The 144,179-nt window shown below is 42.9% G+C and overlaps 1 protein-coding gene across 1 annotated transcript; it reads left to right on the top strand.

Annotated features, from left to right (window-relative positions):
• The first annotated feature begins 30,119 nt into the window (after nucleotides 1-30,119).
• On the top strand, nucleotides 30,120-136,624 carry FAT1 (FAT atypical cadherin 1). The gene is made up of 29 exons (XM_052661434.1): nucleotides 30,120-33,384; nucleotides 75,355-75,669; nucleotides 91,867-91,928; nucleotides 93,698-94,027; nucleotides 94,376-94,586; nucleotides 96,002-96,070; nucleotides 97,076-97,215; nucleotides 101,687-101,962; nucleotides 102,075-102,285; nucleotides 108,072-112,139; nucleotides 112,689-112,885; nucleotides 113,589-113,742; nucleotides 114,562-114,795; nucleotides 116,013-116,402; nucleotides 117,655-117,869; nucleotides 118,436-118,573; nucleotides 120,732-120,875; nucleotides 121,378-121,575; nucleotides 122,407-123,208; nucleotides 123,348-123,479; nucleotides 124,402-124,559; nucleotides 125,438-125,900; nucleotides 126,596-126,749; nucleotides 126,899-127,009; nucleotides 127,770-128,401; nucleotides 129,086-129,223; nucleotides 131,731-131,790; nucleotides 134,159-134,194; nucleotides 135,222-136,624. Exons 1-29 carry the CDS (start codon nucleotides 30,120-30,122, stop codon nucleotides 135,848-135,850), a joined length of 13,932 nt encoding a protein of 4,643 aa, XP_052517394.1. The 3' UTR covers nucleotides 135,851-136,624.
• Nucleotides 136,625-144,179: the final 7,555 nt, after the last annotated feature.

The raw sequence follows: 144,179 nt of genomic DNA, 5'->3' as shown, positions 1-144,179 counted from the left end.
ATAATAAACAAAATGAAAAGACAATCTACAAAATGGGGAAAAATATTTGCAAGTCATCTATCTGATAAGGGGTTAATATCGAAAATACGTAAGGAATTCATACAACTCAATAGCAAGATAACAATCCAATGGAAAAAATGGACAGAAGACTTGATGTTTTTTCCCAAGAAGGCATACAGATGGCCAACAGACACATGAAAAAATGCTTGGCACCACTAATTATCAGGGAAATGCAAATCAAAACTACAATGGGATATGACCTCACACTTGTTAGGAGGGCTACTGTCAAAAAGACAAAAGATAACAAATGTTGGTGAGGATGTGGAGAAAAGGGGATCCTTGTACACTGTTGGTGGCAATGTACAGCCATTATAAAAGCAGCATGGAGGGTCATCAAAAACTTGAAAATAGATCCAGTTATCCTTCTTCTGTGTATACATTCAAAGGAAATGAAATCAATATCTTACCCATGTTCATTGCAGCATTATTCACCATAATCAAGATCTAAAACAACATCAATGGATAAAGAAATTGTGATACATTTAATGGAATACCACTCAGCCTAAAGGAAATCAGTCCTGAATATTCACTGGAAGGACTGATGCTGAAGCTGTAACTCCAATCCTTTGGCCACCTGATGCGAAGAACTGACTCATTTGAAAAGACCCTGATGCTGGGAAAGATTGAAGGCAGGAGGAGAAGGGGACAACAGAGGATGAGATGATTGGATGGCATCACTGACTCAATGGACATGAGTTTGGGTAAACTCCGGGAGTTGGCGATGGACAGGGAAGCCTGGTGTGCTGCAGTCTATGGGGTCGCAAAGAGTCAGACACGACTGAGCTACTGAATTGGACTGAACTCAGCCTTTAAAAGGAGATCCTGGCATTTGTAACAAATAGATGGACCCAGAGGACATTATGCTAAGCAAAATAAATCTGACACAGAAAGGAAAATACTGCATGATCTCACTTATACATGGAAGCTGCTGCTGCTGCTGCTAAGTCGTTTTAGTCGTGTCCGACTCTGTGCAGCCCCATAGATGGCAGCCCACCAGGCTCCCCCGTCCCTGGGATTCTCCAGGCAAGAACACTGGAGTGGGTTGCCATTTCCTTCTTCAATGCATGAAAGTGAAAAGTGAAAGTGAAGTTGCTCAGTCGTGTCCAACTCCTAGTGACCCCATGGACTGCAGCCTACCAGGCTCCTCCATCCATGGGATTTTCCAGGCAAGAGTACTGGCGTGGGGTGCCATTGCCTTTCCCAATACATGGAAGCTAGACAAGTCAAAGTTACGGAACCAGACAGTATGGATAGAATGATGGTTTTCAGGAGTGGGGAGGTGGGAGAAATGGGGAGCTATTCATCAAATGAGATAAAAGTCCAAGTCTCAAGTTACGTAGGATGAAGAAGTTCTCAAGAACTTATATACACCATGGTGTCTGCAGTGAATAGTTCTGTACTATAGACTAAAAGTTTGCTAAGAGCCTAGATCCTAGGATCTGGAGAAGAAAATGGCAACCCACTCCAGTACTCTTGCCTGGAAAATTCCATGGATGGAAGAGCCTGGTAGGCTATAGTCCATGGGGTTGCAAAGAGTCAGACACGACCGAGTGACTTCACTTAGATCCTCAGATGAGCTCTTACCAGACACGTACAAAAGATAATTATTCTGTGAGGACATGGAGATGTTAATTAGCTTGACTGTAGTAATCATTTTACTATGTATATGCATCTCAAAGCATCATGCTGTACATGGTAAGGAGCTACAATTTTTCTTTTGAACATAAAATATTATCTTTGAGAGGCTTCAGTGTCCACTGTGAATTCGTCATGCTAATGGGTCTCATGGTTTAACACATATAGAATCACCTACAAGAAGAATCACCTTCTTTTTTAAAATTTTTGCTGTTTTTTTTTTTTTTTAAACATGCATACACTGCTTTATTTATTCATTTTTGGCTGCTCTGGATATTCATTGCTGAACACGGACTTTCTCTAGTTGCAGAGAGCTGGGGCTACTCTCTAGTTGTTCACGGGCTCCTCATTGCGGTGGCTTCTCTTGCTGGGGGGCACAGGATCTAGGGTGCACAGGCTTCAGCAGCCTCAGGGTACACAGGCTTCAAGGCCTCATTAGTAGTAGCCTGTGAACCCCAAAGCATGCAGGCTCAAGTAGCTGTGGCACACAGGCTTACTTGCTCCAGGTATGAGGAATCTTCCCAGACCAGGGATCAAACCCATGTCCCCTGCATTGACAGGCAGATTCTTATCCGCTGCGCCACCAGGGCAGTCCCTGCAGGGCTGCAGGAAGCAGGTTATTGTGCCCACCTCCAGAGTTTCAGACTGAGTGGGGTCGCACAGAGTCGGACACGACTGAAGCGACTTAAGCAGCAGCAGCAGGCCTTGGACGGGGCAATCTTTGCATTTCTAGCAAGTTCCCAGGTAATGCTGGTCTGAGACAGCACTTTGAGAATCACAGCTCTATACTGACACCTTTGTTTACATGGAATCCAGGCAAATAGTGTAGGGTAATAGCTGCCAGGAAACCACTCCTAGGATTGCCAACAGCTGGTTTGAGAGAGATAATTAATAGGCCTGCTTGTATCAGTTAGGGTCTCAACTGGAAACAGATGGCATGCTTCAGATAGGATAATTCCCGACAGGCAAGAAGTGAAAACCTTGTTAGGCCCTGGGGTTTTGCAATGAAGACCTAAGCATCCATGTACAAGATTGAACTCGGCCCACCTTCACACAGTCATTTAGAACAGCTGACACAATGCAGGATGTGAGGTTACCTCCATATGCACGCTAGCCACAAGGCCCAAGGAGGTATCCTAGCTGTACGCTCTGACAGTTTTATTTCTTTTCTCTCAAAGTATCTGGCAGCATTGCCCTCTTCAGCCCACTGTCGTCCTTACCCAAAGCATGACTCAGGACTTCACCTGAGAAAGTAAAGAATCTGGGAAAGCTTTACTGATGTATACAAATTTCATCTGAGTAGTCTTATCTCCCAGAGAAGGTGATGGCACCCTACTCCAGTACTCTTGCCTGGAAAATCCCATGGATGGAGGAGCCTGGTAGGCTGCAGTCCATGGGGTCGCAAAGAGTTGGACACAACAAAGTGACTTCACTTTCACTTTTCACTTTCATGCATTGGAGAAGGAAATGGCAACCCACTCCAGTGTTCTTGCCTGGAGAATCCTAGAGACAGGAGTCTGATGGGCTGCCGTCTATGGGGTCGCATAGAGTCAGACACAACTGAAGCGACTCAGCAGCAGCAGTCTTATCTCCTTTCCTCTGATCAATGGCCCATTTTTCTTCTACCTGCTGTAACAACTATTCTCACTTCAACATATATGCAGGGGGTTATTTTATCTCTTTTCATTTCTATATGTGAAGTTATGGGCTTCCCTGGTGTCTCAGATGGTAAAGAATCTGCCTGCAATTCGGAAGACATGGGTTTGCTCCCTAGGGAAGATCCCCTAGAGAAGGGAATGGCAACCCACTCCAGTATTCTTGCCTGGAGAATCCCATGGATAGAGGCCTACAGACCATGGGGTTGCAGACACGACTGAGTGACTAACATGGGAGGTTACATCCATTCTTCCATCTCTTCAGGTACCTGTAAAAAGGATACTCAGCAGACACACTGGCAGCTTTAGATTATAGATGATCTCTGTGTAGCCCTTGTTATTATAGCATTCTTCTTTACTTTTTGTTTTGATACTAAATATTTTTAATAATAATCTTTTTTTAAAAACCTTATGTAACCTTTTTAGTTAATATGCACAAAAATGGATACAATTAGGGATCCATGCCACATCTCAGGACCAGAGTATTCCTGGACCAGCATACACCTCCTTTCCCATCATCAGTCTCCTCTTCCCCCAAGTAAACACCATCTTTAAAAAAAAAAGCACATGCTACCTCTTATGTAGATGTCCATAAGCAGCATACTGTTTATTTTTGCTGGACTCTGAGCAAACTTTTGCAGCTTCTATTCCTTATTCCATATTATATTTCTAAAAATTGTTTATATTGTTACATGTAACAATTGTATATTCATTTTCCCTGTGTAAATTTACAATGTGAGGATGCTTCAAATTATTCATTTCCCTGTTGCTAGACATTTGTGTCTTTTCTAGTTTTTGTTTTTATGAACAAAGTGGCAGTGAGTCTTCTTGTAGATGTCTCCTACATGTTTCAGGGTCCCTCTTGAGTGTACTGAACCTAGTTATAGAATTGCTGGATTACAGAATACATATTCATTTTCACAGGGCATTATGCACTTGTTTTCCAAAGTAACGGCACCAATTTACAACCCTACCAGTATGGCATAAGAGTTCTCGTTGAGCCACATCTTTACCACCTCTGATATGATCGGTCACCTTAATTTTTGCCAGTATAGTTTGTGTATAGGGCATTACATGAGGTTTTAAGTTCTGTTTGTCTAATCACTAGTGAAATTATTTCTTCTTATGTATCATATCAGCTTCTTAGGGCTGCTGTAACAAAATTCCATACACTGGGTGACTTGAAACAACAGAAATGTTTTCCCTCCCAGTTCTGGGAGCCAGAAGACCAACATCAAAGCACAGACAGAGCTGCGCTCCGTCTGAAAGCTCTCAGGAAGAATCCTTCTTGCATCTCCCCGTTTCTGGTAGTGTCAGGCCTTCCTTGGCTTGGGGCTGAATGACTCCAATCAAATCTCCTTCTTTGCCTTCATATGGCCTTTTAGCTCCATGTGTCTCTCACCTGAATGACTCTCATAAAGATGCTTGTTGTTGGATTTAGGACCTACCCAGATAATTTGTTATTGAGTCGCTAAGTCACGTCTGACTCTTTGCGAACCCATGGACTATAGCTTGCCAGGCTGTTCTGTCCATGGCATTTTCCAGGCAAGAATACTGGAGTGGGTGTCATTTCCTTCTTCAGAAGATCTTCCTGACAGGTGGATTGTTTACCACTGAGCCACCTGAATAATTTAGGAAGATCTTATCATGAGATTATTAATTATTTCTGCAAAAACCTTTTTTTCCAAAAACGTCAAATTCACAGGTTTTAAGAATTAGGACACGGACATTTAAGGATCAGGACATGTAGTTGAGGCACAATTTAACTCACGACAAAAATAATTACCATTCATACTTTGTAAAACACAGGTTCATGTTTTTTTCTCCCAATTATCTATTGAATCTTTCCTATTTTCCTATTAAGCCTTTTTCTTATTGATTTGTAAAACTTCTTTACATTAAAGATATCCATTTTATGTCTATTTGCTAAACAAGTATTCTCTCAATCTGTGACTTACATTTTTACTTTTTAGTATAGTGTCTTGATAAACAGACATTCTTAGTTTTTATGTAATTGAATTTACCATCTTTTCTTTTATGGTTAGAACATTTTATGTCTTATGTAGCAAACTCTTCCATGGCTGCAAATAAATTTTCTTATATCTTCTTCTAAATGTCTTGACCATTGTTCTCATAGCTTTACAGCTTTCATTCATCAAGAGAAAAATTTTGTTCACAGTATATGAGATGAGGATCCAATTTTACTTTTTTTCATGAATAATGGATAACCAATTCCCCCTCATCCTGTCTTGATCCATGTCTAGAGCCACAGTAGTTATCTTAGGATAAAGTGACTACAAGCTCGAGGATGAAAGACATAATCTGATGTGATACAGGCACTTAACGATAGCACCAATATTTAAGTGACAGTCATATATCATTTAGAAAGAATAATAAAATCCAGTTCAACATTCCTACTCAACTAACAGCATAATCTACATGACATCCTGCAAACCTTAACTGATACAATTTTATACACACTGAAGTCTATCTTTTGCCAGGTTTAACTATCATTGCAAGTAACTTAGAGTAGCTACTTTGAACTTGGGGTTACATATTTACCAAATGACATCACTGAATAAATTGGTGCCAAGAAACACCCAGGTTATTAACTCTCACTCATCCGCCAGGTGGATGAATCAGCAGTGCCCTGTACATTCTGGGTAACTGTGGGCACAGGTGGTTCACTGCATGGCTCTTCCATCAATCATGAAAATTAGTCAACTGTGTGGGACAGTCAATTGAATCCATAATTTCATGTCTAATAAATTTCACATGTACACACAAAAGTAAAGCTACCTGAGATCTCAGAAAACCCAGTCTCACTAAATGCATTCATTTCACCATTGCCCTTTTTCTACACAAGGAAGGAAATAATTGCTTAACTGAAGTCAATTCATAATCTCCAGATCTCATAAAAAAGACAAGTCCTCCTTTAGAAAAGTCATCTTTGGAGAAGAAAACATGACCCGGATTTTCCTGTACTGTGTTCTGACTGTTTTGGAATAGTCATTTGTGGGTTTAGAAACCTGTCCACACCTGTTCTGGCCAAAACAGTACCATTAGCCACCTATGACTGTTTCCATTTACATGAATTAAAATAAAACATTCAGCTCCGCATTTTGCACTAGCCATTTGTTCAGCACTCCATAGCACCATTCAAGACAACAAAGACAGAACATTTCCATCTTCACATACAGTTCCTCTGGAGAGTGCTTTTCTAGACGCTTTCTTCCACTCTATTCACATTTCACATCTAAATTCATGTCGTACTTTAAAGTTTACTAAGTGCTTTCCGGTCCATGCTTTGACTGAGTGCTCACTCTATGATTGGTAGAAAGGCATCATTCAAAGTGTCTTTATCTACTGTTGAGTAACACATTCCCCCCAAACTTAGCAACTGAAAAAAGCAAACATTTATTACCTTGTGGAGTTTCTGAGGTCAGTAATCTGGGAGCAGCTTGGCTGGGTAATCTGGCTCAGGGTCCCTCATGAGGCCGCAATCAGATACGTGCTGAAGCTGGGGCCAGGTGGCTATTGGAAGAAGCCTTCAGTTCCCTTTTCCTGTGGCCGTTCGACTTGCTCCAGAGTAAATACTTTGGAAGACAGAGACGGAGGGGGCAGGGGAGGGAAGGAAGGGAGAGCATTGTCTTTTATAACCTGATCTCCGAGGTGACACACCATCACTTCTGGCTTATCCTACTGTTACACAGACCCTGGTTGGCAAGATATCGGAGGAGATCACACACAGGAGTGAATGTCAGAAGCTGGCGATCATCCAGCCCATCTTAGAATTCAGCCAACCATGTTGCTCTTTAAAGACACTTGGGAACATGTCAAACTCACACAGCTGATAAACCTGAGAGAACATTAGAGAAGAACACGCATCTGAAAGAATTCTCAGGTGGTAAAGAACCTGCCTGCCAATGCAGGAGACGCAGGATTTTCCTGGGTTAGGAAACTCCCCTGGAGTAGGAGATGGCATCCCACTCAGGTATTCTTGCCTGAAGAATCCCATGGACAGAGGAGCCTGGCGGACTGCAGTCCATGGCGTTGCAGAGTTGGACATGACTGAGCACGCACACACACAACCTCTGACTTTTTACTTCTTTCTTCCACAGTACTCTGGCTTCACCCATCAAGGTGTTACTTCAACTTCCTTAAAAGATTTGACTTTTTTTTTAAAAATAAACCAATGACACAGACTAATATCATCAACCTGCAAATACTACAGCTGAGATTCAAGGGGTCTTAATAACAATTGCTCCTCTTCTTTGCTTTCTCAGGAAAAAAAAAAGACAATAACAGGAGAGAAGAAAGAACAGAAGGAGCCTGCTCCTGACAAGCACTCTGTCCTGACCAAACTCTAGATTGGCTCCTCTTAGCCCCTTGACCTTGACCTTGATGTCCATCTTTGTCGGTTCTACATGGCCCAGTTGTAGCAACAGGTCTGTGAAGTTGGTTTAGCCAGCATGCCCCACCCTTGCTATCTGACAAATTTCCTTTTCTCTCACCAAGCTCCATGCTGAGTCACTCCAGTCATGTTCTACTCTTTGCAACCCCGTGGACTGTAGCCTACCAGGCTCCTCTGTCCATGGGGATTCTCCAGGCAAGAACACTGGAGTGGGTTGCCATGCCCTCCTCCAGGGGATCTTCCCGACCCAGGAATTGAACCAGCATCTCTTATGTCTTCTGCATAGGGAGGGGGCTTCTTTACCACTAGCGCCACTTGGGAAACCCTTTCTTTCACCACTCCCCCAAACCCTCATGTAATATCTGGTCACCCTGGCCTGACTTCAGCAAGAAGCCTGTCAGGTCGGTTTATCCAGAATTCCCCTTTGCCCCTGATAGTCTCCTGTTAGTAATTTTCCATCCACTGACCTCCACCTTGCTCCTTGAATAAAAATTCCCAGTTTTCCTTGCTGCATTTGAAGTTATTTCTCTTTCCTGCTGCAAAAATGCCATCTCTGTTGACATCACACCCATCATAATGGTCCTGATTAAAGTCCATCTTAGTGTCAAACAAGTGTCATGAAAACTTTTTTTTCAGTGCCTCTGCAGACAGCAAGTGGAGAGAAAGAAGTAAGAGGAAGATTCCTCTCCCACACCTAACCACACAGAAGAGACTTTCTACAAATTATTGCTCAGGAAAGGGCCAGAGGCAAACTGCCTCCCTTCCTAAATATACAAAACAAACAAAGCTGACTTAGTTTACACAGCACCTTACCTCCAACGATAGCACATCTTGATTTTAAAAATTTTTAATAATTCTATTTCAAATCAAGGGCAAAGTGTAGAAAAAGTGGGCTACGGTGAATCTCAACTGATTTCACTTTTTGGCTTGGCATTCAATATTGGCAGTCAGGGCTACAAATAGATTAAAATTCCAAATGTCATGGATTTACTGGCTGTGGGTATTCCAGCTGACTGCTTTACCCTTTGATAATTATTTGAAATCAAAGTTTGGTTAACATTCACTGTCAATTCTAAGAAATTATTTCTGGATAACAAAGATACTGGAAAATATGTTAGAAATATTTTTGGATACTTGAGAGGAAAGAACAGTAGGAATAAAGAAAAATCTTATAGTTGAACAAATTAACTTTCAATTTTTTTGTCTTTATTATGGTATAAAAATGGGCAGTTTGCAAGACTGAATCATGCTGCTTCTAAAAACTTTTTTCATCATTAAGGACTCCAAGTGTCCTTCCATTTGTCATTAGAGTCAGTCTCAATTCCTACTGGGAGAAGGCAATGGCACCCCACTCCAGTATTCTTGCCTGGAAAATCCCATGGACGGAGGAGCCTGGTGGGCTGCAGTCCATGGGGTCACCAGGAGTCGGACACAACTGAGCGACTTCACTTTCACTTTTCATTTTCATGCATTGGAGAAGGAAATGGCAACCCACTCCAGTGTTCTTGCCTGGAGAATCCTGGGGACGGTGGAGCCTGGTGGGCTGCCATCTCTGGGGTTGCACAGAGTCGGACACGACTGAAGTGACTTAGCAGCAGCAGCAGCGGCAACTCCTACTGACCAATGAGTTAAGGAGGTCCATCCATTTATCTTTTCTTTCAAATAAGGCCTAGTGCATTTAAAGGCTAGCTGCAGGAGATGATGTCAGGTAAAAGTAAGCCAAATCCTGACACGATCCAGCTTAAGTAAGATGAAAATGTATGCTCTCTCACACAAAGAAGTGTTGAGTTGGGATGGCCTTTGGAGATAGTTTACGCTTCATCCTCAGCAAGTAATACGACAGTAGCAGTCCCAGGCATGGCATCCTGATCAGACAACATCCATAGGATACATGATGTGTCTTGAAGCTCTCTCTTAGGAGGCAGGAACTTTTTTTCCCCAGTGGCCTCCAGTAAACATCCTGGATGCTTCTGGACATCTCATTGGCTACAGTTGGTCTATTGCTCATGACAAAGAGTACAGAACCACCACAATGGGCTTAGATAGATCATCTGTTAGAGAAGATGTTGGTGAATCATCACAATTCTTGTTTCCCAAATGGGAACTTCTTAGACTCTATATCAGGTTAGTTTTTATCACCAAAATATATTACCAGAAAAAGGATCTTGGTAGTAAAAAAAAAAAAAGTATAGATATGGAAAAGCATAAATTAAAAATGGAAAGGAGAATTGGAGAAAGAAACCCTAGTGGTTCCAGACCCGGAAAACAAAAGGCAGAATATAAATTGAAATGCTGATCATGAAGATCCTATGAGATAATCCTTGTCAGAATTTAGTGAGAATCATTAGTATATATATTTTTGCTGCTCAGACCAAACAAGTTAAAGTCTGACAATGATTTCAAATTGCAAAGAAATGTGATCCAGAATTGGCATATCTACCTAGGGAAACAGGTAAGCCAAACAAATAATGGATGTATCACATATCTATTACGAGACGAAATCAGGGGTACACTCGTTCTGTGGTTAAAGGACCCACTTTTAAACAATTTTTTTGTCCATATTTGGTACAGTTGGTACAAAGGAACATCTTTCTTCCATCATCATGTGAGTTTTTTGTTCTCCTCTTAGGTTGCTTCTTAAACAACATTGCTGACAAAGTCCTTGGTTCATAAAGCGTACAAACAAGGAGTAGGGTGTAAGGAGCTGGGGGTGTTATGTTGACAAGTGTGTTAGCTATGAAGACAGTCAGCCTTGAGTTTCAGTCCAAAACATGACCCAGCATGAGTTATCCAATCTACCTCAACCTCACTGGAAAGAGGAGGTAGGTTATTAATTGCTAATATCCTACAGAATTTTGTAAGAACTACATGAAATGATACATATATACAAGCTGGAACAGAGTTCAGGCTATAGTTGGCATTAAGTCAATGTTACTTATTACTGTGTGTGTTAGTCGCTCAGTTGTGCCCGACTCTTTGAGACCCCATGGACTGCAGTCCACCAGGTTCCTCTGTCCATGAGATTTTCCAGGCAAGGATACTGGAGTGGGTTGCCATTTCCTTCTCCAGGGGATCTTCCCAACCGAGGGATCGAACCCGGGTCTCCTGCACTGCAGGCAAATTCTTTACTGACTGAGCTACAAGGGAAGCCCTACTTATTACTATCGGTTCTATAAAGCCTCATAGCAGAGAGGGAGTGGTAGCGGGAGAAAGAATGGGTAAATTTGAGAATAATGATATTGTAGTTGTTATCTTCATTCTTTACTGTGTCTCTCACAACAGGTGAGGCGGGTTTTTTTTTTTTTTTAAAGATCGCTTTAGAAATGCATGTTTATGAAGGAAAGTAAGACTCCCAAAATTCAGTAATGAAAAGTACATTAGATTTCATGTGGCAAAGACAAGACTCAAACCAGATTTATTGACCTTGGATCTAATGTTCTTTTTACTGCCTCTATCGAGAAAGTATTTCAACAGTTTCTGCATGATTCATTGCTTACTGTTCAAAAAGGTAGACTTGGAATCTTTCAGTCACTGAGCTGAGAAAGCGTCACAAGCTTTGGATGGTACATATCCAGCAGAATCTGTTCCCAAACCACATGGGGAGGTTGATCTCATATCTGTAGGGACAGATGGTCCAAACAAGCCTTTTCTATTATACTATTTATGCCTGACATGAAGGTAAATGTTTTTGTTTGTTTTTAGTAGTTAGCCATCTAGTGTAACACTCCCAATATCCCCCAGCACCTGGAATATTGGCGCTGGCATCCGGAATTTCACCACTAGAATACAATTTTACGACTAAGGTTTAGCTTTAAGAAAGCCCTTGTTATAATGGACTTCGAAGGGACCAAAAAATGAACATAGACATATCCCTAGTTAACTACTACTGATTCTTATCTGTTGGACTAGTTGTCTGTTCCAACGGCTCCCTTGGAGAGTGCAATGGGTCTGCCTCGTCTCTCTCCTGAGGGAGAGCTGTATTTGAACACAAAGGATAAAATATGCCTCACCTTCAGGAAGTGTAGGGGGGAAGAGGGTGTAGATGAGAAAGCAGTGAAAAGGAGCAGAGAGGGTGGGATGACAGAAATCAGTCAGCCTTCCTACAATTATGTCACCCTAGGACTATTTTTAAAATGTCTTAGAATTCTTTCCTACTTTAAACTGAGTGACTCCCCCTAGTTTTCCTATTCAGCAATAGTTGGAGACAATGAAAAGGCCATTTAAGCCACGTTAATATTTCTTAATCACCAAACACTCCTAAGTCCTTAAAGTTTCAATCCTTTATGATTTCACTTAGCATACTGTTGGTAACGTGATAAAATCTGGGGCATGAGTGAATCTTTCTGTGATAGTCGGGTTTTTTTTTTTTTTAAGGCTTTGGAAGTGACTCAGTGTTGAAAGTATCAAAATTATAATGCTTGATGTAGCCTTCCAAAAACAATAGCAAAGTCTGTAACAACATTGTCCAACAAAACCCTGTCATGATAAAAAAAAAGTTCTTTCATTGGTCCTAAATAATACAGCTGCCATTAGCCACAAGTGGATATTGAGTAACTGAAGTGTGGCTAGTGACACCAAGGAATTGGACTTTAATTTACTCAGCCACTTGTGGCTAGTGGTATTGGACTGTATAAGTCCAGAGGTGGTCTTTATTTTTATTTGTTTTTGGGTTGCACTGCTCCACCTGTGGATCTTAGTTCCCTGACCAGGGATGGAACCCATGCCCACTGCAGCGGAAGCACGGAGTCTTAACCACTGGACCGGTAGGGAAGCCCAGTGTAGTTTTTTAAAAAGTTTCTGCTCTCCTCACTTTGTTTGTTTGTTTTCAAAAGTATCTATTTCAATTAATGCCATCGATTTTAAATATAAATTCCATTTTTTTTCTTTTGGAAAATGTTTCTTTATGATAACTCCAAGGTGAGCAGAGCAAACCAAGTTGCCTTGCACAGCAGCATCTGGGGCAAATGTATATGTATTACTCATAAAATACTTATAATATGCGGTCAATTTCTAATGCCAACTATTGACATAAAAAGAGCGAGCCTGGGTAGATGAAATGGTGAAGCATGAGAGGTCTGTCCTCTGCACTGATGGGCTGGCCTTTCAAGTCAATTGTCCTTTTGATTTCCTCCTCCCTCCCCAGAAATCTGGCACCTTCTGGGTGCCCCTGGGTCTGCAGACTCATGGTGCCCTTCTCTCCCTCCCATATCGAAATCATTTAAAATCATTTAAAACCTCCTTTTAACTCATCCTAATTGTATAGAGGAGAAACCCGAGTCATTGCAAAGAACCACGGAGGGAAAGAAAACGACTATTGATGAACTCCTAAGTGCTTGTGCTTAGTCGCTCAGTCAAGTCTGAGTCTTTGCGACCCCACGGACTGAAACCCTTCAGGCTCCTCTGTCCATGGAATTCTCCAGGCAAGAATACTGGAGTGGGCCGCCATCCCTCCTTCTGGGGATCTTCCCAACCCAGGGATAGAACCCAGGTCTCCTGCATTTTGAGAGGATTCTTTACTGGCTGGGCTACCAGGGAAACTCCTACTATGTGCTTACTAGACACTTTATATGATGCCGAGGAAAAGGGTTGCCTGCTTGAATGCTGCTTCCCTGGCAAATAAATGAGGTTCAATAAACATTTTTAAATGGAAAAACACAAGAATGCAGTTTTAAAATGTGAAACAGATATGCCCTTATCAAGACGAGGGAACTGAATGTAGAGAAGTTATATGACTTCCTTAAGGCTAAGTTCACCCAACGCGCCAACATTTAATCGTCTTTCCTCTTAACTGTTTAATAAGTCTTTCCCTTGCTTCCTGTGTCCTAGAGGTTTTGCTCTTTGCCTTTCAAAGATAACACAAGCTAAATTGACCACTAGATATACACCAATGGCTGCAAAGGTATTAACAGAACCCGTTCCCAGCCGCCAGCCCTTTTCCAGGGGTCTTTGAATTTTAATGCCAACCTTCTGGGGACAGTGTAAACTCACAGAAATGGCTCCCTAGAAATTTCATGCTGTTGAGGAAAGATCTTTATTTTGGTACTTCAGCGGCATTAAAATATATATATATTCCATAGCAGATATTTTCCTGGAGTGGCTGTTTCCATAAAAAGGAGTCTGAATGTTTCCACAGAAAGACGTATTTCACTTACAAATTCAACTTCAACAGCGTGTGCCTTTATCTGATTCTATATTATGAGTAGACGATTGATTCATTCGTGTATTAGCCCCTATCATGATGGACGACTTGTAAGAAACAGAAATTGGCTCCTCCCCCATCTCCCCGCCCCCTCCCACCCCCCCGCACCCCTCGGATCCTCGGATGCTTCAGAGTACGGTTTAAAAACGGAGGAGCCTTTGGAAAGGATCTACACGTTAAAATATGGCTCCGTGATTTTCAACGCACAGACCACAAACAGCGCTAGAGCCCGAGAAGTATTTAAAACAGATCACATCGTGAAGTTGGAGGGCTTCAAGAAAAGTACAAGTCGTCCAGGCCAGTCTGCAGAGGCTGTTCGGGCTTCCGCCCTGCAAAAAAAAAAAAAAAGAAAGAAAAAACCGGGTAGGCGACACGTCGCGACGAAATCTCAGCGGCAGAAGGGGAAGAGCATCACCTGCAGTTCGAGGCGTGGGAAACGCGGGCGGAGGAGGCCGGCGAGGAAGCCCGCGGGAGAGGTGCGCGCCGCGGGGCCGCTCAGGTGCCGGGGCTCGGCGGCGCCGGGGGAGACCCGGCGCGGTGGAGAAGGGCGGACGCTCCGCCGTCGGGACCGCAAGACACCGCTGCGGCAGGGAGGCCGGCCCAGCCTGTCCCCTCACCGCCGCTACTGTCCGGGAGGCGGACCCCGCAGGAGCACCGGGGTCCGGGGCGCGGGGCGGGGGGCGAGGCGGGGCGCTGACGTCACCTCCCCTCCCCCACGGCCTCCGGGAGGGAGGGAGGAGCGCCGAGAGAGGCAGCAATCCGCCGCAGTTCCCGGCCGCAACTCCCAAACTCCGCGGCTCGGCTGCCCGGACAAGTCCTAACAAACTTGGTTTCTCCCCGGCCCTCGCGCACTCGCCTCCTTTTTCGCTGCTCAAGTTTTTTCCCCCAGGACGGTAAGCCTCCGGAAATGCGGCCACCTGGGCGGCGCGGGCGGATCGTACCCTCGCTGGGGACATGGTGAAGATCGCAGGGAAGAAGCAAAGTTGGTACTTCAGACACGGCTTCTAACAAACATCCAGATAGCGTGGGGATTACGGAGCTGTCGGCCCTTTAAAGCAGGGCCCCGAGGACTCGGCTGGAACGGGTGAGTTCCTTCTTTCGTGCAAGCCTCTCTGTCCTTTTAAGTTTAAACAGAAATGAAATAATGTGAGGGTGCTTGACTAGTACGGGGAAGCGCGTGCATCCTACCGGCTTTCCGCTTCGGGAACAGCACCCTACCACCCCCCACCACCCCCAAAGGCTGTGCTTAGCTCGGGAATCAAAGATCAGTATGCACAGGTTTTGGAATTCGTGAAATACTTGCAGAGCACTGTTCAAAAGAACTTGAAAAGCTACGCCGTTTGTGCATTATTTCGAATGTAACTTATTATAGAAATGGTGCCCGGGGAGGGCGCCTCGGTGTCGCGCGATCCGCAGTGGCGCAGCGCCCTCTAGTTCGCACACCCGGCGAAGCGCGCGCTCCCTGCGGGGTTCCGCGTGGACCGCGAACTTGGACCTGCCGGGTGCTCAGGGAACGTGGGCGTGAGATCCCTGGCCGTCACCCTAGCCTTCACTTACCACCCACTCTGGCCCATTCTGTGTCTTAATTTACAAATACCAGCTTGGGTGAACTGGATACAGAAGCGGTGCTGGCAGAAATGGTTTTTTTCTTTTTTTTTTTAATTTTTGGGAACCCACCCCCCACCCCCTAATGTCCCAGAACCTATGGGTACTGGGTTAGGGAGGATTGACTATTGAGAGGACAAACGTGGAGCTTGAACTCCATCTCTCGTTCATGTGAAGGTAATTAGAGGGTAGCTAAAAGGCACCTCTTTTTCGTTCCTTTGGGGTTAAAGGATCAGTTAAAAACGTGGCAGCACCGGACTCTGAAATCTGCATCTCTGGCTCTTGGCTGTTCCTCTGGCGACGAAGTGCGACTTCTTCCAGGCAATTAGGTTTCTCAGTGGACCTGGCCGGCAAATCGGGATTCCCCAACAGATGTTTTAGTTCAAGTAAGCGTTATGATTTATTAATGAATAGTAATTTTTCTCCAGGAATTCTTTTGCGCCATTTCAAAATCTTGCGATTGTATGTTATGGGATGGTGTCTTTTAAGCCTTTTTACTCACCCCCTCCTATCCCCGAACCCCGCATACTGCCCCTACAAACTGTTGGCGTACGCGTGTGGCTGTGTTTCGTTTAGAGTTAGAATTCGGCCCGGGGCACCAACGAATTGAGCTTGGAGATCAGGTCACCTACTTCCTAGGTGTTTCATGTATGAAACTGACCTGTAACCCCGGGAGCGCTTTGCGCAGTTACGGCCGTAGCCAAATGTTTGGATGATGGTGTTTGCTGGATGTGTGAATTTGTGTGTATTCTAAATAATACGCCGGGAATACACTACATACTCTTAGTGCCGCGAATCAGCACACTCATTCTGCAGGCGTGATTTCTCCTTCCCAGCCACGACCTGGTAGACACTTTTTTTTCTAATCACCGTCTTTGAGATGGCGTAAGAGTACGCTGCATTAACTTTGAACTAAGGCAGTTCCCTGTTTAACCCTAGACTCCCTCGCCCCCATCGGCCTGGTAGTTCCTCCAGCAGCCCCTTCCACCGGTTCTGGGGAAATCATCTCTCTTTGTCCTCACAGTGTTAACGTATTCTAGCTCCACAAACTTTCCGAGGTCACGTCCGCCCTCTTCCCCAGGCTGTTTCTCTACGCCCGGGAGCATTCCGGGCTGCGCTGAGCCGGCGCCTGGAGCTTTGCCCGCGCCGGGAATGGGCTCACAGCCCCGGGATACCCCGACTGCGCGCTTGGGCTCGCGGATGTGGGGGGTGGGGTTCCCCGAGGTTTCCCCTTTTCCCTAAAGAACCTGGAGTTTCACGATATACTGCGTTCACGCTTTGCGGGGTGTACTCTCCCGGTGGGAAAGAGCACGAGGCGGCACAAGCTGCCTTTTGTCCCCGCAGCCCTGGGGATCCGGGGGCGTGCGCCAGGGGAGGCCGGCCTTGGGGTTCGTAACCCGGGCCTGGGAGGTTCCGCGGTCTAACCTCTGCACAAAGAGGTCGCGGAGGAAGCGTTTTCACTTTCCCGGGGTTTCAGTGTAGATTGAAGAAGGAAGTAGATTCCCATCAAACTGCATTCCTTTTCAGACCTTTTTAAAGACTTGATTCCGCCGAGCTAGGGCAGACTGCAACCACAGCATTCAAATGCAGATTTAGGAATTCCCTCAAGGTACTCGGAAATCTAAAGGGGGGCCGGGGGAAGAGAGGAGGCGTGGGAAGCTTTTTCTTTAAACCCATAGCTGACTTTTTTTTTTTTTTTTTGGAGCTAAGCTAATGTTTCCCCTCTCCTAGCAGGGAACATTCCATATTAATTCCTTGCACAAATCTGTGCTGGCCATAACTAACCTCGGCGCTAGAGCGATTTGTTTTCTCCTCGCGGTGTCGCTAGATCTTCCTGGGCATTCACTGATCTCCTGGCAAGAAACCGGTCACTGTAGCGGCCGGGAGCTCCCTGACCCCTTGGCCAGGCTTCGCGGCCCCGGGGGCCCGGGGGGCCTGGGGATGTCCGGCCGCCCGGGGGAAAGTAGGGTCGAGAGTTTCCGCGCGGGAGAAACGAGCGCCGGCGCGAGCGGGCGTGGCCGGGAGCGGAGGGATATCCCCCGCGCCGGGTGCGTGAGCCGCGCGGGGGCCTGCGCCGCGCGGCCTGGGAGAGCGGGGCCCGCGCGCGGGCCGCCGGGCGCTGCCTTGGAACAGGGGCACACGGAGAGCTCGGGCGAGCTGCTCGCGGGGGCACGATGCGGCGCGGCGGCCCCAGCCAGGCGCCCGGCCGACCCGGACCCCGCCCGGGGGCGCGCTGAGGCGGCGAGGCGCGCGCCCTCGGGAACTCTGTGGCGGCCGCTTGGGGCCAACTTTGCTGTAAGTTGGAAGGAGGCCAGAAGGGACCCGGGGACTGTGGGCGAGGGGCGCGGCGGCGCTCGCGGTGCCATCGCCGGCCGATCGGTCGGGCACCTTGCTGCTGCGGGGTTGGAGGGCTTCCACCCGGCTCGGCGGGGGTGGGTCGGGGGGACTCCTGCCCGGGAGTGTCCAGCCCAGGATCGTGCCCCGCCGGCGCCTGGGAACGGAATGGAGAGAAAGAGACCGCCCGGATGGGTGGTAGGTGCCCAGGCGCCTGCTCGTTGGGAAAGTTCAGGGCAGGCCCCGGGGGTTCGAGCGGGTGGCGCGGGGGAGGCGGAGAGGCGAGAGCGGGTAATTCGCGACGTGACCTGCCTGGGTAATCACGATCCAAGCGCTTGGATCGGGCGGGCGGCTGGCCGCTCCGCGCCGCTCCCGCTCTAGCCCCCTGAGCCATTGCTGGAAATCTGAGCGGCGGCTGCAGCGCGGGGCTCCGGGCGCCCGCGGAGCCGAGAACCTGCGCGCCGGAGCTCGGAAACTTCACGCGCGCGCTCCGGGCTCTCTCCTCTCCGGTAGCACGCGTGTCTGCTGAGGACCTAGCAGATCTCGCTCCGCGGCTGCTGCTTCCGATTTGCGAGAGATTTCACCGCGTAGGTGTGATGGGAGGAGAGGCCAGCTGCTGAGGGATGGGGTTTTTGAAATGGAGTCGCCGGTTTCCTTGGATGTTTCGTGCCCTGGCGGGGTGAGGGGGAGTGCTGCCTTGAGGTTTGAGTGGTAGCTGGTTGAAGGTAGTTAGAATAGGTGCGGTTGAGAATCTCCGGACTAAACACTTGCAATTGTGCTGTCAGGGTGTTTCTAGCTTTTTTGGAAGTGAAACTTTAAGGTCTTTTTTTTAAGGAAGAGATTCTGGTTCTTTCGTGCGTTTTCTTCCTCTCACTGCTTTCCTCTAGGAAGCTAACTTTCTCTAGTCTCTGAAGATATTTTTGTTCCCACGGATGTGAACTGCGGAGCTTTGAAGACAAGGACGCAATTGTATGCATTAGGAAAGTAAACTAATAAATATTTTCTATGCAGTTAGAGGGTTTTTTCGCTTTCTTTCCGCATGTGTCTGAACTGTGGTTTCATTAAATAGCTTTTGTTAAGGGCCTAGTAGAGGAGGGTTTTTTTTTTTTTAAAGCTTGGATATTTACAGTGATTATGAAAATTGAAAAAGATCTAAAACGCCAGTGATCTTCAATTATTTATATATTTTTCACAAAAGCCAGTTCTTAAGGCTTCATGTGTTCAGAGTTGGGTTTCAACAGTTTTAAGAAGCTAGCTGCACGTGTTAAAACTGGATGATGGTGCTGTTTTTTCAGTTTACTCTTCGTTGTGCTTCTCCAACATATTCAGCACTGCAGTTACTGAGAAAATCCAAGTACATAGGTGTTTCTCCAGCTGTTTAGGTTAATTCTGATGTTTGGCGTTGCCTTCAGTGTTTTCTGACAGGTCTAGTTCCACAAGTGGCATTACCATCTCCGTTTCTTTTCTATAGTGCTGCCCTGGTGGCTCAGACAGTGAAGAATCTGCCTGCAATGCAGGATACCCGTGTTCCATCCTAGGCTGGGAAGAGCCCCTGGAAAAGGGAATGGCTGCCCACTCCAGTATTATTGCTGGAGAATCCCATGGACAGAGGAGCCTGGCGGGCTACAGTCCATGGGATCACAAAGAGTGGGACACGGCTGAGTGACTGACACTTTTTTTTGCTATTTATTTAAGCTTTAAGATGAATGAAAAGCTCTTAAAACATTCCATAATTTTTAAAAACAGCAAGGAATATAACTTAGAGTTATGTCAAACATGGTGTTTAACGCATTCATTGTAAGGTTTTATCTGAGTAAAGTGTGTGATTGTGTACCCGTTTCTTGAAAAATGAATACCTTAAATGAGCCAAATTCTTTGGCATTCTGAAAGGAAGTAAGATTATTAGAGGACTTAATAAAATATTTCAGGCCTCCTGTATATGTATTCATTTGTGTCTTAATTAGTCACTAAAGGTACTTCTGGTAGCTCAGTGGTAAAGAATCCACCTGCCAAGACAGGAGACTGCCAGTTTGATCCCTGGGTGGGGGTGATACCCCAGAGGAGGACATGGCAACCCACTCCAGTATTCTTTCCTGGGAGATTCCATGGACAGAGGAACTTGGCTGGCTGCAGTCCATGGGGTTGCCAAGAGTCGGACATGACTTAGTGACTGAGCGTGCGCGCGTGCGCGCACACACACACACACACACACACATACAAGTACTCCTAGTGGGTTCCCACCATGTTAATAGCCTATTTAAATCCGTGTGATGGACAAGTGCCAAAAGAGTAATGCTGTTTTCCTTGTCCCAGTCCCATGCCTTGCTAGTTAGTGTATGTGTTTGGACTTAGCTCCGAAGTCATCTCTGAAGTAGTCATTTGTTTGAATGCTAGAAGTGAAAGAGATTCTACAGATTTTTTTTAACTCTCTTATCCCTGTTTTCCTACTGAAGTTTGGCTGATTTTACATGGAATCAGTAAACTGAATCAAATTAGTGCATTATTGTTGCATTAAATGTCTCCGTGACGTAATTTGTGGCCTAAAGGACCTGATTTAATAGCAGGAAGCTGGAAGGCTGGGTGTCTATTTAATCGTTATGAGTAGGAAACTGTAATAGGTAAGCTTTCTTTTGACCAAATTATATAGTTGATGAAGCCAAGGTATGTCTTTTTGTCTCAACTAATTGTTCAATTTGCAAGTGTTAGTTTGTCCTTAGGCGCTGGTACGGAGTGTTTGAAGTGAGCAATGCAGATGATTCATTTAACTAACATCAGTAAGTTGCTGTTTCTTCCTCTTCTCATGTCTGAAAGCAACTTTTTATTTGAAAAATCTATTGAATTAAATGAGGAATCTATTTCACAGCATATAAGTTTTAAAAATCATCTTTAAGTCTGAGATTTAATTATATTGCCCCAATTCTGGCTTACCTCGAAAGGTTTATTATATATGTGGAAATAAGTCTATAATTAAATGTCTTCTACAGACCACTTAGGAAAATCAGTAATTATTTAATTCTTATCTTCATATAATGTTCAAGCATAATACTTCATAATAAGCTCACTGATCTGGCGTTGCCCATAGCCACTTTGGAAGCATTTTGAGGTAGATGGTGACCCCTTTCTGAGCTGCTGGAAATTAGAGCCTTCTTCAGGGCACCTGTCTGTAGTACTGTTACTGGCCTAGTGGTTGTGCCTGGATTTTCTGTTAGGTTTACAGTGATGGAAGAGTTAATTTCCCATGTTATCCCCCCGCCAGCAGCCTCCCTTCGGTCCTGCCTTCTGTTTTCCATCCCCGATCCTCGTCCATCTGTCCACTGATGAACCTGAACAACTGTGGATCTCCTCTGCCAAACACTGAGCCAGATACAGTAAACAGTGGTGAGCAATCAGGTGTCCTGCTCTCAAGAAGCTTACAGTCCAGCAGGGGAGAAGGCCAAATGAACAGTGATCTCCAGCATGATAAGAGAGATCCGGCCGGGTCAGTGTAGTCCGTCATAGCACCTCAGTGAGCTGGGGATCTGGGATTGGGTGGGTATTAGGCTAGGGTGAGGTCTGCAGGAAGAGGGAATCCAGGAGGGAATGGTTCAGAGAGAGGACACAGATGCAAAGCAAGTTGTAGAAGTCTTAGCTGTGAACTTGATTTGTGGTTTGATGAATGGTGAGAAAAAAAGACCAAAGCATACCAGTTCTGGGTTGGTAGTGCCACCCCCTGCCCCATTTTTACTGAAAAAAAGTATAAAGATGGCTTAAAAGGATTTAGTATGCACCCAGAAATAAACAAGACTTGCCCATTCATTTTTCAGTGTTGAGAATGAAAGCTTTTAAAATTACTGTCTGTGGCTATTATAATTTATTAGAAAAATGCAGGGTTTTTTCCTGTTGTGAATGTCATCTGGAAGCTGACAAGTGAATTGGTTATAGCTGAGTAACAAGCAGGCTTTGTAAGACAGACAGTACTCTTTATTGACTCCTGTTAAGTGATTTTAGAGATGATTAAACATTTATTTAATATACAGTATCTTTAAAAAGCTAGAGTCGTTTACATTCCTTATTGTCTTTTGACAACTTCATGACAGTTCTCTTTGAAAACAGTTATCTCCTCACTATTTAGACATCTCTAGAAGATGCTTTTAAAATGTGACCCTATTCAAATCGAACAGAAAGCTCTAAATTTCAGTAATAAGTTGAGTTTTAGTGATGTTCTCACTGAGGTGGATAGAAGATAGGAGTATGATGAGGGAAAACACGAAATTCTTGAATATTTCTGTGTAACTTTATTATCGTATGTGGGATGGAGAGTCTGATCCTGCTTCCCTCTTAGATAGAGGGCTGGAATGGCTAATAGTATGCATAAGAGTTGTGACTTTGAATAATAAATATGCAACATTTAATAGAATGTATGAATTGCATCGTGTCAAGTCCCACCTAGCACTTCTGAATGAAAGAAGATTCAGATCTAAATACTTGATCTGGATACTTGATCTAAAACTTAGGCAGTATGTTCTCAGCATAGGACTGTGTTCTGTTGTGTGAAGCCTGTGTGGTCACAGGAGTTGACGGAAACACTTTACATGGAAGTCTTGCTGATGAAGAAACATGAATGTGTTAATACCTGACTTGTACCAGAAAAGTGATCTTTATTATTTATGGATTTTCAGAAATCTGTGCTAAAGATACTTAAGCTTTTGACCTGAGGCCCTTTTTCCTAAAGGCTGAACTAGATAAACATTCTTTGTTTTCACTTTGGAAAATGCACAGAAGAAATCCTGGATTACTGTGTGTTCAAATAGTGTGATCACCTTCTAAATATAAAAAGTGTAGCCTTTGGCTAAAATGGTTTTTGGAGTTTTAATTTTCATAAGCATGAGTGCTAGGTAATAATGTACTTTTTAGATGAAATGGTATTGGTATCTAAGATTTTTTTTGGGTGTGTGTGTGTGCATGCGCACGTGCTTTCCAGCTCTGCTGTTTGTTTTATGTAGAGTAGTAGCCACAGTTTCTTCGATCATGGCATTTTAAGGTGAAACCTGAGTTGACAGTTCTTGGTTAAATTACTGTAAGGTTAACAGTATCTCCTGGGCTTCCCTGATGTCTCAGTGGTAGAGAATCTGCCTGCCAATGCAGGAGACACAGGAGACACGAGTTCCATTCTTTCTAAGTCGGGAAGATCCCCTGGAGAAGAATGCTTCCAAAGTGGAATAATACTGGATCCTCCACTCCAGTATTCTTGCCTGAAAAATCCCATGGACAGAGGAGCCTGGCAGGCTACAATCCATGGGGTTTCAAAGAGTCAGACACAATTTAGTGACCGAGCAACAACAACATAACACTATCTCTCAGAAAGCGGATTTTTTTTTTTTTCTGATGAAAAGCCTTTCATTTAATAGTTTATTATGATTACAGTGGCATTCTATTAGCCAAGTTTACAGAGTGAATTAAGAGGTCTGTGTTATGAACATGGCCAAAAAAGTTGATTCCAGCTGTGGTGTGTTCCCTGAGAACTGCGGTGGGTGAGTTGTGAAGGGTGAGAGGTGATGGGAATCCAGCTGGGAGGGAAACGTGGGAGGCGGCGGAGGCTGCAGGGGCCGCTGGTCACAGAGATGCTGTGGGGAAGCACAGCTGCAGTGGTTTGACATCTTGAGCCTTCTCCTTGTGCCATGGGGGTGTCCAGGGCGCCCGTGGTGTGGGGATCAGCAGGGCACCAGCCAGGATAGATGGGTCATCTCCAAGTCCTCATGTTAGGATTCAGATTTTCAGGGAGATCTGTTTACTTACCGATGTCTTAGTCATGCCACTGTTTGCTGCTTCTGCCCCAGTGGCTGGTTCCTCTTGTCTTCTGTCTCCTCCGTCTTGGAGGATAGCGGGGCTCTCTGTCCTTGGTTTTCCTTTCTTGTCTGTCGGTGTCCTCTTTGCGGGTGAGCTCATTTAGTTTTCTGCTTTTAAATATATTAATAGCATCTTCCGCATTCTGACCATTGTCAGGCTTCTGTCCCCAGGGGTGGGCCTCTCCTGCATGTCTAACTGCCGACGGGAAATCAATTACTTGGATTACAGTTGGCATTTCTGTCCTAATGTGTCCAAAGCTGAACCCCCGATTGTGCTCCCTAAAATCTGCTCCTCCCTCAGCTGAGGCTTCCCTCTCTCAGAACCTGAAACCCCCTTCCAGCTCAGCACACGGTCTCCAGGATCTTCTTGGATGTCTCCCCCTTTCTCTCCTCCCGCCCCTACTCTCCAGTTCATCAGCAGGTCCTGAAATGGATCCAGAATGTCGCCCTCCTCCCCCCTCCATGACCACATTTGGGGCAGAGCCACCAGGGTCTCTAACCTGCACAGTGTCTCCTAACTGGTCTCCCTCCAGCTTTTACCCCGCCACCCTCCCTTCTTTTGTCCACCCTCGTACCTGAGCAGCCCTTTCACTTTGAGTTCAGTTGAGTTGCTCAGTCATGTCTGACTCTTTGCAACCCCATGGACTGCAGCACACCAGGCCTCCCTGTCCATCAGCAACTCCTGGAGTTTACTCACTCGTGTCCATTGAGTTGGTGATGCCATCCAACCATCTCATCTTCTGTCATCCCCTTCTCTTCCTGCTTTCAATCTTTCCTGGCATCAGAGTATTTTCCAATGAGTCAGTTCTTTGCATCAGGTGGCCAAAATATTGGAGTTTCAGCTTTAGCATCAGTCCTTCTAATAAATATTCAGGACTGATTTCCTTTAGGATGGACTGGTTGGATCTCCTTGCAGTCCAAGGGACTCTCAAGAGTCTTCTCCAACACCACCGTTCAAAAGCATCAATTCTTTGGTGCTCAGCTTTCTTTATAGTCCAACTCTCACATCCATACATAACTACGGGAAAAACCATAGATAGCTTTGACTAGACAGGCCTTTGTTGGCAAGGTCATGTCTCTGCTTTTTAATATGCTGTCTAAGTTAGTTATAACCTTTCACTTTAGATTCCAGCATGTCACTCCCCTGTTTTCATTTTATTTGTAGTGTTAATAGCATTCAAAATCCTACAAATCACCCTTTATCCATGAAGCCACACTGATCAGAAGAAATGATAAAGACATAATTAGGAGAGGATAGCAGATCTCCCTTGCAGAAGAACTCCAAAGATTTATGTAGCAGAACTCTCTACCACTGACTGGTGGACTGCGTAGTGACTTTCTTCCAAAGGGTACAGTAGGGAAAGCGGGGAGCGAGTGACTTCCTTCCAAAGGGTACAGTAGGGAAAGCGAGGAGTGAGTCTCCCACTGCAGAGAAAGCAGACAAACCCTGCTTCAGCCCGGTGACCAGGTCAGCATCAGCACCGAGGCGATGTGATGAACGTGGCACTTCACCCCCCCGCTCAACCTCCCCTCAACGCATAGCCCCAGTCTAATCATGCGAAAAACATCCGGCAAATTTCAGTCCAGGGACAGTCTACAAAATACCTGACCAGTACGTCTCAAAACCGTCAAGGTCATGAAAAACAAGGCAAATCAGAGAAACTGTTACAGTCCAGAGGAGTCTGAGATGATATGGTGACTGAATAGAACGTGGCTGTCTTGGCTGGGATCCTGAGACCAAGGGCATTGGGACTAGACAGTGGCTAACAGTGTGTTACTGTTAGTTCATTAGTTGTGACAAGTGTACCATCATCAGGTGAGATGTTGTCAGTGGGGAGGCTGTCTTTGTAATTTTTTTGACAATCTAAAGGTATTATAAAATGACGGGCATACTTAAAGGATCTCCTTTGCTACTCTCCCCTCTTACCCACTGTGCCAAGCCACCGCGATCTGTTTCTTTGTGCTTTCTCTAACTAGCACGTCTCTCCCGGACATGATTTTGAGCTTCAGGGGCCATTTGGCACTGTCTGCAGACATCTCTTTTGCTGGGGTTGCGGGGAAGAAAGGCTATAGGCTTTTAGTTGGTGGAGAGCAGGCTTAATACCAAAGGATACCTGGGGCAGCTCTCTGCCCCACAGCCCCGCTTCCCCAGTCAAGAATGATCTGCCCCAAATGTCAATACAGCCGAGGTTGAGAAACTCGCATCGTTTTTCTCTTTTCCTTCCTTGTTTCTGACTACCGCCTCTGTTTGTTTCTGCTTTATTTTTCTCCTTAGCACTCATCATCAGCATCTGATAGACTCTTTGTTTCCATGTTTGTTTGTCTCTCACCAGGAACTGTACCTTCCGTGAGGAGTTGATAGTTTGGGTTACTTATGTATCAGCAGCACGTAGAACTGTTCCAGACATGGTGGTCCAGCACGGAGGTGCGTGCATGTTCAGTAGTATCTGACTCTTTGCAGCCCTGTGACCTGAGCCCACTAGGCTCTTCTGTCCATGAGATTTTTCAGGCAAGAATACTGGATTGAGCTGCTATTTCCTACTCCCAGGGGATCAAACCCGAGTCTCCTGTGTCTCCTGCATTGGCAGGCAGATTCTTTACCTGCTGAGCCATCGGGGAAAATGGGTATGGTAGGTGTTCATTAAAGAGGTGATGAATGAATCAAATAACGAAAGACAAGTGAATTCATGATAGTGTGTGTGTGTGTGTATGTGTATATATATATATGTTAAAAACTCACATAGTTAAGTGAAGGTGTAAACATTCCCCCAGCTGCCTGTTTTCTAGAAGTTACTATCACTACTGTTAACAGTTTACTTCTTATCCATTCAGAATTTCTCAGTCATTTTTAAGCACATCCATGAACCATGCACATATTTATCTCCCCTTCCTTTTTGCAAACGTAAATGGGGTTGATTTAGTTCTCCCTGTTACTATATCTAGAGATCTTTACATGTCAGTGTATAGAGTACTCTCTTACTCTTTTTTGACGACTCCATAATATTTTATTTGTAGAACTAAGCAAAAATATTTTGCAGTAGAATCGTGGATTGATATTTTGTTGTAAAGTGGATACTGTTGATAGTAACATTGTGTTCTAAAATAAAGGTGCTTGTGCAAACATCATCTTTTTAATGATTCTTTAAAGCATTTTCTTTACATTTTATCCCTGGTTTGTAAATGCCTCAGGATCTGGATCTTTGCCTTTTAAAATAATTCTGTGAGTTGTTGAATTCCATGTATCTAGCACAGTCTGGGGCTTCCCTGGTAGCTCAGCTGGTAAAGAATCTGCCTGCAGTGTAGGAGATGCCGGTTCCATTCCTGGGTCGGGAATATCCCCTGGAGGAGGGGTCGGCCACCCATTCCAGTATTCTTGGGCTTCCTTGGTGGCTCAGATGGTGAAGAATCCGCCTGCAGTGTGGGAGACCTGGGTTCGATTCCTGGGTTGGGAAGATCCCCTGGAGGAGGGCATGGCAGCCCACTCCAGTACTCTTGCCTGGAGAATCCCCATGGACAGAGGAGCCTGGTGGGCTGCAGTCCATGAGGTCGCAGAGTGGGATGCGACTGAGCAACTGAGCACAGCACAGCGGTCTGTCTGCTGTTGGGTTCTCGACACCTGAGTATTAGATACCTGAGTCTAGATACCTGAGTCTAGATATTAGTATTAGTCTAGATACCTGAGTATTAGATCTGTGGACCAAATTAAGAGAGAGTTTTGGGAAACGATTGCCTTATTTTGTTTAAATACCAGTTGTTCTAGAGGCCAAACATCTGTCTGCTTTCCTGACTTGATCTGGTGAGAAGACGTAGTCACTAAAGAACAAGTTAGGCTGCCCAACTTCAACGTGATTCAGTATCAGTTAAGCGTCTAATTGCTTTCAGCATATCAGCTTTTTCCTTTTTTTCCCCTAATGAAATGACTCATGGGGCAAAGTTTGTGGTCGCTGAGTTAAGCTCCTCTGACTCTAAGTTGCCGTGCTAATTTCCCCTGGCTGTTTGGCCAGCCCTCCAGCCTGCTGTTTCTCTCAGCTTGGGGAGCAATCCCATTTCCCAGGTGTTCATTGGAGAGGTCCTTTTCAGGGCCGCAATCCTGTCCTCTTATGAAGCTGCCTTGATTTACCAAGTGAATGATGTCGGGAAACAGTTGGTCTGAAGGTAGTTATCCTGCTTCCCAGCCAGGCTCCAGCCCAGTGGTCTTGGCTGCCTTCCCACTGGTTCAGGGCACCCCTTTCTCAACTCTCCTCTTTCCTCCCGCTTCACCCTTGGACCCTCTGCAGTGCCTGCTACCTTGCTGATCTGGCCCCTTTGCATGTGATCGCTTAGATGATTTAGTTTTCCATGTGTTTGTGTTTTGTGTTCAGGGGACAGGTTATTCAGAGCCCTGAAGACAGTGGGCCCTCTCAGCGCTGGTTGTGGGTAGCAGTCATGACACCCCAGTGCTGATGCCAAGATCCGCGTCCCTGGTTGAGGGAGGGCAGCTCCTGTTGGACAGCAAGCTCTTGGTCTTCTCTTTCTGAACAGACTTTTTTTTGGCTCAGTTTGTTGGTTCAGAAATGACCTCAGTATTAAACTTGATGATATAATTATTTTAATACCTTTTAATAGTTATATAGTGCCAAATGAGATGCTAAACCCTTGTATTATGTAGGGAGTGAACTTAATCATTCTTATAAGGAAATATAATTTCAGGATAAAGTTTGAAATGAGATTGTAAGCTATCATTATGGGAGGTTATATAAAACCACCATTGAGAGTTTTTTTTGGGTGTTCTGATTTAGTTGTCCGAACTGTAATAGTGTTAAGTTCATGAGGTTTTGAGCACTTAATTTACTGTATATAAGGAAATGTAGGCTTCCCTGGTGGCTCAGATGGTAAAGAGTCTGCCTGCAATGCAGGAGACTTGGGTTCAATCCCTGGGTCAAGAAGATCCCCTGGAAAACGGAATGACAACCCACTCCAGTATTCTTGCCTAGGAAGTACCATGGAGAGAGGAGCCTGGTGGGCTACAGTCCATGGAGTCACAAAGAGTCAGACATAACTGAGCAACTAACACTTTCACTTTTCACTTCATGTAAGTAAATGTAAACAAAGACTAGTGGTAAAGAATTCTGCCTGCTAGCGCAGGAGACACAAGAGACGTATGGGTGGGGAAGATCCCTTGGGGAAGGAGATCGCAACCCATTCCAGTATCCTTGCCTGGGAAATCCCATGGACAGATAAGCTTGGTGGGCCCCAGTCCACAGGGTCACGAGTTGGACACGACTGAGCGTGCACACACCCACACCAAATGGAAACAGTCCTCACTGTGTACCTTTTTCAGTTCAGTTCAGTCGCTCAGTCGTGTCTGACTCTTTGCGACCTCATGGACTACAGCACGCCAGGCCTCCCTGTCTATCACCAACTCTAGGAGTTTACTCAGACTCACATCCACTGAGTCGGTGATGCCATCCAACCTTGTCATCATCTGTCGTCCCCTTCTCCTACCGCTTTCAATCTTTCCCAGCATCAGGGTCTTTTCAAATGAGTCAGTTCTTTGCATCAGGTGACCAAAGTACTGGAGTTTCAGCTTCAGCATCAGTCCTTCCAGTGAATGTTCAGGGCTGATTTCCTTTAGGATGGACTGGTTGGATCTCCTTGCAGTCCAAGAGGCTCTCAAAAGTCGTCTCCAACACCACAGTTCAAAAGCATCAATTCTTCAGCGCTCAGCTTTCTTTATAGTCCAACTCTCACATTCATACATGACTACTGGAAAAATCATAGCCTTGACTAGACGGACCTTTGTGTACCTTTTTAGCAGTCAGTTATAGTTGCCTTCTGGAGAAGGAAACGGCAACCCACTTCAATATTCTTGCCTTCAGAATCCTGTGGACAGAGGAGCCTGGTGGGCTGCCACCTATGGGGTTGTACAGAGTCGGACATGACTGAAGCGACTTAGCATGCCTGCATGCATGCATTGGAGAAGGAAATGGCAACCCACTCCAGTATTCTTGCCTGGAGAATCCCAGGGACGGAGGAGCCTGTTGGGCTGCTGTCTGTGGGATTGTACAGAGTTGGACACGACTGAAGTGACTTAGCAGCAGCAGCAGCATACTTGCCTTCAAGATTGAAGTGCAGGAATAAATTTTGTTGTTACAGCTGGCAGATGGTCATTAAGACCTTTGGAGTCAATAAACTGAAAATTATTCTTGACCTTAGTAATTCTAGAAATATTAGCAGTGTTGATACTTCTATTGGAAAACCATTGCACTTACTCATATTCTTTGTAGATGGCAAATGCTGTATTAAAATGTGAGGTCTGAATCATGTCTCAAGAAAAAATGTACACTTTTTGTTCATTTCCCTGAAGTAATGTTTCTTATTTGCTTGGCTTGTAGGTGCCTGACAGTTAAGCAATGGGGAGGCACTTGGCCTCGCTTCTGCTTCTGCTGCGCCTCCTCCAGCATTTCGGAGATGGTGATGGAAGCGAAACGCTGGAACAGACGCCCTTGCAGTTCACACATTTCCAGTACAACGTCACAGTGCATGAAAACTCTGCAGCGAAAACCTATGTGGGGCATCCCGTAAAGATGGGTATTTACATGACAAATCCACTGTGGGAGTTAAGGTACAAAATCATCTCAGGAGACAACGAAAACCTATTCAAAGCCGAAGAGTACGTTCTTGGAGACTTTTGCTTTCTGAGAATAAGGACCAAAGGAGGAAATACAGCTATTCTCAACAGAGAAGTGAAAGACCACTACACATTGATTGTCAAAGCAGTGGAAAAAAATACTAATGCTGAAGCACGAACAAAGGTCAGGGTGCAAGTGCTGGATACAAATGACCTGAGACCCCTCTTCTCCCCCACCTCGTACAGCGTGTCTCTACCTGAAAACACAGCCATAAGGACCAGTATCGCGAGAGTCAGTGCCACAGATGCAGACATAGGCACCAATGGAGAATTTTACTACAGTTTCAAAGACCGAACAGACATGTTTGCCATCCACCCCACCAGTGGCACCATCGTTTTAACAGGCAGACTTGACTACACAGAGACCAGTGTCTACGAGATGGAGATTCTTGCCGTGGACCGCGGCATGAAGTTGTACGGTAGCAGCGGCATCAGCAGCATGGCCAAGCTCACGGTTCACGTAGAGCAGGCCAACGCATGTGCCCCCGTGATAACAGCCGTGACCTCGTCACCATCCGAACTGGACAGGGACCCCACGTACGCCATCGTGACCGTGGACGACTGCGATCAGGGCGCCAATGGGGAGGTCGCTTCTTTGAGCATCGTGGCGGGAGACCTCCTTCAGCAGTTCAGAACAGTGAGGTCCTCTCCAGGGAGCAGAGAATACAAGCTCAAAGCCGTTGGCGCCATCGACTGGGACAGTCATCCTTTCGGCTACAACCTGACGCTCCAGGCGAAAGACAAAGGAACTCCTCCCCAGTTCTCTTCTGTGAAAGTGATCCATGTGATTTCACCGCGGTTCAAAGCGGGGCCAGTCAGGTTTGAGAAGGAGGTTTACAGAGCAGAAATCAGTGAATTCGCTCCTCCCCACACACCCGTGGTCATGGTAAAAGCCACTCCTAGCTATCCTCATTTGAAGTATGTTTTTAAAAGCACACCTGGAAAAGCTAAATTCAGTCTGAATCACAACACTGGTCTCATTTCCATCTTAGAGCCCCTGAAAAGACAGCAGGCATCCCATTTTGAACTCGAAGTCACAACCAGTGACAGAAAAGCCTCTACCAGAGTCTTGGTTAAAGTCTTGAGTGCCAACAGTCACCCTCCGGAATTTACCCAGACAGCCTACAAAGCATCTTTTGACGAGAACGTGCCCATTGGTACCACGGTCATGAGTGTGAGCGCTGTAGACCCTGATGAGGGTGAGAACGGGTACGTGACTTACAGCATTGCAAACTTAAATCACGTGCCGTTTGTCATTAACCATTTCACAGGCGCCGTGAGTACTTCAGAAAACTTGGACTATGAGCTGATGCCACGGGTTTACACTCTGAGAATTCGGGCATCAGACTGGGGCTCGCCCTACCGCCGGGAGGTTGAGATCCTTGCCACCCTTACTCTCAATAACTTGAATGACAACACACCCCTGTTCGAGAAGATAAATTGTGAAGGAACGATTCCCAGGGATCTGGGCGTCGGGGAGCAGATAACTACCGTCTCTGCTATCGATGCCGATGAACTTCAGTTGGTGCGATATCAGATCGAGGCCGGAAATGACCTGGACTTGTTCAGCTTGAACCCCAACTCCGGGGTACTGTCATTAAAGCAGTCTCTGATGGATGGCTTAGGGGCCAAGGTGTCATTTCATAGCCTGAGAATCACGGCTACAGATGGAGAGAATTTTGCCACACCGTTATACATCAACATGACCGTGGCTGCCCTTCGCAAGCCAGTCAGCCTGCAGTGTGAGGAGACGGGCGTGGCCAAAATGCTGGCGGAGAAACTCCTGCAGGCGAACAAGCTGCACACCCAGGGGGAGGTCGAGGACGTCTTCTTTGATTCCCACTCTGTCAATGCTCACGCGCCCCAGTTCAGAAGTACGCTTCCAGCTGGGATCCAGGTCAAGGAAAACCAGCCTGTGGGTTCTAGCCTGCTTGTCATGAATGCTACTGATCTCGATACTGGTTTCAATGGGAAGCTGGTCTACGCCATTTCCGGAGGAAATGAAGATAGCTGCTTCATTATGGACATGGAAACAGGGATGCTCAAAATCCTGTCTCCCCTTGACCGTGAGACGACAGACAAGTACACCCTGAACATCACAGTGTCTGACCTGGGCCTGCCACAGAGGGTGGCGTGGCATCTGCTGGAGATCCGAGTCCTGGACGCCAACGATAATCCACCTGAATTTTTACAGGAGAGCTACTTTGTTGAAGTGAGTGAAGACAAAGAGATAAATAGTGAAATCATCCAGGTGGAAGCCACAGATAAAGACCTGGGGCCAAACGGACACGTGAGGTACTCTATTCTCACAGACACAGACAAGTTCTCAATCGACAGCATGACTGGCGTGGTTAAAATCCTGAACCCCTTGGACCGGGAGGAGCAGCACGTGCATTACTTAAAGGTGGAAGCCAGGGATCAAGCCAGGGAAGAACCCCAGCTGCTCTCCACCGTGATTCTCAAAGTGTCACTAGAGGATGTGAACGACAACCCGCCCAAGTTTATCCCCCCTAATTACCGCGTGAAAGTTCGAGAGGACCTTCCAGAGGGGACCATAATCATGTGGTTAGAGGCCCACGACCCTGATTTGGGTCAGTCTAGTCAAGTGAGGTACAGTCTCCTGGACCATGGAGAAGGAAACTTTGATGTGGATAAGCTCAGTGGAGCCGTGAGAATCATACAGCAGTTGGACTTTGAGAAGAAGCAGGTATATAACCTCACGGTGAGGGCCAAAGACAAAGGGAAGCCCGTTTCTCTGTCTTCCACTTGCTACGTTGAAGTTGAGGTCATCGACGTGAATGAGAACCTCCATCCACCGGTGTTTCCCAGCTTTGTGGAAAAGGGTGCGGTGAAAGAAAACGCCCCTGTTGGTTCTTCAGTCATGAAGGTGTCCGCTCGTGACGAGGACACAGGACGAGATGGGGAGATCCACTACTCCATTCGAGATGGTTCTGGTGTTGGTGTTTTCAGAATAGATGAAGAAACAGGTGAGTGTGTTCTCTTCACGCTGGCTTGCTCTTCCCTCTCATTTCTTTCTAAAGTAAATGTCCCCCGTGTTGACTCCTTCACGGTTCCCGTTCGGCCCCTAGAGCGCAATGCACATCCATGCTTTTTGTCCCGTTGCCTGTGTCTTTGTGTAGTATGGAACCAGAGGAACCTGAATTGAAATCATGACCCCTGATCCTGATCTCCAGGTTTGTTCTGTATTTTATCAAAAGCATCATTGTGATTTTTCTGTAGCTCTTGAGAGGTCCTTCCAAAGTTTTTCCAGCTGGTGCAGGTGCAGACATAGGCGACCACTCTGCCACCTAGCATGCTATTCAGACGTTAGTGCACACCTGCAAATAAGGGAGCCTACAGAGAGAAGACCGCGTACGTTCTCTAGGTTTCATTTGAAGGGCAGATGTAGGCTCTAGAAGGTTGAGTTGGAGGGACCTGGCTTTGAATCGTGGCTGTCTCAGCTGTTAATTTGATGGTCTTGGACAAATTGATCATCCTCTTAAAATTGACTTCCTCCACCTATAAGATGGGGGCCCTCCAGTTTACTGAAAGATTTTTGTGGGGATAAAGTGAAATAACGTCTTAGCATCTGTTGTTTAATGCCTTTTGGAAGTAGTAGCAATGCTCTGTTATACATCCTTCCTCCTGGAATGAGGCCCTAAAAACAGAACATCCAGGACAGTCGTTTATGCTAGAGTATATATTTATTATTTTGCATTTTGTACATACCTCTAATTTAACTGCTTTTCATGGATTTTATAGTTATATGTCAGTCTCCCCTGCTGGCGCGTGAACCGTGTTATTAGTTTGCTGGGGCAGCCATAACAAAGGTCTGCCACAGACATGGTGCTTAAACAACAGAAATTTATTTTTTTCATGATTGCGGAGGCTGCCAAGTCAAAGATCAAGGTGTTGGCAGAGTAGGTTTCTCCCGAGCCCTCTCTCCTTGGCTTGTAGTTGACCCATCTTCCGCTGTGACATCGCATGATCCTCTCTGTTTATGTCTGTGTCCTCATCTCTTTGTATGAGGGACCGCCCCCTCAATTTAACTTCGTTTTAACTCGTTTATCTCATTTGGGGCCCTATCTCTAAGGACAGTCATGTTTTGAGGGACGGGGGTTTTAGGACTTGGACACATGAATCTTGGGAGACACAGTTCATAACAAAACTAACTTTAAGGACAGGCTTTTCGCGCAGATATTTTGTATCCTCAGCACCCACCAGATATTGCCTGATAGAAGCTGCTTATTACATGGTAAAAGATTGAATGAGTAAATTAAAGGTTATTTTTGTTTTGAATGTCCTGCCTTCTGAAACTGCTAGGGGAAATAAAGGGAAACGGGGTAACCCCAGCAGTCATCAGCCACAGACGGAGTTCGGTTTGTTTATTAATCTCACTGCTATTTCCTTTACGAATATGTCCATTCTAAAACGCATATTTTTTTCTTATTGTTTTAAATCGTCAAGTTTTTATTCAGTAATACCACAAATAAGTTCTTCAGTCAGTCCCCACCCCAGTATGCAGTTCCATGTCTAATAGGTGTACAGCACATGAAAAATGTAATTATTGTCCTAGAAATAAGGGATTTCAGAGGATACACAATGTTTAACGTGTTTTTGTTTATTCAGAGGATTCTTTCTCTAGTGAATTACATGCCTCTAGTATGTGGTATTGGAGAAGGCAATGGCACCCCACTGCAGTCCTCTTGCCTGGAAAATCCCATGGACGGAGGAGCCTGGTGGGCTGCAGTCCATGGGGTCGCTAAGAGTCGGACACGACTGAGCGACTTCACTTTCACTTTTCACTTTCATGCATTGGAGAAAGAAATGGCAGCCCACTCCAGTGTTCTTGCCTGGAGTATCCCAGGGACGGGGGAGTCTGGTGGACTGCCATCTCTGGGGTTGCACAGAGTTGGACACGACTGAAATGACTTAGCAGTAGCAGCAGTATGTGGTATTGGAGAAGGCAATGGCAACCCACTGCAGTACTCTTGCCTGGAAAATCCCATGGACGGAGGAGCCTGGTGGGCTGCAGTCCATGGTGTCGCTAGGAGTCGGACACAACTGAGCGACTTCACTTTCCCTTTTCACTTTCATGCGTTGGAGAAGGAAATGGCAACCCACTCCAGTGTTCTTGCCTGGAGAATCCCAGGGACGGGGGAGCCTGGTGGACTGCCATCTCTGGGGTCACACAGAGTCGGACACAACTGAAGCGACTTAGCAGCAGCAGCATGTGGTATAGATCTGCAGACTGCATGCCACTCATCTAAAAGATCTTAATGGTTTAATTCAAGAGAAAATAGCATTGCCAACAGCAGTTAGAAATCACCCACCTGGAGTGGAATGGAACTTTTCCCTTATCATACTCTCTGATATGAATTAGTTACCAGGTACAATGGCAACTTAGAAAAATACCCAGAATTTGTAACTGAAGCTGAAAGTATGAAGTGTTTTTATGAATTTCATAAGGACAATTTTTCCTACTTATTTTTCTCTTTTCCAAGGTGGGCTTTGAACGCCTTGAAAGAAAACTGTCATAGTTGAAAGACGGAAAATAGAAACAAAATCTTAATTTACATTTCCTTTATGTCTTAAATTATGTGAGCACTGCCTTTTGGGTTTTTTTCTTTCAAGTTGAGAAGAGTATTTCTATTGTTGCTTTTTAAAGACCTATTTAGAAACTAGCATTTTTGGTCTGTAAATTGAAGAGACTGGAATATTCTTACTCTCGGGGATGAGTGGATAGGGGAGAGGGTGTGCAGCCAACCAGCTGAACAAGGCAGTGTTCTGAAATAATTTTAGTCATTTTCAAGCTGAATGGCAGTGCCAGACTTCCCAGGTGGTAATTTAGTGAGAGGCCGGGCATGGGTTGGGCTTATGGGCATTGGGTTAGCAAAGTGTATCAACTGTTATGCATTGGTACAAAGACTGAGATTTAAAGGTGAGAGAAAAATTGGGAATTTCTAGGTCATCTCTTCTATAGTCCTTCCGTTACAGAGGAAAATACAGCAGATTTATGTTTATATGCTTTCTGAAGTTGCATAAAGGTGATGTAATCGTTTTTACACATTGCCCTGATATACGTCGCAAGATATTTTCTTTTTGGCAGTAGGTTTATCAGCCCAAGTTTTTTTTACAGAGATCCCCAGCAAGACATGTGGTATCACGGTGTCAAATTCCTTCATGAAAAGTCAATATGTTTGTGTGATAGAAATCCTAAATTAGATATGCCACTTTTTTGTTTGGGTTTTGTCTCAGTGATTTTGAGGGCAGGTTGGGAGTGTGGGGAGGTGCCTGGCAGATGAGGAAAAGTAGGGGCGGTTCTGAAACACCAGCAGGTACCCCCTGGGACAAGGCAGGCAAACTCCAGCAAGAGTTGGGGTTGGCCTGGCCCAGGTCAAGTCATTAGCATCTTTCTAGAAGGTCAGTATGGGCTTCCCTGGTGACTAAAGAATCTGCCTGCAATGCAGGACATCCAGGTTCAGTCCCTGACTTGGGAACATCCCCTGGACAAGGAAATGGCAACCCACTCCAGTATTCTTGCCTGGAGAATCCCATGGACCGAGGAGCCTGGCAGGCTTCGGTCCATGGGGTCCTGAAGAATCAGACAAAGGGAACTTAAGTCTCTGCTGCTTGCCCACTTCTGCTGAGCTCTCACCTTCTCCTCTAGTGATGCCTTTCATACAGGGCTGATGGCCGAGGGCCTGTTAGAGATACTGTGACTATGAAGACCATGAACCTGCCTGCCTCACTGTCTCTTTGCTTCTTGCCTTTGACTTAACTTTAAACTAGGTCGTTGGCTGAATATGATAAAACCGAGTTTTTGTGGTGTTTTACCTATTTCAGCATTGTTACATATCATTTGCATGCTTCTCATAGAACAGAGGACATAGTCAGCTGTCTGAATTTAGTTCTTACTATTTTTAAGATCCTCCCTTTTCCTTTAAAAAAACAAAAAACAAAAAAACCCTGCTTAAACTTGAAATATCCCCTGACAAGTGTTTTTTTTTAATGGAAATTCTATGGACTGCTGAAAATATGTAGTTGAGTGAACAGCCCTGTCAACTCTGGGTGTTGTGCATATTTTGCTAATTGGCTTTGCAGGGAGGTAACACATCCTTGCAGTGTAGGGGGTGACAGTCATTTGACTCATCAGTTAATCTCTCACCGTGTCATATCCTTTTTCCTGGAGAGGCTTCTGGGTGTTAGTGAACCATTCTGACAAATCCAAGCCCACGTGATTATGGTTTGGAAGGGTTGAGTGTTGGGCAAAACATTATTTGGAATGTCTGCTGTTAGAGATCAATCTCCAGTACTCTGTAAAGATTCTCTCCCTTTTGCTTCCTTAAAATCTGCAGTGAGGGTTGTAAAGCAGGTTTAACAGAAATGTTAGAGGAGTAGGTATCTTGGAAATGTGTAATTTCACATTTCGGTTTTTATTTGCCGGACTTTATGCTGCTGCAGTTGCTGCTGTGGTCGCTTCAGTCGTGTCCGACTCTGTGTGACCCCATAGACGGCAGCCCACCAGGCTCCCCCATCCCTGGGATTCTCCTGGCAAGAACACTGGAGTGGGTTGCTATTTCCTTCTCCAATGCAGAAAAGTGAAAGTGAAGTCGTTCAGTCGTGTCCGACTCTTAGCGACTCCATGGACTGCAGCCCACCGGGCTCCTCCATCCATGGGATTTTCCAGTAAGAGTACTGGAGTGGGGTGCCATCACCTTCTCCGGCCCAACTTTATACTTCTTAGCATTCACCCCCTGCTCATTTTCAGTACATTCCTGGTTGCTTTGTCAGAAGCTTCTGAGTTGAGCAGAGTAGAATCTTAGTGCTTCCTCCTGGAGATTTGTGGAATTAATTCAGCTTAGTATTCTTGGCTGGTGAGGACCAAACCGAGTTAATTATTACTTGAGCACCAATAAAAGGTTGCAGGTCTTTGCTCATTTTTAAAATGGGTATAATTTTTAAAACTAGTGAAAGGCTTGGCCAAAAGGTTTACTTTTTTTTTTTTTTTTTTTTGCCTTCTGGCTTTTATTTTATTTTTTTTAATTTTAAAATCTTTAATTCTTACATGTGTTGTTAATAGGACCCCTCATATTGAAGCAGGGTTTAGTTGAGCCCTGCTCCACCCTTGTCTGTATTGTAATGAACGCCTTCTATGTGTGTTTTCCCTTCTGTCTGGAGTGCCTCAGTTGGGCTGTTACTGTAATACAATCCCGTAAGAGTTTTCCCCTTCTGACTTGACGTATTTGGGGAGACCGTGTTTTTCACTAAGATAAAAGCAAATTTCTGAACTTCTTAAGGCTGTATTACTCTTAGAATACCAATTGTGGTTTCAGGATTGAAATTTACATTCCAATGAAAAGACTTGGAATGAATTAACATGGAAGTAACAGCTGTTGCAACGGGATAAATCATCGTTCATGAATGACGGGAGGGAGAGTAAGGACTATGTCTTTCTTGAGAGAACCCAGCTAGAGTGTCATTCTGGGGGAGCATTACTGCTCCATTCCTAGGTCTGGAGACTGGCTTAGGGGACGAAGGAGCAATGAGTTAGCGTGGTGGAAACAGAAGGGAATTCCAGTCCAGTCTCACCTTATTGCTGACTTCAGTGAGGAGGGAGAATGCCTCTGGGGTTTCGGTCTGGTTTGGCAGAGCTCTTGAGTGTTTTCATTATGATTTTAATTATTCCCTCAAGTTTAAAAAAGACCTTTTCCCAACTTAAAAGTAGGATATTCTGCATACAGCCAGGGGCCCATGATTTTTCCTACAGCCACTTCTCGGGACAGATGGTAGCCTGTAGAGGAGGAAGGAGGGCTATTAATGGGCTCAAGCCTGAGGACTGAAAAGCCTGTAAGAGTGGCTGAGGGCCGGGCGGTTCCTAGAAGTGTGATCTCCTGGGGTGGGACCAGTTACCCGGCTTGGAGCTGGGTCTAGAATTCCTGGCAGCAGGAACTAAAATAGGGACTGGTGGGAGGCCGCAAGGGAGTGAAGAAATGTGCTGGTGAAAGGGCTTTTGTGTCGCCATCTCCTCCCTTGAGTGGCCGCAGCTGCTTTCTGCCCTGTTGTTTATTCTCCTCCTCAGAAAGTTGAAGAGAAAGGAAACTGGTTTCATGGCCCCAGTGAGACTGAAAAAGGGGCTTTGGCAGAAAGAAACCACGTTATGATCATGTATGTGCCGTTGCTCTGGTTGGGAGTAAAGAATCTGTGACTCTTGAGTCAGAGGATGGAGGGCATCGTAGTCCTTTCTGCTGGGGCGGGGATCCTCCGATGAGCCAGGAGGGTTTTAAGGTGAAAATAGGATCTCATTAGAAATCCAGAGGGAGCTCTGTTTTGGTTTGTGGGTTTTTTTTTTTTACTTTAAAAAAATTAAATTACTTATTTTTAATTGAAGGATAATTGCTTCACAGTACTGTGTTGGTTTCTGCCCTACATCAGCCTGAATCAGCCATGGGCACACATATGTCCCCTCCGTCTTGAACATCCCTCCCACCTCCCTCCCCATCCCACCCCTCTAGGTTGTTACAGAGGCCCGGGTTGAGTTCCCTGAGTCATACAGTAAATTCCCGTTGGCTTTGTATTTTACATACAGTAATGTATCTTTCCATGCTAGGAAACAAGGGCTCAGCTTTGTTTTGCTGCTGCTGCTGCTAAATCGGCTTCAGTCGTGTCCAACTCTGTGCGACCCCAGAGACCACAGCCCACCAGGCTCCCCCTCCCTGGGATTCTCCAGGCAAGAACACTGGAGTGGGTTGCCATTGCCTTCTCCAATGCGTGAAAGTGAAAACTTTCCTTTAGTTATTTGTATATTTAACAAGTTGATGCTTTGGGTGCCGAGGGACGGTGGTTGGAGGAGGGAGTGGGATATAACACCCCATTGCCCTGTGGTTCCGGGTGGTCTCGGGTTGTTGAGCAGCACGTAGTGAAGGTGTGCGGTGCACTGATTCAGTCCTGCGTGGCGTGTGAGGGCCAGAACCTGGAGGGGACGGGCTGGAACCACGTGCAGAGTGCTCTCCGGCCTCAAGCCTTTGGTGATGATGATGGTGGGCGCTATGGTAATAATGAACCACAGATGCTGAGTGTCACGGCCAGCGCTGTTCTAAGCCCTCTGTGTGTGTTAACGTGTTTAATCCTCACGACTGTGACTCACAGCTGCGACTTCCCTGGTGGCTCGGCCGGTAAAAGTGACTGCCTACAATGTGGGAGACCCAGGTTCGATCCCTGGGTCAGGAAGATCCTCTGGAGAAGGAAATGGCACCCCACTCCAGTATTCTTGCCTGGAGAATCCCATGGACGGAGGAGCCTGGTAGGCTGCAGTCCACGGGGTCACAAAGAGTCAGACACGACTTCACTTTCACTTTCACAACTACCAGGTAGTTACTCTTATCCCTATGTTACCTATGAGGAAACATTCAGAAGTTAAACAACTTGCCTAAAACCACTTGGGACTTCCCGGGTGACTCATTAGTAAAGCCTCTGCTTGTGATACAGGAGACACAGGTTCAGTCCCTGGGTTAGGAAGATCCCCTGCAGAGGGAAATGGCACCCCACTCCAGTATTCTTGCCTGGAGAATCCCATGGACGGAGGAGCCTGGCGGGCTACGGTCCGTGGGGTCGCAGAGTTGGACATGACTGAACATGCAGAACCACTTGAGTGCTCAGTGGCGGAACTGGGGAGTGTGTGCTTGGGAACCCTGCACTGAACTGCCATCACTCAAGCGTGGTCTTGCCACGCTTTTTGTGGTCAGTCGTGTCCAACTCTTTGCAACCCCCATGGACTGGAGTCCACTAGCCTCCTCTGTCCATGGCATTCTCCAGAGGGAGCCCATATAAAAACCACCAGTTGAGTAGGATTCTGGGCTGAATGGGGTTGGGCTGGGCTGTTCGCTTCAGTCCTAAATTTGAGGCTTGGTCTTGAAAGGAGTATTGACTCAGAGACTCTCCTTCCTTCATTTTTATTCTCAGAATGATGTGCGCCTCTTTGGCACTTTTAGTAGAACAGAGTTTCAGCGTTACAAAGTGGTGGCATTTAAACACTCTAAGATTATTGCACTGAAGTGCTTAGTATCAGGTGACTCGTGCTGAATATAGACGGTAGTGAGCTTTGTTGTCTAGTGGCGGTGGACAGGGAGCTCACCTGTGTTTGCAGTTGTGACACTGTGACCTTCTCATTAATAAAAGTGCCACCTGCCCACCTTCCTGAACTGTATTGAACTTCAATCAAAGCCTCTTCTCGGGGAAACATTGTTTTAGCTGGCTCCTGGCTAACCTTTAAAACCAGTTTAACCCACACAGCGGCCGGAGCTGGCTTAACCCACGCTTCCTCTCTGAATGGACTTCCTTGTGTCCTTGTCGTGTTGCCTGGTCCTCCTCGGTGCCCTGGCCTCAGCTGGTGTGTGAGGTGTGTGGCTCGATGCCCTAATGAGCCTGTTCTCCAGCCCCCAGCCCTCCTGGCAGGGAACCACCTTTATGTTCTGAACATGTTGAAGACCTGAGTGTTCATACTTCGAGTGGCCTGTGTATGTGGAGATTTAATACCCCATTCACATCCAGGCTGTGCTTTCCATGTTGCCTGCCTGGCCCAGTTCTGAGTTGTTTGCTCATGTCGGATTTTTTTTTCTTAACCATTTAGTTGCTGCTGTTTTGACTTTGTGGATTATTTTCATTCACAAGCCTCATTTGTCAAGTTGTTGATTATCTATTAGCTTGCGTTTTGTATGCTGCCTTGCTTCGCAGCTGCCTTCATAGCATTTAGTTTTTTAAAAAACCAAACGTATGGGTGTACATAGTGCATGCTCACCACACAGGACACAATGCCATGAAGCGCAGCCTTTCATGTCTTTGTTACTGAGAGTAAATGGGCTTGGAAAGATTGTTATTCAAGGGCACATGCGGAACTTGTTGAGTTGGCAGGTATCCAGTTTAACAGCAGTGATAAAAGTGGAGGAAACTATTCACATATATACTTCAAGGGCCAGTCTTATCAATTAGCTTGCCTTGGGAATTGAAGTATGTATGCCCCCTCGGAATGTCTGCTATCGTATTTAACCTGTTTCATTGCTAGGCCTCCTTGTAGCTGAGTAAACTGATCTGTTGAAAGAGATTCTTTAGAGGTGTCTACTTATTTTATACTGGAGAAAGTCTAAATGTGGTCTTTTTAATTTTAGACTAGTTGATTTTTGCTTTTCTTTCTTTCTTTCTTATTTGATAAAGTTACCCAGCTATTTCTGTGATTCAAGACTTCTTTCTAATTTGAGCCAGTTTAGCCATATTGTACTCTTATTTCCTTCATCTTTATCACCATTGACATGTAATTGTAGTTAATATTCATTGAGTGCTTTACCTGGTGGCCCAGATGGTAAAGAATCTGCCTGCAATGCAGGAGACCTGGGTTCGATCCCTGGGTCGGGAAGATTCCCTGGAGAGGGGCATGGCAACCCACTCCGGTATTCTCGCCTGGAGAATCCCGTGGACAGAGGAGCCTGGCAGGCTCCAGGCCGTGCAGTCGCCAAGAGTCCAGCATGACTGAGCTTAGAACTAACTTAACCCCACTGTGTACTAGCCCTATTTAAAGCTCTTTATTTTATTGTCTCATTCAGTTCAGTCGCTCAGTCGTGTCTGACTCTTTGCGACTCCATGGACTGCAGCACGCCAAGCCTCCCTGTCCATCACCAACTCCCAGAGTCTTCCCAAACTCATGTTCATCGAGTTGGTGATGCCATCCACCCATCTCATCCTCTGTCGTCCTCTTCTCCTCCTGCCCTCAGTCTTTCCCAGCATCAGGGTCTTTTCAAATGAGTCACCCCTTTTCATCAGGTGGCCAAAGTATCAGAGTTTCAGCTTCAACATCAGTCCTTCCAATGAATACTCAGGACTGATCTCCTTTCGGATGGACTGGTCGGATCTCCTTGCAGTCCAAGGGACTCTCAAGAGTCTTCTCCAACACCACAGTTCAAAAGCATCAATTCTTCAGCACTCAGCTTTCTTTATACTCCAGCTCTCACATCCACACATGACTACTTGAAAAACCATAGCCTTGACTAGATGGACCTTTGTTGGCAAAGTGATAATGTCTCTGCTTTTTAATATGCTGTCTAGGTTGGTCATAACGTTCCTTTCAAGGAGTAAGCATCTTTTAATTTCATGGCTGCAATCACCATCTTCAGTGATTTTGGAGCCCCCCAAAATAAAGTCAGCCACTGTTTCTACTGTTTCCCCATCTATTTGCCATGAAGTGCTGGGGCCGGATGCCATGATCTTAGTTTTCTGAATGTTGAGCTTTAAGCCAACTTCTTCACTCTCCTCTTTCACTTTCATTAAGGGGCCCCTAACTTTCTGCCATAAGGGTGGTGTCGTCTGCATATCTGAGGTTATTGATGTTTCTCCCAGCAATCTTGATTCCAGCTTGTGCTTCATCCAGCCCAGTGTTCTCACGATATACTCTGCATAGAAGTTAAATAAGCAGGGTGACAATATACAGCCTTGATGTGCTCCTTATTATCTCATTAGATCATCATCATAATTCATGAGTAGAAATAGATGGGAATGTACTCTGTTCATTGAATTCTGAAGTATTCATACGCACGTATTTTTTAAAGTAAACAGTGTCATAGAAACTGGTGTGGTTTAAGGTATGACACAGGGCTTCCCAAGTGACGCCATGGTAAAGAATCCACCTGCCAGTGCAGGATTGGGGCTGATCCCTGGGTCAGGAAGATCCCCTGGAGAAGGAAGTGGCAACCCGCTCCAGTACTCTTGCCTGGGAAATCCCGTGAACAGAGAGAAGGCTGGCGGGCTATATAGTCCGTGGGTTTAAAGAGTCGAGTGTGACTTACTGATTAAACAATCACAAAGATGTGATACATTGAGGGTATTCTGGGTGATTCAGAGATGGTTCTTGACCAGGGCTTCCATCTCTTGAGGAATTCTTCCTGAAAACCTTTTGAGTCTTATTACATGAAGTCCAGGCTCTCCAGCGTGGCCAGTGATGCCCTAGTGACTCGCCTCTCTCCTCCTGTGCCCTTTGCCGGTGCTCCTGCATCACTACGGCTCATCCTGTGCTGCGGCCACGTGGGGCTCCTCCCTTCCCCGCGCCCGCTCACCTCTCTGCGCCCGGCCGCTTCCTGTCTCCCTGCCTTCGGGTAACACACTGACTGATCTCCTGATCGGCTCCTATTTTCCAACTCTGCTTAGTAAATCTTTCTTGACAAGCTTTCTCCTTCATATAGAGCTGATTCTTTCCTTGCATGTGGCTTTTTTTTTTTGTTTTTTTCACATTATTGTGAGTTTCACTCTAGTGTAATTCTTTTTTTACAGTCCTTTTCTTCCTAGTTGTCAGCTCCTTGTGAGGGTGGATGCTAAACCTTTCATACTGGGTTCATGTCATAGGCACTCAGGAAATATTTCTTAGGTTAGCCTAATAAGCCACTGTTGACTCTCCTGAGAAGCGTTTCCTGAGACCAGGTCGTTAGTCTGATTGTCTTTATTCCCCCTTCTGAACATATCTGACTCAGGGCTTTTTGTTTTTTGCTCTTTTTCGTGTGTATGTCCCAGAACTCAAGGACAGAGCACGGTCTTACTCATTTTTCTGCTGCTTTTAATCACAGAGGCTGACTCAGCGCGCATAGCCTTTGTTCTGCAAACAGACTGATTGTACCAGATAATAATGGTGTTCGTGAAAATGGTGTAAGACATTTCTTCCCCTACCCTCCTGGATACGTGAGCCCAGATCTTCAAAACAGGCTTGTTTTCAGAACCACAAAAACTTTTCAGAACCTGTTGAAAGCTGTCTATTCTCTATTCAGAGATTCAGCAGTTTTCTTACCGAACCAGGGGCTCATGAATGGCTAACTGTATTCAAGACCCTCAGTGTCCTTGGACCCTGGGTCTAAGTCCCTCTGTCCTAGAGGTTCCAGGGCGGCCAGTCCTCAAAAGTTCTCATGAGGGAGGACCAGAGATGGGAGGAGCAGTGATAACAATGGAGACAGCGGAGAAGACAGCATTTGAATAATGCTCCACAGCCCGCAGGTGTCTCTGCATGCAGTATATGGCACTTAGCCTAATACGTGCTTCTGCAGTGGGTTTTATTTCTACTTTATAAATGAAGGAGGTAAACTTTTACAATGGACAAATAGAAATCACTTTTTTGTATGTTTGTGCATGTGTGTAAAAGGATTCAAGAGAATCTGTTATCCACGTCTGTTTCCAAGTGAAGTAATAACCTGTAGTTTGTTGCAGCCCTGTTATCTTCAGATATTCCTGTCTCCCCATTAAGGTTGATTAGACAAACGATTGTAGTAAAATGATAAGCAATATGTCCATCTTTAAATAAGCAACCCTCTGGACCAGGATTTGATATTTAGTATTGCCAGCTTATTCTTGCCTGGAAAATTCCATGGACAGTGGAGCCTGGCGGGCCGCAGCCGATGGGGTCTCAAAGAGTTGGACGAGACTGAGCACACACACACATGCAGACGTGTGCACACACACACACTTGTATACACAGCAGCCAGCTTACCATGGAAATCCTCCATAGCTCAAATTATTAGTATGCCTTTATCAAAGTAAAACAGGGTAAGAAAGTGTGGACTTCTAATAATTGAACTTAACTTTCTTGACAGACTGGATTTTTATTTAAATGACCTTAAAAATCAGAGCATTGGGGATTTAATAAACTATTTTAGTTTTGTAAGTAGTCTTTTATTTAAAAAAAAATTGGTGAATAATGCCTATTTTTAAGGCTACTGTTTGTTGTAAAAGGAGCATTGAATAATTTTACAGTGAAAGATGAAATAAATGTTTGTGTGGGAACATCTTCTGATCCATGTATGGGGATTCTCCAGACGAGAATACTGGAGTGGGTTGCCATGCCCTCCTCCAGAGAATCTTCCCAACCCAGGGATCAAACCCAGGTCTCCCACATAACAGGCAGATTCTTTACTGTCTGAGCCACCAGGGAAGCCCTGTGGTTTATAGGTAATGATAATCCTATCACTTGCAATAAATATGTTTTGTCAGTTTTTGTTAACAGTGATTTTGGAATCGTACATGAAGTAATATGTTTTCTTTATCACAAATTGAAAGCATTTTGTTGGTTGAAGTTTGAATTAACTTTTAAAGTATTTTAAAGCAGTTCAACCATAAATTCTTGGTTAAAAGATTCTCTGAGATCCATTTGCTTTTAGCTTTTTTTTTTTTTTTTTTTTTTAAATCTTGGTCACACTTGGCAAGACTAGTTCCTTGACCAGGGCATTGAAAGCACCAAATCCTAACCACTAGACCACCAGGGAACTCCCTGCTTTTGGCTTGTTAGTAACAGTTTGACTTGCCTGTTTAGACTTAAAACTACGTGACATCAGGCTATCTCAAACATCTTCATTTATCTTGTCACAGTGCTTGGCAAACAGTTAGTCATCAGTAAATACTTGTTCGGTGATGGTCATCTTTTGATAAAGCTGGGAAATGTTTGTTCCATGATGTCGTTCTTCTTTGATTTGTTCCTCAGCTGAAGGTGTTTACATTTTTAAATGAAAAAAAAAAAAAAAAAAAGATGAGTTTGCCATGTAAAAAACAAGTTAGTTCACTGTTTGAGACATCTGAATGGAAATCTATTACTTTTAAAGGATAGAACTAAAACAGTTTAAGGATTCTTTCCTAAGAGAGCAATGACTTCATGTAGAAGATGAAAACTGATTAAAAAAGAGTGAACATGAATAGTATCCTTGTTTGGTTTTAATTAGCTCAATGTTGTTGGTTTTAGAAAAGCAAACGCATCTACAGAGTATAAGGTTTAAAGCCCCTGAGTTTTCAAATAGTGTGTTTTACATGAAGTGTGTATTAGAACTATTCTAGCATATTTTAAGGAGAATCTGCTTTTGTCATTTCACTTGCCACCATAGTAGCTAATGAGGGCAGGAACTTTGTGTTGGTCTTGCTGTTATTACCGGTGCCTAGAAGCGTGCCTGGCGTGTAGTAGGCACGCAGCGACACTTGGTATATGAGAACAATTTGAACTTGAAATAGATTATTACCAAATAATAAAAGGAGACACATATGCTAAGTAACTATGATTGGGAAGGACCTTTTAAATTTGTTCTACCTGGAATATTGAGAGAAGATTCTAATTGGGATAGAAAGGTGTCATATGTGCTATAGTTAAAACTGATCTTCCACTTAGAATACTGCTTTTTCCATATCTCTGAAATAATTTAAAGCAGAAGAATTAGGTTTACAGCCACAGCAAAATTTCAGTAGTGGTGCCGATTCCTTTTGTTATAGTTTGCCTTCTCCAGAAGCAACTTCATTTGTCAGATTGAGTTACCAACACCTAGAATTAGAAATCCTTGCTTTTGTGGCTTCCTAGGTGAGGACACCTGCCTTAGGGACTGTTGTTTTCTTGGGCTGTGTGTAGCATAGCCTGTGTAATTCTCTGGGTTGAAAAATATTTCTTGTTTTAAGTACTAAGTGATGAATATCCATTTCTATTGTCTGTTATTGGGCAAAAATTTGAATACTTGAAAGACCTTTAGATTGATAGAGCCCTTTTTTTAATTTGTGAGTATCATTGTTGATGAATTTCCTAAAGCTTGAAAGAAGTAATTACTTCTAGAGTGTTTTTGAAACTGTCAGCTTTCTGCAGTAGATTGAGCACATATACACTGGCCTCTTAAAAAGCTGTTTGTTGTCGGTTGTAAATCTCTTGGCTATTTCTGTTAAAGGGATGCTGTTTACTTATAGCAAAACCTTTTTTAAAAGCATAGTAAAATTAAGGAGAAATTCAATGCCCTGACTCTAAAGAGAGTAATATATGCAAAAACCAAAAAATATTCTCATTTAAGTGACTGCATCTAGGTGAAAAAAGTTTGTTAACGAACATTTGCTCTTTGTCTGCTTTTCTTGCTTATTTAGGCATCTGATTCCACACCTTTCATCTCTATGAATAGATGGTTAGCAGTATCCAATTCAGTTAACATTCCCCCCGCCCCCGCCTAACATATAAGTAACTCCTTAGGACGATTCAAGGAAGAGCAGAAAACCTTTATGGAAGTTCTTCTCTGTTTTGGGGTATAGATCTGTTCAGAGGAGGCACATTTGGTGCTTGAGAACAGTGGAGAGTTATGAGAAAAGGAGAGATGATGTCTGGGTTAAGTTTAATAAGGGAGATTAGAAGATTTAGTGGAGTAAATGCAGACAAATTCAAAGCTGAATTGAAACTTTCATCATCATTGGGCTGATTTGAAATACTGTGAGGGCAGTCACGGAGAACTGTGTACCCTTTATTGGGAAGTAAACCACCTTAAACCTCCTGGCTTCAGACCACCACAGTTTATTTAGGTTACATTTCGGTAGGTTGGCAGTTGCAGCTGGATTCAGCTGGGTGTTTCCTTTGCTAATTTCAGCTGAGCTCTCATGAGTTGTGTCATTTGCTGTCAGCATGATGGCTCAGCTTCTTGGAGTTGGCTAAATGGTGGTTGGGGGCCAGGGCTATAGGCCGTACGTCTGTCTTCACCCAGCAGACTAGCTCGAATTTGTTCTCATAATAGTCCCAGGCTTCTAAGAGCTTGAGACCGGAAGCAGCAAGACTTCTTGAGGCCTGTGCTCAGAACTCATCTGTTGCTTCTCCTCCTACATTCTATTAACTGAGCAAGGTGACTCAATGGATAGGAAAATAGACTCCACCTCTCGATGGGGGCAGTTGCAAAGTATTGTTCATTTTTCAGTCCATTACAGTCACTGTACCTGACTTTTTTCCCTTAAAGGAAACTCCTTTTGCGTATTAAATGTAATAAGAATTTAAAGGCATTTGAAAATTGTGAAGGTATCTATCTATAGTGCCTTGAAAATGTTCTCCCTTACATATTCATGTATACATAAGGTTTTTAATGCTGTTAAAATATTTCATAGTTTTAAAATGCTTCAAGCTGTTTAAAAGAACATTTTCATGAAAGCTATAATTTGAGCAAAGATAGCAAGAGTCTAAAAACATCAAACCCATAGTCGTTATTTCCAGTTGTTATCACAAAAGATTTCTGAAGTTGCTTGCCCCCAGGGGAATTTGAGGATCCCAGTTTTTGAACAGCATTTTTATGCCAAAGGCAGAGAGACTGAGTTTCTGGTAAAGGCAGCCAAGAGTCTTCACAGTAGCTTTTGGCTTCTGGATGTTGTTTTGTATGCCATTTGTCTTGTTGATTAATTTGTCACAAATTATTTCGTCTATTTATTACTTTTTCTTAGAGGAAGACTTGAGGAAATGGGAAATAGAGGGATGATCTGGGGAATATCGAAAGAGGGAGGGAATATAGGAGGGTTGCTTGGCTTCTCTTGGCTTCACGCATCTTTCTTATACCTCTGCATAGCTTAAGTGGAAATGTATTAAAAATAATTTAAAGATGTATTTTAATGCCACTTAGTATTATATTAAAGGTAACTTTTATTAGAGTTATGGAACAAGTGCAACAGAATAAATTGGAAAATCCCCCCGTGACATTTTAAATCTCAGGACTTGAAACCAACTTTTAAATGTACCAACTGGCAACAAACTCAGAAATATACGGACTGACTAAGCATTGTGATGTTTCTGTCTGGAAATTTGGGAGCTTAATGGCTTTGATCACATTGACTTATCCATGGAAAAGGAAATTTGTGGCTATCTTTTTATTTTTTAAGAAGATATAATTCAACCCTGGTTAGTTTTATTTTCTGCAAAGAGATTAGAAAAACAAGGAAAAATAATCCTTCTTAGAGAAGAAAAGAGTAAGTGACCTCAGTAAAGCACAAATATTTGTTCATTGTTTATCTCTGTATAGTCATAATTAAATATCAAAATGAATGGTCTTGTTTCTAATAAAATTCTTTCATAGGAGGAAATTAAGGTTCTATAACAAGTTTAATTTAGAATTCATTAGAAACCTGGTCTAGAGATGCTAACCTAAATTTTGATATTTTAATAATGAAGCTGAAAATATAGTATGTGAAAGATCGTTTTATATAAGAGAATTTGCTGCTGTTGTTTTGTCGCTGAGTCATGTCCAACTCGTTTGCGACCCCATCAGCTGTAGCCCGCAGGTTCCTCTGTCCGTGGGATTTTCCAAGCAAGAATACTGGAATGGGTTGCTATTACCTTCTCCAGGGGATCTTCCTAACCCAGGGATCGAACCCACCTCTTCTGCGTTGCAGGCGAATTCTTTACCACTAAGCCACCTGGGAAGCCTCACCTAAGAGACTAGCACTCTTAAATTCTCTATTTTGGGATTAGAGATGAACCTTTATTATAGTATTAATGACACCTAATCATTACAGTCTGTGTAACAACAAACAAATTCATGTACCAGAGTAGACAGTACAACCATTTATTGGAAATACCCTATTGTTTAAGCATTTTATTCCAATGCAAGTGCCTGTATGAAAAAAAGAGCCTGTTTTCACAGCTTATGTTTGTGCAATTATATAAATTCTGCAAATGTTTGCTTTTATTTTTCAAATATTTAATGAAAAATTAGTTTACCAGTTGAGGCAATATTACTCAGTAGGGCTGTCCATGTATATAAGTTGGCGCTAGTGGTAAAGGAACTGCCTGCCAGTGCAGAGGACATTAGTGACCAAGGGTTAGATCCCCAGGTCAAGAGATGCCCTGGAGAAGGGAATGGCTACCCACTACAGTATTCTTGCCTGGGAAGTCCCATGGGGAGAGGAGCCTGGCGGGCTACAGTCCGTGGGGTCCCAAAAGAATTGGACATGACCGAGTGCCTGACCACATGGGTACCACACACACACACATGAGATTAATTTTACTAATATATTTTGGGCTTCCCTGGTGGCTCAGACTGTAAAGCGTCTGCCCGAAATGCGGGAGACCTGGCTTCGATCCCTGGGTCGGGAAGATCCCTTGGAGAAGGAAATGGCAACCCACTCCAGTACTCTTGCCTGGAAGATTCCATGGACAGAGGAGCCTGGTAAACTACAGTCCACAGGGTCGCAAAGAGTCGGGCACGAATCTAACATATTTCAGCATGTAACCAACATAAGTGTTGAGACCTTGCATTTTATTCACCTGAAGCCTTGAATTGATGTGTATTTGCTCTTACATCACATCCCCATGCGCACTAGCCCCACTTCCAGTGTCTATTACCACAGTGCAGACAAGAGATTTGTGTTCAGTTACTTTAAAGAATATTTGCCGCTGCAGAGCAAGGCCCAGTCACCCAGTGAGGTGATGACCGTGTGTCTGTTCCTCCGTGATTGGTTGGTGCACCTTGTGGGGAAGGGTGGGTGGGAAGAGTTGAGTATTTTTGTGTGATGAGTTGAATGTCAGGGATGGTATTAAGTGAGGATGTTAAAAACCCATTTTGCTGGTGTTGCAGAAAATTTCTTTGTCAAAGATGCTGATGGCCTAGATCCTGGCATATAAAAATATTACAGTGAAGCTATTCTTGTGATGTTCAGCTAGTGTCAGAGTAGATGGAAACTCATTTTGCAGTCATTTGACTTGGCCTCTCTCTTGCTTTGTGTTAATGGACATTGGAAAACGACCTAGCGCTTCATTTCAAATTAGAACTTTGCTTTCAATTAAAAACTGCCTAGTGATAGCTTTTGTAAAATTTTCAGTCAATTAGGTGTCCTTTTTTTTTTTTTCCCCCAAGATAAACATCTCTTATTAAGCCAGTTCCATTGTATTGCCTTTTTGGTGCATATTTGGAATTGGTAACATAATTCTAGTCCGATTTGACGTATGGGGCCTAAATCTTCTTCATGTGAACATATATGATGTCTTAAGACAGTATTTTATAGAAGGATTTTCCAAAGGATGTAATTAAGCCAGGTCTGCCATTTCCAAGTGAAGCAAAACCTGTGGTACTTAACAAAAAAGTTCCTATGGACTTGTGAATTTGCTAACCTTTGTAACTGTTCAGTCATTCAGTTGTGTCCAACTCTTTGCAACCCCATGGACTGCAGCACGTCAGACTTCCATGTCCTTCACCATCTCCCAGGGCTTGCTCAAACTCATGTCCATCGAGTTGGTGACGCCATCCAACCATCTCATCCTCTGTTGCCCCCTTCTCCTCCTGTCTTCCATCTTTCCCAGCATCAGGGTCTTTTCCAGTGAGGCAGTTTTTCACATCAGGTGGCCAAAGTATTGGAGCTTCAGCACCAATCCTTCCAATGAATATTCAGGGTTGATTTCCTTCAGGATTGACTGGTTTGATCTTCTTGAAGTCCAAGGGACTCTCAAGAGTCTTCTCCAGTTACCACAGTTCAAAGGCATCAGTTCTTTGGTGCTCAGCCTTCTTTATGGTCCAGATCTCACATCCATACATGACTACTGAAAAAACCATTGCTTTGACTATATGGACCTTTATCATATAGTCTCTGCTTTTAATACTGTCCAGCTTTGTCAATAGCTTTTCTTCCAAGGATAAACATCTCTAGTCCTCTTCATATTGTCTTCTGGGTGCATATTTGGGGTGGTAACATAATTCTAGTCTGATTTGACCTGTGATGCCTAAATCTTCCTCATGTAAATGTGTGTGATGACTTAAGACAGTATTTTACAGAGTGATTTTCGAAAAGATGTGATTAGACCAGGTCTGCCATTTCCAAGCGAAGTGAAACCTATGGTACTTAAGAAAAAAGTTCCTATGGGCTTGTGAAATTGCTAGCTTTTGTAGCTTAAAACCTGTACTTTTCATAATTCTCTCTGAGATGAAGGGCCGTGATGATAAGCAGCCCTTCTGTAAACTTGTTCTTGTGTTACTTCAGTTTTAAATTCATCTCAGAGTTTAAAAGTTCACAGTTTCAGCTTTGGGGATTTTCTGTGTAAATTTTGGGATGTGCACCCTGGGATTTTTTTTTTTTCCCTCCTAGTAATGACCCTCTTCAGGGCATCTGAATGGACAGACCATTAAAACTTGCTGTGCTCTATATACCTCAGCTGCGGTCCTGGAATCTCACAGATCTACCTGTTTCCTTTGGGGCTTCAGCAGTTTCACATCAAAAGTTATGAATGAAGCTTAAGTAAATATGTTTATTTTGTGTTGGCTGCTGGCTGGGAATCTGCTGAAGCAGCTGGAGTTTCGGGTTTGTTTTTTTTTTTAACCCCTGCGGGGTGAGCCATCACTGTGACAGGTAAATAGCATTCCTTAATAAAGCTTGGGCTCTCCTCCCGCCCCTCTTCAGGACTATAGATTGGAGGGATTGTCCTGCTAGGCCCTATTGATTAGGTCACAGGAAAAACAGAGTTGCCCTGGGGCCACCTCACTGCAGGAAATTTGCTAAAGCCCGTGTGAAAGGGCCACATGCAGGTCTCCAGATTACCTTATGAACAGGAATCAGTTCAGGGAGCCGAGTCCTTATTAAGGACCTATTAACTTCTTCAGGCATTGAAAAGCATTTGGGAGCAAAGGAATAATAAAAGGAAATTGTTCCCCAAGCCACTGAGGGTGCATCTCGTCCCATCTCTGGGGGTGCATCCGTTCAGTTGCAAATTTATTTCCTGCTTGCGGTTTCTGTTAGCTTTAGAAGTCCCCTTGAAAGGTCTTGAAAGGGGAGTTTGAAAATGATTACATGATATTGATTCTTTTCTTTGAAGAGTTGACTCTCCATAGCATTTGGGCAAAGTTGGTAGGGAACCACTTGCATTTTTAAAATGAGCTTTATTTTCCAATTAAAAGAAAGAAATATATAACCGTTGTAGAGTTCTGGGAAAATGTTGGCTATTATAAAGAAGAAAAAACTCTTAAAAGTTCTGCTCTTTAGAGCATCACTGAAATGTTTTCCTAACTTGTATACACACATCCCTATACACCAAGTGCTGGATTTTTTGAAAAGTTAACTTACACCGTACATATCGCTTTGTTGACTTTCTTTCAATATTCATATCCTTTTATGATTTTAAAATATTCTTAGAGAACTTGACTCGGTAAAATAGTATGCCATCACAGAGGTTAATGGTGATATGTATAACAATACCCAATTTTTAAATACTTTTAAATTACTTCCTTGTGTGTGTGTTGTTTCTCTGTTGCCCTAGCATGAATTGCAGGAAGTGGAATTACTAGGTCAGAGGAAATAAAAATTTTAAAAACTTTTTGATACAAAACAAATTGCCACATATTTATCTAGAAATGAAAGCTTCATCAGCAGTTTAAGAGAGTTCCTCACTTTGCATTCTGGCTGCCACTGACAATTTGGGTTTAAAAGCAAAAACCCAAAAGATGCCAATATTGTTAGTCAAAAAAACTTACTTCATTCAAGGAACTATCATAATTGAAATAGTGATTGTTATTTTGTGGCTGTATTTCTGGTGATGCGTTTGAAGATTCTGATTTTTACAAGCAAACTTTTGAAGACTGTACTCTGATTTAATTCAGCTTTTTTTTTTTAAAAGCTCTTTCTCCCCAGTGACATCTTAATGCTTCTTCTCTTTTTTTTTTTCCTTAATTATGTCTGCTGTGTGCTAAAGTTCCTTTGGGGGCAGATGGGGTGGGAAATAAGTCTAAAATGAGACTTTACTTTTTATTTCACTTGATCTGTTTACTCTATAAAAGCATATGTTTAGTATGAATTTCTAATGTTAGCTGTTGTGAGGCTTTTCAAATAAAAACTGTGATTTTGCTGTTAAAACCAAGAATACAAGTTCTTCTCTCTTCCTTCCCTAAGTGGTCCTTGTAAATTAATTCACTAACACACATCCATAGTTGATATATACTCAGCAGCATAGGGATCGAATTAAAACAAATTAACTTATTCATGGGATGATATGAGGACAGATTATCCAAGCTCTGTTATCAGGCAACAAGCAATTCCTTGACAGCTATTAATTCAAATTAAGTACCTGGGAACAGCTCTTGACGCTGATAAAAGACACAGGGTTCTGTTCAAAGGGAATTGTATGAAGAATAGGTTTTTAGAAAACCAAAGTTTTGAGATAATGACTTAGGCAGTCGATCTGAGAATAAAATATTAACGTTAGATTTGTAATTGAGGCAGAGTACTGCATTTAAACAGATTAGACCTGGATGTTATGAGGTTACTACATTGATTTAAATATGCCAAGGTGATTTTATTGAGCCCTTGGAAAAAAGAACACTCATTTGGAAATCCACAAATGTCTATTTTTTGTTAGCTTCTTGTTGCATACCTACAGGTAAATCATAACAGTGCCTTTTAGAGGCTAATTTACCAATGAAATGATAAAGATAGGAGGAAGTATGCAGAGAAAAAAGTCTCTATGTGCTTTCTTCAGGATTTAGGTGGGGAAAATTCACAAATAGTTATGTGCACAATGCCTTATGCATTGTGGGGGACTTGTTCTAAAGGCGACATTACCGAATGGATGCATCTTTAATCATCTGGAAGTAAAAATTCCATTATTTTTCTAAACCAGACAGTAGTTGTCTGTTTCAATGGAACAGTTGGTTGATTACAGCTCTTTGGGGCTCTATTTCCCAATGCTTCCTTCCTGTATGTATTTGAATTCTAGCTTCAGGGGTTGTCGTAAGTGAGTCAGAGAGTCAACGGAGGTAGAATAGGGATCTGAGGTTGATTCATTTATTTTAGTAGGTTTTTTTTTGGCAGGGGGTGGGGTACGTATGTTGCACTCTGTTTCATCAAGGGAAGCAGACTTCCTTACAGCAGATTCCCACAGCCTAGGTGTTTTGAAATGGACGTGTGTGCATGCTAAGTTGCCTCAGTGTGTCCAACTATTTGCAACCCTATGGACCATAGTCCGCCAGGCTCCTCTGTCCATGTGATTCTCTAGGCAAGGGTACTGGAGCGGGTTGCCATGCCCTTCTCCCGGGGATCTTTCCAACCCAGGGATTGAACTCACATCCCTTATGCCTCCTGCGTTGGCAGGCAGTTTCTTTACCACTCTTGCCACCTGGGAAGCCCGCTTCAAAATGGATTTGGATAAGTTACGAAGCAACCTGCCAAATGGATCAGAGAATCCAGAGTCTGCCAGTGTTTTTTAATTCAAGAGAATAATGTTTCTTACCTAATTTGAAGCAAATAGTCTAAGGTAAAAGTTAGCCCAAAGTCTTCACGGCGTAAGTAACCAAGTGTGTGTTGCCTTTCTGGAAAACAGATTTCTGTTATTGTCACAGAATCCTATGTGTAGAAAGCCTTATACTGGCTAAATGTTACTGGCTGGAAAGTTACTAGTTAAATGCTTCAAAAAGCTAAAGAAGTTGTGTTCAAAAGAAAAATTAACCGGATTTTTTTTTTTATGTTGACTGTGTAATCCTCACCTAAGGAATATCTGGAGGCACTGAAGCCAGGCCGATATTTGCTGGTTGCAAAATCTGCGATTTTAAGGAAATCTTTTTGCAGATTTTTCCTTTGAAATAGGAAATTGCAGGTCTTTGTGTATTTGACGTTCTTACTAAAAAACGTGGGTGTTTAACTTTGCGGTTAACTGCCTCTCTTGCAGTGGTTAACGCTTTCTGTTGCAGTCCCATATTCTAGCAGCTCTTTGAAATTTTATGTAAGGACACAGACCAAAATGCTTCATTACAGCTTATCCATTCATGAAATGTCAGGCTTGTTCTTCCTTTCCCCCTGAGAAGAGTTCACTTGTCTGCCTCTGCTGGTTCCGAATGCTTTGTTTGATCTGAGGGGAATGCCCTTGGACTGCCCTTCCTGTGATGAAAGCAAGGTGAGGTGAATCAAAGTCGAGCCAGATAAGACGGGAATGTGATTCTCGGTGACTCCTCCGTCATTTCTGGCTTTGAGACCCGGGCTCTATACTTACCTTTCTTGCCCAGGGGATTAGGGCACTGGTGGACTTTCATCCTCCTAGATACGGTATTTCATGCACAAGTGGAGCTTGCCTGCTGCATTCCTAAAATTCATGACTTGACTCTGGACATAAAAGAGGTTGCCAAAAATAATAAGAGATCAACATTTTCAGTTAGTCAAAACTCAGAATAGTAAATGGAAACCACGCCTCTTTTATTTAATACTGTACCCTATCCAAAAGGTTTGTTTTTTTTAATTTGTCCAGTTTTTATTTTATTTTATTGCCATATACAGATGATTTCCCTGCAAGTGTTTCACCGTGCTGCCTCTAATATTAGTGGGGTAATGGGACCTGTAATTTTTTTTCCAATTACCCCTCCTCCCCTCCCCCACCCCCAGTTACCCCTTCTCCCCTCAAAAGGTAATGATTAACCTGTGATCATTCACTTGTGAAAGGATGTTGATTGCTTGGGAAAATGTTTGGTAATTATTTGAAGTTTCCTGAAGAAGTTTCTTCATGATTTCATTCTGCTGAAAGTGGGCCAAATATCAGTTCCACTTTCTGTGCCTAGAAATGTGCAGGTGTGGAATGCAGGTGCCTTCTAGGTGAGAAGCACAGTAGCGGGTGAGTCTTGTCTGGGGGCCAACAGGAAATTTACACAGGCACTCTTCCTCCCTCGCACAGCCACAGGCCTGGCCTTCCTCAGGCACTCATCACTCATTTCATGGTGTCAAGCAGAGAAGCCCTAATCACACCGTACAGCGGAACCTTAGGCTGGGACTGGATCTAGCTCATCTGCATGAAGGTTGAGTCTGTGCGTGTGTGTGCGCGCGCATGTGTGTGTGTGTGTGTGTGTGTGTGTGTTAGTTGATCAATGTGTCTGACTTCTTTGACCGCAAGTACAATAGCACACCAGGCTCCTCTGTCCATGGGATTCTCCAGGCAAGGATACCGGAGTTCCTGGCCATTTCCTTCTCCAAGGGATCTTCTCAGCTCAGGAATCGAATTCAGGTCTCCTTCACTGATGGCAGATACTTTACCATCTGAGAGGGTCATTCGAGACCTTATTAAAAAAAATTATGTAATTTAAAAAGTCTTTCAAAAGTTTGTCTTTTCACAAAGAAGATAACATGGCTGGAGGTGACTGCTGGGATGCACCTTCGGGCCAGAGCAGGGCGTGGCCCTGCCTCACCCAGCAGAGGGTCAGCTTGCCTGCCCTCCCAGTTTGCTGCTGAGGTTTCTTTTTTCCATACCACCTGCTGCTGTACCTTTCGGAAGTCCCACTGTGAATTCTTATGCCAGTCCAGGCTTTACGCCTGGCTCCTCGAGGACCTCTGTGATAGCTGGTAATCACCAGTGTCAAGGAAGAAAAGAAAAAAAAAGGCTCCTTTTGGTTTTGATGGTGTGCCAAACCAATTTTCCTCTTTGGTAATAGACTTTCTCTTGGGTATAAACCCTTGAAATAAGATTGCTGTTTTAACGACTTAAAAAATATCATTAAAAGTCAGCTGATTTCTTTCAGAAGCAAGTTTTTAATTTCAAAGAAGTTTTTCTTTGTGCTTATGCATCGTAAAAAGTCTGAATTAGAGACACTTGAGGGCTTTTCCTGGTGGCTGAGCGGTAAAGAATCCACCTGCCGATACAGGAGACACAGGTTCAGTCCCTGGGAGGGGAAGATCCCCTGGAGAAGGAAATGGCTATCCACTCTAGTATTTTTACCCGGGAAGTCTCATCAACAAAGGAACCTGGTGGGCTATAGTCTGTGGGGTCCCAAAAGAGTCAGATACAACTTAGCAACTAAATAACAACAGCAACAATTTTTTGCAGTTTAGAAGTAAAATTAATGAACCTTTGAAAAGAATCTCGGGAGGGTTCTGCTTCATTTTCCTCTACCCGGGTCTTAACTTAGACAAAGAGATCCTCTAATGTCCCTTATCTCTATATGATACTAACAGTTTCATACCTTTGATGACAAAGGGATTAACTATAATATATAGTTTAGTCTTCAAATTTTTTTTAGTAATCATGTGTTCTAATTTGATTTTTTTCTAGTTTTGATAATCACATCATATTTGAAATGAGATGTATAGCATTTTCTAAAAGTAACTCTGTCCTTTATTGGCGTCCTGGGCGAGGGTTTATAACAGCCCTCAGTGACCGCTTCTGCAGTCTGGATGCAAACATTTAACATATTTTTTTGTACCGACAGTGAAACAACTGATTTATATGCCTCTGTGTGAAGTGTGGACACAGCAACCTACTGTAGCCCCCCTGCTCTTCAGTATCCCAGTCACCTGGTCTTCAAGTGATTCTAATATTTTGCTTCAAACACTACTTCAGTGTAATGTGGCTTCTGTTCTCTAGTTTGTCTCTGAAGTAATGGCAGCATCCTTGTAAAGTACAAAGTCAGGGATTAAGGAGAAGGGAACAGCTACTCACTCCAGTATTCTGGCCTGGAGAATTCCATGGACTGTACAGTCCACGGGGCCTCAAAGAGTTGGACACGACTAAGCAAGTTTGGGCTTCCCTGATAGCTCAGTTGGTAAAGAATCTGCCTGCAAAGCAGGAGACCCCGGTTCAGCTCCTGGGTTGGGAAGATCCCCTGGAGAAGGGATAGGCTACTTACTCCAGTATTCTTAGGCTTGCTTTGTGGCTCAGCTGGTAAAGAATCTGCCTGCAATGCGGGAAACCTGGGTTCGATCCCTGGGTTCGATCCCTGGGTTGGGAAAATCCCCTGGAGAGGGGAAGGGCTACCCACTCTACTATTCTGGACTAGAGAATTCAATGGACTGTATAGTCCGTGGGGTCAGAAAAACATGAGTGAGCGACTTTCACGTTCACTTTTCAGCTCTATAAGAATCTTCCTAAAGCTTGGCTTTGCTTTAGCTTCTCAAGCATCAATGTGGAGTTAGTAGTAGTTATTGCCTGTAGTTTTTAATACTAATCAAGTATTAAATCAAATACTAATACTTGAAATCAAATACTAATCAAATGCTAATCCTTGAAACACATCTATCCTCCCCATTTTATATGTGAGCAAACGGAGGCACTGAGTAATAAATAACCATCAGTCACACATTTATTGAAGTGCAGAGTTGGGACCGTTAACAAGGACACTGTAAGAATGATTGATTATATTGCTTGAAGACTAGTATACTTCAGAGTGATGGATTTGAAGAACAGAGCCTAGATTGTCTGAAAATCCCGTTGCCCTCTCCAGTTCTGAAATGAATAATGCTGCTGCTGCTGCTGAGTCACTTCAGTCGTGTCCGACTCTGTGCAACCCCAGAGACGGCAGCCCACTAGGCTCCCCTGTCCCTGGGATTCTCCAGGCAAGAACCCTGGAGTGGGTTGCCATGTACCCTTCGTCAGTGATTGGGAAGTGTGCTTAGGTCAGAGTCGTGGAGAGCGAGGTAAGGTCAGGATAGGAGTATTTTGAGCTCTCTAGTGGTTAACCTTGAGATTGTGCCACTGATTCTTGCTATTCCTGATACCACTCATCTCTCCCACAAACCCGAAGCCTCATTTCACTCCCACTGGAATTTGGGTTAAGACAGCCCTTCATTTCTCTACTAGGCACTGCTCTTGAAGGTAGGTTGGGGTGTTTCAGGAGATGGGGTTCCACTTTAGGGCTTTGATTCAAGCTTTGCCGCCTAATGACACGTCTTTTATCTCTCGATCATGGCTCCCTCATCTGTAAACTTAGGGAGTTGAATTAGATGATTTTTATCACTTGTTTTTAATTCTTTACTTTATCTGCTTTAGTTTGATGGTTTAAAGTAACTAAGTACCACGAAACTTCATGAAATGCTGTTTACTTAGGAGGTCAGCTGCCTCTCTGTGCCTTTGTAGAGGTATTTGGGAGTATGGATCCCATTATGTTTTCTTCCAGAGGAGTGGGGGTTGAGGGCCTGGGGAAAAGTGGTAGATGAGGAGAGAAACACTGCAGAAATGACTGCATTATTGAAGCATGTTAAGTGATTTATGATGGTATCATCAATAGTCACAAATATAATTCAGATTTCATGGTCATATTATTATGAGTTATCTTCTTTGAATCTTTGAATTAGCTGTTTTTCCCTACTAGAAAACATCAGTTCTGCTAAAGGAATCAGTCTTTTATTCTGACCCCTTGCAATTTCTTTTGAACAGATTAGGTTAGTCTGTTGGGTTATATTTCTCTTTTAAAGACAATAATTAAAGCCATGGCTATGCCAGCATTATTTCAGAATATGCTAGTAAAGTGAACATCTTTAAAATTCCTTTAATATTTAGTTGAGACTAAATTTACAAACACAGTTATTTTGTTTTTCTGATTTGGTACTTAGATCATTTGGGAAATACATATGTATTATTTCCATTAATTGATATAGTTAGAAGTAAATGGATTAGCTTACTGGATCTGTGAGTTATGCTTGAGAAGTTACCAAATTATAACATGATCATTTATAAATTTTTTCAGATTTTAACAAATAGCTTGTTACAGCAAACCAACCAAAACGTAGAATAACTGGAAAAGATATGATTGCTTCTTCACCTCTTTCATAAATGATTGGACAAAGAGACAAATCTATCCAGGAGTTTAGGATTGAATCTCTTTTTAAAAAATCATTTTAAAAATGACAGAGCTGATAAGAGTACATCTGGCCTTCTTCCTTTGAACTTATCTGATATCCTGTCATGTGCTAGAAATCGTTGAGGTTTTTTAGAAATGCCAGTATTGTTTATGTCTTATGCTTTTTTTTTTTCCCCCTTTGCATTTTGAATTTGTATTTAGTTTTGTTGGGGGGAGAATTTTGGAAACTAACAATTTTCAAAACAAAATGTGAAAAACTTCCATTTTATTAGATTACCATTTACTTAACTATTAAGGAAGATGTGTTTTTAGTGTTTTGTACTTTTGGTCAGTTGTACCTTTAATCAAGAGGGTTTTATTTGTATTTATTTATATTTTTATATCGTTTCTGAGACGTTTCAGTAACTGTTTTACTAATTACAAGTAGTATGTGATGGTTGAATGACATCACTGACTCAATGGACATGACTTTGAGCAAATTCCAGGAGACTGTGAAAAGCAGGGAAGCCTGGTGTGCTGCAGTCCATGGGGTCGCAAGGACATGGTCACGACTGAGAGACTGAACAACAGAATGCTGTAGTTACTGCTGTGCAATTTTGGCTGTCTTTCTTCTAATTAGATAGTATATACTTTTCTAATACCCATGGCTACGTGATGTCCTCGTACTTATTTTCATAGCCTGTATCTTCTATTGTCGCCCCCTTTTTAGCAATGGTTAGGAGAACCAGAGAAGAAAATATTTCTCTTGTTAATGAAATGTTCATTACTACTTTTTAAAGAACAGCTTTGGTTTCAGATGAAGTTAAAAAAAAAAATATGAGAACTACCATGGTTATTTATTCTATACAGTTAATTGTTTTCCCAAATTCAGTTCTCTGCTTGAGTTTTTTTTTTAGTGTAGACACATGACAGCTATTTGAGACCCCATCCATCTACTCTTGTATAGCCTATTATTGTCTCCAGTAAGAATTATGTCTCCATCAGCTCTAAGGTAATGGATTACTGTTCCCAGTGTTTCAGAGTACTTCATGAAGTTTGTTTCCTATTTGCTTAGCATAGTGCAGACTATATACTTCCTCTCCTGTCTTTCGTGATTTAAAAAAAAAAAAATCAAATTAGGAATCTTCTGGTGCATTGAAGTCTCTTCCTAATACCTTATCTTCATTTAAAGAAATGTGAATTCAGAAAATAGGTGACGTTATAGAGAGGAGATTGTGTATAATACAAAGTGATGTTTTGCCTTAGTATTCTTAGTAAGGTTTAATCAAATCTTGTAATGAGTTTAGGTCATTATTTATAGGTGTTTGATTTAATTTGTTAGCATAAAACACAATTTACCCACAATTTATCCTAAGTTATTAGTGGCAGTGAGTGAGTTTGCAACTAGGTTAGCTTCACCTGCATTGTGAGTTCTTTTAGAGACTGGGGTTTGGCAGCAAATTGGATATTAAAAGTAGCTGAATATTGCCTCTAAATTATAGCTTTTCAATTTGTACATAAATTTGAATTTAATTTGAAAACTGCTTTATTATTAAAATGGAATTTAATAGAGAAACAGGTTAGTTTCATTCAGTGATCAAAAGTAAAGGGAAAAAGAAAAAGAAAAAAAAAAGTAAAGGAAAATGCTGCCTGGGAGTAGCTAGGAAAGGGGGGGGATTTATACAGTATAGGGATTTTTATTTTCTTCAGCTAGGATTCCTATCATGTAAAACACATGTACCCTTTGCATAGCTGAATGGCATGTGGGTCGCTGAACTGCATGTGGGTCTCAAGTTTTATTTTAAGAAAAGTAGTTGCACTTTTCTGTGTTTAGAATCTGTTTTCTAGAAACCTAAACAGACCTGAGGAAAAGGAACGCTTGCTCTTCTCCCAGCCCGATGCCTTCCAGGACTCCGGAGACAACTGTCTCTTTTGGAAAGAGCTGTGTTTATACAGTGGCCACTGTAATACTTGTCTGTAGCCGAGGAATCTCATTCCATTCCTTCTTTAGCAAGGGAGTGCGTTAAGGAGTTTGGCATGAGGCATAGTCCTCTCAACTGACATTTGAATCATTGAATAGTCCCTTGTCTTCTCCAAGTTGGAGCACACTTTGCAGTACAAGTGTTTCAGGCAGTTGTTACCCGGCTTAAGAAAACCTCGAAGTCACTCTCAACTTGTAAAGGTTGCTTTTACATTTCTGAAATTTCTCAAGTTCTGGTTGATACACTTTGGATTAATCCTTTATACACGTGGGCTACAAGAGGTATTTTTATGCAACACATATATAGTTCTTGTAGAAAAATTAGAAAATGTGAGCACAAAGAAGAAAAATTTCACTTACCCTGTGATCTACCAGATTTAGTGTATATATACATCTTTTCCCTATCTTTTCTCAGAAAATGGAATTAATGTTATAATTTATTTTTAAAAATCATATATTACATGTTGCATCTAAAATTCAGTCAGGCACTGATAACCTGAAAACGGATTTGCATGACTTCTGTGCAAGAGAGAGAAATAATAGAAAATAAATGTTCTGATAACTAGTCATTAAAATACTATGTTGCCCTTCTGAAAAAGGCAGTTTGAAGGAATACATTAGTATTTTGTTTAACTACCTTCCCCCATAATAATTTGTTTTACTTTTCTTGGTTTCTTTAGTACTTCTTTCTAAGCCTGGCCATTTTAGGAACCGTGTGTTTGTTGAATGACTGAAAGAAGGTATAAATCAGTAATACCAGGTTCCAGAGTAATTTCTAGCAAGATCCAGGCCACCTTAAACGATAGTAAATCCTTTTTGATGAAACCAGTATTGTACAGCGTTTTTTTAAAATCTGTTATTGGAGTATTGGATATTGGTATAGGTTTTCTTAAGTATTGGAGTCTGGATTAAGATGTCTCAAAGATTTCTTTTCGAAAGGAGGGTTTTCTTAATCAGTTTTTATCTGACACAAAATGTTTACAACCTGCTGTTAAGATTTAGAACTCCATCTCTACCTCTCAATATTTTAAAATTAATAACAGCACATTTACAACTAACTCAGTTATGATATTCTTACAGTGATATTCAGTAATTACAATGCCTATAACTTTATGCTTCATTTCATGTAAATAAGGCTTCCCCTGTGGCTCAGTTGGTAAAGAATCTTCCTGTAGCAGGAGATGTAAGAGACCCAGGTTCGATCCCTGGGTCAGGAAGATCACCTGGACAAGGTAATGGCAACCTACTCCAGTATTCTTGCCTGGAAAATTCCATGGTCAGAGGAGCCTGGTGGACTACAGTCCACAGGGTCACAAAGAGCCGGACATGACTGAGTATATTCAGTAATTACAATGCCTATAACTTTATGCTTCATTTAATGTAAATAAAGTCTGCACTTCTATGTAACAAGATGACATGATAAATATACTAACTTGATGGATATAGGACCGTGTGAATTCTTTTTTCTATCCTTTTCCCTTTTTTATCCTAACCTTAGTCACATGGGATCCTTGAACTTTGTGTGGGGATCCATTTGGCCCACATTTAGTTGGGTTTATGGGCTTCCCTGGCGGCTCAGCTGATAAAGAACCCGTCTGCCAATGAGGAAGACACAAGAGACTCGGGTTCGATCCTTTATACTCTAATTCTTTTCATTCCTCCCACTATGGGCAGGTGAGGTAAACTTTTGATGAGTTGAGTTTTTATTTCCATCAATAGTGATAGGTTTATGAAGATCACCTTGTTGCTGTTTAGCTGCTAAGTCATGTCCAACTCTTGGTGACCCCATGGACTGTAGCGTGCTAGGGCTCTCCTCTGTTCATAGGATTCTCCAGGCAAGAATACTGGAGTGGGTTGCTATTTCCTTCTCCAGGGGCTCTTCCTGACCCAGGGATCAAACCTGCATCTCCTGCATTGACAGGCAGATTCTTTTTACTACTGAGCCACCAGGAAAACCCATGAAGATCACCTTCCCAGGCTTATGAGGAAAGAACCGGGACTTGAAGAGTTGGCGGTGCCTGTTAAATCACATCTCTTCACCCCGTAAGAACAGGAAAAGCAGAAGGGAGCCCCCTGGTGGCTGTGAGTTTCAGCTATGGACTTAGTCAGCTAGGTTTTGGATTCTCTCTTCCCTGCAACTGGTTGGGTAGCTTAAGGCAACTTACTCAACTTTTGAGGCCTAAGAGAGGTTAGTGACTGTAAGTGCTTAGATGACTAAGACTAAGGGAATTCTTTAATTAATTCATTGTTGAATCTGTACCATGATGATGACCTTAGTCCAGTGATTTTTCGGCTCTAACCCTCTGTGTCTACATATGGAAGATGAGGAGAGGCCGTCGAGCTTACAGAATACTTGTGAGGATTCAACAAAATGGTATATATAAACCATATGCTGAGTGTGCATCCAGTAACTATAAGGTGGAAAAAGCAATCTATGTTGAAATTGAAAGCCTTTTAAAATGAGGAACAAACTGCTAGAAGCGGTGCCGTTGGTATGTGATGTGCCTCCTCGGGACCTTAATTCCTCCTAAGACTGGCTGGTGTACATAGGTTTATCGCAGTAGTATGTGTTCAGATGATATGTTTGATACCCAAGGATGATCCTTTTTAAATGAGCTTATCCATGGAAGCCCTCATTAACAATATTAATGATTCTGACATGGAAATCAGAACTTGGAACCATTTTCCACAAAGCATAAAAACATGATTTAGCAGGGCTTGCCATGGGAATGACTCTTTGCAAAGCTAAAGCAATCCCTGGACTTGAAACATGATGCTTAAAATCTGATTATGAACTTTAATTAATATGTTTTAGTAAGTTGGCAAGTCGAAAAGCTTCCTCAGCTGATTTTAAAGTTATTGCAGCAGTTTTAATTGAAAGAGTTGATAGATATACAGTTTAATTAAAATGATTTAAATAGGCAATCTAAATAATGAAAAAACAGATTGACAGTTACTGCATAAGAAGCTTTCCCTTTAATCATTAACTTACGATCTAATTCAATGCAATATAATTATATAATTCGTCTATATAATAAGACTTTTAAGTAGTTTTTTTTGTTTGTTTAGTTCTCATTGTAATGTAACTTGTTTCATGAAGTTGTACTTCGATCTGGCACTGGAAGTAGTTTCATATATATTAATAAATACTTTTGAATATTAAATCATTGAAGCTGTCAGTTGTTATCCATTGACTCAGATTAAATGAAAGAGATGAAAGTATATCTAAGCTATAAAGAGAAAATGAAAGAAGGTTATACTGGCAAAACTCTTAAAGGACTGTTGGTACTTAAGGTTGACTTGGCTTTTTATTGTATGCATTTTAAATATGACTTAAATTCGTGGTTAGGGAAATTTACAGTTAAAATTTTTTTTTTAATTCACTGATTTCCTTTATTGTCCCTCTGTCACTTTGTTTATTTTGGACCTTCCCCCCTGCCGCCCCGCCCCCCTTCCCTGCCGCCCACCGGGCATATACTTCTGTGTTTGTACTTCTGGTGTTTGAAATAGAACTAAACCAAATCAAGGTTGTACTCTATATATACAGTTTTATAAAGATTTATAGTTTTGCTCAATCTGTATATTGTTGACATTGTTCCTTGTAATTAATAGACATACCATTTTTTAAAGCTGTGTCATATGTACCGTAATAAATTAGCCACGTCCCCTTTCTGTCCTGATGCTATGAAACATGCTTAATGTTTTAATGACACAGAACAGCAAGGTTTTTGCAGCATCAGATCTTTTACCCAGATCCCCAGATGTTGGGAAAACAGCAAAACCAGTTTTTTCCATCTAGTCTCTCCATTTGTGCATTCTGTTGAAGACAGGACTTTCCCAGGAAATAGCAGGCTGTGTTGAGTTTCCCTCGTGCGTTGTCTCCAATCAGAGGACACAGCCAGAGACTCAGAGGTGTCACAGAATGGCTGGAGCGAGACTCTTTGGGATTGAGCTCCAGTTCCACCAGGAATAAACTTAATTGTGTGACTTTGGGCAGGTGGCTGACATTGTTTCCTCATCTGAAATAGATATGGTTTCCTCATCTCTATTTAACTCTGTTAAACTAACTAACAACCCACTTCTTAGAGTTTCTGTAAAGATGAAAAGATTTGAGAAATACTTGAAATCGTAGCTGGTATATCGTGAACTCTGTGTAATAGATGGGTTTGCTGCTTTATAATGTCACCATCATCATTACCATTTCACTTGACTTTGCTGTGTTCTTAGTCACAAACGGCTTCTCACAAGATAACACAGCAAACTCTTGCTTTTGGAAGACTGGATGATGGTCTCAGTAGGTACCATGCTGTTCACCTTTGCGACGGGACTCACTCTTTTTAGCCATGAGAAGACAGAGCGGTACACGTCAGACCCTGCTGTATGCTAATGTGCTGCATAGGGGCTGGCTTGGCCTATGGGGGTTGCTTCTTAGCGGACTCATTTTGACCTTTTTAAAATTTATCAAAAGCATGGGATATTTATCCTATTTGTGTGGTCTTGAGCATTTAAAATTTTAATTATGTATTACTCTCTTTTTAGAAGTACTAAGATTTTTTTTTTTTGGCAGAAAATTTTTGTCTGCAAGACTATTAAACATGACTCTCTATTTTCCTTATGTTTTATACTTACCAACACCAGTAAAAATACATGATAACATCTTATATACTTGAGGTGAAAGGAAGAATGAAACTTTTATTTGACTACCAAAAGCATTTTTTCTGTGTCATTCTCTAGGTGGACTGTATAGCCATTTTAGCATCTGAAATGTTTTTAACAGACTCTTATCTCATTTGTTCCTGTATTTTAGACAGCAATAACTGTGCGATTTTGCCAACTAATGCAAAAACAGGCAGAAACATTAAATATATACAGATGACATATTTATATTATGATCTGCTGTACTTAATGTTTCTAAAAGAACTAAAGCGTTTTCATTTGTTAGATACTATTGCATGTCAGATTGGTGCAGTCATTTTCAAGAGTGGTTAAATTTCAGAAATAGAGCTTTTTATATCGAGAAACTCATTTTATCACCTTGGCACATTAATGTTATCAAGGCAAAACTTGAGTGATAGCAGATCTTTCTTACATTTACAGTAAATCTAGAAGTTACAATGTAAACAGGTAAATAATTGGATTGATGTTTAAATCTTTAGCCCAACACAACAAGGATTTTCCTGTGGACACTCTAGAATCTCTCAAGGTGTTGTATTAATAACATTATCAGTCTGAATCTTTTGTTTAATGAAAATGAGATTAAAAAGAAAATTCAGAAAACTTTTTATCACTTAAAGAAGAAACATTACATATTTATTATCTCTGATGTCTTTTGAAAAAATTTGGTAGATTTATAGAAAAGTTGAGCAGCTAGTACAGAGTTCCCATATGGTCCCCTGCCCTACACAGCTTCCCCTATTATTGTCTATTTGTTATAATTAATAAACTAATATCGATATGTTCTTGTTGACTAAGGCCCATAGTTTACTCAGTTTCTTGGTTTTTATCCAGTGTGCTTATTCTGGTCCAGGATCCTCCCCAGGACCCCACATGACCTTTAGCCGTCATATTTCCTTAAGCTACTCTTGTTTGGGATTTGTTTTTCATACTTACCTTGTTTTTTGATGAACATCTGTTTTTCAGCACATCCTTAATAAGCACCCATTTACCAGGCCCTGAACAAAACAGGCAACAAATCCATGCCCTCAAAAGATTTAGTTTTTAGGAGAGAGCTTATCGTTTACTCTTTAAAGACGAATGCCTTGTAGCACATTACTAAGCACATTGCTATTTAATATGACAGTTGAGTGACTTCTGATTTTTCCATAATGAGCAGAAACAAATGGAGTAACCATTTGCAGATTAATTGCAGAAGCATAGCTGTTGTATCTCTAGTCTGTAGAAGATAGCTGTTCTTTTTAAGTGAGTGTTGTTTTTCCATTTGAGAAAACATTTAGTTCCAAAAGAGTTACTCTGTCTGTGATGAGACTATAGAAATGGAGAAAAGAGAGGTCAACCCCTTGTTGCCTTCAGGAAAATATCATCAAAAATTACAGTTGAAGTTTTCTGATGGTTGACTAAGAAGCTTTTCATACAGTTGCTGCCATAAGCTTGGTTGCAGAGAAGTTTAAAAAAAAGGTGTGATGATATGGTATATCAGAGATGAGGGTAGGGTTTGCAAGTTTATGTTGCCAAAGTGTTGCTGATTATAAGTATTTTTTAGCTGGAGTAGCTAAAGAAGCTGAAATAGCATGGTTTTGTTGAAAGCTTTGGTACTAGAACTTGATATGGGGCCAACACCTGTTAAACCAAGAAAATAGGAAAATTCCAGGCAGAAAAGGTACTCTCTGGCCATGGAAATTTGAATCAGTTAAATTATTTGGGGCACTATAGTGACTACATATCATTGTATGTTTGCCTTAAAGATTGCTGTGTTGAAAGCATCTTGCTGACCCGTAGCAGCCAGGGAGACTACTGGCCGTTCCTGTCCAAGGCCAGTGTTCAAGTTAACAGGCCATTAGCCATCAGGGATGGGCAGCAGAAATTAGTTATTTTTGGAAACTTTTATTTACTTTTGGGCTACTTACTTGAGCAACTGATACTGTACTCTACAGCCTTTGAATAATTGGACTGTGTAAGGAAGATGCCATCAATACCTGTTTAATCATGGGCCTGTTTAAATATATGGACATGAATGAAACCTTTTTGAAAGAAATTTTGCTGTGCACTGTATTTTCAGCCACATTGGTCAAGCTCTTTGAACAGTTACGTTGTATTTTTTCTTTCAGCTCTATTTTTCCACTATAGGCACATTTAAAATCAGTTTCCATAGTGACATCTGGTGGTAGTTTTGAAATCCTAGAGAGTATGTTTGGAATGATAAATATTTTTATTTAACAGCTCCAGATTTCCGGCTTCTTTCAAATTTTTCAGCTTTTAACAAACTCCCCCTGAAAATGCCTTCCTTGTATTCTTGAGATTGGAGAAGCTAGGCATCTCTTGTTTCCGTCGTGTTTCATTAAAGCCGAGAAATGATTCTTATAACATTGCTGGATGGTGCATATATACCAGGCTTGTTTGAACTTGTCTTCTGGGCTCAGAATGCACAGTGTCGAATCACACAGTGGCATCCTTACCTTGCCTGCTGCTTGCACGCTGTAATTTTTTGACAAGAAAGGTGTCATTTCCACCAGAGCCATCTCACTGGCTTTGTCTGGTACATCACCGATTATCTCATCTGGCTGCAGGGAGCTCTGCGGCAGCCCTGGGCTATCACTTCTTTGTCTCTCACAGCCCAGGCTTACAGATCATCTCGTTGGTTGCATGCCATTGTTGCTCTCCCAGAAAGTGACAGACGAACAAAAAATAGGCACAGAGAAGGAGGTATTTGAAGACGAGAGGGAAATCATTGGAAGTCAGCGTATGGATGTATATATGTATGTGCCAAATAAAATGGAGTATTATTGTTGGTGTGTGTTAAAAAAAAAATCTCTTTAAAACCAAGTTTAACTATTTTGTTGGTTGTTTCAGGAAAAGTGAATTTATAACCCAGTGTGCAGAAAAGTAGGAGTTATTGAAAGCTGGTTTGGTAGAAGATCGTGGACGGAGGAAAATGGGACTGGGTTTAGTTTTGAGAATGAGCACAGTAGGTCGATTCAATTCCAGCAATACCTGAGAGTCTTCGGTGGTTGTTTTCCTGTGTTAAAGATACTAATGAAGAAGTCTTCATGATGGAATTTTGAAAATCTGTTTCTTTTGAATGAGTTAAGGTAACTGGAGTTACAGAAGAGAGCCATCTATGCATGGTGGCCGTAGCTCTAGGAAGGATGGGGGAAAGAGTGGTGACACGTGTTCAAGAACTGAAATAATGACTGAAGGAATAAGGAATAAGTGAGTAAGGGCTGAAAGAATAAAAGGTGCTCTGGCCAGATTTCTAAGTAGTTGCTTTGTTGGTTGTCTCAGAAACCAGGATGCCTGTAAAGAATAACTGAGATTCTGATGAGCCCCTGGCTAAGGAGGTACCTTATTCTGGACTCGTATAAACTCTCTGCAAAAATCTCTCTGCCAAAGTATGGTCTAGTCCCACCTACGCTGTGCTTTCAGAATAGTGGTTCGAATTAGAATCTGCAATTAAAATATGTGCTTAGGCACTGGACCCTGGACCTCTGTGACCAAGCGGAGCCCTGGAATCCTCTCTGCTTTACTGTCCTTGGAGTTTGGGAAGGACTCTTACCTCCACAGTGGGAAACTGCTTGTGGGGTCTCATCATGGCAGCCCCCACTCACATCCGTGGTGCCCAGCACCCTTGCTGTGGCGGTGTGTGTGGCAGTGGATCCGTAGCTAATGATATAGCCTGATGGTGAAGAGCCAAAGTTCTGGAATCACACTGGCTCATTCACGTCTCAGTCCCACCTCTTTAACTGTTGACTGACTCCTTAATCACTGTGCTTCTCAATCACTCTTAAGGCCATTTGCTTACTGTATCTAAACTTCTGCCTCCTTGTTTGTGACGCTTGGAAGAAAATCAAATGATTCCTGTCTTCTTTAAATGATTTAATGCATGTAAGCACCTAATGAAGTCCTTGACATGCAGTAAATCCTTCTACTATTAAATTATTATAAATATAGCAAATTTACTCATTTTATTATCTAAGCATTTTTTTTAAAGAAGAGATTATTCAATACACCCTCCTTTCCCTTTGGAAATTAAAAATTCACCTTATTTTTTAGTTACCTATCAGCTGTATTAAGTAATTTTGCTCTTTTATAAGGATATAATAAAAGACATTAAAACATGAACATCTCAGAAGTCACTATATGAAATATACATAAAGATATACAGTCCAAGAATTCATGAAATAGGAACACCTGAGTATCTCGCTTAGGCATGTTTAATTGCTAATTCACGCAATTCTAGTTTCTCCCATATTTGAGTAGAGCAGCTTTGGTGTATCACTTTGAACTGATGGTAATATCTGGCGGTTCCCTGGACCTTGACACCTTCCCTCCAGACTGTGGCTCAGCAGTCAGGCACAGACAGGTGGGGCTCCCCCTCAGTTGCTAGGTTGATTGGGAGAGAGGGCAGTTCCCAGCAGAAGCATCTGTCTCATACATGTGCACTGCAGTCTGGATGCTTTCAGACCAGACTCCACATGGAACTGGATGGAAAATCAATAGCTGTTTTTGTCTGTGATTTAAATCTTGTAATGTATTTGCATTTTCTGTCTCTTTTCCTAATACCCTGACACTAAAAAAAAAAATACCTGTTATATGTGAATGAACACTTAATTCACTCCTTCTGAATTCTCATCTGCAAAAAAATGGACAGAGCAGCATTGACCTGTCTTTTCAGGGTTTTCACAGTAAATTTGGTTGACTGCATGTTTGTCATACTAACGGTAAGACTGATGGGATTTCGTTGGTACCTGAAGTCAGAGATTCCTGGTGTTTGAACTCCAGCTCTGCCATTTCCTATGACCCTGGGAAAGCCTCATCCCTTTTAATCTGAGATTTTCATTCACAAAATGAGGATAATAACACCGCATATATGGGAAGATTAGATATAAGGAGTAAATAAAATAATGCAGGTAAGATAGTTATAGTGCCTGATACATAGTGAAGACTGACAAAACTTTTCCTAATTATTATTATTAAATGCCTACAAATGACATTGAGAGGGAGACACAGTTTTTAAAATGAACTAGTTGAGGATTAGAATTCAAAAGGGATGAGTACAAGTACCGTGTACCTGTCTTGAAATTTTCTAATCATGCTTTACCTGCCAAGTGATTTATGTTACATTTTCATGACATGGCAGAAATGAGAAGCATCTGTGCATTCATCTGTTTATGTAATCCTCTTAGAACATTCAGTTATTCCCTGATGTCCTTTGTTATCAATTGATGGGAGTGATAAAAAAGAAAAACTGGAAAAGATTACTTTCCCATGGTTACTAAGGGCACTCTTCTTTCAGGCTAAAAACAGATATAATTTTGCTAATTTAGTGAACAGATTCAGTATGCAAAGACTCATGTTTGGACAAGAGAAGAAGGAAAATATGTTTGACTTATCTGCTGCGCAGACACCAGCTAGCTCCTTTTTTATTTAAGAGTTCTGAGTCTTTGTTCTGTAGTTTTAGGAGGAGATCCATTTTGAGGGTTTGCTAAGAATTAATGAAGCAGTAGCCGTAATGCTTCTGAATAGCAATACATATTCACTTTATGATAATCCACTTTACATTTTAATATTTAGGTTTGCTCTTTATAAGTTGGAAACTTTTGGGGGAGGGTTAGATATAGTTATTTAACATTTAAAATAAAGGAGGTCTTTTTTTATATTAATAACCTCAGATAAGCACATATTTAAATTTACATTGTGATCAAAAAGTAAGAAATACAGATGTGTATTTGGTCAAAATAAAGACTGCTTCATTTCTGAGCACAGATTGAATTGATATTTGTTACTTTTTCCATAGTATTCTGCATTCATTGGAAAACTTTAGGGATTCTAGAGTTGTAGGATTTCCAAAGTTCAACCTGGATCATATTGAACAGTAAAAGTAGCATTAACCCACAGTGATGCTCTTTGCTGTGGCTCAGATGGTAAAGAATCCACCTGCAATGCAGGGAACCCACGTTCAGTCCCTGAGATGGGAAGATCCCCTGGAGGAGGAAATGGCAACCTACTCCAGTGTTCTTGCCCAGAGAGTCCTATGGACAGAAGAGCCTGGTGGGCTACAGTCCATGGGTCATAAAGAGTCAGACATGACTGAGCGACTAGTGTACACACACACACACACACACACACACACACACACACACACACACTGCACAACAAGAGAAAAAATGCAGCGATGTATTTTGGGAAAACCAGATGACAAGATTACACCATTGAATAAAAAGGTGGGGTTTGCTCAAGACAAACGGATATTTCCGCTGTTAATCACCCTGAGATTAAGTAAGCCTATGAGTGATTTCAGGGTCTGGGCCAAAATGTTACAGACATTCTAACCATCTTCTTTGTAATTTTATAGCTCTACTTCTCACTAGTTGACTTAATAAGTCCGAGTTTGGGTCCATTTGAGGACGATTCTGTACCAAGTTCAGTTAAGATATACATTCATTCTTGTTCAGTCATTTAATAAATAGTGATATAAATAATGAAATAGTAATGTGCTGGGTAAACTGGTATTTGACAAGAAGGCTGTCTCTGCCCCTATGGAACTTGTAACGTGGTGAGAGCACTGGTGTTTGTAGCATCTTGATTGTGTTGCCGTTTGTTTAAGGCTATTAAAAGAAACGGAAAGATTTCAGGACATAAGAGACCATATTTGCCTATTCATTTCTTTGGGCTGTTTGAGACTTAAATCAGAAAAATTTTGTAAAGCAAAGCACTCCACATAGTGCCTGGCACCGAATACTAACGATGACAGAAACTTCTATAAGAGTGATAGTATGTGCCAAGTGCTGTATTCTAATCATTGTAAGGGTATTAGTTCATTTAATCAGCATATTGTTGTTATCCCATTGTACAGAAGAGGAAACCAAGGCACAGAGAGGTTGGAGAGTTTGCTTAAGATGGCTTAGCTGTGAGCCTTGCGAAAGTCAGAGTTGTCGTGTAGGCTGACACTTCCCCATAGTGACAGGTGGTGGTTGTTGACACAGCGCTTCATGCTTTTCTTCCTCCTTCGCCAGGTGTCATAGAGACTTCAGACCGGCTGGACCGCGAGTCGACCTCTCATTACTGGCTGACAGTCTACGCATCTGATCAGGGCGTGGTGCCCCTGTCCTCCTTTGTAGAGGTCTACATAGAGGTGGAGGATGTGAATGACAACGCACCGCAGACGTCGGAGCCTGTTTATTATCCGGAAATAATGGAAAACTCTCCCAAGGATGTATCTGTGGTCCAGATCGAGGCATTTGATCCAGACTCTAGCTCTGATGACAAGCTGACATACAAAATCACAAGTGGAAATCCGCAGGGATTTTTTTCAATTAATTCTAAAACAGGTATGTGTTAATACTATTATGTATCAAATAGCCATGCTTGAACGCTCTTGATTTGGGGAAATTTAAGAATTAAATTTCTTTATTTGCCACTTTATGTTCGTTTCTGATAAATAATTTTCCTTCAGAATTATTCAAGACAAGGTTTTATTCTCTGATGAAAATGTAGCCCCATTTTTTTTTTCTTTCAATTTGCTTTTATAAAACTACTTTGCTTCTTAGTAGAGTTTCATTTGCAGGTGAAAAAGCAAATATTGTAGTTTCGTTAATAGCTCCTAAATTTAGTAATGTATTTTAAACTTAACTGCAGATTCTACTGCTGCTGCATTTTCCAAACTCTCCGTTTTATGAAAACTATCAAAAGAGTTTATTTCACACTTCACAGTACTTTTTTTTTTTTTTAATGTTGTTTTGGAATTTTCCCATAGAGCAGTGCTGTGTGTCTGCAGGCAGTAAAGGATCCGAATTCCGTAATTTTCAAATTGGGAGCAAATTCTTGAACTCACACGTCAAATTTTCCTTCTAACCATTTTTTTCTCTGAATGCCCAACATTCTAAGAAGGTAATTCCTTGACTCCAAAGTCCTTATAAACTGTGAATGTTTGAGCTTTTACATTTGACAGTGCATCAACTTTTCCCTTAAGTCTTGGTTCTCTTTATCCTGTTTCACATACACGTGCACAGAGGCTCAGCAGAGCTATCCTTTGTGTAGTAACAAGTTAGCTGCCATTTATGCATGAAAAGTTTGCAAGTGCAATTTACAAGCTGTCTTGATCATAGTTAAAATAGGAGCCACCGCGTGACACCAAGAGGACAGTTCCTTCATAGGAAGATAAAACTTCTCTTGAGGGAGGTCATTGCCCTTTGAACCTCGACTATTCAGTGAGTCAGTACTTTCCATAGAATCTAGTTTCCATAACCTAGATTATGAAGAGGTAGGTTTATAATTTACATACCTCTGTCCAGCCTTTGCATATTATGTGATATATTATTTAGGGGAACTGTCCTGTTCAGTTATTGAGTTGTCTATTTGATATATCAAGGAAATAATATATAAAATCCAGAATTAAGAAGGCATTCTCAGCTTCCTTGCCAGTCTTTGTTATTCTTTTTTTTTGGTACCGTTCTTATTTTATAATTTACTTTGTTGAACTTAAAAGGAAGCAGCTTTTAAGGTAGAGAGAAGCTTGAGTTCAATATCCATGTACTGAAATGCTTATTGAAAGATGCTTGATAAGGGAGCATGTGTGTATTGAATATTTGTGTCTTAAAAAGTATGTTAAAAAATTAGTTTTTAAACCTCTTGTCACCATATTCCAACCTGTCCTAAAGACTTTCTTGATTAGTACAAGTAAACAAGATTGATTTTTGACTATACTTTTGCCTTGAGATTAATATGCTCTTGCTCTTTGGCCAAATTCCGATGTGTTCCTCTGATGGAGATTAAAGAGTGAGGTTTGGATTGTTAGAAAACCAGTAGCTGATTAAGAGTGATTGAGCCCTATAAGAATTTAATTATGTGAGAGAAACAGGACTTTCGGGTCTTTGCTTTTGGAAGTGTTAGTAATAGGATGCCAAGAGGGTTTCTTGAGCCCAGGAATAAGCGCTGGAACTAAGAGATTGTGCAAGAACACCCTGGTGGTTCAGACAGTAAAGAATCTGCCTGTAGTGCGGGAGACCTGGGTTCGATCCCTGGGTCTGGAAGATCCCCTGGAGAAGGGCATGGCAACCCACTCCAGTATTCTTGCTTAGAGAATCCCCATGGACAGAGGAACCTGGCAGGCTGTAGTCCATGGGGTCACAAAGAGTTGGACTCAACTGAGTAAGGAACAATTTCACTTTACTTTTTCATAAAGATCGGAATCAGCAATACCTCTGGTTACTAAAGGCTTGTTTAAGCAGTGTCTTTTATACTGTTTCACTGCATTACTCATAAGTCAGTTCAGCCTCATTTTTGGTGAAATAAAAGGAAAGAACTAAGAGCTAAAAAATTTAGAATGCACCGTCAAATATTAAAGAAGAAAGATAAGATATTTATAAAAATTTCAGAGGAGGATTTCACAGTCAAGAAACTATTTGCTTGAAACAGGGGTTGGTCACAGACCTTGAGAAATGTAGAAGCCACAGCCTTGGGGTGGTAATTCAGGAACATAACCACCCCTTTTAAACAGTTGCTTGATTAGTTAGACTTTAAAATGTTTTCACTTTTATACATCATCTCTCTTGTAGATTAGATTAAGTCCTCTGTGAAGAGACAGGCAAGCAGGCTACACATATGCCCTTTGGAATATCTGAGCAGATACCGTATGTTTGGACATAATGTGTATTTGAGGAGAAGGAGAAAGCAACTGAGAGAAATTATATAAGTTAGAGCTACTGTGGGGAGCCTTGAAACCTTGGTTATCTGTCTGCGGCCTCTGAAATGAGGACGATGCTGCTGTTGTGTTAGGTCTTGAAGAAACGGGATTAATGTGGCATCGCCACTCCCTTTAAGTCTGTTTGTCCTGACAACTCTTTAGAAGGGATGTCTCCTGAAACCTCAAAACCCTTCCTTATCTTTGGGGAGAAGAAATCCCATTTCGGAGTCCGCAGCTAGCTCCCAGACCCTTGGGCGGCATATAGATCCTGTTTATAAAACAGCGGGGGAAAATACATTGAGATTCCCAAGAGGTTTTATTTATTGATGAGTTGAAGGCAGATAACAGTGGAGAATAACTGTAGTTAGCACTCAGGAATATTTGTTGTGAAGCACGTAGTAAACTGTGTTTTGTGAAAATGTCTGATCACAAGTCACCTAAGTCTCTGAAAGTCTAGAAATAACCATATGTTAGCATGGGCACTGTAAAAGAGGATAGTAAATATACAGCCCCACAAGGTCTGCCTCTGGATGCTTCTGTTTCTGCAACTCAGCAGATAATTTGGGCATGATCTTCAGGGTCCAAATGTAGCGCCTCAAAGGGTACATGTGCCTCAGAACTTTTAAAGCAGACTGACTTTCAGTAGGCTGGTCAGGATCACTGGGGGCCAGATTGTGAAAGCTGGTGAAGACAGTCAGGTAGAAGAAAGTTCCTGTGATGTGCTGACTCATCACCCCACCTGGGGTCCCAGAATCATGTTGCTTAATTATTAATGGCAGAGTGAGAAAATCACCGGGCTGGAAGGCATGAGATGTGGGCGGTAGTGAGGTTTACCTCTGAGATCTTGGAGAAAACTGGCTTCCAGGTCCTTAAGTTTTGTGATTAGTGATGAGCATCTTTGCAGCTGGGAGAGATGCCTCGGCCTCGCCCATGTGCACTTGTTAGTTATCTGCTCTGTTAACACTGCATGAGATAACCAGGGTCTCAGTAGATTGATAAATGCATGCCTGTCCTTTGGATGAGCAGATCTGAAGGAGTGAAATGGGTCGCTTGCTTCTGAGTGGTGAAGAGAAAACTTAGAAACCTGGTGATTATCACAACATCCCGCAGACTGAAGGAAATCTGAATTCATTGCCATTCAAATCATTTTTTACACATCAGATGTTTACTGAGCCGCTGCTGTCTGTTCAGCATGTGAAGAGGTGCTCTGAGAGTTGGTAGTCTGCGTGCATGAAATAGCAGAGAGAGACAGGTGGATGTGAGATGTGTGCCCAGGTGCTAATAAATGCCTCTGGAGGAAGTGGGAGAGTGATGATGACGGATGTGGTGGTACAGTAAGGAGGATGAGGCCCCTTGGAAAAGTTAGTGTGCCGATACAGCAAGTAGTCAAGTGGATGGCGGGAGAAGGGGTTCGGGGGTGTTCTTCATGTTGGGACAGTTGGAAGGAGTGGTGAGGCCAAGAAATCCAGTTTGACGAGTGTATGAGAGAATGGCTGTGCTTGGTGGAAAGGCGTAAATACCAGAAGAAGGGTTCAGGATAATATTTATGTTATTTTTATAAATAATGACCTATTTTGGAGAGTCTCCGTGCAATCCCTTGGAATGTTCTGTATAAACTTAAATCAGATGACCTCACTAAGTCCTCCTGGAGAGGAGGAAACATCCCCCCAGAACCTTTCTCTCTCCTATTGTCATAGTGGGATGCCTCTTTTTTTTTTAAACGGAACCAAAAAACCTTGTCTAGGACTGGGTTTGATCAGCTGAATTGGAGATTCTCAGTGACAAGTTTGGATGAACCTTTTTAAATGTATTTTGTGCCTGGAACTGCCTTTCTGCATCTCAGATGGTTCCAGTTATGTTGTTTATAGCTGGGGTGGCAGGGTGTTTCCTTTCAACAGAAGGGACAAGCAAAAGCGACTTGATCCAGTTTTCTTTTCTAATACACACTTTTGTTAATGCCAGAAGTTCTTATAACATTTCTTGTTTGATTATGCTCAGTATCAGGGTAAATCTGCTTCTTTTAACAAAACTCATGCAGTTGCTCGAGGTGGGAGAGAGGCAAGAGCAGAGAGCGTTAGATCGTCTGAGCCCTGGCAGCCTGGCTCCTGCACACACATGCGTCACAGCTTCCTTTGCAGAATGTCAAGGACAGAGAAGAAGGGGGCCCAAACAATGGGGACCAGTGTGCACTCCCAGGCTCCGCTCTCTACAGGGAACCTCAGCAAACTGGAGCCGCCCCAGCAAAGTGTCTTTCTAGTTAATGCTATCAGCTTGAACTTTTGAGGTCTGATAGGTCGCTTACAGTTGGCATGTAATTTCCAAGTGTTCATTTGGGGCCTGTGTGTGCTTTAGAAACGACTACACTTTTATTCCCTAATCTCTGTGTTGGTATTTTACAGGTTTTGGACACAAAGCAAGTATTGCTCTTTACTTTTAAAAAAGTTGTATTGGAGTGTTGTTGACGTACAATCAATTACACATAGTTAAAGCTTGTGATTGGATGAGTTTTGACATAGCTACCCAGCTGTGAAACCATCACTGCAGTCAGGCAGCAAAGCTACCCATGTCTCCCGCTAAGTTCCCCAAGCCTCTCCCTTCTATTGCTGTCTCTTCCCACCCCCAGGCAGCCACTGATCTGCCTTTAATCACTGTATATTAGTTTGCCTTAAAATTTTCTATAAATAGACTCATAGAGTATATACTTTTTTTTTCGGTAAAGGTCCTTACACTCAACATACCTTCTTTTGAGAGTCACGGATGTTGTAGTGAGGACCAGGGCCCACTGAAATAGTTCATACCAGGCAGTTCTAATCCTGCGTGAGCTACAGCATCTTGTTCTTTCCCCAGAAACCGCAGGGAAGGTTGCGACCCATTCTTTCTCCTGCTCCTTCTGCCTCCTGACTGACCCCGATGCAGACCCGCTTGGCCGCAGTGAATAATAAACTGTCTTTTCAGTGACAGTGGTCTTCTGATCTGGTGGCCTCACCATTCTTGAATGATAAGAAAGCCTACATTTTCAAGCACTTTGAGGCAACTGCTGCTCGTACTTTCTTATACTCATGTACAAACAAGCATGCATTATTTTTTTTTCTCATCTTTTTCACTGGGGTGGTAGCATACTGAACACAGTGATAAATATCTCAGGTTTTTCCCTTATTAGCATTCGAGGCTGGAGAAGGAAATGGCAACCCACTCCAGTATTCTTGCCTGGAGAATCCCAGGGACAGGGGAGCCGGGTGGGCTGCCGTCTACGGGGTCGCACAGAGTCGGACACGACTGAAGCGACTTAGCCGCAGCAGCATTAGAGGCTGTACCTTAGGAAAGTTACTTTGTTGTAGTCATTGATGGGCTTGCCACATTATTATAAGAATATAGGTACATATCCATGTACCTTTCATACCTACTTCACTGATCCACTTATTTACACTGTCTAGTAAATGTTTGTTGCGGGGCGGTGGGGGGGTGGTTTCTATCTTCCCATTCATTGGGGTACATTTTCCTGTTGGGGAACAAACACTGAAAAAGAAATTTTTTATGGTTAAAAATAAATTCATCAGAAATGTGTATTAAGCAGAGGTGTCCGTTTTGAATATAGTGTGTCTGTGGATGTGATTTCTGTGTGTCTGCAAGAACATCTTCAAAGGGTTTAGTCTCTTTGACAACTATTGGATCTGTTTCCACCTGTTTAAAATTTTAAATGGTTTAAAAATTTCTTGAGGCTGTTTCAGCTTACTGTTTTCCTAGCTGTTTCTTTATCAATTCTGTAGAGTTAAAATTTCGTGGTGTTTTGGAGCCTGATCTCTACTCTAAATCTCTTATTATTAGATCTGAAACACGTGGCACCATTGGAATCACAGAAGCCACAGATTCTGTCTCTGTGGGCTGATTTCTGTGAGACCGTCGCATGCTTGTTGCCTTTGAGACTTGACCTTGAAGGAGACGGCCAAAGGGAAACCAGCAGCCCTTGGCTTTCCTTCTTTTGCTACTCTTTGTGCTGTGTTCTGGTCTTTCCTGTCCCACTGTTCCACCCCTGACCTCACTTTTAGATCAGGCTGAAATAAAACTTTCTCCAGGAGTCAGAAGGGCAGTGACAAGTGTAGCTTCTTAAGCATGTGGCACTTTATGTATATTACAGCAGCCTCACGTAGCTGATCTTTACAAGCAACCCTGTGAGACAGGCAGAGACTGCAAATGCCAACAGTCTGCTGTCTTCCCCATTTGTGTTTTTCCCAATTTTCAAGTAAATTATATGACTTCAGTGGAGAAGGAAACGGCAACCCAGCCCAGTATTCCTGCCTGTGAAATCCCATGGACAGAGGAGCCTGGTGGGCTACTGTCCAAGGAGGCACAAGAGTCAGACACGACTGAGCAAGTGAACCACCACTACATAGGGCTTCAGGGAGAGGCAGAGGCCACCTGAGGTCAGGGCCAGGAAGACACGAGTTTCACGACCGCTGCTGCTGGATGCAGGATCCCATGTTCACTCGATGGGCTTTCGGGTTTGGGATGTACATGCGGTTTCAGATCTGTTTTGTTCTGTACCTTCTCTGTGTTTTGCTGAATTATATGATGGTTGCTTTTTAGGCGAATCTTACTTCTAGTAATATTTTCAGACCGAAAAGCACAAAGCTTGTAAATAACACTAAGTTTTTAAACTTCTTTTATTAACCGTGTACGGCAAGGATCATTAAACCTTTCCCATGAAGGGCCAAGTCTGAAATAATTTCAGCTTTGCACGCCACACAGTCTCTGTCACAGCCACTCAGCTCTGTCACCGCAGAGTGAAGGCCGCCCTCGACAGCAGGGGAATTAATGAGAATGGCTGTGTGTGCCAATAAAACTTTATTTATGAGCATCGAAACTTGCTTTTCATATATTTTTCCTGTGTCACAATATATTCTTTTGTTTATTTCTGATTAAGAATGTAAAAGCCATTCTTAGTTTGTAAGCTATACAAAATCAGTTTGGCAGTAGTATTCCAAACCTTTATATGTTGATATATTTACTAGTTGGGCTGGTGGTACTGCTGATTTATTTCTGAGAGGGTAGAATACTTGATATTCCTGAAGTAAGAATTAAATTTATTTTCCATTACTCTAAGCAGTGAATACTTTAAAAAAGATGAGATCTGTATTTTGCTTCTCCAGGTTATTAAAATTCTTCTTTAAAGAATAGGAGTAGAATATTAGTTACCAAAGTTGAAATCTCAGAAGACATTTATCAAGTTGATGATAGACTGTTATTCAGATCTCTTCTACTTTGAGAAATAACTGTTTCTCATTAGAAGATAAAATATTTTCAAGTTTTGAGATTTTCACACTTCTTTGTGCTATTATATCCTGTTAAAAATATTTCAGAGCTTGAAATTCCAGCTCTCACAGTTGGTTATATGTATATTTATCAAATCTTTACCATTTTCTCCATTTTTGTTAATTTCTTATTCTGCATTGAGACGTTCATGCTCAAGTTAACCAAGTGATAGCTTCATATGCTTTGTAGAGGACAACTTTATACAGGGACCTTTTATTCATTTGTTTACATGCAGAATAGAATAATGAAGGGTTATTTTATGTTCAGTGTAAGAAATGTTCTTTAATTGCAGATAGAATAATGTATGTGTGTGTATATATATAGTAATCCCTAAAGCATGAGAAAGTCATAAAATGCTATAATAGTGAATAGGTATGCTGGGTAACCATTCATGTTCTAGTCAAGTGTCATATTACAACTATTTTTTCTCAATCAAAGAGAAAAAGCCGCATTTTATTGTGGCTGAACAAAGTGCAATAGGAAACAGCTATAGCTGCAAACAACTTCCGAGGGTTTCCGGTAACATTTGATAGCTGCACAGGAAGGAAATGAAGGGCCAGTCACTTTACAATGGGAGGAATTCATTAAAAAAAAAAAAAAGTTTACTTCTTTGTGGTCTTTTCCCAAATATTTGCAAATATTAAGGAAGACTCTATAGATTTTACCTGTTCTTCCTGCTTATTTTTTATTTTACCATGAAGTATGTTATCCTTAAAGTCTAATAAAAATCAGATTTTGTGCACTGCTTTTTCTGCAAATGTTGGAATAGATAAGCTTTTCCCCCCAAAATCTGTTAATCTTGGATCCTTAAGATAAATTCTTTCAAGGAGTATTCTGTTCTTTTCTATGTTGCTGAATATCATTTGCTAAAATTATTTTAAGTACTAGTATTTTAAGATTTTGCGTTTAAGTGCCTAAGTGAGATTAGCCTCTTTTACATCAACATGATGTTAACTTTATAAAATGGGTTGGGTTTCTTCCCTTCTGTATCAGTGCTGTATCTGACATTTGTGGGAATGTTGAAGGCAATTCCCAGTAAATTGCATTTGGCTTTTGATCTTATGTTTATCTCATGTCTCAGCACCATCCATTTTTTCAGTGAGAAACAGCTAGTCAAGATAGAATTAAAGCCAGAAGAGAAGTCTGGAGATTTCAGGGTGCAAATTCTTGCTCAGCCCCTGCTTGTGTGACTTTAGGCTGGTCATTTGATTTCATTCTTTGAGGGTTTTCCACGGGACTGTGAAAGTTTGAACTAAATGAGTTCCGAGCGCCCCTCCAGCCTTGACAGCCTATGAATAGAGTTCCATTTTTGGCTCCAAGCCTAATCCCGCTGGCACCAGGACTGCAGAGACAAACAATAGCTGCTCAGATGGCGGCAGCTGCCAAGAGAGCTCCAGACAGGCTGTGGTTACATGCAGCCTTAGAACACCACCTAAATAAAGACAGCGCTGAGCTGCAGAGGATCGCTGGGCCCAAGGGCCAAAGCTCCAAGGGGACGGATGCTGAGTGATAACTGCAGGAAAATGGGAAGTTCGCTCTTGGCCTGTCAGGCGGTCTGTATTTTTAGATGCGAACTCCGGTGGCAATGCCCACCTCCCTGCCTGCCTTTGCAGGTCTGCTCTGCCTTTCCACCATGGGTGCTCGTCTCATCTCGCTTGTTTTGTGGTCTTTCAGGCCTGGCTAAGGTCCTGAAGGGTCAAGGTGAGAACCAAGTAATGATACGGAGGATGTGGTTACTGCTTAATACTTACTCTCCAGTTGACTTGTCCAAAAATTAGCAAAATTCATACGATTTCCATTGCACCTGTTGGAAGAGGAGTCTTAGAAATTTGAATAGGAAAACACTGTCCTCGGGCTGGTTTCTGTCCTCCCCGCTCCTGTGGTGTCCTCTGTCTACCCACTCTCCAGACCTCAGGACTTGTAGCTGTGCTCTGTGTAAGTTGCAGTTAGCAGTCTTGTTTTGAGAACACTGTCACTTTATTAAAGCTGGTTGGGCACAAAGACCTGAGGCTAGAAAGTCCCTTGGAACACTATTTGTCCTGTGCTCCACATGGAATTCTGCAGTCAGTGTCTCTGGCTTTCCTGTCTCACTGTCCTTTGCTTGCTTTAATACTTTATTTTAAAAATTGGAATGGTGGTGGCATTCAGTCACTCAGTCGTGTCTGACCCTTTGGGACCCCATGGACTGCAGCACGCCAAGTTTCCCTGTCCTTCACTATCTCCAGAGCTTTCTCAACCTCATGTCCATTGAGTCGGTGATGCCATCCGACCATCTCATCCTCTGTCACCCCCTTCTCCTCTTGTCCTCAATCTTTCCCAGCATCAGGGTCTTTTCCAAAAATTAGAGTAAAAAATTAGACAGTTAACTGGCAGTTATTACTAATAATTACTGATGTATTGCCTCCTTTATTTTCCATACATTTGATTAGTTCCTGTAGTTTTGTGATAGCTTAACAACTCAGAGCAGGCACCATGGAAACTAAAAAAAAAAATTCGAACAGTATCAGCATCTCAAAATCTTGGAAAGTTTTGCTATTTTCACTATTTAGAGTTAAGACAGCTGCTTGCAGAATTTGGATCTTGATATAACAATATGTTTGCTATTGAAATACTGCTTCAAATTTTAACTACAGAAAAAGATTCTGACTGTTGGTAGATGTTAAAATTGGGTTTTGACATGTATAATTTGAAACTGGAGACTCTCCAAAGGAATAGAGATGAGTTAAATCATTTAAATTAATTTTAAAAGTCAGTGTCTCATTCACACCAGCCACATTTCCAGTGCTCAGTGACCATGTATGCTGGAGGTGGAACTTATCCATCATCTCCAGGAGTGCTGTGAGCACAGCGTCTTTCCAGAATGTATGTTGCTGTAGTTCATGCATTTCTCTAAAATAAGCAAAAGGATAAAGACTGGCTGCAGGAGTGATCAGAATAGTGGGAGATGTTAATTAGGTGAGCAGGCTTTTGGTCTCTTGATTGATCTTTCTCCTTCCTCTCCTTATTTTCAAGTAGAATAACTGGAAAATGACTCAAAGTAAATTTCCTGCCAAGCAAGGTGAACGCATGACCACACAGCGTTTTTTTTGTTTTTAGAGTCAGGACTTTTTCTTTCATAGTTTTGGTTCTTTAAAAACTCCTTCTGCAGATCACAAGTTATTTTCTCTCTCCAGGCAGTTGGACCTTAATCCTATTCAGAAATTCTGTTTTTTCGTTTGCTTTTTCTTCTCCAGCTGCCATCTCATTACATCCATGGTGCTGATACTTCAAACCCTTCCTTCCAGAACCTGAGCCTTCCATCGTCCCTCCCTGGCTTCTTTCATTCTTAATGTGGCTTCAGGCTCTGATGCTCTGTGTTTCCTCAACTCCCATCTCTCCCCTTTGCTTGATGACGTTGAGTAAGCAACTTAATTTCTGAGCCTGTAAAAATATTTATTTATTATGGTACAGGTATCACCATATGTATCCATATGGATCGAGTGAGATAATACATTTAAAGCTCATAGCACAATACTTGGGGATTTATTGAACCAGAAAACAATTAGAGATGAATTCATTTCATGCATTAGTTAGCTTTTGTTTTGCAGCAAGGGCTTCCCTGGTAGCTCAGATGGTAAAAGCAATCCGCCTGCAATGCAAGAGACCTGGGTTCGATCCCTGGGTTGGGAAGATCTCTTGGAGGAGGGCATGGCAACCCACTTCAGTATTCTTGCCTGGAGAATCCCATGGACAGAGGAGCCTGGCGGGTTACAAGTCCCTGGGGTTGCAAAGAGCCAGACATAACTTACCAAATAAACAACAATAAACTGTATTTGCTGTCTCGGTCAGTTTCTGTTTATAAAGGCATTGGTCTACAAATGGGATGTGATGTTTTGTAGGGCAAGGAAATTTTTTGTCTTTTCATTTCTGTTTTTAACAGAGTTGAGGAGAAAAGGAAGATAAAGATAAGAGATTACAAGAGGCAGCACTTGCATATGCCTTTTTTCTGCCTTCTCCCACTCTATTTTATTCTTTAAGGTGCTTTTTTGGACCTGTTAAATGACGAATGATTAACCGTTGCTGTTTTTTTTTTTCCTTAAACTTCATGTAAGTGACAGTTGAGAATTTTCAGAGTGTTGAAATACCAAAGTGAAGGAAATTATACAGTGTGATGTGATAGGGAGGGAGGATAAGACCCCAAACCTCTCATCCGGGCTTCAGGAAAACTAAATTCTAATCCTGGCTTTGATGCTGATTTACTGGTGAATTGGAAGAATTTAATTTGTCTCCGGCTCAGGTAGCTGAGTTTGATCATCTTAAAGGCTTCTCTCTATTTCTGAAATAGTGCACTATTTTATGAAGTATAGCTGCTTCTGGGATTTAGTGGTAAACATTACAGATGAGCACCCGTGTTTAAAGAGAAAGAAATGGATACACTTATTAGATATTTCATCCCGACAGGGTTAATAGCATGTATGTAGAAAAGATATGCCCTGGATTCGTTTTTGAAAATAGATGTTTGTCAGGCAGGCAAGGCGGAGGATTAGCAGGCTTGAGATGTGAAAAAGTTCCAGAGGTGAAAATGGAAGTGAACTGTGTCATGAATTCCGAAGCTAAATGGCTCCTTGCATAGCATTTCCGTCGTGTCCTGCTCCCAATGTGGTGGCCTGCCAGTGAGGTCAGGCGCCCCTCCAGAGAGCATCCACCATCTTCCTCGATGTTCCTGCTCCATTAGAGCATTTCGTTTTCCCTCCAGAGTTCATTTTATGTGGAAATTGCACAGGAAGCGCTCATTTTCTCTGAGGGGCGGGCACCTCACACCACCCCATGGTCAGGCTTGCCCCATGCCCCTCCCTGATGTAGTGTTAGGGACCAGGAAACTGTGGCCCTCGGGATAGGTGTCCTTTTGGTACAGGTGTGTGAACGTAGGAAGGAAGGGCTGAAACACCTTACATGTAGTTGGCTCGCAGCTCCTGTATTGGTGAGTCCACGTCTGGATCTTCGTCTTCCTTCCTTCGTGGTTAGGATCACTCACCGCTCACACTCCGCTAGCCTGCCGGACCGTCGCCTCCTCGTTAGGGAAATCCCTTTCCTGGTCTTCTTCCTGCCTCCCTGGCTCTCACTTGATCTTCTTTTCCAAGCTTCCCTAAAGTTACTTGGCAGAGGGACTTCCTCCTTTGCTTCTGAGGCTTCTTCATGGGCATTCTGGACACTTCAATAAGGTTGGCCAACCCTCCTCTTTATTTTTTGGTAGGAGAAGGAAATGGCAACCTACTCCTGTATCCTTGCCTGGAGAATCCCATGGACAGAGGAGCCAGGTGGGCTGTGGTCCATAGGGTCGCAGAGAGTCGGACACGACTGAAGCGACGAAGCATGCACGCACGCACGCGCTGTTCACCATTCTTCACTCTCCTTTCTGTACTTGGGGTGTAATTAAGTCTGTCTCTGCCTCTGGCAACTTCTCTGCACTTGACATCTGTGCCTCTAATTGTCTTCTGCTGGACACCACTGTCACCTAGACCACCGGCCTCAAGGCCTGACGCCTCTTACCTGTAAATACATGTTAAATGGTCCTCTCTTGTATAAGCTATAAATTTATATCATTTCCAAGTTTAGTGTAGGTTATGTGCCTCTTACTCTAATACATATGTTAAAAATCTAGTCTTACGGTTTTAAGAAATTCATATGTTCACACATTTAAGTTGTGTTTTTAAGGTAATAGAGATACAGCAACATAAGCAAGTGAAGTCGCTCAGTCATGTCCGACTCTTTGCAACCCCGTGAACTGTAGCCCACCAGGCTCCTCATCCTTGGGATTCTCCAGGCAAGAATACTGGAGTGGGTTGCTATTTCCTTCTCCAGGGGAACTTCCCGACCTAGGGATCGAACCCAGGTCTCCAACCCAGGCCTCCCACATTGCAGGCAGATGCTTTAACCTCTGAGCCACCAAGGTCTATAATATAAGCAAGGTACAAGGGAAAGGCAGAGTCTTGTGGGCTTTGAAGGATACAAAAAAGACTTAAATGAGTGACTGGAGTGCGTGCCCATGTGGTACTCTCTCAATGAGAGAGCCTGGAAAACCCAGGAGCAGAACCCCAGGCTAAGCTTGTCACAGGAGACCTCAGAAGTGAGCTTTTAACTGAGAGGCTGAGGAATGGGTAGGAGCAGCTGGGATGATTAAAAAAAGGAACAGTAGAATTCATTGCATTTAAATTGATTTAATATTCCATTTGAATTAAGGAAGAATTAAGAGCATTCAGTTAATTCCAGACCCAGGTGATAGGTTTGCCTTTTGCCCTTCTGTGCTTAGTCGCTCAGTCATGTCCGGCTGTTTGCGACCCCGTGGACTATAGCCCACGAGGTTCCTCTGTCCATGGGGATTCTCCAGGCAAGAATACTGGAGTGGGTTGCCATGCCCTCCTCCAGGGGACCTTCCCAACCCAGGGACTGAACCCAGGTCTCCTGCATTGCAGGCAGATTCCTTACCATCTGAGCCACCAGAGAAGCCCAGGAATACTGGAGTGGGTAGCCTAACCCTTCTCCAGGGGATCTTCCTGACCCAGGAATCTAACCAGGGTCTCCTGCATTGCAGGTCGATTCTTTACCAGCTGAGCTACCTGGGGAACTCTTTTGTCTTTATACTGAACTGGTAATATGGACATAAGGTCATCCTCTTTAGCAGTCTCATGTGCTGTAAGGAAACTGTAAAGTGAGGAATCGTATTTGCTAAGATAGTTACTTATTGGTCACAGAAAGTTATTTGCTAAGATTTCCTGTAATGAATCATTATGTTCTAAAGAGCAGAATCCTGTTTTACTGTGAACATGACAAGCTGTGGCCTCTTGCGATGTTAGCCTTAAGAGCAAGTTTCTGATGGGTACATGAGGACAATTAGATGGGACTAATCACAGCGATTTCCTGTCATTTTTGAATTCCTTAAAACCACAATCAGAAAGTGTGGTAAACTTTAGATAAGGAAAGAAAAAGGGGATTAACTTTAAAAGTTTTTCGGCTAATGAAAATCAAGCCTGTGCAACAGTAAGCCACATTTTCACACCATTAAGCATTGTGAACCATTTGCCTTGAACCTCTTTTAATCTAGAAATACGGTTTTGGAAAAACCCCAGATTCTAACATACAATATAGTCTTTTGTTGTCCTTATTAAAAAGAGAGCGTTGCTTCACTGAATTGTGGGGAAGATAATGTTGATGTAGATTCTTAGTGACTATTTAAGGGAAAAAAAAGACTTTGAATTAAAGGAAAACACAAACCTTTCATTTACAAGTTTAGAGAAATGCTTTAAATAGCCTTCAGTTGGTAGTTTTGTGAAATTAGCTAGGATAATAGGAGAAAATCAGTTAGAATGATAAAATCTGTTCTTAAATATGAATTATTTGAGATATTTCTCTGTGGAAAGCCACAGAAACTGGGCAAAGGGAAGCTTAGTCTTACCAGTGATTTGCCACCTAAAGGCGTTACCTAATCCTCACATCTGATGTCAGAACCAGTCAGTTTATACCAGCCATCATCAACACAGTTTGCAGAGGATATTTTAGTGATTGGGGGAATTTTGTTCTTAATTTGTGTGAAATATAAGAATATATTTCATTAATTTTAATGAATTAAAATTAATTAATGAAATTTAATTTCTAGGTTTCAACATATTTTGACAGTTTAGATAGATATAGATATTCTTATTTGATAGGAAAATCAAAGGAATAATGGATATGGGGTTTCTTTGAGGATCATTTCTTTTCTTCTTTTTTGGGGAAATTAAATGATAGTTATGTGACTAGCATTTACTGGAAAATCCCATTACTTTTTATGACAGTTCCTCATGTTTGAGGGTGGATGGCCCAGAGGTAATAAATCTTAGTCAACATTATATTTTCCAGTAGTCCTTTTTGATATAGTTACAGAAGCTTTTTCTGTCAATTCTTAATCACCTCTGCAGCAGTCACAGGAGATACAGATGAGGTGGAAATCCTGGATAATTTCATCTTTTTATAAAATTTTTTTCTGAGAAAATGTAATGTGGAAACTACTAAACAAATTTTTTTAATGTTACTGATTTTTTCCACTTAATCCCTGTCGTTTATCTCATGTGTTTAAGAACTGTTAAGAAGAGAAAGTATGCGGTGTGCTATGCTTAGTCACTCAGTCGTGTCCGACTCCTTGTAACCCCGTGGACTTACTGTAGCCCGCCAGGCTCCTCTGTCCATGAGGATTCTCCAGGCAAGAGTACTGGAGTGGTTGCCATGCCCTCCTCCAGGGGGTCTTCCCAACCTAGGGACTGAACCCAGGTCTCCTGCGTGGCAGGCGGATTCTTTGCCATCTGAGCCAGCGGAGAAGCCCTGAGAGAGTATAAAATATGTTAATAAGTAATATGTATGTTTGTCAATAAAATGATGAGCTATATATGAATGAATGCTTTATTACTCCAGAACAGATGAAGCGTTTGCTCAAACTTCTGCTCTCGGTGTGTGGTTTCAGTTACAGCATTCTCTAATGCACTTCATTTGTGAGGATTCATGAGCTGTTATCATTTTATAGGTCTCATCACAACCACAGCAAGGAAACTAGACCGAGAGCAGCAAGAGGAACACATATTAGAAGTAAGCATTCCTTTACTTTTAATGATTTGAAGGGTATTGTAATAATTTGAAGACTGTTGTAACCATAAATATTATGAGAAAGAGCGGCCTCACATTAGTCATTCATAGCTGCTGCTACATTGTTATATTAGCTTCTGGTTATTAAGAAACAGGAAAATAAAGAAAGCACTGTGAGTATAGTTCAGGTCTCCCTTATACACCTTTTTATTCCCACAAAATAAACAGATGCCAAAACATCCAGAGCCGCAGGTTGCAAACGCTGGCATCCTTCCTGTGGTCCGCTCACCCTGGTGAGAACCGCACCGCACACCTGTTACCTGTGTGCCTCTCTCTGGAGCCTGTTCTCTCAGTGAATGTCAGAGGCCGATGGGAGCAGCTATAAGATACTTAGGGCTTCAAAGATGATATTAAGATACTGATGGGAAATAAGATTAGTTTGCTTATAATATCATGTATGTTTTTCTGGGGTCCTTTTGTAGTAATTTATTTGAAGGCCAGAGTTGGCATGGATTTGACTGTCTTAAAAAATAATTTTTTTTAAGTCACATGTGAAAAGCTTTGTTACTGGCGCCGGGTTATGACCCCAAACTTAGGAACAATTTGATGAATGCTACAAAGCATAGTACACGGTGTATTTCTCTTTAACTTTTCCTTTTCCCTATGGATCATATGAAAACTGATCAAAAGGAAACATTTTGAGAAGTTTTAAAATAGTAAATAGAATTTGGTTTTATCTTGAGAGTTTGGGAAGGAAAATCATGTACTTTAATTAAAGCAGTTAACTTTACTTAAACAGTCTTGACAAATACCCTCAGGGCACATTCATTCATACTTTATAAACAACAGAATTTACACCTGCCAAGCTTTAAAAGGAACATAGTTCCCCAGGAAACTTCAGTTTACTTTAGTGTTTTTAGTATTACGTTGATTAATTTGGGAGGATGTGGGTGAGGGGGGAATAACTGAGGTCGTTCCTTTTAATGTACATATTGAAGGGAAAATGAACACGTAACTTGAGGGTGAAATTGTTTCTTATGCATACAGAAGCATTCATCAGTGTAATCCGCAAGAATCTCAGATTTTCGTACCTAAACTCAATACATGAATACCTAGAATGAGTTATTTTGCATTTCTTTTACTGAAAACCTTTAATAAGTTGGCCTTCAATTTAAGTGTTTGTGTCCTCTCTACCAAAACTTCTGTACCATAAAAGAGAGCCAAGCAAAATGATTGCTAGTATTAAAAGGCTTGCTCCTTATACTTAATGTGTATTTTAATTGGCTGATTTAACTTATTTTATTGATGAGGTTTAAAAGTGATAGTTTTTAAATGCAGCATGTTAAGATTTTATTTTTAAACATATATAAGAGGACTCTTTAAGTTTTTAGCAAAATCTTCATGTGCCTCTTCCTTCACTTAAAAATACTAAGTTTGTGAGAGCTTAACATTTTGGTGGCTGTCACGTTGCTGTTAGGGTGTGTGCGGAAGAGGGATGACGGGGTAAGCAGAGAGCCGGAGCAGAGAGCCGGAGCTCAGAGCCGGTTCTTTCCTGCCCACCGCCCCCCACCCCGAATCGCTGTGTGAAAGTAAAGAGGTGGTCCTGCCCCCTCAGAGGGCGGTGGTCAGAGAACCTGTGTGTGCCATAGGGCCTTGTGAGCTGCAGAGGTTTATACAAAAGCTGATTATCATTAGGAGGAAGACACGCACTTTGTATACAGTGTATCTTCAAAACATTTCTTGATAACTACCTTTTAAAAAAAAAACAACAGGTTACTGTGACAGACAATGGTAGCCCCCCCAAGTCAACCGTCACAAGAGTCATCGTGAAGATCCTTGATGAAAACGACAATAAGCCTCAGTTCCTGCAAAAGTTCTACAAGATCAGACTCCCAGAGCGGGAAAAGCCGGAACGGGAAAGAAGCGCCAAACGAGAGCCTTTGTATCGTGTGATCGCCACAGACAAAGATGAAGGTCCCAACGCAGAAATCTCCTACAGCATCGAAGAGGGGAATGAGCATGGCAAATTTTTTATTGAGCCAAAGACGGGAGTGGTTTTGTCCAAGAAGTTTTCTGGAGCTGGAGAATATGATATTCTTTCGGTGAGTGAAGATCTAGTCTTTGAATTTCTAAAGTGCTTTGACTATTAATCTAGTCTTAAATCTCTTCTCTCAGAACTTTCTCTCTCTTCATTTACTGACCTCAGTGTAGTAATCTGACGGTGGGAAGTGTGGGTTTGTTTTTCCCTTCATTATTCCATTTATTTCTGTTCAGCAAGGCATGAAAAGGTTGCTCTTTTTGTCGGGCATTAAACACACGGAATAGACAGCACGGGATATTAAGTGTTTGAAATTGGTTCAGTGTTAGACCAAACCAATACATGCTTCAGTTATGGGATGCAACTTTTCATATGCGGTTTTTCTTCCCCCCTCTTTGCCCACATTTTATAGATTAAGGCTGTTGATAATGGTCGCCCCCAAAAGTCGTCAACCACTCGACTCCACATTGAATGGATTTCCAAACCGAAACCATCCCTGGAGCCGATTTCATTTGAAGAATCATTTTTTACCTTTACTGTAATGGAAAGTGATCCAGTTGCTCACATGATTGGAGTCATATCTGTTGAACCTCCAGGCATACCTCTCTGGTTTGACATCATCGGTAAGTGTTCATGATAGCTCTCATTGTCCTGTCTAGGTCACACTGAGGGGGTCCCATTTCTGGTGTTCTGCTTTTTGTGCACATCTCAGAATTTAAAACTGATAGTAAGACCTGTAAGTGGAGAATTTGTTTTAAATGGCATCATTTTTGCCTGCAACATTTTTTTACGGTAATATCCAACGTAAAAATAAAAGTACTGTGTTTAAAATAAAAGCACTGTGTATGTACCTTATTAATATAAAAATAAGGTTTTAAAAAGTACATCAAAAGGACACAGAGAAATATAAATGTTTGGTCCAAAGGCACAGCTTCTTAATTTTTCCTTCTTGATATAGGACATATGGCACGTAACTATTTTTAGTGAATGTAATTTGAGTGTTTAAAATAACTGCCTGTGTGATTGTCACATGTCAGTATTTTTAATAATTTATAAGTGGTAGTGTCAGCTATGACTTTTTAAGCTTGATTTGCCTCATTTTCAGTAGGAAGCAGGCTTCGCTAGATTGTTGTTTAGTCACTCAGTCGTGTCCAGCTCTTTGCAGTCCCATGGACTGCAGCCCATCAGGCTCCTCTGTCCAGAGATTTCCCAGGCAGGAATACTAGAGTGGGTATCCATTCCCTTCTCTAGAGCATCTTCCCAACCCAGGGATCAAACCCATGTCTCCTTCATTGCAGGTGGATTCTTTACCACTGTACCACCTGGAGGATCACTAGATTAAATCAGGCTAAAAAAATTATATGCCTCAGCCAATTCTTTTTTTTTTTTTCTTCTGCCATTTAATTTAGCTAGACACAGAATGTCATACAACATCCTGAACACAATTTTACATTAGACTTTGCTATCTTAGTATTTTAATTCTTATGTCTACACAGTATTTTAATTACAAGGATAATTAAAATCAGAAGTATATTCAGGTCGTTTCCAGCTGGAACCCAGTATCCCTTTTCCTTCTTCATCTCCGAGCTCTCCTGCCCCAGCTGCTGTCTTAGCGGGCTGAAGCTTCTGGGACACAGGGTTCAGGCTGTACCCCTTAAACTTTCTCTTTAGGTAGCTGGGCTGTTTTCCCAACTTTGGTCTTTGAATGAAATTGTTGATCTTATCAACACCTATGAAACCATTACAGTTTAGTTTTCAGTGAACAAAAAGGACTCTTCATAGTCAACTGCAGTGAGAGCAGTTGGCTTGCTTTGCCTTAATTCCTGTCGCATTTCCAGATGAGCAGGCTGCCCCCAAGCAGCATCTCACACCCCCTCAATGCGCCCCCCACCCACACCCATCCCCCCCACCCCCATCTCCCTCCACCCCCCTCCCACCCTGCCACTGTGTGAGCTGACTGCCCTGGGAACTGCTGTGACTGATTGCTCTCCTTGTTCTGTGCTTGCCTTCCATGCTTGCTTCTTTTTGGCTGTGCCAGGAGACACACTTGCTAGAGAAGTGTTTTACATCTTTCCGATGACTTGTGACCTGAACTGTACAGCAGAAGGTATCTGCTGAGATCACATAATTTGCCTCAGATTATGAGATCTAAAGAAAAACAGCCATTTTTCAAACTTTATTCTTTCCAGTGACCATCTTTCATTACTTTTTCTTTCTCATCCATCCCAGTTGCAAACATACTGACTTTCCATACATCCGTAGATCCTTGGATTTTTAGATTTAACTGAACACTCTCTTTTGTGCATGTGCTGTTTTGCTTTTTGGTTGGATTTAGTAATAGAACTTCATCATGATGTTTAGACATTATTTTCATGCCATCTCATTTCATTGGTATAAGTATCTCAAGTTCAATAGCTTTGAAAAGAGAGTTTTATCTGGAATATGATGGGGAATGCATTTGGGTAGCGTTAATATTATAGAAAACTTTGCTTCATTAAGCTTTGGGTGCCACAGCAATGGGAAAAATTTTCCAGTAGTGTAGAGTCAGGACTAACTGATATTAACTACTATTTTTTTCAAAGTTAACATTTGTTTTTAATAGTTATTTTATTAGATCTGTATGCTCTAATTGTCACAGTCTTTTTAAGTAAAAAATTTTTTTAAGTAAAATTTTAAGTGGCCACCTTTGGTTACTAAATGACATGATATGTAGCGACTGAGGTATAAAGAGGTATTCAGAACCCTTGAAGAAACAAACTGAACGTAATTCAGCAATTGGTTGGTAGAATTAGAAATGTTTTTTTTTTGTTATTGTTTTCAGTTCTTGCTGCTTCTCACTTAGTAGCTTCCTCAACAGTCATGGATCAGCCTTTTTTTCCCTTTTTTTTTCTTTTTTTTTTTCAGTAAGCAAATGTTGTCTTTCCAGTTGGGTCCTTGTTTTCTGGTCTTTCAAAATGAAAGCTCCTTGGAATGACTTTGATCACTATATCAGAATTTTTTCTTTCTTCTTTTTTTTTTTAAACTGCCATTAAAAATTAGAAAGCCACAAAATAAATGGTAGATTTTCATCCTGAGACCTGTTTTTACTTCTCTTTGTCCTAACTTAAACTAGGTGGCAACTACGACAGTCACTTTGATGTGGACAGGGCCACTGGAACCATCATTATTGCCAAGCCTCTTGATGCAGAACAGAAATCAAACTATAACCTCACAGTTGAGGCTACAGATGGAACCACCTCTATACTGACTCAGGTAGGTGAATGGCTGATGGCCCAGAATTCTGGTCTAGGGGTCCACAGCAATGGGGACAGTTGATTCTGCCCTCTGAGATTCCCACATCAGAAGTTACTGTGTTGATACAGTTTATATACATGTACACACTGAGGATTTTTATTTATGGAATGAAAATTCACCATAAACCCTGATTTAGGTTTTGAATGCAATTAGCCAGTTTTAAAAAATTTGAAAGTAGACTTAAAAAAGCCCCACAGATTGTTATGCCATCAAAATCTTTTAATACTCATTTTGAATTGTGTTAATATAAAGTATATCACTGTTGAGAATGACTTGTCCCAAGTCATTTGCATTAAAACTGGTTTAAGTGATTATCTTTTAAAATACCTTTTTGGGTTGTTTTTTCCCCTCGTCTACCTTTGGTTGTGTAAAATAACTGATTAAACTGTTCTAATAATTCCTCTTAACATCTTTATTTGTTCCTGTCTGATGATTAAGATATGGTCAGATCATTGAGTTTCCAATTGAAATGTCAGAGCCCTATAAATTACATTTAAATTCTCTTCTTTCATATCAGTTCTCTTTGATTCATGGTGAGGGCTGGTTGTAGAACTTGTTAAATTCTTGCTATGTGCCAGGTATTGTTCCAAAAGCTGAATAGCAGGACACAAAGTCCTGTCCTCTTTGAGTTTACATTAGAATGGTAGAAGCTAAAGGCTTGTGTATGATTTGCTGTGTCTGAAAGGTAAAAGGAAGAAATTAAATGTTAGAAGATAAAATGCTTATGAATTCCAATTTCCTGTCTTTAGATTATAATATTTTAAATCTTAAGACAGATCATCTGCTAAATCATTTAGTTGTATTGAAGAATAAAAATTATGGTCTGTGACGTCTTTTCAATTAATAAATGAATAGATAATGTAAAGTCAGTTGTGAAGTGACCTTATTTCTTTCTCCGAATGCTTGTGATTTTTAGTGTATTTAGAACTGATAAATGAATTGTGCTTTGGGGTCATTTTGAGATTGTCATGTAAAATTGCCAACACAGTATTAATTCAATCTTGTCGGTAACTGTTCTCATTGTAGAAGCTAGACTCTAGAGCATGAATATGAGAGTAAAAGCATCAAAAGTTGTAATGAATTTAGCAGGATAATTTTGAAAGGTTAAAAAGTATAACTGTATGGAGATCAGTTCAAGTAATTGACTAACCAGAAGTCTAGCAAAGGAAACTTAAAAGCGTAGAAATGACCCTGGGTGCCAAGCGTTTTCATTCCTAAAGATGGTATATCTACAGGTAGTATTTACCACTTACCAGGTAACTCCTGGTAATTGTAGTTTTCCTTGCTATAGTTAGGAGCTTCGTATGAAATACAATGACTAAAATTCCCATAAAGTCCAGTAAATATATTCTAGCCTTCTTTTCTCAGGGACACAGAAATTCTTCCATTTCAGTGCTTCAGGCATACTTCTGTAACTTAGTCTGAGTCATCTGCAGAGGATCTTGATAATATCATAGTGAATTGCTGGCAGGGAGAGCTGATCAGAGTATCAGAGAGCAGTTCCAGGGCCCAGGCTGACCTGTCCAGGTGTGGGTGGTAAGGGAACAGTCAGTCATGAGGTTTTGATTCCCAGTCTGGGGCTGAGTATAGGAAGATAGGAATCTGAGTGGGAGCAGAGAGGCAAGCACCAGCTGTAGAACACCGGGATCAGAGCCAGGCTGACAAGGCACAGCGGGTAGATTCCTGTTTGCTGGTGAAACTCGGGATCCAACAGAACAGGTTTTGCTGCGTCAAGGTCAGGAGCGGCAGGTCCATGGATCGGAGAGCATTGCTGTGGTTACGCGGGGCACATCCTCACAGAGGCGGGCGGTGGAGGGTCGTGACCTAGCGGCCGATGCCCCATTGGAACAGCTGCCATCCCTGGCTTCCCGTCTTGCCGTTTTCAGTTGAGGATGCTGACTGGTATTAAATCAAGGCGCTTTGCTTTATCTGATATCTCAAGGTAACTTGCCAAATCCAATTTACAGTTTTTTTTTCTTTTTTTGGAAACAGCCTCACTTTCATGTTTTCTTTCGGTGTCTCTGGAGCATCATCATTGCATACCCTGGGGCAGGCCATTTGGGTTGAACGGGGGCTCTGCCTCTTAACACCTGTATGTGGGCAGGGACCCTCTGTGGGAAATGGGCACAGTGACTCCCTCCTCATAGAGCTCCTCCGAGGGCAAAGCGAGATAACACTCCAGCGTCCCCTCTCCAGGCTCTCAGGCCTGTCCCCCGTCAGTGCTCCCCACGTGTTCCCTCTTGCCCCTGAGCACCAGTTTGTGCTCTTGTGACCCCTCTTGGCACTGAGTCACCTTCCTGCCTCCATCCTCTGTCCCAGCGATTCAGCCTGCCCTGCCTGCTGCCAGACTGTTGGCCCGACTAGAAGGATGGGTGGTGAATTTTCCCATCAGGCAGTTCAGAGCACACAGGCCATGAAGTTCTGTTTGGAGCACACAGGCCATGCAGTTCTCAGTTTGGAGCAAACAGGCTATGCAGTTCTCAGCCCCTGCTGGGGGAGAGGTCTGCTCCTGGACCCCTCCTCCTCCCTGCTCCTGTACAGTGTCACCCCTGGTCCAGGCCCTCCTCTGCAGTCTCTTAGAGACAGGATGTTCATTCCTCCCTTGCTTTCATGGCTTTGCCCAAGCTTTTGCTTCCACTCTGGTGTATTTCATCTGCCAGTCGAAAAGCTGTGCAAGCAGAGTCTGCCTCCTCCTCGAAAGCTTCCTGGATGGCCCAGACCATCTCTGGACTCCTGAAAACCTCCTTGGTAATATAGGAAACCTATGTGTGCAAGGCACTGCCCAGTGAGGTTGAAAGCTTCAGCAGGCAAGGACGTCCAAAATTCCTTTACACACTCCATAAACCAAGTGCTGAGCATGGACGTGCCCAGAAAACATGTCAGTTGAATTGCTTTATCAGTAAGAATTGTTCTTACTCCAGCTGTCCCTGTTTAGGTGGGATCAGGTGATCTTGAAGAAGGATTAAACTATTTCTGCCCAGCACTTGGTGAGAAAAATGCATTTTAATGTATTTGTTGTTCAGTTGTTCAGTCGCTCAGTCATGTCCAACTCTTTGCAACCCCATGGACTGCAGCACGCCAGGCTTCCCTGTCCTTCACTATCTCCTGGAGTTTGCTTAAGCTCATGTCCATTGAGTTGGTGATACCGTCCAACCATCTCATCCTCTTTTGTCCCCTTCTCCTCCTGCCCTCAGTCTTTCTCAGCATCAGGGTCTTTTAATGTATACTGGAAGTGAATATATAATGATTTAATTTATAGAAATTATCTTTATAGCCATGACTTTTGGATCATCATTGACCTTTCAAAGTGAGGTATCTATTGTTTTAAATGTTTACATACATAACTTTTACATAAAACCTTTCTGGGGTTTGGATGGATGCATTTAGTATTCACATAGTTTAATGTTACAGATTCACCACTGAGGTTTTGGTATTCTTAGAACAGAACGGTGGTAATATCTTCATGAAAAGGGCTCTGGTCCACATACTTGGTAACCTCTGTTAACCCCAAAGTGGTTAAACACCCTCATGTGGTCCAGGGACTTTGGCTTCTTGTGCCATTCAAACTACTGAGCTTTATTCCATATGAGCTAGTGAAGCTCTGGTTTCTTGTTCATAACTGAACCACCTTTTGTAATCATAGTGATTTCTTCTATCCCTTATCCACATGTGTCTTTTCAATCTAAAAATTAATCTTACTGTCACAGTAAAATTTTTATTTTAATTTAGCTTGGGACTCACTTTATACACATGTGTTCTTTTTTCCTTTAAGATTTTCATCCTATGCTGGCATACTTAAGAGAACTATCTCCAATGTACTTAACATTGCTTTTAAGTGAGAAATGTCTGTACTATCTATGTGTAGTTTGTGATCACAAAAATATAAGGCTTTTAAAGCACATTCCTAATTTTCCTTCTTATTCACACTATCTGATGGGTAGAGATTTGGAGTCTCAAAGATTAGAACAAGAACTTAAGATATTGTGACCTTTAAGTAGCATCCTCACCTCAGTGGCTTAACAGTTACAGGTGCAAATCTGATACAGGAAATCAATCTGTGAAACTTGGTAAAGTAAATTTTTTATATTTCCATGAGTAATCTAGAAATATCTCTTCTCTGGAGACCTAAGAGAAAGTAAGTATGCATTTCAGAAAGAAATATGTGTTACATTTTTCTCTCAAAAATTAGTCTCAATAATTTAGAAAGGTGTTCGTTATCTTATTCATATTAATACAGGTACTATGTCAATGAAAAATTTTAAACATTTTTTATTCCAGATTTTGGTTGTCTTTATTTTTCATGTTTGAATTCTGTTCTGCTCAAAATTATTTTTTTTTTCAAGGTGCATCTAATTTTTCCTGATTTTTTTTTTAACACTAAAACATTGTAATTAGGAATATTGTTATGTGAGTCATATTGTCATTGCAGGTATTCATCAAAGTAATAGACACAAATGACCATCGTCCTCAATTTTCTACATCAAAATATGAAGTTGTTATTCCTGAAGACACAGTGCCAGAAACAGAAATCTTGCAAATCAGTGCTGTGGATAAAGACGAAAAAAACAAACTGATCTACACTCTGCAGAGTAGTATCGATCCACTGAGTCTCAAGAAATTTCGTCTTGATCCTGCAACCGGCTCTCTCTATACGTCAGAAAAGCTTGATCATGAAGCCATTCACCAGCATATTCTCACAGTCATGGTAGGGCTTTCTGTTCATTTTTCTGCTACCATTTGGTTCCTGGAGGGCTCCATGTGATTGAGAGTGATTTTTTTTAACCTTAACAGGATTGATAATATGCTGATTCTTTTAGGTACGAGATCAAGATGTCCCTGTAAAGCGCAACTTTGCAAGGATTGTTGTTAATGTCAGCGACACCAATGACCACGCCCCCTGGTTCACAAGCTCCTCCTACGAAGGGCGGGTTTACGAGTCAGCAGCTGTCGGCTCAGTTGTGCTGCAGGTTACGGCTCTGGACAAGGACAAAGGGAAAAATGCTGAAGTACGGTACTCCATCGAATCAGGTATTTTTGGAGCACTATATAGGTTTACAACTTTGCACTTGTTAGAAAGATATTTCTTCTAAAATTACTTCTAGATGTTGAAAGATTTCTGTGTTATCACTGTGAAAACTGCTTAGACTGATGGGAGAAAGAGGAAAAAAAATTGAACTTTTAACTCATTAGAAAGCAAAGATAGAGAGTCCTAACTACGTTTGGGTGATGTTCTCAAAGATTTCATAATGTTAGCATGATTCAAGGCTCTGATTAGTCCTGCAGTGAAGAAAACTTTATTTGACCAATTCAGGATTTCCAAAATGATTTTAAATACACAGTCACGTTCCTCCGCAGATACTCTTAGAATAAGGCTGGCCCAGTGATTTAACATTTTTCATTTAGTCAGTCTTTTCTCTGGGGCAGAGCAGGAAGCCCCAGGACGGGAGTGCCGACTCACGCAGTTCTCACTGGGTCACGTCCGATGAAGGGTGCCATGCAGCTCCCACCCCTTCCAGGTTTCACTTTTCTGCCGCTGTCACGCCCATGCATCTTTCATAGATGCATTTCATTAATGGAAGAGGGTGGTTGCAGTAGGTCCTTGAGTTGGGACAAGGACTTGAAGAAATGTTGACAAGGCTGGGGCCCTGCTGGAGTCGGGCAGGAGACAACAAGCGTGGGAAGTCCAGCTGGAACTGTGGGCCTAGACAGCTCCAGGTGTGAATGGCGGCCCACTCCAGTATTGTTGCCTGGAGAAGCCCATGGACAGAGGAGCCTGGGATCACAAGGAGTCGGACACGACGTACGTGACTTAGCACCTGGCACGGCACCAGAGGCCTGCTGCCGATTCCTTAGAGCAGCAGCGGTGGTGGCGGCAGAGTGGCACGCTCATCTGTGCTTTGCCGCTGCTCTCCAGTCCTGCGTGTCTTCATCTGGACTGTCGTTTTATGTGCCAGGTGCCCTGCTAGGAGCATTCACGCTTGTGCTTGGCAGGTAGGGGCTACCATCAGTCCACAGATGCATGTTCTTGCAAACGAGTTCTGCCCCAATGAAGCCGGGGTCTGTTTAGAGCATGTGATTTATCCAGCCAGAAGTTACCTTGCTCCAGGACTTGCCCGACTGATGCCAAATACTATGAGTATTAGCATTAATACTAGTGCTTAAATATGGAGAAAGCAGCTTCCAATTTCCCATCTCTCTCTGCCATTGTTAGTACAAGGCTCATACTCTCTTCCATTCTTTCCCTATGGTGATTTTAGAATACTGAGATCATCCCGTTAACCTGATTTTTTAAAAAATAATCCATACCTCTGCATATTTAGGAATTATATATCTTTTTAGGCATTTAGAATTGATAGGGGTATAACTAATTCTAGATCACATAATCCAAAGCTGAGCAAATGGAGAGCACTTTTTAAAAAACAGTGTTTAATCACTGTATTCTATGTGGTTAAACGATTTTTATTTCTTAATATATTTGAAGTTTCATATTTTCCCTGAAAATGACCAAATTTAGGCCATTTCTTTCTAATGAAACCTTATATACTCTCTGAGGTTGCAGTGTTGAAATGTATTGTAGTGTAGTTAGTGACTTGAATAAAGATGATTTTTCCACTGGTTCAGAAATTTAACCATTAAAAAAAGCAGTGCATTCCATTTGTGCATGCCTGAGCACTTCAATAAAATTATTTTCTCCTAGACAAACTCACTGGGTTTGTGTAGGAGAAAATGCTAAACTTTCCCTTAGCTTTCACATAATTTTCAACAACTGGGTGTTTAAAATATGATTGTCGGTGCCTGACTGAAGGCATGAGAATTCTTTAAATGCCTGTAATGATTGATGGGATTAGTAATCTGGTATTCCAGGAATGGAACTGTGTCTCCACTCAGAAACCAGACAATACAAGGGGCCTATTCGGATATAAAATTTGGACTTAAAAAAGATAATTTCATAGATTTGGTAATGTAAAAATCATACTATTCCATTTGATTTTTAGGAAATGACTGCCACAAAAATGCGATGGAATTATATGTCTGTAAATTTGTTGACTAGAAGGAACTATAAAATGGTCACACAGCCTTCGTTCAACAGTGTACTCATACTCACCTGCTCCTGACTTGTCATTTACTAAAGCTCAGAAGAGTAGCTATAAATTCTGGCCCTAACATTGCCGGTTTAATTAGCAGCAATTTATTGAGCAAAAAGTTTGGTCTGATGACAAGTCTTAGGGAATAAGGAAGTCACTGAAGAATATTTTCAGAAAGAGTTATGTGTTTAGAGATACATCTGTGCCATACTCTGAGCTATCGTGTTTTATTTATTTTTTTAAAGTAGATGATTGTGTCTTCGAAACTGTTGTAACATCTGGAAATAGAAGACACTCAGTAAAAATATGTATTGACTAGAATTGGTTTTCTTCCCCAAACTTAGGTTAAACGTCATTGCAGTTGCAACTTCACAGAGCTTGCTGTGCTGTCTGGCAGTGGATACCCACAGCGTGTCTGTGGAAAGAGGCAGGTCCTAATACAGCTCTCTGACCTGCCTTTTGGGGTGCAGGTATATATGATACAGCCACAGCTGACACTCACACATTTGCGTTTTTGTCCGGATAACTGCCTCGTTCATATAGAAGGAACAAATTAAAACTTCAGAAATCAGCGATAATCTCCCCTAATGTGAATGACTGAGGCCCCAAACTAGTACAGACGTTGGTCACTGCCCTGTTAATTTGTTCACAAATGCCATCTGTGTGTTTCAGTATTGGGTGAACGTGGCTGTTACTCAATCAGACCAAGACGCATTTTAGCCACTCAGCAGCCCTCGGGGTTTTTCCACGTAAACATGACATTACTTTCCCATCTGCAAATCTGATGGTTTCTGCTGTAGTATGTGTATGGGTAGGATCCATATATTAACTAACCAGTGTGTTCCTGTTTAACCTTGTTATCATTGACAAGCTCAGAGTTGTCATTATCAAAGTAAAAATAATACACGTAGTAAAGGGTGTTTCTGAATTTCACATGGCTGATGAAAACTTTTATCACAGATTTCCAGTTAGTCCTTACACATTCGTTTTGTTAGTTCTTTTAAATGAGGTGCTGCCTGTAATAAATGGTTGTTGGCAGTGATTGAAGTATAGTATCAGTGAGGAAAAGAAAACCAAATAGATATATATGCATGTTCAGTCACTCAGTTATGTCTGACTCTTTGCAACCCTGTGGGCTGCAGCCCACCAGGCTCCTCTGTCCATGGGATTTTCCAGGCAAGAATACTGGAGTGGGTTGCCATGCCCTCCTCCAGGGAATCTTCCCCAGCCAGGGATCGAGTCCAAGTCTCCTGTATCTCTTGCACTGGCAGGCAGATTCTTTACCACTGTACCACCTGGGAAACCCTAAATAGAAATATAGTATCTAATGAATGTATTAATTTTTTCTAACCTGCCAATCAACCTGTTTGGTAATTAATTTGTTTTTCATACATGTCTAAAAGTTGTTTCATTCAACAAATATTTGTGGAGTGTCTCCTAAGTATCAGGTATTCTTCTAGGCAGAGGTGATAAAACAACGAATAAGACAAGCCCTGCTGAAGTGGAGCCGACATTCCAGGGGGAGAACAGATAAGAACAAAGTGGCAGTACGACGTGCTGTAGAAAAAGGCCAGGGTAGCGGGAGAGAACAGCCATGATGAGTGGGACAGTCAGGGACGCCTCACCATCATGTTCTCCAAGAAGGAGGCATTTGGGCAGAGCCTGAGAGAGTGAACGAATGAACAGGGGCATGGAGAGGCAGTGAGAATAGCTGGGGGAAGGCTTTTCCAGGAGAGGACGCCCCCCAAACCCACTGAGGATGTGTTTACCTGCTTGAGGAGCCTCTTGGTGCAGATAGAATGCATTCATTCCTGCAAGTAAGGCCTTATGTATTTGAAGCTTTCACTGTACAAAATAAGAGAAATGCATATGCTGCTGCTGCTGCTGCTAAGTCACTTCAGTCGTGTCCGACTCTGTGCGATCCCATAGACGGCAGCCCACCAGGCTCCGCCGTCCCTGGGATTCTCCAGGCAAGAGTACCTGGAGTGGGTTGCCATTTCCTTCTCCAAGAGAAATGCATATAGATGGATGAATATAAAATATGGTCGGTCAGCTGCTTTATCAGTACAGACACAGGAGAGTAAAGGGCGGGATGCAGATGGTTGTCCAAGGTTTTCACTATTCCCTGTCTCGGGCCAGGCAGCCACCCAGCCACAGCTGTGGACGCAGGAAGACGCACAGGTAGCTGAGAAAGGGCCTCGAAATTCCGATGAGTGCCTGAAACACAGCGAGAGAGGATCCAGGGTCACTGGCTCTCGTAAATACAGACAGGCCGGAAATTAGTGTCTGCGAGGCCTGGCAGAGGCAATGTGACCCCATTCGCAGCCAGGCTTCAGCTCAGCGCCTCGTGGCCTGGAGTCGTTCCGGGCCTCGGTCCTGCTGCAGGTCAGGACACGGCCCCGGGGCCTGGACGCAGAGCCAGGCAGACTTAATGAAAACCAGACTGGGTCTGGCCTCAGGAAGAACTATCACGGATTTTTGGAAAATGTATTAAAGGAAGGAAATGAAGGCCACTGAGGAAGTGTTTACTAGTAATGATGTGGGGAAGGGAGTGCCGCCTTGGGAGCCCCTGGTTGGCAAGTCACTCTGGGTATTTCTGCTCCGTGAAGGGGCCACACTCGATGGCAAAGCGAGAGGAAAGCAAGAGTTTGAGAAAGCAGTTAAGTGGCAAGTCAGCCTTGTTTTGCGTCAGTGTAAGAATTGGTTTAGGGAAAATAAGTTCAATTCTGTGACTCAAATGATTCTGGATTCTTTGTTTAGAAAACAGGAAAGGGACAAAGGGTTTGCGGATGAATCGAATCTGAGGACCCTGACACTGCCATGATCTACCCCAAAAGATAGTAAACTGTGTAACCGTAGTAAACTGGCGTCCTCAGATAGGTTTCAGTCAGTGATGCAAAACCACGGAATATCGTGGAGTTGTGGGTGTAGCTATTGTAGATAATGAAGCTGTAAAAAGTCTAAAGAAAGCAAGTAAAACTATCTTAGGATTTTCAGTTCGAGCATTATTGACATTTTTGGATCAAAAAATGCTTTGTTGTGAGGCTGTCCTGTGTGTTGTAGGGTATTTAGCAGCATCCCTGGTCTCTACCCGTGGGATGGTAGGAGCACCCTCGCTCCACAAGTGGTGGTCACCTCAAATATGTCCAGACACGACTGAACATCCCTCTGGGTGAAATCACCTCTGGGTTGAGAAACACTCACCTAGAAATTAAATTGACCTGAAAAAAATTGAGGGAATATTATTGAAATCTTCAAAACCTGGGAAGTGGGGCAGATTGCATATAGGCTTCTTCATCAGTTCCCAAATGTTTAAAATGAAGACTAACTCTATTGAAGTTTGTTGAATTTAATTGAAGTCTTCCCTTTATAAGATTCTGGAGAATTTGCAAGCAATGAGTACATTCCACAGGGGGTTTGAGGGACTCTCAGAAATGATTAACTTCACTGCTTTATGAAGGAGAATCAGCTTTTCCCACAACACATTCCTGGTTCAACCAGAGAGGTTTAGCTTTAGTTGCAGAGTGATATAGATTCTGTTTTTTTGGTTTTGTTTTTGTTTTTGTTTTGATAATTTATAGACAAAACTTGGAAAAGTTTGCCTTAGTTTCGGTGGATAAAAATGAAACGCATTGAGAAATGATACAAGTTGAATGAAGCCCGTTCCCTTCGAATGTTGGTCGGTCCTTGTATTTTTCTCTCAACATGCCTCTCTCCGTCTCCTCCCAGGAAACATTGGAAATTCTTTTACGATCGACCCCATCTTGGGCTCCATAAAAACTGCCAGAGAATTAGATCGCAGTAACCAAGTGGCATATGACTTAATGGTGAAAGCTACAGATAAAGGCGACCCACCAATGAGTGAAATCACTCCTGTGCGGGTCTTTGTGACCATTGCTGACAACGCCTCTCCCAAGTTTACATCAAAAGAATATTCTGTTGAAATTAGTGAAACTGTTGGTGTTGGGAGTTTCGTCGGAATGGTTACAGCCCACAGCCAGTCATCAGTGGTATATGAAATAAAGGATGGAAATGTAGCCGATGCCTTTGATATTAATCCACACTCTGGAAGTATCATCACTCGGAAAGCTTTGGATTTTGAAACCTTGCCCATCTATACATTGACAATACAAGGAACTAACATGGCTGGTTTGTCTACAAATGCAACCGTTTTGGTGCACTTGCTGGATGAAAATGACAACTTGCCAGTTTTTATGCAAGCAGAGTATACAGGGCTCATTAGTGAATCAGCTTCAATTAACAGCGTGGTCCTCACAGACAGGAATGTTCCATTAGTTATTCGAGCCACTGATGCTGACAAAGAATCAAATGCCTTGCTTGTTTATCACATAGTTGAACCATCCGTACACAAATACTTTACCATTGATTCTAGCACGGGTGCTATTCATACCGTCCTAAGTTTGGACTACGAAGAAACAAGCACATTTCACTTTACTGTTCAAGTTCATGACATGGGAACACCACGTTTATTTGCTGAATATGCAGCCAATGTGACTATACACGTCATTGACATTAATGACTGCCCTCCTGTGTTCTCCGCATCATTATACGAAGCATCTCTTTTGCTGCCAACCTACAGAGGAGTCAAGGTCGTCACGGTAAATGCCACTGATGCCGATTCAAGTGCATTCTCACAGTTAATGTACTCCATCACTGAAGGCAACATTGGGGACAAGTTCTCAATGGACCGCAAGACTGGAACCATAACTGTACAGAACACGACTCAGCTGAGGAGCCGCTATGAGCTAACCGTCAGAGCGTCCGATGGCAGATTTGCAAGCTTCGCGGCCGTCAAAATTAACGTGAAAGAAAGTAAGGAGAGCCAGCTGAAATTTACTCAGGATTTCTACTCTGCCGTAGTGAAAGAGAATTCCACTGAAGCCAGGACGCTAGCTGTCATAACTGCCCTTGGGAATCCAATCAATGAGCCCCTGTTTTACCACGTCCTCAACCCAGATCCCAGGTTCAGAATCAGCCGCACGTCTGGAGTTCTGTCGACTACCGGCATACCGTTCGATCGCGAGCAGCAGGAGGCCTTTGACGTGGTGGTGGAAGTCACGCGGGAGCGGAAGCCTCCAGCCGTGGCCCACGTCATCGTGAAGGTCGTCATCGAGGACCAGAACGATAATGCCCCGGTGTTTGTCAACCTCCCTTACTACGCCCTGGTGAAAGTGGATGCCGCCGTGGGCCAGGTTATCCGCCACGTGACCGCTGTCGACAGGGACAGCGGCCGAAACGGGGAGGTTCATTACTCCCTCAAGGAGCGCCACGAACACTTTCAGATTGGATCCTCTGGGGAGATCTTACTGAAAAAGCCATTTGAACCCGACACCTTGAATAAAGAGTATCTCGTCACAGTGGTTGCCAGAGATGGAGGAGATCCAGCTTTCTCCACCGAGGTCATTGTCCCCATCACCGTGATGAACAAAGCCATGCCCGTGTTCGAAAAGCCTTTCTACAGTGCTGAGATCCCAGAGAGCGCACAGATGCACAGCCCCGTTGTCCACGTACAGGCCAACAGTCCGGAGGGCCTGAAAGTGCACTACAGCATCACCGAGGGCGATCCTTTCAGCCAGTTCACCGTTAACTTCAACACCGGAGTTATCAGTGTCGTGGCGCCCCTGGACTTCGAGTCCCACCCAGCATATAAACTGAGCATCCGAGCCACGGACTCCTTGACCGGTGCTCACGCTGAGGTCTTTGTGGACATCATTGTGGAGGACATCAACGACAACCCTCCCGTGTTTGCCCAGCAGTCGTATGCCGCCACCCTGTCCGAGGCATCTGTAATTGGGACGTCTGTGGTTCAAGTCAGAGCAACAGATGCCGACTCGGAACCAAACAGAGGGATTTCCTACCACATGGTGGGGAATCACAGCAAGAGCCACGATCATTTTCACATAGACAGCGGCACTGGCCTCATCTCGCTGGTCAGGACTCTGGACTATGAGCAGTTCCGGCAGCACCAGATTTCCGTGAGGGCTGTTGACGGCGGCATGCCCCCTCTGAGCAGCGATGTGGTCGTCACAGTGGACGTCACCGACCTCAACGATCACCCTCCCCTGTTCGACCAGCAGCTTTACGAGGCCAGAATTAGTGAGCATGCTGCCCACGGGCATTTTGTGACCTGTGTAAGGGCCTGTGATGCAGACAGTTCAGACACAGACAAGTTGGAATATTCCATCCTGTCTGGCAACGACCATAAGAATTTTGTCATCGACGGCAAGACAGGGATCATCACACTCTCAAACCTGCGCCGGCACGCATTGAAGCCATCCTACACCCTCCAAGTGTCTGCATCGGATGGAGTTTTTAGGAGTTCTGCTCAGGTTCATGTGACCGTGATTGGAGGCAATTTGCACAGTCCTGTGTTTCTTCAGAATGAGTATGAAGTGGAGCTCGCTGAAAACGCTCCCGTGCACACTCTGGTGACCGAGGTCAAAGCAGCTGATAGGGATTCGGGTATTTATGGTCACGTTACCTACCACATTGTCAATGACTTCGCCAAAGACCGGTTTTACACAAACGAGAGGGGGCAGATCTTTACTTTAGAAAAGCTTGATCGAGAAACCCCAGCAGAGAAAGTAATCCCCATTCGTTTCATGGCCAAGGACGCTGGAGGCAAGGTTGCCTTCTGCACCATTAATGTCATCCTCACAGACGACAATGACAATGCCCCGCAGTTTCGAGCAACCAAGTTTGAGGTGAACATCGGGTCCAACGTTCCCAAAGGGACGTCAGTCATCAAAGTCCTCGCCAGTGACGCCGACGAGGGCTCCAACGCCGACATCACCTATGCCATTGAAGCAGATTCTGAAAGTGTTAAAGAGAATTTGGAAATCAACAGAGCGTCCGGCGTAATTACTACGAAGGAAAGTTTAATCGGCTTGGAGAACGAGGTCTTCACTTTCTTCGTCAGAGCTGTGGACAACGGGTCCCCACAAAGAGAATCGGTTGTTCCCGTCTGTGTTAAAGTGCTCCCACCAGAAATGCGGCTTCCCAGGTTTTCAGAGCCATTTTACACCTATACAGTTTCTGAAGACGTGCCCATCGGAACCGAAATAGACCTCATTCGAGCAGAACACAGTGGTACTGTCCTTTACAGCCTGGTTAAAGGGAATACCCCCGAGAGCAACAGAGATGAGTTCTTTGTGATCGACAGGCAGAGTGGGAGGCTGAAACTAGAGAAGAGTCTTGACCATGAGACCACGAAGTGGTTCCAGTTTTCCGTGCTTGCCAGGTGCTCTCACGGTGACTACGAGCTGGTAGCTTCTGTCGACGTTAGCATCCAGGTGAAGGACGCCAACGATAACAGCCCTGTCTTGGAGTCTAGTCCATACGAGGCCTTTATTGTTGAAAACCTGCCAGCAGGGAGCAGAGTCATTCAGATCAGGGCATCTGACCTGGATTCAGGAAGCAACGGCCAGGTCATGTATAATCTAGATCAGTCGCAAAGCGTGGACGTCATCGAATCCTTTGCCATTAACATGGAAACGGGCTGGATCACCACGCTGCGGGAACTGGACCACGAGAAGAGAGACAGCTACCAGATCAAGGTGGTTGCGTCAGATCACGGTGAGAAGGTTCAGCTCTCCTCCACAGCCATTGTGGATGTCACGGTCACTGATGTCAACGACAGCCCCCCGCGGTTCACGGCCGAGATCTACAAAGGGACCGTGAGTGAAGACGACCCTCCTGGGGGCGTGATTGCCATCCTGAGCACCACAGATGCTGATTCTGAGGAGATCAACAGACAAGTTACATACTACATAACAGGTAACACTTGATGAAACCACATCGAGTGGTTTCAGAAGCATGGATTCTAAGATACATTCTTTTATGGCAGTTGAGAGTTAAAGATCCGATTGTAGTATGTTTAAAATAAGTATAAAGTAACAGTCTCTTAAGCCGTATTTCAAGTTCTTTGCCTGAGCAAGGCTAGTCCTTGTTTCATTAGTCAGATTTTGACTTTTATGATTCATTCTGTTGAACTTTATACATAGTATATAAAAAAGATATTACAATTTAAAAAATACAGTTGCAGTGTAGGCGGAAGTGTTACTGATAGTCTTGAAATCCTGTTTGGCTTAGTGCTGTGTTCAGATACACATTTTAGCGCTGCTGGCTTTGTTTTTTGGTTTTGTTGAGGCTTGGGGGAGCTTAGTAAACGGTAAAGCCAATAAAACAAATGTAAATGGAATTATTTTTTAAAAACTAACTTTTAAATTATACATCTTTTGTACCGTTTGTTTCTCCTACTACTTATTCCTCTTTTTTTTCAATTTCAACAAATTTGACTGTCATCTCCTTCCTTTGATTGCATAGGCGGGGATCCTTTGGGGCAGTTCGCTATTGAAAATATACAGAATGAATGGAAGGTCTATGTGAAGAAACCCCTAGATAGAGAGGAAAGGGACAATTACCTTCTGACCATCACAGCAACCGATGGGACCTTCTCATCCAAAGCTATAGTTGAAGTCAAAGTCCTTGATGCAAATGACAACAGCCCCGTCTGTGAAAAGGTAGGCTCCTCCTGTCTTCAAGGTCATATATTATGATTTCAGATTTCTTTCTTAAACCCTTCCGTCGGGCAGTCACATGGTGCTGCTGCACGTGGAGTAATTCAGATGTCTTCCACGTTGTAAGTTCTCAGTGTTTAAGTCGGGATGTGGTTGATGGAGCCAGAGTTGGAGTAGTTTCAGAAGTACTTTTGGGCTATGTTTAAAAAGCTTGAAAACATCATTCAAAAATACTGTGAATTATGGACAGGATTACAGTTGTATGTTAACTCTAAACATGCTCTGTTACATTTTCCTGAAGGGATTCCCTTCCTCTGGGGGTGAGGTTATGGAGGGGGGGATATTAGGCCAGGAGTTCTTGATACACAGCTCTCTTCTGCTCCGGCAGACTGTATTTAGAGCCCTTGCTTTTGCACACGCTAGAGGAACCCAGAGGTGCAGGGTGTGGCTTCTGCCCCTGCGGAGCCCATAGTTTTTAACACGAGGACAACGTGGGTACCAAGGAAGAGCTGTAGTTCCACATATGGGGTTGTTAGCTGTGACCTGACTCCTCTTTTGTAAGAAAAATAGTTCTGCAGACCCCTTGGATTTTTTATTCGTTTCCCATGTGTTCTGTGACCCCAGTTAAGTGATTTCTGTTCCTCCCTTGACAGTCATGTTAACTTTCAATGTTCTAAGTTAACGGTATTGTTTACAATCTTTGTAGACTTTATATTCTGACACGATTCCAGAAGACGCCTTTCCTGGGAAGCTGATCATGCAGGTCTCTGCGACAGATGCAGATATCCGTTCCAACGCTGAAATTACTTACACATTATTTGGTCCAGGTGCAGAAAAATTCAAACTAAATCCAGACACAGGTAAAGGTGGAATTTGGGCAAAACAGATTCTGTTTCAACACAGTCACATATTCAGGTGGTTTTGGATCACACAGATAGTTTGAAATTATATTTTGTTCTTGTAAATTTTACTCTCCTACTACAAAAATGGCATCTTTTAGAAAGGTAAGCAACAATTAACTCTGTAAAATTTACAGTGAGATAAAAAATGAACAGCAGCAATATCACCTACTTGAATCAAGGATTTAACATTTATAAGTTTTTTATATCACCTTCTTTAAAAAAGGAAAACAACTCAGTAGTTAAAGTATATCAAGCTTTCTGCTTTATCAACTTTCCATATAGTTTGTTTTATTGAACTTGTGACTATAAATTTATAATTCAGCATATTCATTAAAATGATTAATGATATTTTACCTGTCTTTAAAGCTCTAGGATTGTATTTCTCTTTGAATTTGTATTTTGTTAAAATTGGGGATCAAGTAACAGTCTTCTATTAAGCTTGCCCCCAAATTAATTACGGACATTTGAATCTAATTTTTGAGTCAGTTAAAAAAATACCTTGAACTTGGTAAATTGACAACTCTTCTGCTTTTTGACGTTGTATACAATACAAGAGACCCCAGCCTGGCGATCTTTATGGCTTAGAGCTGGCCCCTAGCAGGGTTTGACAACCTCCAACTCAGAGGGCTCCCCCAGCTGTTGACTCTGTCACCAACAAAATTATTCTCCAAAGGAAGGCCATTATTCAGATTTTATAAATGTAAGAGGAAGAAGGATGTCTGCTAGCAGTTACATCTTCAGTTTCAAGTGAGCCCCTGGGTATTTGTTTGTTTTTAGGGGAACTGAAAACATCAGCCCCCCTTGATCGCGAGGAGCAAGCAACTTACCATCTTCTCGTCAAGGCCACCGATGGAGGGGGAAGGTTCTGCCAAGCTAGCATTGTGCTCACGTTGGAGGACGTGAATGATAATGCCCCTGAGTTCTCTGCTGATCCCTACACCATCACCGTGTTTGAAAACACAGAGCCGGGCACACTCCTGACCAGAGTGCAGGCCACGGACGCGGATGCAGGTATAGCTCGGAAGACGCTCTTGACTTCAGACTGTGGCCGGGAAGACGCACTCGTCTTCAGACTATAGCCCGGAAGATGCTCTTGTCTTCAGACTGTGGCCTGAGGGGCTGTTTTAAAACACATTCATCCCCTTTCACGTACCCAGCCTGATGCATGTTGAGTAACTCACTGTTGTGTTAGCATTGGGATTTCCTCGGTGGCCCAGTGGTTAAGACTTCTGCCAGTATATGGCGTGTAGGTTAGATTCCTGTTTGGGAAGCTAAGATCCCATACGCCTAGTGGCCAAAAAACCAAAACATAAGCTGTATTGTAACAGATTCAGTAAAGACTTTAAAACTGGTCCAAAAAAACTTAAAAAAATGTGTTGGCATTAAAAATTGAGTGAAATCTTCAGAATAAGGAACTCATTTTTAATGAATATTCAGAATCTCAAAATTGTGCACAATGAACTTACTGTGATGCCTCTAAAATTCTAGCCTGTGATAACTGATTTTTATATCCCATTGAATTAATTGATAAAGGGTTATTTTTTGGTGAATAAAGCATTTGTGACAAAGAGATTTAGTATCATAGGAACGTAACAGAAGCAAACAATATGTTTTAGTTTTACAGACCTTTCAAGTGTTTTTTGGAGAAAGTAAGACTCTAGGATATATATTCATAGCATTTTGATAGCAGAGAATAGAAGTAATTCTTCAGTCATTCCTATACTGAGGAGTTAGACTATCAAATATATTAATTTTCAAATAAATGTTTGTCACTGAAGCTAAGTAATAAGTAGGCTTTATTTTTAAAGATCTGGGGTTTTTTTTATTTTTTTATTTTTTTATTTTTTTAATATAAATTTATTTATTTTAATTGGAAAGATCTGGGTTTTTAGAACATAAGTTCCTATATAATGTGGTCTTAAAAAAAAGTCAGATGACTATGAAATTTTATTTGTTTTAACTCAGTGAATCTTTCATTTAAAAGTTACATTTTTAAGATCTTAGTCAACAAGAATTTTTAAATAATATATATTAGCATTTTCCCTTTTCATATGTATGCTACATGTATTTTTTTAAATTTATTTTTTAATTGAAGAGTAATCGCTTTACAGATTTTGTTGTTCTCTGTCAAACATCAATATGAAATAGTCGTAGGTATACATATTTTTAAGTAGCATGCTTACATTTCTTGAAATAAAGCATTCTGACATGATGTGGTGTCTTGACAGGACTGAATCGGAAAATCTCCTACTCACTGCTTAACTCCGCTGATGGGCAGTTCTCCATTAATGAATTATCTGGAATCATTCAGTTAGAAAAGCCTTTGGATAGAGAACTCCAGGCAGTATACACTCTGACTCTGAAAGCTGTCGATCACGGTTTGCCCAGAAGGTTGACAGCTACCAGCACCATTGTCATATCTGTTTTGGACATAAATGACAACCCGCCTGTGTTTGAATACCGTGAATACGGTGCCACGGTGTCTGAGGATATTCTCATTGGGACTGAAGTTCTCCAAGTGTACGCGGCGAGTCGGGACAGTGAAGCAAACGCAGAAATCACTTACTCTATCATAAGTGGGAATGAACACGGAAAATTCAGCATCGACTCTAAAACAGGTAACCTACCACTCGAATGTGAGGAAGCCCTTATTCTGCCAGAAAGTCTAGATTGCTCAGCATTTTACTGGTACAATGACAGGTCATATGTTGTCAGTAGATACCCTAAAAAAGAGAAAACTCAAGTTTCCTTTGTGGTGTTATCTGAAGCGGGATTCATAGTGGTTTAGAAGGCTTTAAAACTATAGTTCTGCACACTAGAATCATTTCTGGCTTGTCTGTTATAGATACGAGCAAATTTAAGGAAAAAAAGCATCATACTCGAGTAACTTAGTAAAGATATCAGATGTAATAAATCAGCAAAGGTAAAGAGTGGAAGACAGTAGAAAATTTTGCATAATGGCTCCCTTTTTTTGTGCCCCTTGTGGATCTCATATGAAATAGCTTCCCACGTGAAACTGGAGTTTCGACCTCTTTGATCTTAGATTCAGTAGGGGCACCTGATAATTCATTAAATTGACTTCCTCATCCTGCTAGCTGTGTACAACTGGCAAATACCTGGACTGAGTTCCTTAGTGAGGGACTGCCAGTGAGGTCACAAGTCGCTGGAGCTCTTGACTCTGGCTGCATAAATACTTTTGTAGTCTTGTTAACCCGTCGACTGAAATAGCTGTAAGGAAATTGCTCTCTCCATTCAAACTGTGTTTAATTGTATGTGACTATTTCAGATGAAGGGTAGGTGTGTGATGATGCTATCTTAAAATGTATTTTTAGCACATATAAAATTGTTATTTTTAGGACTTTTAAGTAGAATAGACTGTAAGGAGGTAAGAAAGAAAGACGTTGAAAGATGTTAAAGGAATTATTAAATCAAAAAGGGATTAAAAAAAATGATAGAGTGTAAACAAAGAGTTACTCAAGAGATTTTTTAAAAGGATATGAATTTCTGTAAAAGTAGGAGAAGGAAAAGAAAATGAAAAGCCAAAGGATAGTTTTTGTTTTCTTTCTGTTCTATTAAAGTCTGTAGTAAACTGTCACTTAGAAGAGATAAGAAATGTATCATTTTTATAACAGGGATATAGTGAGTACTGAACAATTTAAGTTTAAAAGCAATTTAAATATTCCAAAGAGTATCAGGAAAGTAAAAGCAATAAAGAAAGTTCCCAGGATGAGCCAATTCCTGTTTTAATTATTGAATCAAGAAGTTAGAAAACATACATAAGTGGTAAGTAAACTATTGAAGGTTTCAGTCATAGGAGGAGAAGGTGGTGGCATTTTAAAGCACCAGAAGTAACTCTGATTTTCTACTCAGGGGCCATATTTATCATTGAGAATCTGGACTACGAAAGCTCTCATGAGTACTACCTGACTGTAGAGGCCACTGACGGAGGCACACCGTCATTAAGTGATGTTGCCACCGTGAGCATCAATGTAACAGACATCAACGACAACGCCCCAGTGTTCAGCCAAGACACCTACACGGCAGTCGTCAGCGAGGACGCTGTTCTTGAACAGTCTGTCATTACGGTGTGTGTCCTTTCCTCTACAGGTTTCTTCTGAGTCTGTGTAAGAATTTTCCTAGGGATTTATCCGTTTTCTTATTGCTGCTGCTGTTCTAATTCTGTTTATTTGTTTGTTTGCTTGTTTCTGGCTGTGCTGGGTCATTGCTGCTGTTCAGCGTTTCTCTAGTTGTGGAGGGTGGGGGCTACACTCTCAGTTGCAGAGCACAGACTTGAGGGCTTCCGTAGTTGCAATGCGTCAGTTCAGCAGTTGCGGCTCCTGGGCTCTGGAGCACAGCTCAGTAGCTGTGACACACAGGCTTAGTTGCTCCGTAGCATGTGGGATCCTCCCAGACCAGGGATCAGACTCGGGTGTCCTGCACTGGCAGGCGTATTCTTTTGAGCCACCAGGGATGCTCTCATCCAGTTCTTACAGTGGCCTTACTTGAAAATAATTGGAAGATGAGGAAATGTCTTTTATTAACCCAGTTACTGGCTCTGTTATAAGTAACTGCTGTTGATACCAGAAATTAGCTTAATAGACTTCTGTCACGTCCCCATCTGTCTCCTAAACAGGAGTGTGATGTTTTCTAGGTTATGGCAGATGATGCTGACGGACCTTCAAACAGCCACATCCACTATGCAATTATAGATGGCAACCAGGGAAGTCCGTTTACAATTGACCCTGCTAGAGGAGAGGTGAAGGTGACCAAACTTCTAGACCGGGAAACAGTAAGTGGAGAGATGAAGTTGTTTACAGATTATCAAATAAATAGATGGAAGTGCCAGCATTTTGGGAAATGTCAAAAGAACCAGCGTTGTTCTCAGGAAGTGACAAGCAGAATATAAACACCCGAAAAGCAATTATAGTATGAAGATCTCCGGAATATGTGATTTGTTTCATACTTAGTGGAATTTAAAGAATAAAAGTGTGTGTTTAGGATGAAACTGCTGTTGGCACCAAGTGTCTTGAGACACTTTGTGGAGCTAGAATCTGGGTTTTACATAACAGCAGAGATTTGGGAGATGCTAGTGTTGAGAGGAGGGAATTCCCCGTGAAGAACTGGGGGGAAGAAAGAATGGAGAAAGGCAGTCACGGGCTGTATTTAGGAGATTTTATTCAGTTGTGTTGGAGGAGAGTGAACTTACAGACAAGTGAGGGAGAGGTGTTTTAGGAACAGATATCAGGCCACAGACAAAGCCAGGATCCTAGGTTCAGGCTTGCACTGCGGGCGTTAGGTGGTTACCGACGTTGGTGCGCCCAAGTGCACCAGCGCGGGGGGATAGTCTCTGAGGGCCAGGCCTGCGGGAGGTCTGAGTGTTGTGAGGGGGTAGGAGGACCAGTGACAGTCGTTACAAGGCGACAGAGCCCAAGTGGGGACAGTAAGCAGTGACGAGACAAATGCGGGATCTTGGCCGAGGAAGAGCGAGGACCACAGAGCTGAGCTCTGGCCCTCCACAGAGGGTGGAGGTGGCCGATGCCTTGATGCTGTTCAGGCTTGCTGTGACTGAGGAGTGCCATTAAAGGAGGTCAAAGGGCATAGACTGTGCTCTGGGGAGAGGTACTCAAATGTGGTTTTGGGTGTGCTGATCTGTCAAGGAAAGTGGCATATTCAGTAGATAAAATTGTCCAGCCAGTTTTGGGCCACTTTAGTCCAACTTGAGACTTGAAAGCTGGAAATACAGAAAAGGCACGTGCCCCTGGAGATGATCATGGAAGTGATCTGAGGTTTGGAGGTAAATGTGAGCGAAAGAGGAGAGCAGGCAAGCAAGGCAAGCCCTCCCTCCCTGTCTCCATCCCTCCATCCATCCGCCCATCCACTCACTCACTCACCCTCTCTCACAGATAGGAGGGGAACTGCCGCAGAGGCGATAAAGGGAAGAAGTGAAAGAGCCTTCGCTCGGGGAATTAAAAGGGCATCGGGGGTAATGCAGACTGTGATTTCAGAAGAATAATGGGCACATCCAAGTTGAAAGGAGTTTGGGGAGATAGTGCTGAGATACTTCATAAAATCTCCATTCTTTAATTCCTTTTCTGACCCGTTATTTTTGAGCAGGGACTTGCCAAGAGATTGAGAAGCATGACTGTTAATGCTTAGGATTGCAGTACTGCTGGGCAGAACAAAAGTTAGTGTTTTTGACTTGAAACCGACTTCTCAAAACCTTGAGTAAACTCATGTCCATTGTGAGGTGGCCGGTGAGTTCCCTAGGCTGAGTCACTGTCTCCCGTGGGCATGTCTCGCAGGACTGGCCTCCTTCACTGCTTCCTCTGAAAGAGAGACCTTAAAAGGCGCTGTCCTAGCAGAGCAGCCACCCCACATAAGTCACCTTTTATAGTATGAAGTCACAAAGAGACGCGTCCTGGGAGATTGAGACAGTTGATGGCAATCCAAGTGCGACATCGATGGGGAAGATGAGCTGGAGAGTCCCGAGCATTGAGAATGAGTGAGCCCTCTAGGGCAGGAGACAGCTAGATGTGTGTCTGTTTCTAGCTGAGAGTCGCCCTGGGGCAGAGGGAAGGTTGCACTCTTTGACACGTGTGCACATCTTTTCTCATCATTTGTCTTCCTTTTCTGTCTTAATTTCTGTTAATAGATCAGCACGTTTTCAAAGTTAGAACATCTTAACAGAGCAAGTATGTTTCTGAGAGGCATCTGAGATCCTCCTCCGTGTTAGTAACTTTTTCTGTCGGGCAGACACATTCCATTCTGCAGGTGGCATGTGGCCATGCCCCTGTGTGCAGGTTAGGGAATCGCCCACCTGCAGGGCTCAGGGGACGGAGACCCTCAGATCTGCCCCTCTGGGGGTGTCAGAAGCACGCTTGAGACTGAACCCTGTTGTTTGGTCTTGTGGAAACAGACACACTTCTGTTTGTGTTTTCCCCGACAAGATTTCAGGCTACACGCTCACCGTGCAGGCCTCTGACAATGGCAGTCCCCCCAGAGTCGCCACAACCACCGTGAACATCGACGTGTCTGATGTTAACGACAACGCACCCATCTTCTCCAGGGGGAACTACAGCCTCATCATCCAGGTGACTGTGGGTCCTGGGCTCCTGGAATGCGTCCCTGTTGAAATGTGTGCTCTCACGGGCCTCGGTTGATCGTTTGAAATAACTTTCCTTTTCCAAAGACCGCTTTTGAGAAAAATGGGAAGGGTGACATTACAGGGCTCTCCGTCAATACTAAAAGATGAGCCATTTCCAAAATGCTTTTTTTTGGCTTTGGTTTTTAAGATAGGCTCAGTAGCTTGGTTCTTAACCTTACCTTCTGCCCTGCGTTTCCTCCTTGCCCCACGCAGACCCTCCCACTCCTCCGCCAAGCACCTCTCCCTTCCCCAGCCTCTCTACATACCCCCTCCCCTCCAGTCGCCCCTTCCCCACCCATTCTCCCTCTCCTTCTTTCCAACACCACCAGCCCCCCTCCCCTCTCCTCCTTCTGAATGAAGCAGCGATGTCTGTTTGCTGTAAATGTCCTGTTCTAGAAGGCTTGTGCAGCGTCTTGTTGACAGCTGTGTGGTTCTCTTCCCCTCTGCAGGAGAACAAGCCCGTGGGGTTCAGCGTGCTGCAGCTGGTGGTAACGGACAGGGACTCCTCCCACAACGGCCCCCCCTTCTTCTTCAGCATCGTGAGCGGGAACGAAGAGGGGGCGTTTGAAGTCAACCAGCAGGGAGCCCTCCTGACGGCGGCCGCCATAAATAGGAAAGTGAAGGATCATTACTTACTGCATGTTAAGGTACTCACGCCTTTCTTCATGGTGTTTTTTTTTATTTCGAGGACTCACGGAAAAGAGCCACTGCGGTGATCTATCTTCTCGTGTGAAAACAGCTTATGCCTCTTGAGAAGACAAAACTGCAAAACTGAATTAGAATTACAGTCTGGTTTTCTTTTTTTTTTTTCCTGTCAGATCTTCTTTTTTATCCCACAGCACTTGGCAAGGGCATATTTATTTATTTGGTTACTTTATCATAGACCTTCCCAGCTGGCGCTAATGGTAAAGAACCCGCCTGCCAATCCAGGCAACATAAGAGACGGGGATTTGATTCCCTGGGTTGGGAAGATCCCCTGGAGGAGGGCATGATAGCCCATTCCAGAATTCTTGCCTGGGGACTCCCCACGGACAGAGGAGCCTGGCAGGCTACAGTCCATGGGGTCGCAAAGAGTCAGACACGCCTGAAGTGACTTAGCACACACTTTAGTGTAGATGTTGGTGGAGCTAAGTTTCAGCATGAATCAGTGAAAGGGCTAGAAAGAAGTATTTATCCTGTGGTTTCTTTTAACAACCCATACATGCCAGAACTGTATACGATTAATTTTACCACTAAGTCACAACTATTAACAATCTCTTTCCTATGAATTCAAGCATCAATCCTCCAATTCCACTATGACCAATTAACATACCTACTCTGAAAAAGCTTTCTACCCTGTCCCTTGATAATGCTTCTCACGCAAAGAATTAAGTATCTATCAGTTGGTCACATTTTAGAACTTGAGCAGTGTAAATATATCTGTATTAAGTTGTGAACGATGACACAGACGAAGGTGATTTTTCCCCCCTTTTCCACAGGTGGCTGACAATGGAAAGCCTCAGCTGTCGTCTCTGACATATATTGACATCAAGGTCATTGAAGAGAGTGTCTATCCTCCAGCAATCCTGCCGCTGGAGATTTTCATCACTGCTTTCGGAGAGGAGTACTCAGGTGGCGTCATCGGGAAGATCCACGCCACTGATCAAGACGTGTACGACACGTTAACCTACAGCCTCGACCCGCAGATGGACAACCTCTTCTCCGTGTCCAGCACGGGGGGCAAGCTGATCGCACACAAGAAGCTGGACGTAGGGCAGTACCTGCTCAACGTGAGCGTGACGGACAGCAAGTTCACCACCGCGGCCGACATCATGGTGCAGGTCAGACAGGTGACGCAGGAGATGCTCAACCAGACGGTCGCAGTGCGCTTCGCCAACCTCACCCCGGAAGAGTTCGTCGGCGACTACTGGCGCAACTTCCAGCGAGCTTTGCGGAACATCCTGGGTGTGAGGAGGAACGACATTCAGATCGTCAGCTTGCAGCCCGCCGAGCCTCACCCGCACCTGGACGTCTTGCTGTTTGTAGAGAGGTCGGGTGTCGCCCACGTTTCCACCAGACAGCTCCTACAGAAGATCAACTCTTCCGTGTCAGACGTCGAGGAGATCATCGGTGTGAGGATCCTGGATGTGTTCCGGAAGCTGTGTGCGGGCCTCGACTGCCCCTGGAAGTTCTGTGATGAGAAGGTGTCCGTGGACGAAAGTGTGATGTCAACACACAGCACGGCCAGACTGAGCTTTGTGACCCCACGCCACCGGCGGACAGCCGTGTGCCTCTGCAGAGGTAACGCACACGGGGGTGGAAATGGGTGTGCGGGTCGGTCCACGTTACAGCCTTTGATGGTGACACAGAAAAGATCCGTTTTCTTGAAATCCCTATTCATTAGCTCTCCCTCTTCCCTCTTTTTTTTTTTTTAAAACAGAGGGAAAATGCCCACTTGTCCATCACGGATGTGAAGACAATCCATGCCCTGAAGGATCAGAATGTGTCACTGACCCCAGAGAGGAGACGTATACCTGCGTCTGTCCAGGTGGCGAGTCTGGTCAGTGCCCAGGTGAGAGGTTCAATTAAGAATAAAAGAGTGAAAAAATGTAAAATGTTAGTCCCTCAGTCGTGTCCGACCCTTTGTAACCCCATGGACTGTAGCCCACCAGGCTCCTCTGTCCATGGGATTCTCCAGGCAAGAATACTGGAGTGGGTTGCCATTTCTTTCTCCAGGGGATCTTTCCCAATCAGGGGTCGAATTCAGGTCTCCTGCATTGCAGGCAGATTCTTTCCCATCTGAGCCACCAGGGATGAGATGACATCTAATTACTTAAATTGCCATTTTTCTGGCTACTTGTGAAAGTTGTCTTTTCATTTGTTCATGGCCTGGTAGCACTTCTTCTTCTGTGACTGGCCAATTCATGCTGTCTGCTTGATTGGATTATTTGTCTGTTTCTTATTTTTAATGGATGGAGCTCTGTATAATTTTGAGTATTAACATTATTTACATGTTAATAGACCCCACTGTCTGTATGTCACTGGTCTTTTGATTGGCTTAATTTTTATTTTCTCATTTCTGAATAATTTTACAAAATAGTTTTCATCCCTGGATTGATATTAGTTTCATCGCTTTTGTAGAATATGAATTGTTTTACGTCTTGCTTGAGACCATTTTGCAAACCACCTTGAGGCTACGTATTTTTCTAAATTTTTTTCGAGTGATTTTTTAATGGCTATTTCATACCTGGATCTCTTATTTATCTTAGAATTCATTTCTCTGTGTTTTACAGTAGTCTAACTTATTCGCTGCAAATGGAAATCCAGTTTTGCTGTTGCTGTTTATGAAACAAATAGACATTTCCCATTGAATTGAATTTTGCACTGTATAATCTTAGATCCAAAACTTGAATTAGGGCATGGTGGTGGTGGGACAACTTATACAAATATGCCTAAACTTGTTCTGATTTATTTCTTCTCTTTGTGATTCCCAGGGAGTGCATCCGTGACATTTACTGGAAACAGCTTTGTGAAATATCGTCTAATGGAAAATGAAAACAAGTTAGAGATGAAGCTGACCATGAGGCTTCGAACGTACTCTGCCCACGCGGTTGTCATGTATGCCCGAGGGACCGACTACAGCATCTTGGAGGTAAGTGTTTGTGCATATTTGTATCTCAGATTGTGGGAGACTTTAAAAGTATAAATTCCATTGTATGTTCAGATGGCCCGTTTTTTTAAAAGAATAAGATAAGCAACATGAAATGATTTGAGTTCTTCCTTTAAATGATTCATTGATACCAACACATAAGTTCTGTGGGATGAAAGGCGCTTTTTGCTCTACAGTAACATAGACATTTACTTCTGTATTTTACAAACATTTTCAGGTTCTTATGACCATTACATTCAAACTCTGATATTAATCTTACTAAAATTATGGAGAGTTTATAGAAACGTCCTACATACACTTGAAGTGATGATCAGCTTACCTTCTCTCTCTTTTTTTTTTTTAATCAAGAGTGATTCGTTTTTAACTTTAAACAAAATCTGATGCTCTTCTGTTGTTTGGTTAGCAGTTGTCAGTCACTTACATAATGCCTTTAGGTTATGTAGTTGGAACTTTGATATCCCTGAGAGGCCTGGTTTTATTATTTGTACAGTAAACCAAGAAGCTAGTACTTAAATGCGAGGCCTTGGGTTTCCCTGGTAGCTCAGCTGGCAAAGAATCCGTCCGCAATGCGGGAGACCTGGGTTCGATCCCCAAGTCAGGAAGATCCCCTGGAGAAGGGAAAAGCTACCTTCTCCAATATTTCTTGCCTGGAGAATTCCATGGACAGAGAAGCCTGGCAGGCTACAATCCATAGGGTCGCAAAGAGTCGGACACGACCGAGCGACTTTCCCTTTCATCCCTACTTGCGCTAACTTGCTGCCTTCAGGCGGCAGACCCAGCCCCTCCTTCAGATGCGTGATCCGAGGCCAGGCTCGACGATTCCGCGGGAGTAACGTGCACAGTGATTGTCTCTGTCGCAGATCCACAACGGGAGGCTGCAGTACAAGTTCGACTGTGGCAGCGGCCCCGGCATCGTCTCGGTGCAGAGCATCCAGGTCAACGACGGGCTGTGGCATGCGGTGTCCCTGGAGGTGAACGGGAACTACGCCAGGCTGGTTCTGGATCAGGTCCACACCGCCTCGGGCACAGCCCCGGGGACACTGAAAACCCTCAACCTCGACAGCCACGTGTTTTTTGGGGGCCACGTCCGCCAGCAGGGCTCGCGGCACGGACGGAGCCCCCAGGTGGGCAACGGTTTCCGGGGCTGCATGGACTCCATTTACCTGAACGGGCAGGAGCTGCCCCTAAACAACAGACCCAGGAGCTACGCGCACATCGAGGAGTCAGTGGATGTGTCTCCCGGGTGCTTGCTGACGGCGACGGAGGACTGCTCGAGCAGCCCCTGCCAGAATGGGGGCGTCTGCCACCCCTCCCCAACGGGAGGTAAGCCTCATACCAGAGCCTCTCCTGAGTGGTCCATCCACGTGTATGCCCTGGGGGTGGAGGTCTCCCGGCATTTCTGCTTTTCTCCTTCGTGTGCAGTCAGTCAGTTTGGTCACGTACCACAACCGGCGTAAGTGATGCTTGAGTGGAGCTGGGCTTAGGGTTCATCCTGGGAGCGGCTGGAGAGGACAGTTTCTCTCCCGCTGAGCAGTGGCCTCACTACATTGCTTTTCCAGATGTGTGTTATTCTGCACCCTAGCCTCAGGAAACCACAGCTGACCCTGAATGCCTTTCCAGCCACATGGACGCCAACCAGCGGGTTGGAATTGGTTCCACATGGTTCTCCCTAAGCCTCCTTTTACCCACCGGCCCAGCGAGGGGCCTGCCAGCCTTGCTTACTCGAGATGGGGGTGGGAATGTGGTTTTCCATAAGGCCTTGGGCCCCCTTGGGTAAGTTAAGATGACCTTGATCAAGTCACAGGTTCCCTCTTCAGTCCTTTGTATTTGGGTGATACCAGCGGTGAAAGGTTTGGTGATACAGACAGCTTTGTACCCAGAGGGTATGGGGAACCGAACAGGATTTACAAGTCTTAGAGAACCAAATTTTCACTTAAACATAAAAACCAGTACCCTGAGACTTCTCTTTTTATGAGTTACTGAGTGATAGTACTTTTGGTTCCCATTTGCCGGTTTAGGTTATTACTGCAAATGCAACGCCTTGTACATCGGGACCTACTGCGAGGTGAGCGTCAACCCGTGTTCCTCCAACCCCTGCCTGTACGGCGGCACCTGCGTTGTGGACAACGGAGACTTCGTCTGCCAGTGCAGAGGGCTGTATACTGGCCAGAGGTGTGTAGGTCTCCCCAGGCTTCCGTCATTCACTAGAGCAGCAGCGCTTCTCGTGCCGTCGCATGTGCATGCAGTGTCTACATTCATTTGCTCCTGTAGTTGCAGGAAAAACATTGGGGTTTTATGCTTGTTTTTCCCTTGTCCTTCAGGTGCCAGCTCAGCCCCTACTGCAAAGATGAACCTTGCAAAAATGGTGGAACGTGTTTTGACAGTTTGGATGGTGCTGTCTGTCAGTGTGACTCAGGTTTTAGGGGAGAAAGGTAACTGACTTCTTTCAAGATCTGTGTTTGCAGCTCTCTGTAGGGTCACAGCGATGGGCAGATGCAACAAAACCTCAATACTTTGGACTGTGTTGCTTTAGAATTTGAATTCAGAGCTCATAGTGACTCTTTGTATAATTTATCTTTTCATTCTTTTAAAAAAAATTCAACAAGTGAACATGATATAAGGCTTGGAATACTATCTGCTTTGAATATAAAATGCTTTTATATTTTAAAAATGTGATTTATAAACAAGGAATGTATGGGTACTTGCAGGAAGTAACTGTGGAAACAGTAAGATTGTCTTTTTTTTAAAACAGATGCTCATGGGGTTGTTACCCATCTGTGAGATGGATGACTTTTTTTTCATCCTTTATGTAGCATCTAAAACATTTCTCAACTCTTTAGGTATCTTTGTGAGCCTTGCATAGTCTGAGAGGCGATCATTATTTTTGATGAAGAATATGAGGCACTAAGATGCCTGTTGTCGACTTTGAATGAAATGATTTTCGGCTCCAGGGGCCATTTCACCTTAGGCTTTCCACCAGGTTCAGTTTAAAAACTTGGTGCTTGTTACATACAAGTGCCTAGTGCTATACATCTACAAAAGCCTTCACCTATCCCTGTGTCTCCTGCACTGGCAGGCAGGTTCTTTACCGTTAGTGCCACCTGGGAAGCCCAGGTCAGTGTTGGGTGAGTCTTAGCCGTTAGTCTCTATGATGCTGCCAAGGCCTCTCCTAACCCTGGGCTGTCTCAGCAGGTGTCAGAGCGACATTGACGAGTGTGCTGGCAACCCCTGCCGGAACGGGGCCCCCTGTGAGAACACGCACGGCTCCTACCACTGCAACTGCAGCCACGAGTACAAGGGGAAACACTGCGAAGACGTGGCTCCCAACCAGTACGTGTCGACCCCCTGGAACATCGGCCTGGCCGAGGGGATCGGCATCGTCGTCTTTATCACGGGCATCTTTCTGCTGGTGCTGGTGTTCGTCTTCTGCCGCAAGATGATCAGACGGAAGAAGAAACCCCAGCCCGAACCCGAGGACAAACACTTGGGACCCAGCGGAGCTTTCTTGCAAAGACCGTATTTTGATTCCAAGCTGAATAAGAACATTTACTCTGACATACCACCCCAGGTGCCTGTCCGGCCCATCTCCTACACCCCAAGCATTCCAAGTGACTCTCGAAACAACCTTGACCGCAACTCCTTCGAAGGGTCGGCTATACCTGAGCACCCTGAGTTCAGCACCTTCAACCCTGAGTCCATGCATGGACACAGGAAGGCCGTGGCCGTCTGCAGTGTGGCCCCAAACCTGCCTCCCCCGCCGCCTTCAAACTCTCCTTCTGACAGCGATTCCATCCAGAAACCTAGCTGGGACTTCGACTATGATAGTAAGAACGGTTTTCTTCTTTTTGATAAAATGTCTCTGACCTCACGCCAGTATAGCGTCTTTGTTAGTGATGAACGTGCCCAGACTCCACAGAGCTCTGGTACGATTGGGAACCTTTTCCTGGCTTCGCATCCCTGACCTAGTACTGTGGCCACGATGTTGCTTTAATTTAGGAACTGAATCTAGTTGTGTTCCATTCATCTGGAAAGATCATTTCGTTTTTGTAATTGATCTGGATTCTCAACTCTAATTGGTGGGGGGATTTTTATGACAGGAAAATTGGGAGGGCATTTGCATGATAGGATTTTTTTTTTTCTCAGATGTGGCCGGAAGATGCGACAATATTTAAGTGGCCTGACATCTACTGGGTGCCTTGAAAAAGCTATATATTACCATTTTCAAATAAAATTTTAATTCCCCATGTTGTCTGATAGTCTCCACCACGGCTGGTTTATTGAGAATTTCTATTCTTATGAGTCTGCAAGCTGTATTGATAGGTTTTGTATTTTGTATCTTGTTCTGTTTTGGAGATGTTTCTTTTTTTTTTTCTTTCAATGTTCTTTTATTGAATAAATCCCAGGCAGTCCACGGGTCACGCTTGCTTCGTGTCAGGATACAGCAGGGAAGAAAAGAGAGTCTCCTGCCTTCGTGGCGTGTAACTGTCTTGTCTGTCATCTCCTTTTAGCTAAGGTAGTGGATCTTGATCCTTGTCTCTCCAAAAAGCCGTTGGAGGAGAAGCCGTCTCAGCCGTACAGCGCCCGGGAAAGCCTGTCCGAAGTGCACTCCCTGAGCTCCTTCCAGTCGGAGTCGTGCGATGACAATGGTGAGTAAACACGCATCCGCAGCGCTCACCGTCCGCAGCCCCGCTCACGTGACACAGGACAGGGACACAGTCGCTGTTCCATCTCAGACGGTCTTCACACTTCACTTCCGACCACAGTTACACAGCCTTGCACGAACGTCCACTGGGGACGATGTTGAAAACGTCCTTCATGCTTAGGAATTGGAACGGTAGTGACTGGTCATAATAAGAAAGAAAATGTAACTGATTGAAAGATAAGCTCTGTCTGATCAGTTAGTTCTGCATCGACCTTTCTTCCATGACAGTGAATGCTATAGAAGTTATGTGGATTAAAAAAACAAAACCTCGTACCAGCTTCCTTGAGCACACCTGCGTTGCACACACGCTCGCACCCCACAGCCCTAAGAGGAGATGCGATAGTCTGACACGGGCAACTTGAGCAGCACCTGTGATTGTTACAAGGTTCTATTTGTCTCTCCCCACCGACTCCCTTGCGGCCTCAGCTCCCATTTGGATCAGAGCGTACTGACTGAGAGCGCAGTTTAAGAGATTGCTAGTAAGTTGGATTATATTCCTAATGAAGAAAGTTTGACAGTGGGATCTTTGCTGACAGTTTTGTTTCTTTGAGGGTGAATGGCATTGATAAGCAGCTTTATCATATTAGCACATACCAGTAGAGAAAACTCAGTATCCAGAAATCCTATAAAATGAATTTTTAGTGGAAAATTTTGAATGTCAGAATTAGTTTGATTGTAATTTTTTTGCATAAAAATGCCATGTGTAAACAGTTAGTTTATTGATGGAAGGAAATAACTCACTAATAATTATTTGTTTTTAAACCCAGAGTAGATGGTCCATAATACACTGCAGAGACCATTTCGAAACTAAGGATGGCCATATGTGTGTTCCATTCATTCCTGGGCCATTTCAAGCATGTTATATATGTATGTTATATATGATATGAAGGTGCAACAGTGTTTATTATTAAGCGATAAAGTATTTGGACAGAGCTCTGCTTATCGAACCAACAACAAAGTAGAATTCTTTCATTAGGTTTAATTCTAAAACATTATAGAGTTGCCAATTCATATAATAATTTATATCTTTGTCCTTAAATGCTCTTCATAAATCTCAGAATTTTGCCAGTATTTTCTTTCTTTTCCTAGGTTTTTTTTTCTTTTAACTGAAACATCATTCTTCTTAATAGTCCTAGATACTTTTAATAAGCTATGGTCAAACTAGTTATGAAAATTAATTGCCAGATAATACAATGTGAGAAAAAATATACTATCCAGGAGTGTCTTTATTTTAACCTTTATCATAGTTTTAATCATTATGAATCATAAATTTGAAGCCTGTATTAAGAGTGTATTTAAATCATATTTCTAGTCTTCTAAGGCTGTTGTAATTACCTAGTGGCTTAAGACAAGATAGATTTGTTACAGTTCTGCAGTTTAGAAGTGTGACGCGTGTCTCAGCAGGCTGAAATTAAGATATCAGCAGGACTGTCTCCTTTCTGGAGACGCCAGAGGAGAGACCCTGTCCTGTACCTTTTCCAGCTTCTAGAACCTCCCCACATTCCATGGCTCATGGCCTCCATCTGTCAAAGACAGCAACACTGCCCCTCACCGGTCTGTCTGCTGTAGTCCTAGCTCTCCAACCACAGCTGGGAAAGTTGCTCCCCTTAAGAACCCTTGCGATTACATGGGGGCCGCACAGATCATGCAGGGGAGACTCTTCATCCCAGGCTCTTTAACTTCATCACATTAGCAAAGTCCCTTTGGCCAAGGATGGTAACCTGTTCCCAGGGCGAGGATGTGGCCTTTTCGGAGGCTATCCTTCTGCCTATTACATGCACACTTACTTATCTTGGCATAAATACTTTGAAACAGTTTAATAGAGGAATGAAAAGGGGATTTACACAGGAAACAGCCAGGCAGACAGTCTGCGTTTCTCTGCTGGTATGTTAGCTCACCAGCTGTTAACTCGTTTGCAGAAAGACAAGAAAATTGGGGTGGAGTACAGAGAACACAGACAAAGACATTTTTGTATTCATACTGCATATTTTAACTTATTATGCAGCTCTTAATTTTTTCCCCGCAAACAATGTATGAGTGTATTAAATGGACCCAGAAAATTGGCTTAGCCAAGTATTTGACTCTTTGAATGCGAAAGCTTTTGCCCATGGGATGTTAAAATCAGGGTTGTTTTGTCCTGACTTAATTCATAATTGTAATTGTGAAACAAATTTATGGCTGAAAGTTCTTTTCCTAAATTACAGTATAATATGGTTACTCGTTACTCTATTCCTTTGATTAATGATAACAAATATATAACTTGATTGGAAAAATCTGAGACATATAAGGAACAAGTGCAGAGATCATGCATAATTATATAGCTATGTTTCAAGTATTCACGTCATTAAACTATGAGGTAGAAACTGTATAATATGCAGAAATCATATTTAATGCAGTTTCCTGACTCACTGAAGGTCTTTCTAATTTACTGCTCTTGTGCCTTTTCACAAGCTTCCATAGTGACTGTAATACACCTTGTCAATGCTGTCGTTGACATAGTGACTGAAGAAGGTATAGTTGTGTGTGTGTTCTGTGTTGGTGTTCACAGTGACTGTCCCTGGAGTGGTGTGCTTTTGCTGTTGTAGTGTTGTACAAAGTCCTTATGTGATGCTTCTGAAGAGGTTGAATACTTTTATGCTGTTCAGGTGTGTCCATTCATAATCCAGAGGTGTTGCAAAATATCGTTATATATGTATGTTACGTATGTCTGTGGTCTCTGTTACTTTTTTGTGGTTCACAGTGAATTTACACAGTTGCCAGAAGTCACCCTAGGGTCTTGACAACTGCCTTTACAGGGAACAGTATGAAGAAGTTAAAAGTAATTCTAATTATCTAAAAAAATGTTTTAATATAGAAAATTCTCTTCATGTGAATAGGAGTAAAACTAAGTATAACACAGCTTTTTATAATTGCCTATACCTGACTCTTTCCTTTTGTATTTTCCCGTATGGTCGAGGAAAATTGTAGAAGATGATAGAAGGCAATATTTTTATATTTGGTTGAGTAAAAATCATTTCATAGGAAGCTTTATCTGTTCAAAATTTTAAGAAATTCCTGCCTTAAATTAGTTCAAATTAGCCCTCCATCAGGGCACTGGAATTCGAGTTATCACATTGCAAAGTGCACAAGTATTTTCAGATTAGAAATCAGCTCACTGTAGGGCTTGGGAAAAGCTTAATTGTTAGGCCTTAACTCCAAGATTTCTGATTGAGCAAATCTGGTTGGGGCCCTGGGAATGCACATTTCTAACCAACCAGCCCCCAGTTAATTCTGATGTTGCTGGTCTAAGAACCACTTAGAGAACCACTTGGAGAACTACTGGCCTAGACCACTGGGAGCCCAGGAAGCTTAGGGAATCCTTTCTGCTGGGATAACAAATAGGTTTGCTGAGACATAGGTGAGAGAAGGATGCTTTCAAGCCAAGTTTGATGGGGTGCAGCTGACTCATTTCAGTTACTGGTGAGCCTTACACTTAGTTTCCAAGAAGTTACCATGTCTTTACTTGGTGTATCAGAAGGGGATCTATATTTTGTCTACTGAATCTTAGTTCTCCCATGATGAAACCCTAATATTTATATAATATATTGACTGAATTTAAAGAAACAGAATCGAATAGTTCTTTCATGGCAGTCTCTTTCGTTGAAAAATATCTTTGACATATTAAATATAAATTGAGTTTAAAATGGAAAACTAAGAATAATGGAATGGCTGTTGAGTGAACAGAAGTTGTCAATCCTCCTTTTGGAAAGAAACTACCACATTTTTAGCAGGCTTTTAAGAATAGTTCCAGAGGTAAATATTAGCTAAATACTGGCTTACTCATGTTTTAGAAATCACCACAATTTTTTCAGTTTTTGATTTAAATTCCTAGAAGAGAACCATCAATCAAATCTTATTTGTTCCAAGTTACTTTATCACTGGGTTTTCAAGAGCATCATTGAATGCACGGAAAGCATGGGTCTAGTTTAGAAAATTACTAGTCATTTATTTCCACAGTAAGAATTACAGTGATAGTCCGTGGTTAGTGCTTGACCTACATTATCTGATTTAATCCTCATAATACCTAAGGGATTTCCACCTCTATTTCAAAGAGAAGAGGCTGAAGCTTAGCCAGGGTAAGCAGCCTGCTTCACGGTCACGTGATTCACGTTGACTCTGCCCTATGCTGGAGCTCTGTGTGCAAAACAAGGACTCCAGGAGAGGGAGAGGCCAGACAGGTTTGGGTGGGCTCAGGGTTAAAGTCAGCTGACGGTGTCTCTAAGGAAAGGTGGACAGTGTGAATATAAAATCATGTTCAGCTAGGGCAAGGGCTGGTGAGGCCTTCTCTTAGCTGTTCACCAGCATCTAAGTGTGCGCGTGGTCCCTCTGAATTATGGGCGTGTGAAGGCTATACTGTGCTGCAGAGTCTGGGTCTCTCGTGTGCCTATAGTTACGTCTTTTGCATAATCGCCTAAGCAGCCTGATGTTGCCCAGCCTTAGGGGAAATGATTTTGCAATATTTCCCAGTGACATGAGGGGGTCATTTAAATTCCTTATCAGTTTATTTCAATTACTCCTAACAAAATTTTGTGTTTTCAGGAGTAGCTTGCCAGAAACAAGGGAAAGACAGTAAAATCCTGTCCAAGTTTCCCGGCCACATCCCTAGTTCATCATCCTTCATCTTCTCCCTCCGCTCCCACGTCCCATTTTATTTGTGCTACACAAGTTTCTCACCGTTTGGGATTTTCATAGATAATGGCATAGAAGGCACAGTACATGGCTGACTGGGCCGTTATAAAACGGTTTATATTGTGTTATGGACTTATCTTTATTGCCTTTTCAGCCGTCTTTCTCTTTTAATTACAAATGTTTTCTTTTCTCTCTACTCTGCAACCAAAAGAGTCTTTGGCTGCTCCTGACCTCAGCAAATCAAGAGGTGACTTATGCATGCCAGTTATTCATTGATTTTTCACTAAACAAATGGGCGGAGACTTGACCCAGTGCTGACTTGCTGCACGTGTCTGTACCGTAACTACTGCGTCCTTGTTTGTGGCCTGCATTCTAAACACGCCTGCCTCACCTTCACTGGCTGCCAAAGGATTTCAAAAATCCTGGGGTGGGAGGCTACCCCCAAATTGGAAGGTTTTTTTTTTTTTTTTTAAAATAATTATACCTTTATATAGTTGAAAATGACCCTTAGTCCTTTTTAAAGAAACAAAATTACTGTAGTTTATCAAAAATTTTTACATTTGTATTACATCTGTCAATGTTTAATTGCCTTTCGTTTGATTTTGAGGCATGCTTTGCTATGTTACTAAATTAATAAAATTTATTGTCTTTCTGAGGACTCATGGAAAATAGTACAATTGCAACATTAAGTTTATGACATTCTAAAGGAAATTTACTTTAAAAATTTTGCATGCTAGTGATTACTTTTATTATCTGAAAGACACATTCGTTGGTATCTTTTTTTAATGACAAGTAGTGCAGATCAGGTGACATTCTTGAGACGCCTTTCGGCAAGGACAAAATTTCTTTATCAAGGCCCTAAGGCTGAACTAACACTCTTCTTCATAGAGGGCAGAGGGTTCTCAATGACTGCAGGAAAGCTGAAAGGATGATTGGAATCGTTTGAAGGAAAGTGCATGTCCTCTAGGCGCTAGCATACTGCTTCTTCTGTTAAAAAACTTAACATTTCTTTGAAAGTTAGGTACTTACCTAAAACTGTAAGTCCTGATTTCAGGAGCAGAGCCTAACTCATAGAGGGTCTCAGAACCTGCGCAGGAGGGGAGGGGGTCAAAGCAGGGACCGAGGCTTGCCCCGACGGTGGCCCTGACGTGGCCCTCGGTGCGCGGGGGATGGATGCCTTTGCGCCTGTGCGTGCTGCATACCCTGGGCCCTTTTCTGCGGCACACACGCTGGGGAGGAAAACACTTTAACATCTGGTTTTCTTTTCCAACAAGGGTATCACTGGGATACGTCGGATTGGATGCCCAGCGTTCCTCTGCCGGACATCCAGGAATTCCCCAATTACGAGGTCATCGACGAGCAGACCCCCCTGTACGCGGCCGATCCCAACGCCATCGATACAGACTATTACCCCGGAGGCTACGACATCGAGAGTGACTTCCCGCCCCCGCCAGAGGACTTCCCCGGCGCGGACGAGCTCCCGCCCCTGCCCCCCGAGTTCAGCGACCAGTTCGAATCCATACACCCGCCCAGGGACGCGCCGGCCGCGGGGAGCCCGGGCTCCGCCTCCCGAGGCCGGCAGAGGTTCCACCCGAACCAGTACCTGCCCAGCTTCTACGCCGTGGACCTGTCCGAACCTCAGAAAGCCGGCGCTGGCGACGGCAGCGCCCGCAGAGAACCCTACGCCCCCTACCCTGCGGGGTACCCCAGGACCTTTGAAGCCCCCGCAGTGGAAAGCCTGCCGCTGTCGGTGTACGCGTCCACAGCGTCCTGCTCCGACGTGTCCGCGTGCTGCGAAGCCGAGTCGGAGGTCATGATGAGTGACTACGAGAGCGGAGACGACGGCCCCTTCGAGGAGGTGACAGTCCCTCCGCTGGACTCGCAGCAGCACACGGAGGTCTGACCCCGCAGACTCGCCCCCCGCCCCCACCCCCCCAAGTGCCTGAACCCCAGCGAACCTAGAGCGATCCCTGCAGCGGATGCCCTGCCCTGCACCGTTCTCTGCAGCAGCGCTTGCGCCCCTTCTTTCGGGGAGCCGCCCCCGGGCATGGCTGCACTGAACCCCCGCCCGCGCCTCCTGACCTGTTCGCCATCGCCAGTGCCCTGACCTACTGTCATCAGATGCGGTTGACGTCCGCCGCTCCATTTCCAGACTTTTTTTTTTTGTATTTACATTCGTCCCGTGTTAAAACAATGAAGCGAAAATCAGCTCTCCTCTCTGTCGTTAGCATGATTCATGTATTTATATAGATCTGATTATTTTAATTTTCCTTTTTTTTTTGTAAATTTTATGTACAGATTTGATTTTTCATAGTTTTCCTCTAGATTTTCAAGATGACTTCGTACATTTTGTTTTTGACCGGATTTTGGTGGTGTTCCTGTCATTTACCTAGCACCCTGATTTTTTTTTTTTTAATATAACCAGGGTTTCACTCTGTCCTTTTCAGCTGAAGTAGGACATTTCATTCATACATTTCAGTATAGTCATTCATTTCCAGCTGTACATAGGATGAGGACAGATCTGATCCATGAACATGTCTTAAATAAATGGGTTGCTGTATTTTAGGATTATAAACATTTTTCATTATTGGAAAGTGTAATGAGGACCTTCTGCAGAATCGTTTAGAACCAAAACCACCACGACACAATTTTTATAGTGTCTGTATATTTGTGATGCAAGGTCTTGTAAAGGTTTTTACTGAAAACTACCATTAACCAGTCTTTCTTACTGACAATAAATTATTAATAAAATACTGTAGCTTTGCTCTCTGTTTTTTCCTCCGTATTTATACTCCTGTTCAGGATTCAGTTAATGAATTGAGAAAGAAGGGTGGATGGATATAGATGGATAGGTTTTTTTGGCTTAGAAGTGATGTCTCTCCCAGTTGCCAAAACCAGACTGTACTTACAGATGTTACCACTAGGTGGCAGTATATGGCCACGTGATACCGCTCAAAACTATAGGTATAGAGGCACAGCACTCTTTTATATAATAAACATTTTCTAACATTAAAAACGGAGAAGGCAATGGCACCGCACTCCAGTACTCTTGCCTGGAAAATCCTATGGACGGAGGAGCCTGGAAGGCTGCAGTCCATGGGGTCGCTAAGAGTCGGGCACAACAGAGCGACTTCACTTTCACTTTTCACTTTCATGCATTGGAGAAGGAAATGGAAACCCACTCCAGTGTTCTTGCCTGGAGAATGAATCCCAGGGACGGGGGAGCCTGGTGGGCTGCCGTCTATGGGGTCGCACAGAGTCGGACACGACTGAAGTAACTTGGCAGCAGTAGCAGCGACATTAAAAAATTTTTTTTCTTATACATTATTTTATTGCTATTACTTGGCCATAATTCCAGTGCATGTATAGTTTTCACCTATTATTTATATCACAAACAAAGCTTTCTGTGAAGCATTTTACCTTTCTCTTGTCAAAACATATCCTACTTCTATAGGATTTAAAGTGAAATCCAGAAGTCATCTGCCATGTGTATTTATAGTCAGGATCCATCCCTCTGTCCCACAGCTACTTGTTCAGTACCGACCACGTGCCAGCCACTGTGATAAGAATTAAAAAGAATCAGGTGTTCCTATAACTTTGCAAAGATGCATTTTCCCTTTTATTAAATGACATATTTAATACATAGAGTTTAAACATCAAAGAGAGCTAAAATATGTACAACCAAAAGCAGCAAACCTCACGTTTTGCTGAAACCACTTGTAACTCTTTATGCTGTTTTTCTCTTCTTTCCTTTGAAATTTTTAAGTGTATATTTCTCGAGTCACTAATTCTCGGGATTGCAGAAGATGATGTAACCTATCAAACCTCTAAACCTCTAATTCTCTTGTTAGCCTCCCGTATTGTTACAGCTTACTTTTCTGGCTTCATTCATTCATAATGTCTTCATTGCTTTGAGGATGTAAATATGTACCACAGAGGTAAGCAGTATATGATGTTTCTTTCCATCTACTTTGCAACTTTCTATTTTTCTTAATTGCCTTAACTTTTCTCTTATTTTTAAAAATTTTGTTAGTTTTTATGTATTTAAAAAATCTTTTTGATCACCTGCTGAGTGTTGTTCTATATGGACAAAAATTGCTCTGTCATCTTAGATTTTACACAGAGAGAGGATGGATGACAAGGGGAAATGGTAGATCACTAAAATACAAAGCAGTATGGAGTGATGAGCGTTAGGGGGAAACTTAGTATGTGGGAAGGAAAGTGATGGGGAGGGTTGGGGATGGGAGGTATATTTGTGGAAGACCTCAATGGCAAGCCGGTATTTGAATAAACAGCTGAAGCTGATAAGGGGGAATGATGCCAATGGGGCCACCTGGGGCAGCAGCATTGCTGGCAGAAGAGCTAGTGTAAAGGCCAAGATTAGAAGGTTAAAAAAAAGGGAAACAGGTGTGATCTCTCACAGATTCATAAAGTGCCTCTTGGGATGTGGCCAGAACTATGAGAGGACCTCTGCTGATATCCAGAGGTCTTACTTTAAGAATTCACTTCTCCAGGGAAGGGACCTTCCATTTCTGCTTGAGAAATACTGTTGCTCTTATTTTAAAGTTGACTGGATGGGAAGACTGGCGGTTTTATCATGCACTTAGTCCCCCAGCTCTCATTCCAGGGAACAGTCCTGCTCAGAACCGAGCTGAGAGGCTGGGGTCTGACAACTTGTATACAGCTGAAGCAACCCGTACCCCTGGGACCCACCCCATTCATTGCCCGTTTTCCAATGAGAAATCATTGCAGGCTGCACGACCTCTCCAGGTTGCAAGGTCTGATTCCTCCCCTGCGAAGGCAGGATTTATCACTCCCCTTACCACCCATCTTCACACGCTATAGTGTGCTTTACAGTTGCCACCTCTTACTTGCTTTGAAACTGGGGTTGCTTTTTAACTTTTTCTCCCTTTCCCTGTCTTGGTTTTTCAAGAGAAGAAATACAGTCCTCTGCCATCTTAAACTGGAAGTCTGGAATATGCTCTTAACCATTGATCCCCAGTGCCTAGAAGAACATTACTGTTAGTTCCCTGTGCTCCACTGCGAATTACCGTACATATGGTGACTTAAAATACCCCCCATTTGTTAGCTCCAGCTCTGCAGGTCAGAAGCCCAGCATGGCATGACCAGGATCTCTGCTCACATCTTGCAAGGCTGAAACCAAGTTTTCCTCTAGGCTGTGGCCTCCTAAGGTCTGGGTCCTCATCCAGGTTTGCATCTTGTGGGCAGATTCAGTTCCCTGGGGTCATTGAGACATAGGTCCCCATTGTCTTACTGGCTGTACAGCTGAGTTTCCTGCTTTCTCACTGACCGAACCCACTCTTTTGGCAGCCTCTGACTCAGGTTCTAGCTCTGTGACCCTCTGATAACTTAGTAGCTTACACTTCAAAGCGAGCAGAAGAACTTCCCTCATGCTTCCCATCTCTGACCTCAGTCCCTAAGGAGAGGACTCACCTGATTAGGTCAGGCCCATCCAGGATACTCTGCCGTTTGACTAATTAAAAATCAACTGATTAGTGACCTAATCATGGTGATTCCCATTGTATTTGCAAATCACATCTTTCCTCAAGGGGAAATTATACTATTACTCCCCAGGTGGGGTTCTTGTGGATCACCTTGGAAGTCTACCCACCACCATTGGCACTCTGTCGGTTTTTATTTTGACAATACTTTGACCTTCCAAAATGTTATACAGACCATATTTCAAACTGAACACTATTAGCATTTTTTTTTTGAGGCATCATCCGGAGCTAGTTAGAAATGAATAAACAAATTATATAAAGGTCTCAAATGAAAATGGTTAACGTAACACCAACTATATGAATTAGTGTTGAACACTTTTATTACAGAAAAATTAAGCAACCACATAGAACTAGCATATGCTTGTCCATTTTTTCCTTAAAAGACTCTTATTTCCATTACCCTTGATAGGTATAAGTCAGGGTCTGTCACTTTCCCCAACTAGATTTCAGTTTGTTTGTTTGTTGCCCATTTAGAGTTCCCTTGCAAAATTCAGCTGCCTTAGAAAATTCTACTGCGTGTTTCTGAGCACTTCTAAATGTCATTTCCATCTGGATTCGGTGTTTTATGTATATTTTTTGTTGATGTATTTGAAGGCCACTTGTTGTTTGCCACATTCTTTGTCTGCTGCCTTTGGAAATTATGATTTAGTTGAAAAGAGATTGGCAGACTAAGTATCCATTAAAAAAAAATGCTAGTTCGAAACATTTGAACTTTTGAATTTCGATTTTGGACTGGCTTTTTTCACTTCCGTCTCTAAAATTTAGATTTATGTGTGTGTGATGGGAAGAGTCTATTTACATTAGGTAATTGTGCTCGTTAATTTATTTTTATCATAAAGTGTGTGGAGCTATATCTCCTGCAGCGAGTGTGAGAGACGTTTTCCAGGTGCTGAGAGACACCCAGCGCCTTTCCGGAAGCTGCCTTAAGCTTTTTGGGTTTTTATTTGTGACAAATAAAAGAAACAGGCCTCCTAAGTTCGCATCCCTTCCCAAAGAAACTAAGCTTCACCTAGGACTGGGGGGTCGATTTTAAAAACATGGTGAAGGAGGAGAAAGGAAGGGTGACCCAAGACACACTCGCTATAAATGAGTAATATGAGTTCAAAAGCTGTTGTGTACTCCTTTTAATGAAAAGACTGAATTAAGCTTTGAGGAATCAGTGCTTTGAGTTGCCAAAATGACCAGTTACAGAATTTTGCCTGCTGCCGTTTACTGATCATTAAAACGCGAATTAGTAGCCAAGTTATCTACAAGGGTTAGGAGAAGCTTTGACTCTTTGAGTTCTTTTCCTTTAAGAACGTTGCTGAGGGACTTCCCTGGCGGTCCAGTGGTTAGGAATCCACCATGCAGTACAGGGGACACGGGTTCAACCCCTGCTCAGGGAACTAAGATCTCTGGGGTCCCATGTGCCGCTACTAAAGAATCCAGAGAGTCTGCGTGCCCAAGTGAAAGATCCCGCATGCCAAATATTTAATAAAAAAAAAATGCTGCTGAAAGAGAGTTCCTCTCCTGTAACGTGTTTGCTTGTTCACAGAGGGTTGCTGGGTGTGTTCATCCCTGCTCCTGTCTCATAAATAGCCACTGAACTTTCGCTGCTCTGCCAGGCTCTCAACATCCTCCTTGGGGTCTCTCTTCTTGGCTTCCTCTGATTTCTTATGAAGCAGCTTAGTTCAAATTTTTAATGTTTGAAAACATCTAAATATAAGCATCACAGGAGATAATCAGGGCTTCCCTGGTACCTCAGTCAATAAAGAATCCGTCTGCAATGCAAGAGACACAGGTTCGATCCCTGGGTCTGGAAGATCCCCTAGAGAAGGAAATGGCAACGCACTCCAGTATTCTTGCCTGGAGAATCCCATGGACAGAGGAGCCTGGCGAGCTTCAGTCCACAGGGTTGCAAAGAGACACAACTGAAGTGATTTACACGCTTGTACCCAGAAACAAATCCATTATTGTTTTGTGTGTGTAGTCTGATTTTCTTTTCTCAGTGTGCTACCTAAGTTTGATTTACAAACTTGGTACTTTGTATCCAGTTTTGCTCCCTGCTTTTCACTGCTTTACCATGTAAATGATCCTTTTTAGAAAATGCCTTTTTAAAGAGTTTCATAGAGCATATGAAGAACATAATATTTCTATGTTTTTATAGAGCATAATGTTTCATAATATGGATTTAGAACCTATCTATTTTACTGTGCTTAATGATGTTTATGATTTCTCACAGTGGTCCCAACATTAATGTCTTTTTTAATCCAATATTAATGTCTTTGTAGATTCATTTCTTTTCCTCTTCAGGACAGATTTCTAGGTACGTGGATTGTTTTCAAAATATTGCCTACAATAAAATTTAGACCTAAGACAACAAAAACGGCAGAACTTTGATGGCATTTTTACATTTCCTTACAATCGACCCAGTGCTCTTGCTATGATAAGTCACTTCAGTCATGTCCAACTCTTTGCGACCCCATGAACTGTAATCCACCAGGCTCCTCTGTCCATGGGATTTTCCAGACAAGCGTACTGGAGTAGGTTGCCATTTCCTTCTCCAGTGATATTTCTATGCACGCTTTTTTCCCCTGCCTTTTCCACATCCCAGCATGGGTAGGAGATGATGTTTTTATGGTGCAGTGACGTGAGGCGCTGCTGCTGCTAAGTCGCTTCAGTCGTGTCCAACTCTGTGTGACCCCATAGACGGCAGCCCACCAGGCTCCCCCGTCCCTGGGATTCTCCAGGCAAGAACACTGGAGTGGGTTTCCATTTCCTTCTCCAACGCAGGAAAGTGAAAAGTGAAATCACTCAGTCATGTCCCGACTCTTCGCGACCCCATGGACTACAGCTCACCAGGCTTCTCCGTCCATGGGATTTTCCAGGCGAGAGTACTGGAGTAGGGTGCTATTGCCTTCTACAGACTTGAGGCGCTAGGCTTCTCTAAACCAGAGGTCTTGTCCCTGTGTTTTGGCGCCCTGGGCTCCTCCCAATCACCCAGCGGGCTGGGGGGGTCAGGACTTTGGTGCCAGAAAGCCCTGGTCTAGGGGACGCTGGACAACCTTGCTCTTTATCCTGTTCCTGTGAAAAATAAAGTCTAGACAAGAACTGATCATCGTCACAAAATTAGCCTTCATATCCATTCAGTTTTCAGGGACTCCATATCAATACCCCATCTAGGTTTATAGTCTATCGGACTTGGAAAAGTATCCGCACCCCCTGCCCAGCGCCCCCAGCCTCTTTTTCAGTTGATGCGGGTCCCGTCTAGCAGCCATTCCCCACTTTCACCAGCCTGCTGAGTCTGGTCAGTCACTTTTTGAGAGTCCAGTGTGGGCTGTTCTTTCTCTTTTGCAGACTGGCGTCCATTCCGTGAGGGTTTCCCCCATGGCTCAGCTGTACAGAATCAGCCTGCCAATGCAGGAGACCAGTTTCAATCCCTGGGTTGGCAAGATCCCCTGGAGAAGGAAATGGCAACCCCCTCCAGTACTCTTGCCTGGAAATCCCATAGACAGAGAGGCCTGGTGGGCTGCAGTCCATGGGGTCTCTAACAGTCAGACACGACTGAGCGACTAAACAACAACCGGTTCACCCCATGAACTTTCTGATTGCTCTCCATCTAAGGCATCTGGTTCAGTTTCGATTAGTGCACCAGCCGAGAGAGCGTTGTTCGTCAGAAAGTAATTTTCTTACCAGCAGTTTACAGCTTCGACTGCAAACAGAATGAGCCACTTGAAGAGAATGACAAGTAATTTTTTCCCCCAAGAAAACCTCTGCTTCTGTGAACACTTGGGTCATTAATGGGTCACTGTGCTGTTGCAAAGAGTGACCACAGAAAAGGCTCCAGTTTTGAGGAAGCTGGACATAAAGAAGAAAGGAAAGGCATAGCATTTGAATGAAAGTGTCATGGGACCAAATACATCTTGAGCAGAGCTGAGACCTTACACAGGGTCTGTAAGAAAGAGATGAGAAGTGTGAGCTCAGTGATTTCTAAACCAACAGCCATCATCCAATTATCTTAAGGGGTAAAGTGAAATTCTCAAAATGTCTCATGACTCTTGCTTCCATTTATTTTGATGTTTATGGATATTACCTAACAGTTTGAGGATGAGGAGAGAGGAAAACAAACAAACCATCTCCCCAGAGGACATGTCAAGCCCTTTGTGCCTGCCACAGACCTAGGAGCACGGTTCCATTTCTTGACCACAGATTTGAAATGTGAACCCCACCTGCCAATTAGGATTACAAATGACATTTTAAAGGGATGCTCTTATGATCTAAATTCTTACCTCTAATGAGTATTTTTCCCTTCTTTCAAAAATAAGCCTACTTTCAAATAGATGTTTTAAGTTAGGATGGATAAAATAAAACTTCATTCGTAAACCTTATTAAAAACATGAATTCTTTTAGTTAAACTGAATGTTCAAAATACAAAACTATTCTCCAACTAAAAGGACTTATTGGACTGAGATAGTTATTAATAATAATAAATTCTGAGGTTTTTTTTTAATGATAAAAACACCGAGTGTTTACTTCTAAGGGGGAGCTTCACAAAATTAAAAAATATCCTCAGGTCATGGTTCTTCCATATACTGTCTATGCCATGGCTTTGAATGATCCATGCTTCTGGAGATCCCCCCTCCCCGCCCCTGCCACCTTGAATGACAAGGCTAGGTTTGTTCTTTACTAGAATAATAACATCAAACCTTCCTGAGTCTATGCAATGGGCTT

Source organism: Budorcas taxicolor, chromosome 24 (assembly GCF_023091745.1).
Source record: "Budorcas taxicolor isolate Tak-1 chromosome 24, Takin1.1, whole genome shotgun sequence".
In the NCBI taxonomy this organism is placed as follows: Eukaryota; Metazoa; Chordata; class Mammalia; order Artiodactyla; family Bovidae; genus Budorcas; species Budorcas taxicolor.
Note: the sequence above shows the minus strand (reverse complement) of the source record. Positions and strands in the feature narration are given on the sequence as shown.

What these genes read in the sequence shown, in the direction of transcription:
- FAT1 (XM_052661434.1), top strand. Translation starts at nt 30,120, where the DNA reads ATGGGGAGGCACTTGGCCTCGCTTCTGCTTCTGCTGCGCCTCCTCCAG. An exon ending in AGTTACATACTACATAACAG is followed by an intron (nt 112,140 to 112,688) that starts GTAACACTTGAT and finishes TTGATTGCATAG; the next exon opens with GCGGGGATCCTTTGGGGCAG. An exon ending in CCGACTACAGCATCTTGGAG is followed by an intron (nt 124,560 to 125,437) that starts GTAAGTGTTTGT and finishes TCTCTGTCGCAG; the next exon opens with ATCCACAACGGGAGGCTGCA.